Source organism: Salmo salar, chromosome 18, assembly GCF_965601325.2.
Source record: "Salmo salar chromosome 18, fSalSal1, whole genome shotgun sequence".
In the NCBI taxonomy this organism is placed as follows: domain Eukaryota; kingdom Metazoa; phylum Chordata; class Actinopteri; order Salmoniformes; family Salmonidae; genus Salmo; species Salmo salar.
In genome coordinates, this window is record NC_138308.1 from 86,470,021 (window position 1) to 86,611,894 (window position 141,874).

Below are 141,874 nucleotides of genomic sequence, written 5' to 3' on the forward strand. Positions count from 1 at the left end.
TGATCCTAAATCAGCATTCCTACTCCGAGACACTAAAACATTTAAAAATATATATTTTCCCTTTCCTCTCCAGAAACACACCATATATACACACAAAAGTATGTGGACACCACTTTACAATTATTGAGTTTGGCTATTTCAGCCACACCCATTGCTGACAGCCATGCAATCTCCATAGACAGACATTGGCAGTAGAATGGCCTTACTGAAGAGCTCAGTGACTTTCAACGTGGCACCGTCATAGGATGCCACCTTTCCAACAAGTCAGTTCGTCAAATTTCTGCCCTGCTAGAGCTGCCCCAGTCAACTGTAAGTGCTATTATCATGAAGTGAAAACGTATAGGAGCAACAACGGCTCAGCCGTGAAGTGGTAAGCCACACAAGCTCACAGAAGGGGACCGCAGAGTGCTGAAGCATGTAACGTGTAAAAATCACCTGTCCTCGGTTGCAACACTCACTACCAAGTCCCAAACAGCCGCTGGAAGCAACATCAGCACAATTACTGCAATTACTGCTTGTCATGAGCTTCATGAAATGGGTTTCCAAGGCCGAGCAGCCGCACACAAGCCTAAGATTACCATGCGCAATGCCAAGCGCCGGCTGGAGTGTTGTAAAGCTCGCCACCATTGGACTCTGGAGCAGTGGAAACGTGTTCTCTGGAGTGATGACTCACGCTTCACCATCTGGCAGTCCGACGGACTAATCTGGGTTTGGCAGATGCCAGGAGAACGCTACCTGCCCCAATGCATAGTGCCAACTGTAAAGTTTGGTGGAGGAGGAATAATGGTCTGGGGCTGTTTTTCATGAGTCAGGCTAGGCCCCTTAGTTCCAGTGAAGGGAAATCTTAACACTACAACATACAATGACATTCTAGAAGATTCTGTGCTTCTAACTTTGTGGCAACAGTTTGGGGAAGGCCCTTTCCTGTTTCAGAATGACAATGCACCTGTGCACAAAGCGAAGTACATACAGAAATGGTTTGTCAAGATCGGTGTGTAAGAACTTGACTGGCCTGCACAGAGCCCTGACCTCAACCCCAACGAACACCTTTGGGAGGAATTTGAACGACAACTGTGAGACATGCCTAATCGCCGAACATCAGCACCCGACCTCACTAATGCTCTTGTGGCTGAATGGAAGCAAGTCCCCGCAGCAATGTTCGAACATTAGCAGCAAAGGGGGGGACCACCTCCATATTAATGCACATGATATTGGAATGAGATGTTCAAGCAGGTGTCCACATGCTTTTGGTCATGTAGTGTCAAAGTAAAAGCTGGTTTAGTGTTGTTTTGTGCGTTACTTAAATGACTATGTATTTTCTTTCAAATATATTTTTCCTACAGTTTTATTTCACCAACATGATGGTTTTTCAAAAACAAACTGTAATCCTGAATGTTCGTAATATGCATACGTGAAACCTTCCCATTCAATGGCAATCATGTTCAGTGTGGAACAACCGTTCTGATAGAAATACAACATGTAAACAGACATGCTTCTCTGTCATGTACTAGAGAAAGGAATCATGTCAGTTCTATACATGGCCTGTCTATCAGCAACGTTCAACATTTTTCACACTCTTGAACGCAGCCCAGAGGTTTGTATGTCACGGTGGGATCTGAAACCAGGTCTGCTTGGGAAACCAATGGTCTTAACGATTAGACTGAAGGGAATTTCCCACTAGGGCTGAGGGTGAGACTGATTTTAAGTCGCAGGCAACATTGATAACATGGACAACATTGATACCGTGATCTCTGTTTCAACAGAAGTCGGACAAGAGGACGCACACGTGAAATAAACATGCCTTCTTCTCATTGGCTGATGGATAGGGACAGGAGTTTCTCCTGATCACGTGACCTAGCCAAGAAGAATATGGTCATCGTGGCCGAGTATTTCTTTGTGTCACGTGATCAGGAAAAAGAAACTCCTGATCTTAGCCACAGATTCGGAGCATTTGACACAAGGCCAATTTTAGATGGTGTGCCCTTTATCCAACTCTAACGTCCAAGCTATGAAAAGCAAGACATCCCAATAGTACCCTGCAGCGTTATATTACATTTCACCAACATTTTAAAATGATTAAAAACATTTCATATAAAATACTCTCATTATTTAAACTTCATAATTTAACATCACAGGAGTATTGGTCTTCCACTTGATTCTTCTTAGAGGACAAAGTCTGCTATGAATAAAAACCAAATCTATTCTCCTTCCATCTCCTCCCTCCACCATGTCCATTGTCCAGTCCACACTCCTCTTCTCTCCTTCCTAGTCCTCCCTCTATCATGTCTATATCATGATAATCTTCTCTCACTCCTCTCTTCTGTCCATTCCTTACGTGACGGAGGTGGAGTTCTGCCCTCGGATCGCACACCAGGCCATGAATACATCCCTATAGAGATAGTCAATAGATCAACACCAATTTTTAAAATCACAATTGGGAGCAGAAATTTTATCGACATTTTCCATTCTTTGGGAAGAACATGATCTATCTTGACTCCCAAGCGTTTCACGTGGTAATGTCAGTGTGTGTGTACGTATACATCCGTCCGTACCTGCAGTGTGTGGCCACACACTCGTTGCTGCAGTACTCCCTGTCCCAGTCCTTGTTCTCGACAGCTGGTTTGGTGCAGCCGGCTCTGACACACAGGTTAGGGCTGGAGGTCTGGGTCACAACTGGCCCTGAAGACACATTCAACTCTACCTGCATCTAAGATGGTGGGAGGGGGAGAGAAGAAGAGATGGGGGGGGGGGTTTGAGTGGCAAATATCAGATTTATAGAATTAGCAGGCATATTACCAAGCATATATTATGACATCATATCTAGGAAGCATCTTACCCCTTCCTCTCCTTCAGCCCCGTCCTCAGCCTCCGTTGAACAGGCCATTACTATGGCAGAGGACTGTACCACCTCCCCCGAGTTCGGATTGAACCCACCCGACGCAGCTAACCCCCCCGCAGCAGTCACAATAATTGGAGAGTCCAAATCTGAGGAATGGACCATCTTGATCTGCAGGGGGGGTGGTGCTGTGGCACCGCCGGCACCCCCGCCTCTTGGTTTGGCCTGCAGTGGCGGAGGAGCCTGGGCATGTACCATCTGCTGGAGACGGGGGGGAGGAGGGGTGTTCTGCATCTGTTGGAGTGGCGGTGGCTGACGGGACGACGATACCGTACTACTGGACACCACCCCTGAGGGAGACTTCTGTTGCTTGATGATGATTTTGGTGACGGTGGGGGGGCTTGGGGCCGGCACGGGCGGTTTGTGCGCCCCTGTACGGGAACGGGTGGTGACCTGAGGGAGATCTCCACCTGTTAGGATGATGTTGGAGGTGCAGATGTTGGTAATGGTGTTCTCCTCGGGGGCCAGGTGGGGGGCGGAGGAACGAGTGGAGCGGGGATGGGGGGCGACGGGGGTGGGGAGAGGCGCGGGGGAAGGAGGAGAGGGAGGAGAGGGAGGCGACAGAGCAGTGTCCAGAAGCTCTATGGTCGGCTGGATAGAGAGGAGGAGGAGAAAGGAGTTTGAAGTTAGAGGGGTAGAGGTAAAAGTGGACATTTAGTTTACACATTACATTTTATTCATTTAACAGATGCTTTTATCCAGAGCGAATTAAAGGAGCAATTAGGGTTAAGTGCCTGCTCAACGGTACCTCAACAGTTTTTCACCTAGATGGCTCGGGATGTGAACCAGCGTTTACTTGCCCAACGCTCTAAACTGCTAGGCTACCTGCACCCCGTTGACAAAGGCTGGCCATCGTAATAAACCTAAGCAGACACACAGTACAACTGAATAGTATTCTCTAGGAACACTAGTCTTGTCTCACCTCAGGAAGTCTATTATCTCTGTAGGCTGCCAGAGCCTTGAGATACTCCGTCTTCGCTGCCTCAGTCTTCCTCTTGTACACCTGAGAAGAATACATACAGGGATATCATGAGAGAATGTGTGAACCCGATGATATTAAACTCAACAAAAATATAAATGCAACAATTTTGAAGATTTTAACTGAGTTACAGTTCATATAAGTCAATTGAAATACTATAAATACTAATAGTATTTGTCACATGCCCCGAATACAACAGGTGTAGACCTTACAGTGAAATACTTACAAGCCCTTAACAACAATGCAGTTAAGAAAAATAAGTGTTCAGTAAAAATAGATGAGTCAATGTTCTTAAATAATCATAATTAAAGCACAGCAGTAAAATAACAATACTGAGGCTATATACAGGGGTTACCGGTACAGAGTCAATGTGCAGGAGAACAGGTTAGTCGAGCTAATATGTACATATAGGTAGAGTTAAAGTGACTATGCATAGATAATAAACAGAGAGTAGCAGCAGGAAAAAAAAGGGGGTGGGTGGACAATGCAAATAGTCTGGATAGCCATTTGATTAGATGTTCAGGAGTCTTATGGCTTGGGGGTAGAAGCTGTTAAGAAGCCTCTTGGACCTAGACTTGGGGGTAGAAGCTGTTAAGAAGCCTCTTGGACCTAGACTTGGGGGTAGAAGCTGTTAAGAAGCCTCTTGGACCTAGACTTGGGGGTAGAAGCTGTTAAGAAGCCTCTTGGACCTAGACTTGGGGGTAGAAGCTGTTAAGAAGCCTCTTGGACCTAGACTTGGGGGTAGAAGCTGTTAAGAAGCCTCTTGGACCTAGACTTGGGGGTAGAAGCTGTTAAGAAGCCTCTTGGACCTAGACTTGGCGCTCAGGTACCGATTGCCGTGTGGTAGTAGAGAGAACAATCGATGACTAGGGTGGCTGGAGTCTGAAAATGTTTAGGGCCTTCCTCTGACACCGCCTGGTATAGAGGTCCTGGATGGCAGGAAGCTTGGCCCCAGCGATGTACTGGGCCGTACGCACTACCCTCTGTAGTGCCTTGCGGTCAGAGGCCGAACAGTTGACATACCAGGCAGTGATGCAACCAGTCAGGATGCTCTCGATGGTGCAGCTGTAGAACCTTTTGAGGATCTGAGGACCCATGCCAAATCTTTTCAGTCTCCTGAGGGGGAATAGGCTTTGTCGTGAGGACGACGAGCACGCAGATTAGCTTCCCTGAGTGGGTCTGACAGTTTGTGCAGGTGAAGAAGCCAGATGTGGAGGTCCTGTGCTGGCATGGTTACAAGTTGTGTGCGGTTGTGAGGCCGGTTGGACGTACTGCCAAATTCTCTAAAATCACTTTGGAGTCAGCTTATGGTAGAGAAAATAACATTCAATTCTCTTGCAACAGCTCTGGTGGACATTCCTGCAGTCAGCTTGCCAATTGCACACTCCCTCAAAACTTCAGACATCATTGGCATTGTGTTGTGTGACAAAACTGCACGTTAGACCGGCCTTTTATTGTCCACAGCACAAGGTGCACCTGTGTAATGATCATGCTGTTTAATCAGCTTCTTGATATGCCACACCTGTCAGGTGTATGGATTATCTAGGCATAGAAATGCTCACTAACGGGCATAAAACTAATTTGTGCACAAAACTTTAGAGAAATAAGCTTTTTGTCCGTATGGAACATTTCTGGGATCTTTAATTTCAGCTCATGAAACCAACACTTTACATGTTGCGTTTATATTTTTGTTCAGTATACATTATTCATATCTACATATGCGCTTGTATAGTGAATGTGAACATGTGCGTTTGCGCGTGTAAATGTCTGCATGCGTGTGTTCGTTTGCACGTGAATGTATGGGTGTACCTGTTTCTGCTCCTCCCCCAGACTTTCCCACATGGAGGCCACTATCTTGGACACCTCTCCGAAGGTGGCGTTAGGGTTCTGTCCCTTAATGGCTGCCTGTGTGTCCCTGAAGAACAGAGCGTAGGCCGACACTGGCTTCTGGGGCTCGTTGGGGTCTTTCCTCCTCTTCCCTTTCTTCCCTCCTCCTCCTCCTCCTCCTCCTCCGACCGCTCCCCCTCTCCGGACGAGGGTAGGAGGGGTGCTGATGGACGGAGCGGAGGAAGGTATGGGGGAATCGGAGAGAGAGGGATCGAGGGAGATGACGCCGAGAGAGACAGGGGACTCCACCAACACGCTCTGCTGAATTAGAATAGGCAAGAGAGAGGGGGAGAGGGAGACGAGAAATACAGAGAGAAAACAGAAAAACTGTTTCCCATACATTGATCAAAGTACTTGAATATAGAGTGGATTCAGAAAAGTATTCAGAGCCCTCCCCTTTTCCACATTTTGTTACGTTAAAGCCTTATTCTAAAATGGATTGAATAAATAAAAATGTCCTCATCAATATACACACAGTACCCCATAATGACAAAGCGAAAATAGGTTGTTTTTTTTAGAAATGGTTGAACATTTATTAGAAATAAAAACAGAAATACCTTATTTACATAAGTATTCAGATCCTTTTTCTATGAGACTTGGAATTGAGCTCAGGTGCATCCTGTTTCCATTGATCATCCTTGAGAGGTTTCTACAACTTGATTGGAGTCCACCTGTCATAAATTCAATTGATTGGACATGATTTAGAAAAGACACACACCTGTCTATATAAAAAGGTCCCACAGTTGACAGTGCATGTCAGAGCCAAAACCAAGCCACGAGGTCGAAGGAATTGTCTGTAGAGCTCCAAGACAGGATTGTGACGAGGCACAGAACTTGGCAAGGGTACCAACAACATTTCTGCAGCACTGAAAGTACCCAAGAACACAGTGGCCTCCATCATTCTTAAATGGAAAAAGTATGGAACCACCAAGACTTCTTAGAGCTGGCCGCCCAGCCAAACTGAGCAATCGAGGGAAAAGGGCCTTGGTCAGGGAGGTGACCAAGAACCTGATGGTCACTCTGACAGAGCTCTAGAGTTCCTCTGAGGAGATGGGAGAACCTTCCAGAAGGACAACCATCTCTGCAGCACTCAACCAATCAGGCCTTTACATAGAGTGGCCAGACAGAAACCACTCCTCAATAAAAGGCACATGACAGCCCGCTTGGAGCTTGCCAAAAGGCACCTAAAGGACTCTGACCATGAGAAACAAGATTGTCTGGTCTGATGAAACCAAGATTGAACTATTGGGCCCGAATGCCAAGCATCACGTCTGGAGGAAACCCGGCACTATCCCTACAGCGAAGCATGGTGGTTGCAGCATCATGCTGTCGAGATGTTTTTCAGTAGCAGGGACTGGGAGACAATTCAGGATCAAGGGAAAGATGAACGGAGAAAAGTACAGAAAGTTCCTTGATGAAAACCTGCTTAGGACCTCATACTGGGGCAAAGGTTCACCTTCCAACAGGACAACGACCCTAAGCACACAGCCAAGACAACGCAGGAGTGGCTTCGGGACAAGTCTCTGAATGTCCTCGAGTGGCCCAGCCAGAGCCCGGACATGAACTTGATCAAACATCTCTGGAGAGACCTGAAAATAGCTGTGCAGCGACGATCCACATCCAACCTGACAGATCTTGAGAGGATCTGCAGAGAAGAATGGGAGAAACTCCCCAAATACAGGTGTGCCAAGCTTGTAGAGTCATACCCAAGAAGACTTAAGGCTGTAATCTCTGCCAAAGGTGCTTCAACAAAGTACTGAGTAAAGGGTCTGAATACTTACGCAAATGTAATATCTTTTTTATTTTGAATACTTTTGCTAAATTTCTAAAAACCTGTTTTTGCTTTGTCATTATGGGATAGTGTATGTTGATTTGATACATTTTAGAATAAGGCTGTAACGTAACAATGTGGAAAAAGTCAAGGGGTCTGAATACTTTCTAAATGCACTGTAAACACAACATTGAGAATTACATTACAACAGAGAGACGAACAAACAAGACCGACAGACAGACTAATCCACTAATAGACAGACATGACAGAAAGATGGACCAATAGGACTGACCCGTCTGAAGTCGTCCATGTCGTCATCCTGTAGCGAACCAACGGGTGAAGCAGCGGCCGATAGTGGTTGGTCAGGCGACTGCGAGCACGCCAGGATGGCCCCGCCCCCTAGGCTGAGCCCCAGCTGTGCGCTGAACTCTGATTGGTCCATGGTGGTCAGCTGATTGTGGCCCAACAGGCCGTGGCCCATGTCACTCAGCGGGACGTCTATGGTCATTGGGGAGGAGCTGCTGAACTGGGAGCCAATGGGGTGTCCCAGATCCTGGAAAAGAGGTGGGGTTCATAGTCAGACAAGGGCAGAGTATTACGAGCTAAATAAAATATTGTAGTCCTCACATAGAATTAAACAGAACAATAGAATAGTGATTGGCATTCCGGCAACGTGACTTCAGGACGGCCATATTGGTCAGATAATCTTAATTCATTGAAATGTATCTCAATGGTTCTCACCATCCCCAGAGCAGACCCCAGCATGGCCCCTCCTCCACCAGGTTGACTGATGACCCCCATACTAAGATGGTGTTCCAGCCCCTGTGACCCCGAATGTGGGTTGACAAAGGTCAAGGCAAAGGACGGGTCGTCTCCCCCCACCACCGCATTCCCGGGGGTGGACAGGCCACCGCGCTCCCCGTCCGAGAGCTCTCCGAAGTGGGCCACTACATCAGACACAGTGAGGGCCTGGTCCGGATCCAGGGAGATGGGGGGGATCTCAAACTCCTCATCGCCCAGGCTGGGGGTGTGGAATGTCTGTTGGGGGAGGGATAGAATGGAGAGGAATGAGAAGGGGGAGAAGAGAGGGTAGGGGATGGGGGAGAGGGTAGGGGATGGGGGAGATGGTAAGGAGGAAAGGAGTGGAGCGGAGACAGAGGAAAGAGGGCGGGGAGAAGTATGTCATTGTAAGTATGAGACGATGTCAAGTATGAGACATCCTCACCTGCTATACTGTATGTTAGTGGTGTGTGAATAACTGCAGATTGTTTGAGGATTTGTAGACAGAGAGACAGGATAGGGGAGAGGAAAAAGAGAGGGAAGGAATGTTTAGAAAAGAGAGTGAAGTGGAAGGTTTGAGTAGCTACCTCAGAGGAGGAGAGGAACGGATGGCTCGCCCCGCTGATGGTCAGGTAGTTGTCACTGCCTCCAGGGAACTGAAACACAAAGCGCACACACATGGGTCAAACCATCATCACCACATAACAATGAGCAGCATCATCATCATCATCCCGTTTATAAAGTTAATGACATCATGCATAGCATCAAAAACACCTCATCAAACCGTATAACAACCACACACAGCTAGGCATACTTTTCACATAGTAAACATCCTAATGACCACAGCTCACCTCACCACATCAGCCAATACATTACACATGTGCTGTACCTACCACATATTCAACCAAGCCTTAATATGTGGTTATAAGACTGAGTGTTTGTGGGGGTCATAGATGCCTCCATAGAGCGCGCGCGCGCGCGCACACACACACACACACACACACACACACACACACACACACACACAGCTCTTGTTGTCGGTCACCTTATTGTCAAATCCATTGAAAGACCCCGGGTCCAGGAATTCTGGATCTCCGTGTTGCCCAGTCCCATCCATTAGATCAGAGTAAAAATTCAGGTCCATTTTCTAAGGGCGCCTCGTATGACATTCAATCAATGCAATTGGATGACGTGCGGAACAAATCTATAAACGAAAACTACTGTACCACTCACTGACTGTTTTAGTATCACGAAATGTACAAACAATGAAGAATAAATCAAAAATGGCTACAGCTCAGACTTCAGATTTCTGACATGAAATATGCAGGATTCATAGCGACTACAAGGTATAAAACGAAGCGGACGTTTGCTATGCATATGGCGAAATAATTCCCTCAGTGCACGCCAGAGCTCGATCACTCATACCAAAAATAACCCGTCTCGTTACTAGCTAGCGTGGCTATCCTACTATGCTGACGCAAGGCGGTGGTACCGAATCCTGTGATAGCTGTATTTATACACCTACTACACCAGAACAAACTCAAGCTATCTTAACCTCACAAGCTAGCATAAGGCTAATATTATAGGCTATATGGAATCCCGTAAATGACCGTAGTTTGACTTGTCTTGATGCATTTGAGAATTTAGATCGTCCGGTTCTTTCTCACAGCTGCTCTGCGCTCGAGCAAGGCTGATCAATGGAACCAGAATTGTGGATTTGAATCGCCATAATCTTGGGGGCGGGTTTCAGTGTGGGAATGGAGGGTGTCTGGGATATCGGAATTTTGCTTACAAAGCAGTTTATTTATTTCAAAGCGGTTTGTCATCATGTAACAATCGATGTACTTTTTTAAATGCACATATGGCTCAATTATGCCAAACAAACCAATATATTATTGAGTTAAATAAACTGATATCCAACATGGACTTTCACTCCCTCCCACTTTTCTCAAATGGTTTATCCCAATGGCCTAGTGAAGACCACACCAAATTAAAGGCTTTAACCGTTAATTCTCTGGACAAAACCTAAAAGAACTGTTACAACAACCACTACTAACTGCCTTTCACATCTTTGGAAAATCCCACTGTCAAGAATAACATAGAAAAACAGCCATTGCCACGCAATAATTTTAGAGACAACAACTCGAATAGACAGGCAGAGTGGCAGAGGAAATTATTTTCCTGTTGTCACCTTCTTCCTGTTTACTAGCAAGCTTTCTCACAAGGATCATATAAGGTAGGTAGTTAGTTAATCTCAATCTTCAGGGACTTTTAGAAAGCAGAGGTTAAAGCTCTCTACTCAAAGCTGACAAACTAGGAAAGAGTTGGCTAATAGCTAGTTAGCTTGCTAGGTCTGAATGATGGCAGGCTTTCTGAGCGTGTTCATTGTTGTGTGTTTGAAAACCAAATATTGTTGACACTTGTGCGATCCAACCTGTACAGGGTTGGATATGCCGACCACACAAGTGATTCCCCACTGAAAACTTTCTACTCTCGTTCTTACCTCCATTCTCACCCCGAAATGTGCTCTGTCCCACTTTTCTGAACTTCGCCCGTGATGATTTTTTAGTTTTTCGTCAAAAATCACAACATGGCACCGGCTTCCGGGATGAGATGAGGAAGTGACATCATTTCCACAGAGCGACGTGAGCACGTTGACGTTGCGCGAGCTCAAATTTCAAATATGCAAATGAGTCAAGTTAAGTGTGTATTTTTTGTTAACTACATTTGATCAATTATAATATTGAGAATTATATTTGTTATTTGAACATGTTCTACTATATCCATGTCAGAATAGACACAGAACATGACAAGTGGTGATATCTTTATTTCAAAATTGGTTTTATTCCCATTTTCTCAAGCAACATTTTTTTATTGTTTTATATTCATGTAATTAAAAAAAACAAAACGTGGGATTTCTCTTAGTTTTTATGTACAAGCAAAAACAAATGGTGGAGAAAAAACAATTGAACACAAAGAATCCATCCCTGTACAATAAAGTCAATACATTGAGAAGATCGAAGACAAGCCTTGTGGAATAAAACACCACCAGCTTGTGTCCCAAATGGCACCCTAATGCCCTACATAGTGCACTACAAAGGAAGTAGAGTGCCATTTGGGAAATAAACAGGTAGTTAGCACAGCAGAAGCTGACGGAACAGCACAGGCATGTACTAATAGGTAGGTAGCGAGGGGGAGGATAATAAGATAATGAAAAAATATTAAATCACCTTTTTCCTTATTTGGTGTAAGCATACAGCTCACCCACATACATCATACACATACATAATCATTCTCACACACACACACAAACGCGCACACAAACTTCCAACCCCTCCCTTTCACTGACAGTGCAACATAAAAACAATGTTAAAACAGCATGCAGGGTAATGGTCTCTTTACAACGGTGGTCCAGTGTGCAACAATAACACCCCCCCCCCCCACCTCATATGGCTACCTACAACACTGTTACTCATTCACAATACTTCAATCCATTCCTTACATCCTTAAAACCTTCCACACCTCTCTCACTCAAGTGTTTCCCCTACCAGGCAGGGCAGGCCTGAAATAATTTGGCTTCAATTGGTTTCAATTGACTACTGTTGTGTTTAAAGTGAACCACCCCCTTGATATTGACTTGGTAGGCCTTGATTTGGCGCCCCACCTTGAGAAAACACATCTAGGGGATAAACACTGCATCATCATCATTTACACCTAAACTAGGAGCCTTTGCTGTATGCAGTCCAAGTCCTGAACTACAAATGTCTTACTCACACCTCTCTCTATTCAAGGACAGCCTGGTCCCAGATCTGTCTATGCTTTAACTAACTCCTATGGCTGTATAGTTAGAGGAGTTGGCTATAGCAAATGCATCATTCTCACAAAACTGTCCCAAAAAAATGGTGTAATTTTTCACAAAATATCCTTTTGAATCACTGAGTTTAGGATATGTACTTATCTATTTCATAATTATGTTTTTTGATCAGATATTATGCATTTTACTAACAGTTTCACAAAGTTCTCATTACCGTAACAGTTTTAAACGTTTAAAAAAAATCATAAACAAATCCATATTTAGATATATTTTTTAAATGTCTTCCCTAATGAAAAGGCCCGAGTTAAACATAACACTGAAAATAGAATTATACAATTATTATAAAATACAAAATTGTACTTTTTCCCCCCTATTTGAGATATTTAGCCATTTCAGTAATGAGAAGGCCAAGTGCGGTAAAGGGGTCGTTTGAGAATAAGAACCTTATTCTGAAGGCATACAAGCTAATAAATTAACAATTTGTGCTCATATAAGGACTACTCCTCTAGATGATGCATCATGGGTGAATAAAACCTTATTAAAAATGTTTTACAGGAACTTGAATAAGTAATGAGACGTCCACAAACACTGTTTGTACTTAATAAATATTATACTTTAATGTAAACTCCAACTAGTATACAATGTCTATGATTTATGGACAAACTACAGTAACATATTTGTTGTTTTATTCAAATAGGTTACATTTTTGTAAAGATTATTTTTTAATAGACCAGAGAATTTAATCCAGACTCATTTCGGTAATGACACTTTCCCCAAAACTAGACATCTTATTCCTCAGAATGACAGTTGATTTTTGAAGATGCATCATGGTTTTGTAATTCAATTTGGTACAGACATTTTAAAACTGGTTTAATGATAATGACCCAAATACAGATCAGAGACCAGGAGGCTATTATAACTTATCATCACAAAACCTGGGTACTATTTAAAATGTTTCTTCTTGAGCGTCTGTCTGCTTTAGTTTGCCTGGTTGGAGACACCAATACCAAACGTTGGGTTTGCATGTTTTGGCACTATTCTGTTGGTTCCATCAAGCATAGCTCAAGTATTGAAAATGATTTCAAATAGTATATGAACCCAAGTCCATTCTCTGTCTAGCTCTAGCCTACACAATGTACATACATACATACATACATACATTACATACAACGTACACATTTTCTCACACTCGTACCACACAATCCACTCATCTGCGTTCCAATAATCCATACTATGTAGAATGCATGGCTTCACTCTAGCATGCTAGACAAGTGGATTTTGGAAGAGAGCGCCTGTCGTCGTTTACTATAACTAACCCCTGAGTCACTCAGTGGAACACTCACTGTTTCACGGTGTTCTAGATTCTATGTAGATGTTCTAGGACGTGCTAGATTCTATCTAGATGTTCTACAATGTTCGAGATTCTATATCGATTTTCTAGATTCTATATAGATCTTCTAAAATGATCTCGATTTTATAATGATGTTCTAGATCGATGTTCTAGATTCTATATGGTCTGTCTGTCTACTAGATTATGACTATCATCCATTGGTCCACACACGCTCATACTACACATTGTAAGTCTAAAATCACACCGTATTCCCTATTTAGTGCAAAAGTAGTGCACTATGGGGAACATGGTGCCATTTGGGACATAAACACTGGTCCCTGATCCAACTGCTGTATATTATTGTGCATTATGTGGAAGGCCAGGAGTTTTTCCTGACCATGTGACCTGATCAGGGGGAAAACTCAGGGCCCTAGTTATCAGCTATAATCAGGACCAGGAGTTGTCCTGGTCTAGTCACGTGGGCTGGTCCTTTTTGTATTATATGTTGAGATGAATATCTCTCATACACTTAGACACACACAGACACACATTATGAGAACTCTCGCTCAATGTTCACTTGAGGAATCGTGTTGGCTTTTTGTAGCTTGTCTTTAGTGGAATGGGGAAGCCTAGGAATAATGACTGACAGCGGAGAGATGGGAGGAGTTTATCCAAGCTGAAGCCAATGACAGTCCATCTTTGCGCTGTCTGACAGAGGGGCCACACCTCCAGGGCTCCTTAGCCCCACCTCCCTTAGCATTCTCTTCCACGTGATTGGCTGCTCTGACATAGCTGGTTTGTGTGAGCAAATCAGGAGTAGATGGTGATGACTTCACTTCCTCCACCCCTGACCAATAGGACGCGTTCCAATCCCTCAGTTAGAACTTCCAGAAATTCCATATCTGACCATCGGTTAAGGACTGGTCCACTGTTTGGAAACGTTTTCTCAATAACAATAAAAAAAGAATACTGTAACTACTACTGCGTCTATTATAGCTATGACAGAACACACAGCTATTGGTTCATTTCCAATTCACTCAATTAAGGAGGTGAAAAATAAATCGATTGAAATGGAATTGAGTCCAACCCTGGTACACAGGAAGAGAAGCACAGTAAACAGGAAGTGAAGGATACAGTTTTCGTCTCCGGCTGGGTTCCGTGGCGGTCCCGGCATGTTGAGCAGGACCAGCCGAGCATCATGGGATTTGTTGACGATAACCTCGTTGAGCTTGACAGCCGTGTGCATCCGCCGCACGTTGGAGTGGTCCCTGGGAGACAGACATCATTAATAACAACAATCATCAACATTCATCCGTTTGTGTGTGTCTCCGTTCAAGTGTGTGTGTGTCCACGCGTGCGTGTGTCTCCATGCGTGCATGCGTGTTGTGTGTCCGTGCGTGTGTGTCCATGCGTGTGTGTGAGACTTACGGCCTGATACTGAGCATATCTCTGAAGCCCTCTGGCGTACTACAGCCGGAGTGTGTAGCTCTGTACTGCAGGGCTTTCTCCTTAGTCCAGGTCATGTGGACTCGTCTGTTCTCCGAGGCTGACATCCCTCCATCCCTTTCCCTTCCTCCGGCTGCTCCTCCTCCCTTTTCGGCATTTCCTGTGGGCCCTCCACCCCCGTCGGTGTCTTCATCGTCGTCAGAACCAATGCTGGTTAGCCGAAGCATGGAGTTACGATCCTTTACCAACTGGGCCTGGGGGAGAGAATGTGTAACACACGTTTAGAAATCCTCTCTCCCCCTCCCTCCCTCAGAGAGATACACCTACAAAAGACACTCAGTCACTGAGTACAGGGTAGGGCTGGGCGATATAGCCAATCGATTCGAATTTTTGTTTTAACGTGATGTTCCAAATGCCTTAATCAAGGTTATTTTGTAATGTTTGAGCATTCTGTCTTTTTGGTCTCGTCTCCTTTGGTGCTGTGTGCCTTCCCACTAGCACATAGACACCAAGCCCCTCCTCCTCCTGTGCCCCTTCCCACTAGCACACAGACACCAAGCCCCTCCTCCTCCTGTGCCCCTTCCCACTAGCACACAGACACCAAGCCCCTCCTCCTCCTGTGCCCCTTCCCACTAGCACACAGACACCAAGCCCCTCCTCCTCCTGTGCCCCTTCCCACTAGCACACAGACACCAAGCCCCTCCTCCTCCTGTGCACCTTCCCACTAGCACACAGACACCAAGCCCCTCCTCCTCCTGTGCCCCTTCCCACTAGCACACAGACACCAAGCCCCTCCTCCTCCTGTGCACCTTCCCACTAGCACACAGACACCAAGCCCCTCCTCCTCCTGTGCACCTTCCCACTAGCACACAGACACCAAGCCCCTCCTCCTGCCACTCACAACAAAAAAATGATAAAGATCACTTCTTCCTCTCTGACAACAAGGAGTTTAAACTCACTATTTGCGTTTGAGGTTTGGTCCAACAGAATGGGTCACATGGACACCTAAACACTTAGACATTATTTTACTGTAATAGACTTGAAATGTCCAACAATACCCTTTTTATGTCTCAACTCCCAAAATGTAGAACAGAGCAGACCCTACTAAGACGAGTATCAATGAACATGATTGTGGAAAATGAATGGTCAGGTTGTCGCGTGCAGCATTGCAGTAACACATACCGCTAGCAGGATGTTAACCACAGACTGTTATGTGCTAGTTGTCTAGTCTGGGTTTTAGAAATGTGCAATGACAATAAAAAAAACACATTTATATAAGGAATTGGCAACTTGTCCTCATTCTGAAAAATAAGCATCTTATCCAGGTAGGCTACTTGACTGAAATATCTAAACAAAGTGAACAGGCTATGTTGTTCAAACAGTGAGAGACGGACTGAAGGGCGTATTCATAACAGTTAGACCGTTCTACCTTGTTAGCAAGCAAATAGATCCAAGTTGACTAGACTTTAAATATATAGATCAGCTGGTTACTCAATAGCACGTGGTTTTGTGCATGAGAGATGAGACCGGTGTTCATTTTCTAGAATGCTTGATACCATTAGTGGACGTGCATTGTGCATGGTTACATTTGTAAGAAAATTGGCATTTTCATATACAGATTTAAAGCCAGATCAGTAATTATTGCAAAAAAGCAGGTTAAACTATTTTGATCAAATAATTAAATTATGAATGAGTCTTATGGTTGTGGAAGGCTTATATTTAGCCTAGGTATAATTTTACAAACCCCAAATTCATTAGATTATTCCTGACTGTCTGAAATTCTGTGTATTGACCTTTAATTGTGAAACAAAGGCTATTTAGAGAAACCGTAAAAAATATTGAGGTATATATTTTATGAAATCAGCCATAAGTTTGAACAAATTTTAGATATGATTTTTTGGCCATATCACCCAGCCCTATTATATGGTCATATTCATTAGGGCACACCATAACAAAACATTTTGGAACGGAAAACAAAAACAGGTGTTTCTTATTAGACAAGTTCAGGTCATCCCCTCCCTGTTTCAGTCCGTTTTCTCCCGTTCGGTACCTAATGAATACGACCCTGATACACACTCTCCAACACAGGACAGCTTACGTCTAGCGACATTAGCAATATGTAGGCTGCAGGATAGGGTAGGGCATTATTTGTGGACTACGTAGTCTACGAGACAGTTGGGAGTCAATTACTACTGAGCAGACAGCAAACTTACTTCATCTACACTCCAGCGAACTCGCTAAGGAAAACAACAATAGACAGATGAGGTGAAGATGAACGCTCGCACACACTCTTTCCGCACACACACACACACGCGCGTATGGAAACAGAACTATGAAACAAACACACTTGTTGAGGCCTCCGCACCTCTTTCTCTCGGTCAGACTTGGACAGCCTCATCTGTCTGAGCATCTGAGATCTCTGCTCCATCATCAGAGTCCTCTCATAGGTGTAGGCTGAGATGTCACTGTTATGCTAGGAGGAGATAGGAGAGGGGGGAGGGAGGTGGAGAGAGGGGAGGGAGGAGATAGGAGAGGGGGAGATGGAGATAGCAGAGGGGGGTGAGAGGGGAGAATAGGGGGGGTAGTGAGGAGAGAGGAGAGAACGACAGTTTCTCATGGGTCAAATGAACAAAGCCTAACAGATAGCTATTAGCTAGTGATCAATATTGGAATCAAAAAAGATTTCTTGATCATCCGTACGCTACGGCATTATTACATGAACGTTTGAGTAAAGTGCGTGGGCCTCAAGTTATTATTGGGTCTATACAGAAACCTACCATCTCCACCACTTCAACATCAGCCTCTATGCGGAGGTGGTAGAGGAACGTAGCCAGGTCCTTCTTCATCTGAATAGAGTTATCCTCCATCTGAGCCACTGTGAAGATACGCATCGCACACTTACGCCACACCTGGGGACGGAAACACGACAATAACGTCAGTTACATACACGTGTACACAACCTTTCTCTCTACGAGAAGGTGATGATATGACTAAATGATATGACTGAATATTTCTCTGACCTTGTGTTGCCTCAGCAGGAAGGGCAGTAGCATGAGCATGCCCCCGTCGTGGACGATCCACCACACGTCAATGTATCCCTCCGCGCACGGCTCGCTGTTGCCGGGGAACAGAGAGATGTTCTTGGGCACAAGTAGGGCCAGGTGGGCCGCTGTCGTCACACGCACGGTGTCTGGAGGAAACACGCACACAGAGAGAGGGGGCGCTGTTTATTCAAACCACCACGTCTCAAAGTTAGATGGCAGGTAGTCAACTTCAAAAGGCCAGTTGCATTGTTTGACAAACAGATGGCAGTAAATGGTACCATTCAATGATTCCCACTTGCTTTCCCCCGTCTCTCTCTTTCGCCTCATGACTTTTGCCTTGAAGCCTGATGAGAAAGCGCACATGCACACCTCTCCTCTCCTGTACTGTACTCACTGATAAAGGTCTTCCAGGACTGTGGATCCTCACTCTGCCTCCAGGCCAGGGGCCAGCCCATAACCACAGTGTTGTGCCTCATCCCTCCTAACCCACTGGACTGGATCATGTGACTGATGCCCTCCCTGGCCTTGTTAGCCACAATACACTGACAGAACCCTTTCACCTTCTCCTTGTCCATCTGGTGCTTCAGAGTCTACGGGGGGGGGTGAATAAAGAGCAAGAGGAAATAGGGAGAGAGAGAGCAGGGGGAGGGATAGTGAGAGGGAATGGAGAGAGAGTTGTTATAACACAATACACCTACAGATCCATCAGGTAAGTCTGAAGGAGAAAGACAAAGTTAGAAGCCTGAAAGAGGGGAGAAGAAGAGGGGCGGAAGTCAGAAGAGGATTTAAAAAAAAACATTTTTAGAGAAATGCACCAAGAGTGCTAGACAGAGAGAAAAGAGAGACCAACCTGTTCTGCAGCCAGTGCCTCTCCGTAGCTGTGGAGGTAGTTTCCAGTGATGACGGTCCCTACAATGGTCAGACCTTTACCTGCCTTCAGCTGAGATGCAAAGGTTAGCAGGCGGGGAGACTTGACATAGGCATCCTCATCTAACTTCAATAGAACTAAGAGCTGGGGTCTGGAGGGGAGAGAGAGAGAGATTGTAAAGGTGTGACATTGGGTGTATATACATGGGTGGTTGTGCATGAGTTGCTGTTAACGGTATACTGCTATACTTTACCTCCAGTTCTAGGTGTGTATAGACAGCTGTGTGTGTGTGTGTGTGTGTGTGTGTGTGTGTGTGTGTGTGTGTGTGTGTGTGTGTGTGTGTGTGTGTGTGTGTGTGGTTGTGTCTACTATACCTCCAGTTCTTGGTGTGTGGTGGTCCCTCTTCCAACCTCAAGAGGGCGTAGCGAGCAGCGCTGAGGGACAGACCCCGGATACCATCTCCCCACTCCTTCTCTGCCCTGGAACACACACAAGAAGACAACTCAGAGATTCATACACACACACACACACACAAGAAGACAACTCAGAGATTCATACACACACACACAAGAAGACAACTCAGAGATTCATACACACACACACAAGAAGACAACTCAGAGATTCATACACACACACACACAAGAAGACAACTCAGAGATTCATAAACACACAAGAAGACAACTCAGAGATTCATAAACACACACACAAGAAGACAACTCAGAGATTCATAAACACACACGAAGACAACTCAGAGATTCATAAACACACAAGAAGACAACTCAGAGATTCATAAACACACAAGAAGACAACTCAGAGATTCATACAGACACAAGAAGACAACTCAGAGATTCATAAACACACAAGAAGACAACTCAGAGATTCATAAACACACAAGAAGACAACTCAGAGATTCCTACCCCACACTTTGTCTAAATATATTAATCTTCCTTTTGAATTATGAATGTAACACCTCCACAAAATATATAATTGGATTTCTGTGACCTCCATTCACACAAGCCCACACACACACAACTGGTTTGTTCCAGTAGGTCCCCATGGAAACCTACCCGTGGTACTCGATGTATTTGTAGATCATGCCAGCAATCACTATAGCAACAATAGCATAGTACCATGACGATATGAACATCAGCGCCAAGCAGATGATCATACCCAAAAATGACAAGGTCCTAGAGAGAGAGAGAGATAAAATAATCAATCATCACGCAGGGCTCAACATTAATGCTTGCCCTCTTGTCCGGGACAAGTAAAAATAACATTATGAGAAGTTTTTATTGTCGGACAAGAAGAATGGACAAGTAAAAAAAACAATAATATCATACAATAATCACAATGATCAGAATGGGATCAATTGTAATGTTGTAATATTTTATAGGCTACCAAGGGTGGTCAACCACCCGGCAGGAGAGTCTTAAAGGGCCAGGGTTGGATTTTGAGACAGGCTTGAATATGCAGAGAAGCCAATGGACAGAGCGTAGCCTACATCTGTCTGATTGTCTATGGCAACACGCAACACATTTTAGTTTGTAAAGTGGTTCCTTGCATCAAACATTGATGTAAAAACGCTTGCTACAGACCATATAATTTGTGACTAAAAAAGTTCATGTCAAGCCCTGATCGGACTTGAGAGAGAAATAGAAAATAATCAATCACACTTGAAAAGTTCTTCTCCATTTATAAAAAGTTGATATGTAAATAGAGTACGTGTGTGTGGACGTGTGTGTGTGTGTGGACGTGTGTGTGTGTGTGTGGACGTGTTTAACTATACTTGTGGGGACCAGAAGTCTCCACAAGAAGAGTAAATAAACAAAAATTTGACGAGGTCCCCACGAAGTCAAATGCTATTTCTAGGGTGTTTAGGGTTAAGGTTAGAATTAGTGTTAGGTTTAGGAGCTAGGGCTAGGTTTAGGGTACAGGTTAAGGAAAATTGGATTTTGAATGGGACTGAATTATATGTCCACACAAGGTTAGCTGTGCAAGACTGTGTTTGTGTGTGTGTACCAGTGGTAGTAGGAGAAGCGTGGTCTCCAGTTGGGAGTTCTCAGCAGCGTCTGCAGAGCACAGGCCAGGTTCACAAACAGATAGCACATCAAGAAGAACCTACAGAGAGAGGGAGATGTGGGACTCAGGCTGCACTGGATCAGCATCCATACACTCAGACCAACAAACAATCTCACACACACACACACACTTTCTCTCTCCAAGAAACACACACTCACATGGAGAGGATGGGTGCAACCAGGTCCAGAGAAGCAATGAGGATTCCCAGCTCAGCTATCAGAGCTGTCAGAAGCAGAGCCCAGGTAGGCTCTCCATTAGCCTTGCCATGACCAAACACCTGGACGGAGAGAACAGAACATCAGAGCGAGAGAGATACAGAGAGGAGTGAGAGAGAAAGTGAGAGAATGATAGAGAGAAAGAAGAGCTATATATACACACTACAACACTTGTTTATCTATCTCACCCTGAGGAAAGGGATGATGTTGTCCTTGGCGATGGCCTGGAGGAGGCGGGGAGCGCCCGTCAGTGACTGGAGGCCAGCGCCGCACGTCGAAAAGAAGGAGCCAATCACAATGACCCAGGGGGAGGGCCAAGACAAGGTGCCCACTACCAGGTTTCCCTTTACAGAGTCTCCAAACCTTCAGAACAACAGACAGGTCAGTTAGTGTGACTTCACTGAGTCTCCAAACCTTCAGAACAACAGACAGGTCAGTTAGTGTGACTTCACTGAGTCTCCAAACCTTCAGAACAACAGACAGGTCAGTTAGTGTGACTTCACTGAGTCTCCAAACCTTCAGAACAACAGACAGGTCAGTTAGTGTGACTTCACTGAGTCAAAACCTTCAGAACAACAGACAGGTCAGTTAGTGTGACTTCACTGAGTCTCCAAACCTACAGACAGAAAGACAGGTCAGTTAGTGTGACTTCACTGAGTCTCCAAACCTACAGACAGAAAGACAGGTCAGTTAGTGTGACTTCACTGAGTCAAAACCTTCAGAACAACAGACAGGTCAGTTAGTGTGACTTCACTGAGTCAAAAACTTCAGAACAACAGACAGGTCAGTTAGTGTGACTTCACTGAGTCTCCAAACCTACAGACAGGTCAGTTGGTATGACTTCACAGTCTCCAAACCTTCAGAACAACAGACAGGTCAGTTAGTGTGACTTCACTGAGTCTCCAAACCTACAGAAAGACAGGTCAGTTAGTGTGACTTCACTGAGTCAAAACCTTCAGAACAACAGACAGGTCAGTTAGTGTGACTTCACTGAGTCTCAAAACCTTCAGAGAGACAGGTCAGTTGGTATGACTTCACAGTCTCCAAACCTACAGACAGAAAGACAGGTCAGTTAGTGTGACTTCACTGAGTCTCCAAACCTTCAGAACAACAGACAGGTCAGTTAGTGTGACTTCACTGAGTCTCCAAACCTACAGACAGAAAGACAGGTCAGTTAGTGTGACTTCACTGAGTCTCCAAACCTACAGACAGAAAGACAGGTCTCCAAACCTACAGACAGACAGGTCAGTTAGTGTGACCACAGAATGTGTCCTAAGAAGGCCAAGACACACATCAATTTCAGTTTACTTCCTAAATTGACTCAATTTACTCCACCCTGAAACACACACACACACACACAACAATATACTAACTTGTCTCTGAGCACCACTCCTTCGATGCAGGCTCCAAACAGCACCACACTGCTCAGGTCTGGCCAGGCCACTCAGGTAAATAACCCACTAGTCACATCACACCTGAACCATAACACAACTCTGTACCAATATCAACCCATTACCAGACACAAAGCACCATGCAGGTGTGTGTAACTAGAATGATTCTAATTCTATGACTAGGACAGAGTTTACATGTGACATTTTCAATTAAAAATACAAAAGCTTTGTTGTCCTTGGGTGTCTGAAATTGCCCCCTAAACCCTACACACCGCACTACTTTTGACAAGAGCCCTAGTCAAATGTAGTGCACTATGTAGGGATTAGGGTGTCAATTAGGACGCAGCCAGAGTTAATATGAAAGATATTCTCAATTCAAAATCCGAAAGCTTTATTGTCCACAGTGAAGGATACAGACGAGGGAGGTAGTGAGGATGGCCATAATGGTTCCTATGGGGATGGAGCGCTGAGCGTCTTTCAGGTCCCCAGACCGGTTAGAACCAGCCATTATACCTGGAGGGGGGAGAAGGGGAGGAATAGTGAGGAGGGAGAGAGAGAAAAAAAGAGCGAGCGAGAGAGACAACAGAGTTGGTGTATGAATCTATGACAAATAATTTTACAGCTGGATCAGCCTGTCCCAAGTCTCTCCCTACCCCTCGCCTCTGTTTCCGCAGAGCTGTAAGCACTATGGTGGGAGCTCCACCACTGCACTGCTTCTACCGATTCAGATCTACAAACATCAAGAGGTCCAAGGGGATCGGGAGGTACTGGGATCAGGAGAGACGGAAAGAGGAGGAAATATACCTGTGACTGAGGGGAAGAAGATTCCCACCAATAGCGTGAAGGAGGTGGTGATGTCAGCGAAGACATAGGGCAGCCGATTGGTGGGTGGGTGGACAGGTCTGGGCGAGGGGAGTGACCCTTTCTCCAGGACGTCCCCTTTACTGAGGTAAACACTCCATATGTTCTCTATGGAGAGAATACTAATTATTAGAGAGAAAGAGAGCGAGAAAGAGAGAGAGCGTGAGAGACAGAGAGAGAATGTACCTGTGATAACTCCACTGGACAGGCCTGGTATGCCAGGTATCTCAGAGATGTTGCTGAGGTTAAAGTAGTAGTCACAGGAAGCGTTGAGGTCTGGGCCTTCACAGAACTGCAGCCACAGGGCCGTGGTCGCCTCAGAGGAGGGCAGGGAGGGATCAAAGGTTGACGGCACCGTGCCATTTCCTAGAAGAATTGGTTGATTAGTTGATATTGGGGACGATAATGAACAAGCGAGCAAAGAGGTGGAGAATGAGGAATTCTAACAGTGGTCGAATGGCAGGCAGATCTAACACCTTCAAAGCCTTGAATGGCCTGTTAGGCGTGATTGATTAAGGCTTCAGCAAATGAGCCGCAAGTGGGCGTGTCCCATAGTGAGATGTCAAACAGAATGGACCGAGAGAGAACATGAGGGTTAACATAAAAAATGTTTCTCATTATAATTGACTATGGCATTTTTCCAAATTGAAAGGTAATATTGACGGTTTTACCAGCGAGTGTGAGGTTGGTATCCACAGGTCTGGGTGGTTCTTTGGGCAGGGTGGTCTTGGCACAGGGACTATCATGGAGGATGTGTCCTGACAGGGTACGGTTACCCAGCATACACACCCTGAGGAGGAGGGAGGAGACGATTAGAGCACGGGATTGGTCAATCACAGAGATGACAGTGAACGGATTGGTCGATTAGGGCATCAGTCAAGTTTAAGTGTTTGGCAGTAAGAGTGGTGTGAAAGTCTTGAGAATGGGTCAATAAGGGTACGTGTATGTCTCAATGAGAGTGGTTACAACGTTCTCAGGTTTCTCACTGGTGTTACCGGCAGTGAAAGTGTAAATCAGGCATGCCAATGGAAACACATCAGTTTAGTTTCTTGTTTCTTTGCGACTAAAATGCGACCCATAATCAACTCCGATTACACCATGAATCTGTCAATCAAACCGCTCTACGATCACAACGGAGGAACTCACGGGAAAGTGGGCGGGCTGAAGGCGGAGACCAGCGCCCCGGTGTAGATGGACAGGATGGAGATGATGACACAGGCCAGGAAGACGGATGCCAGCTTGTTGACATATTTGACACCGACAAAGACCAGTAACGCCATGAGGAGGAGGAAGATTGATCCGTAGACCCTCATGTTGTTCAACATGGCTGCTCCCTCACCGTCCAGACTGCTGGAGACAAAGATGGCCGCCCACGGGGCAATGTACATCTGGGGGTGGGAGGAGAGCGAGAGAGGGTAAGATAACAGACACGCAAAATCAAACGATATATTGGATTGGTGAGGGTGAGTAGATGCTGGAGTTTGTCATGTGAACACTTATACAGACAACATGAACATGACAACCATGATAATGAACGTCAGAGTAATTTGATGGCGGTTATAAATGATGGTTCTAATGAGGATGACAGTGAGGAAGAGGAGCGGGCGACAAAGGCTCTCCCACCCACCAGCAGGATCTCGATGGCTCCCAGGATGTACATGGCCCCGGCGAATGTGGTGCCCAGGTAGAAGCACAGCCCCACCGCCCCCCCAAACTCTGGCCCCAGAGAACGACTGATCATGAAGTAGGAACCACCAGCTGGAGAGGAGAGAAAAGGGGGAGAGAGAGGGTGGGGGAGGAGAGATTTGGAAGAGAGAGAGAGAGGAGAGAGAGAGAGAGAGAGAGAGAGGAGGTGGGAGGAAGGAGAGGGTAGGAGGGAGAGAAGTAAAGAGAAGAATGAGTGTTATAGTATCATTATGGGCGTTATGGAAGAGAAAAAGAGAGAGAAGGAGAAAGAAAGAAAGTAGAATAGTACAGTATTATGATAATGAGAGACAACACACTAAGATTGTACCAATAAGCATAGGTCCCAAATGGCACCCTATTCCCTATGCAGTGCACTACTTTTGACCAAGCCCATAGATGAGGGAGGAGATCAATGAAGGAAATGTAACTTTGCAGATAGAAGCAGGGATTTTGTCTTGACATAGAGCCCCTTACTGATTCTAACTACAATGTTGTCAGATGGAATAGTTCAAATCAACTAAAATTGATTTGCTTCATATTCAAATATCACAAGAATATGTTAGAATTGTTCAACGACAACTTTGACATTTGGGATATTTCCGGCGTGAGTGTTGTTTCACTCAGAATTAGAATGATTTTATTATTCATTATTATGTGTGTATAATTACTCATTCTATGTCTATGGTTTTACTAGTGGTGAATGGTATTGCTGGGTGAGGACACTATGTCTCAGTGTGTACAGTCAGAGAGGGGAGAGGCAGATCAGACGTTAGAACGAGCAGACAAACCTGACCTGGGTTCAAATATCATTTGAAATCATTTCAAATAGTTTATCTTTATCCTGCCTGGCGCAGTGGAAGCGATAGAATGGTTGGAAAACTGCCAAACTCTGCCCACCCGGCAGTTCAGGCAGACTAAACCAAAAGCTACAAGTATTTTTAAATACCCAGGTCTGACACATACATACATCACTGAGACAGAGTTGCAAAATTCAGATCACTTTTCCAAAATTCCTGACAACCTGGGAATTATGGAGAAAGTAACCAGCATTTTTAAACCATAACAAACATTAAACATACACATGGATGACAACAACACAGAGGGATGGAGGGAGAGAGGAATGGATGGAGGGAGAGGGATAGATGGATGGAGAGGGATAGATGGAGGGAGGGGTGGAGGTAGGGAGAGATGGAGTGAGGGAGGGAGATGGATGGAGGGAATACCTGGTACAACTCCATTGGTGGCGATGGCACTCATTGAGATAGCAGTCAGTAAAGTCTGCAGAATGAGAGAGGAGCAGTAGCTGTATCATGCATATATCTATACACATAAAGATACACTCACTAATCACTATCTACAGGGCACTGCTCTTAACAGGCCTGTTTCAATTATCTCCTGTTCTCTTATCTTAAACACTTTCTGGCTAAGTGTCTGCTAAATGACCAAAATGTAAAAATGTGTGTGTGTGTGTGTGTGTGTCTGCATCTGTCCGTGTGTGTTGCCTCTACTGTGTGTGTGTGTGTGTGCGTGTGTTATCCTCACACAGCAGCAGCATATGAAGACGATGCAGAGAGCCTGCAGCACACCGGCAGTTCCCACCACCCAGGTGAGACGCAGGAACAAGATCACCCCGAAGATGTTCTGCAGGCATGGCAGGTACACTCCCATGAACGTACCCATCTGGGGAGACTGGGATAGACACACAGGAGAATAGTGATCATTAGTGCACAACGTAACAAAAATATGTTCTGCAGACAGGGCAGGTACAACCCCATGAACGTACCCATCTGAGGAGACTGGGAGACACAAATGGCATTAGATATGAGGGTCCTGTTCATTAGTAAACACCGTAGCAAAGCATTTTCCAAATAATAAAAACTCCTGATCATATCCATGACATGCTAGGTGTGATTATATTAGGTCAGACATTTTACATCCCTGGGTCTATTCTCTTCTACAGTACCTATACGGTGGTGTAAGTCAGTGCAGTAACAAGGGAGTCAAAAGTACAACCTAAAAGCATAGCGCTTAGATATTACTGCCAGGGGTCCAAGTACTATGCCAGGGCATGCCGGGAGTTAAGGAGTCAGAGTGGTGTGTACCTTGTGGGCCTTTCTCTTCTCTCCTATGCTCTCTGCCTCCTCGTGCTCCCTGGCCCCCTGGGTCAGGTTGGTGTAGTTGGCCAGACGGTTGAGGAGAGAAGATACCTTCGGCCTAGTGTCCATCTCCTCCTGCAGGAGGGGGAAGGGGGGGGGCAAGGAGAGAAAATAGGAAGAGATGAACACATGATGAGACAGTCATAAAACAGAGTGCATCAAACACTATTTATTGATTGATTGATGCTCTAACCTCAAAGAGAGCCAAGTTTCGGTCGTAGAAGTCATCATCGTCCACCCCATGACTGTTGTTGATGTAGACATTGGACATTTTGGAATTGCCATCTCCTACTGAGAGAGAGGGTAGATAGAAAAGGAGAGAGTGAGAAAGAGAGGAAGAAGGAGAGAGAGAAAGAGAGAGAGAGGAAGAAGGAAAGTTATACCTCCGTCAGCAGGGCCCTGAATCAGCACTCTCAGTTCCCTCTCCTCTACCACCAGGGAGGACACACAAAAACACACACACACACACACACAGGGATGATCGTTGTGACACCCTTTTCTCACGCATTGCTACACATACACACAAACATCTAAACTCAGCAAAAAAAGAAACGTCCCTTTTTCAGGACCCAGTCTTTCAAAGATAATTCGTAAAAATCCAAATAACTTCACAGATCGTCATTGTAAAAGGTTTAAACACTGTTTCCCATGCTTGTTCAATGAACCATAAACAATTAATGAACATGCACCTGTGGAACGGTCGTTAAGACACTAACAGCTTACAGACGGTAGGCAACTAAGGTCACAGCTATGAAAACTTAGGACACTAAAGAGGCTTTTCTACTGGCTCTGAAAAACACCAAAAGAAAGATACCCAGGGTCCCTGTTCATCTACGTGAATGTGCCTTAGGCATGCTGCAAGGAGGCATGAGGACTGCAGATGTGGCCAGAGCAATAAATTGCAATGTCCGTACTGTGAGATGCCTAAGACAGCACTTACAGGGAGACAGGGCGGACAGTTGATCGTCCTCGCAGTGGCAGACCACGTGTAACAACACCTGCACAGGATTGGTACATCCGAACATCACACCTGCGGGACAGGTACAGGATGGCAACAACAACTGCCCGAGTTACACCAGGAACGCACAATCCCTCCATCAGTGCTCAGACTGTCCGCAATAGATTGAGAGAGGCTGGACTGAGGGCTTGTAGGCCTGTTGTAAGGCAGGTCCTCATCAGACATCAACAGGCACAAACCCACCGTCGCTGGACCAGACAGGACTGGCAAAAAGTGCTCTTCACTGACGAGTCATGGTTTTGTCTCACCAGGGGTGATGGTCGGAATCGCATTTATTGTTGAAGGAATGAGTGTTACACCGAGGCCTGTACTCTGGAGCGGGATCGATTCGGAGGTGGAAGGTTCGTCATGGTCTGGGGCGGTGTGTCACAGCATCGTCGGACTGAGCTTGTTGTCATTGCAGGCAATCTCAACGCTGTGCGTTACAGGGAAGACATCCTCCTCCCTCATGTGGTACCCTTCCTGCAGGCTCATCCTGACATGACCCTCCAGCATAACAATGCCACACTACTCGTTCTGTGCGTGATTTCGTGTAAGACAGGAATGTCAGTGTGCTGCCATGGCCAGCGAAGAGCCCGGATCTCAATCCCATTGAGCACGTCTGGGACCTGTTGGAACGGAGGGTGAGGGCTAGGGCCATTCCCCCCAGAAGTGTCCGGGAACTTGCAGGTGCCTTAGTGGAAGAGTGGGGTAACATCTCAAAGCAAGAACTGGCAAATCTGGTGCAGTCCTTGAGGAGGAGATGCACTGCAGTACTTACTTTTGATTTTGACCCCCCCTTTGTTCAGGGACACATTATTCCATTTCTGTTAGTCACATGTCTGTGGAACTTGTTCAGTTTATGTCTCAGTTGTTGAATCTTATTTATGTTCATACAAATATTTACACATGTTAAGTTTGCTGAGTTTACAAATACCAATACATTTTAGTCAGTTAGCACACGCCCTTTTCCAGAGTGTATAAGACATTAAGAAAACTTTCCTAATATTGAGTTGTACCCCCATTTGCCCTCAAAACAGCCTCAATTTGTCGGGGCATGGGCTCCACAAGGTGTCGAAAACATTCCACAGGAATGCTGTCCCATGTTTCCCACAGTTGTTTCAAGTTGGCTGGATGTCCTTTTGGTGGTGGACCATTCTTGATAAACACGGGAAACTATTGAGTATGAAAAACCCAGCAGTGTTGCAGTTCTTGACACAAACCGGTGCGCCTGGCACCTACTACCATACCCTGTTCAAAGGAATTTAAATCTTTTGGCTTGCCCATTCACCTTGAATGGCACACATACAGAACCAATGTGTCAAAAGTCTTAAGGATTAGAAATCCTTCTTTAACCTGTATCCTCCCCCTTTATCTACAATGAATGAAGTGGATTTAACAAGTGACATCAATAAGGTATCCTGGCTTTCACCTGGATTCACCTGGTCAGTCTGTCATGTAAAGAGCAGGTCTTCCTAATGTTTTGTACAGCCTACGCAGCAAACAAAACCGTCACAGGTAACACAACCGCCACAGCAAACACATCATCCCCAGAATACACAAAGGTAGCCTTATGTGTGTACCCCTGGGAAGGGGTCTCTCCCCCCCCCCCCTCTCCCTCCAGATAGTGCTCACCTGAGGTGTAGGGGTCTCTCCCCCCCCCCCCTCTCCCTCCAGATAGTGCTCACCTGAGGTGTAGGGGTCTCTCCCCCCCCCCCCTCTCCCTCCAGATAGTGCTCACCTGAGGTGTAGGGGTCTCTCCCCCCCCCCCCCTCTCCCTCCAGATAGTGCTCACCTGAGGTGTAGGGGTCTCTCCCCCCCCCCCCCTCTCCCTCCAGATAGTGCTCACCTGAGGTGTAGGGGTCTCCCCCCCCCCCCCTCCAGATAGTGCTCACCTGAGGTGTGTGCGTGCGTGTGCGCGTGCGTATCCCTGCATGTGTCTGATGGAGCAGAATGTGATATGAGGAGTTAATGTGTAATGTGAATGAATCCAGTCTGTCAAATTCTATTACTGCTTTGTGGGCAAGACCGACTAAAAATAACCATCTCTGCACGGCTTGACCTTCCTTGAAATAACACAGCTGCCTCACTCTCTCCACTGCTTTTGTCTGTTAGGACTACTCAGCCAGTACACTGCATCGTCTCAGCAGTGTTTGTGTCTGCTTCGGTAGATCAGCCTGTGCAAGTCAATTCCTAATCGATTTGTTGCGTTTCGTTTCTCCTTTCTTGATATAAATAACCAAAGCGTCACCCTCGGTCTATAAAGTGTTCATGAAATGCTTGCTCGCCTGCACACTACCATGGCTCGGAGATACAGGCACTCTCTCTCCCACACAACAGGCATTCTCTCTCCCAAACAACAGGCATATACACACACACACATACATACATACATACATACATACATACACACACAAGTATGTGGACACCCCCTTCAAATTAGTGGATTTGGCTACTTTAGCCATTACTGACAGGTGTATAACAAATAAATGAAAATACAAATTTAAAAACAATTGAGCACACAACTCCATATTAATGTCCATGACCTTGGAAATGAGACATTTGACGAGCAGGTGTCCAAATACTTTTGGTCATGTAGTGTAAATAGACAGACAGGGCATGAATGAGCATTTGGAATTGATGGCTTCAAGCATGAATCCACAAGGTTTTACACTGTAATCTCTGGACTTTAGAGATGCATTAAGGAAATACCACTGGCTTATGCAGACATCATATCTGATATGTACAAAGGCTCTTTTCTCCAAGTTACATGTGGGAAGCAGCTAAAACGAACCAATCCCACTCAGGGTTAGCATAGAACCAACTGCTGTCAACTTCATCCTAGCCATCAACCAGTGGCTGAAATGGCTATGCCAGCGTACCACAGCCCATGGGTGGTCACTGAACCCAGTACAGGGGAATGGTGATGATGTTCAGATCTCCTCCAGAGAGGAGCATGTTATCAAAAACATGCTCTCTCGCACAGATGACTTTTAGAAATGGTCTGGGCTGGAAGTGAAAGACAGTAAATGTGCAGGCTTGATATGATTGACATTTCCCCTCTGACTGTGGTCAATGAGTTAGCGGCTGTGAAAAAGGTGGCCCTTGCAAAGATTCAACATCGGTTTGCCAATGTACAGTTGAAGTCAGAGGTTTACATACACCTTAGCCAACTACATTTAAACCCAGTTTCACAATTCCTGGCATTTAATTCTAGTAAAATCTCCCTGTCTAAGGGTCAGTTAGGGTCACCACTTTATTTTAAGAATGTGAAATATCAGAATAATAGTAGAGAGAATGATTTTTCAGCTTTTATTTCTTTCATCACATTCTCAGTGGGTCAGAAGTTTACAAATACTTAATTAGTATTTGGTAGCATTGCCTTTAAAATGTTTAACTTGGGTCAAACGTTTTGGGTAGCCTTCCACAAGCTTCCCACAATAATTTGGGTGAATTTTGGCCAATTCCTTCTGACAGAGCTGGTGTAACTGAGTCAGGTTTGTAGGCCTCCTTGCTCGCACATGCTTTTCAGTTCTAGGATTGAGGTCAGGGCTTTGTGATGGCCACTCCAATACCTTGACTTTGTTGTCCTTAAGCCATTTTGCCACAACTTTGGAAGTATGCTTGGGGTCATTGTCCATTTGGAAGACCCATTTGCGACCAAGCTTTAACTTCCTGACTGATGTCTTGAGATGTTGCTTCAATATATCCACATATTTTCCTACCTCATGATGCCATCTATTTTGTGAAGTGCACCAGTCCCTCCTGCAGCAAAACACCCCCACCACATGATGCTGCCACCCCCGTGCTTCACGGTTGGGATGGTGTTCTTTGGCTTGCAAGCCTCCCCCTTTTTCCTCCAAACATAACGATGGTCATTATGGCCAAACAGTTCTATTTTTGTTTCATCAGACCAGAGGACATTTCTTCGAAAAGTACAATCTTTGTCTCCATGTGCAGTCGCAAACCGTAGTCTGGCTTTTTTATGGCAGTTTTGGAGCAGTGGCTTCTTCCTTGCTAAGCGGCCTTTCAGGTTATGTCGATATAGGACTTGTTTTACTGTGGACATAGATACTTTTGTACCCGTTTCCTCCAGCATCTTAACAAGGTCCTTTGCGGTTGTTCTGTTCTCGCACCAAAGTACGTTCATCTCTAGGAGACAGAACGCGTCTCCTTTCTGAGTGGTATGACGGCTGCGTGGTCCCATGGTGTTTATACTTGCGTACTATTGTTTATACAGATGAACGTGGTACCTTCAGGCGTTTGGAAATTGCTCCCAAGGATGAACCAAACCTGTGGAGGTCTTGGCTGATTTCTTTTGATTTCCCCATGATGTCAAGCAAAGAGGCACTGAGTTTGAAGGTAGGCCTTGAAATACAGGCACAGCTACACCTCCAATTGACTCAAATTATGTCAATTAGCCTATCAGAAGCTTCTAAAGCCATGACATAATTTTCCAAGCTGTTTAAAAGGCACAGTCAACTTCTGACCCACTGGAATTGTGATACAGTGAATTATAAGTGAAATAATCTGTCTGTAAACAATTGTTGTCCTAAATCGGTAGATGTCCTAACCGACTTGCCAAAACTAAAGTTGGTTAACAAGAAATTTGTGGAGTGATTGAAAAACAAGTTAATGACTCCAACCTAACTGAATGTAAACTTGACATCAATTGTACCTCTCCCACAGAACATTCTGAGGGAAATTAATAACAAAACTTGTCAAGTGTTGAGAAAATGGCTATGCTTAAACACACACACCACATGTGACATTATCTTCCTGAAATAAATGGTCTGGGTGTTCCGAATGTCCAGTGGATTTACACTGCTACCAGACTGACTAACCTGTCGAACATGCTCAACAGTGACAACGCGACAGTCAGCCAAAGTCTCCCTCCTCCTGGACTAGGAAGGTCCCACTGGCCAATGACACTAACGGACAACTTCCTGGGCTTCATTAGGAAGGCCAATGGAAAACTGGACACTCGTGCTGCAGGCTTTGGAGTCTGGTCAGTCCTCAAGGAGCTGTACAACCGGATTGGAGCTCAGATGGACACAAACTGACACACAGACCACAGGAAGTTGGTGGCACCTTAATTGGGGAGGACGGGCTCAATTAACCTGTCTGGGCTAGGGGGCAGTATTTTCACGGCCGGGTGAAAAACGTACCCAATTTAAACAGGTTACTACTCTGGCCCAGAAACTAGAATATGCATATTATTAGTAGATTTGGATAGAAAACACTCTGAAGTTTCTAAAACTGTTTGAATGGTGTCTGTGAGTATAACAGAACTCATATGGCAGGCAAAAAACTGAGAAAAAGTCAACCAGGAAGTGGAGGATCTGAGAATTGTAGTTCTTTCTAGTCCCTTTCGAAACTACAGTATCCGTGGGTTTACGTTGCACTTCCTAAGGCTTCCATTGGCTGTCTAAAGCCTTCAGAAAGTGGTTTGAGCATTGTCCTGTCACTGGGCAGATAATAGGAGCTCCGTTTCTGAGTGGACTGCCTGGCAACAAAGGGATTGGATATGCGCGGTCATGCGAGCGCGCCATTCCTTCTTTTTCTTCTTGAATGAATATGCTATTGTCCGGTTGGAATATTATCGCAATTTTACATAAAAAATACCATAAAGATTGATTTTAAACAGCGTTTGACATGCTTCTAAGTACGGTAATGGAACATTTTGACTTTGTCTCTGGTTATGCCTTTGGATAAGTGATCTGTACGCACAAACAAAACGGAGGTATTTGTACATAAATATGGATTATTTCGAACAAAAACAACATTTCTTGTGGAAGTAGCAGTCCTGGGAGTGCATTCTGACGAAGATCAGCAAAGGTAAGAGAATATTTCTAATACTAATTCCGAGTTTAGGTTGCCCCGAACTTGGCGGGTGTCTGTATAGCTCGCCGTGATGGCTGAGCTATGTACTCAGAATATTGAAAAATGTGCTTTCTCCGTAAAGCTATTTTAAAATCTGACACAGCGGTTGCATCCAGGAGTAGTCTATCTATAATTCTTTAAATAATTGTTATACATTTTGTCAACATTTATTATGAGTATTTTTGTAAATTGATGTGCACATTCACCGGACGTTTTGGTGGGAATACATTTTCTGAACATCACGCGCCAATGTAAAATGCTGTTTTTGGATATAAATATGAACTTTATCGAACAAAACATACATGTATTGTGTAACATAATGTCCTAGGAGTGTCATCTGATGAAGATCGTCAAAGGTTAGTGCTTCATTTAGCTGTGTTTTGGGTTTTATTGACACATGTCCTTGCTTGGAAAATGGCTGTGTGATTATTTTTGTCTATGTACTCTCCTAACATAATCTAATGTATTGCTTTCGCCTTTTTGAAATCGGACAATGTGGTTACATCAAGGAGAAGTGTATCGTTAAAATGGTGTAAAATAGTTGTATGTTTGAGAAAGTTTAATTCTGACATTTTGTTGTTTTTGAATTTGCCGCCCTGATATTTCACTGGCTGTGTCCCGCTAGCGTCCCATGTAGCACATAGAAGTTAATGGTTTCAACGTGTTTGATGCCATTCCATTTGCACTGTTCCAGCCACTATTATGAGCCGTCCTCCCCTCAGCAGCCTCCACTGACGCAGACTGAGACAGTGACAACCTGTGATGCAGTTGTGTTGTCGTGGAGGCTTCTGTCACCCATGACAACACTCCTCTCTATCAGACAGATGCAGCTACGGCACCTCTGGACTGGCCTGAGGCTGCTGGGGAAACTTGCTGCTCTGGTCTGTGCTGACAACTCTGTCTTCCATTCCATGTACCAGCATACTGCCAGTGACGAGGACATTCTGACATTTACTGTTAAGGCGAGGCTGTAAGTTCTACCCAGAAAACACAACCTAACACTCTGGTACCCTGCAAACCATGATCCTTCTGTGTTTTACACCCAGAGTTAAATGTAATGGAGTCTGTTGCACATGTTGTTAAGGTTGCCCTTCATACAAAGGCATGTACATTGCAAGACGTGACCGCCTTGTCGACCTGGTAGCTACTGAGGTGAGAAAGGTGTTTCAAAGCATTTCAAATGTGTGCGTGCATGTCTGCTTCTTTAGTTCAGCCTGTGCCAGTTCATTTCCTGTTTGATTTGTTGTGTTTCTTTTCTCCTTTCTTGATATAAATAACCAAAGCATCACCAATGAGATAACCTAGCTGAGACTATTTCTGGAGCCAGTAATTGCTTATTAACAGTGAGACTACTATTGTAACGTAGAAGCTGATTCTGTCCAGAAGAATGATTGAGAGTACCCTGCCACTAGAGGGTGACATCACAAACAGTTGAGCAATTAGGCTAACAGTCCAAAACAGGGTCATGTTCATTAGGACATGCAATGGGACACTTTTTGCAATGGAAAACAAAAATAAGGGCTGCTTATTAGACAAGCCCAGACAGTCCATCGCTGTTTCAGTCTGTTTTTTTTAAATGTTCGGTGCCTAATGAACACAACCCATTAATAACCGAAAGTTGTCAACTTGTTGCGCGCACACACCCACACACACACACACACACACACACACACACACAAAGTGACATGTCACCTTGCTCTGTGTTGGTCCTGTCAGGCGTCTCGTTTTCACCAGTTGTGGTGAGCCCTCCCGACCCCTCGCTTAGCGGTTCACTGCGGTTCACACTCTCCCGCGAGCCAAAACGTACGTGGCCGCGGCCGCTGGACCGGGAACTGATGTCCGGCGAGGTGTCCGACAGTCCCGGGAGGTCCTCGGCCTTGGTGGGCGTCACCGTGAACCGTACCGACGCCATTATTGGGTCTTGGAGGAATGGGGGTCAAGGGTTAGAGGTCAAGGGTCACCAACTACGCTAGCTCGGCTAACCAATACTAGGCTAGCCCACACTAGGCTAAATTAGCTAGGCTAACCTATGCTAAGCTAACGTTCAAGTGACTGTGCAGGGACAGCTACTAGACTTGAATCTGCACTTCCCCATTGAATTGGACTGGTTTCAATGGCATATGTGGGATGAATGTCATGAGATATGTGTGCCTTTTTTCCATTTGATGAATGTGTAATGGTTTAACATAGAGCCTACACTTTAAAATTGTAAACAAATGAATTAGGTTGAAGAGTAAACTGTGTCTCTAAGAATATATATTTTTAACTTCCTCTTCAGCTTTCAATTCAGGTTTTATATTTTTTTTAAAAGAAGTTCCCTTTTCACTTCGATTAATATTATTGCTTATTCAGAAACTGGATTTGTACGGTGTGTTCATACATGCCCACATGACCTGACAATGAACTTAATAATACTGGCTATCAATATGTAGGCCTAGTGTCAAATCTGCCTCTGCTCTCGTATTCCCAAGTAAACATAGGTTTGTTTTTTTCTCTGTGTTATATGCACCTCAGTGATAGCTTAGATTTCCTCTATGGATGACAATGAGTGACTAATGATGGATTGATGGGGGGAATAGGGAAGGGTTGAGAACCAAGACAAAAGGAGAGAAAAAGGGAGAAGTCAAAGGAGGAGACATGCATGTCACTCAGTAACCTAACAAAGAGCAGAAGAGAATCATGTGCTTTCACAAACACCTCTCAGGGGAGCAAACTGCAAAGTTAACCAGGTGAGAACACTGACTGAAAAACAGTCTCCTTGCTCAGACTCAATTATGTGAGGTACAAGTACCTGCCAAAATAAAGGAAACAACAACATAAAGTGTCTTCATAGATATACACATGACCCTAAGCATGATGTGACGTTAATTCCTTAATTAACTCAGGAACCACACCTGTGTGGATGCACCTGCTTTGTATCCCTCATTTAACTCAAGTGTTTCCTTTATTCTGGCAGTTACTTGTAGTTCAGTTGAGTAGTTGCTTTGGTGCGGTTTATAATTTAATTATTATACAAGAGCAGTTCCAACCGGTTGGGCCAGCGGCAGCTTGAGCCACATGCGGAGGAACTCATGTCTTTGTGCAGTACTGTAGCTGTATTGTAGACAGCTACTAGCATGTAGAGATGGGATGGTTGCTTGTTATCAGTTTCGCAACATTTCGAGTTGTACTACTCGTCTTATACTAGGCATTTTTAGCTAGACGAGGGTGTGGCAAATTGTTGGGCAATCTTGTCAGTTCTTGAGGTACACATGAACTGAAGCTAGTTAACAGTGCATAAAATTATTTTAGTCTCATAGCTAGTTGCAACCTTGGTTGCCTACCAATGAATCTATACAAACGGTGGAGACAAGGACCAGCATCTGTATGCGACTGTTGAATTGAACTGCATCCGTTTAAATAATGAACGCTTAGCAACTAGTTGGAGCGTATGTAAAGCGAAATAAGATTGTGTTCACGGAGCAAGACTCATCAAATGTTCAGATGGAACATACTGATAACGTTACACCTACGTGCACTTGCTTGAAATACCGTATGACGAGCTAGCTAGTATCGGTTGTGCTAACATTAGCTGGCTGGCTAACTAGTAACTACCCTTAACCGTTAAGCCAATTATAATTTCTAGCTAGTTCGAACCAGCCAGGGAAAATTGTCATATCAATATATTCCAAACCCGCGGTTGAAATACATTTAGAAAAAAATTGTCTGTATTTAAACTACAACTAGCATGGGTAGCTAGCAGTAGCGTTTTTGTTGGCAAAACGATGCGGCATGTCAACAATGTATTAGCATGTCAATCAATGTATGCAGGCAGATGTTCCGAGGGAGTAAATATTTTCTTTCTGGAATTACACAACATAATATGCACGGTAATTTGTGTCAACTTTCAAGTCATGGTATCGAAATAAACTAGACGAACACCCTACTACGTTTGTTTTGCTTATCATGAAAGGATCCCCTCAACTCGTTCAGTACATTAGCTACTTGTCGGTATCAGTCGACTGTCCGTTGAATTTACAGTGGTACAGTAGCTAGCTGTTAGCCACGCTGCTAAAGTGTGACAGAACTCCACGTACCTTGCTCAACGGCTAGAAATTGACAGAATTCTGCTGCAACTTCACGGCAATATTTCAAACAATATACATAGCGCGTATATAGTACTCTCGTGTCCCTTGTATCCAGCTGTTTGGCTTGCTAGTGCTTCTCAAAATGAATTGAAACCATAGTAGCTCCATGCATGTACTCGCCTCATCCTTTATTGTCGGCACTTTGTCCAACAGTCAGAAACGCGTGCCAGCCCCCGCCTCTCAATACCTCTTTCGCTTGCCGTAATTTCGAACTCACGCATGCGGGGTAGGGTAGAAAAATAAATCCCTACAAAAGTGGTTTGTCCCAGATGTACCAAGAGTTGGGAAAGCAAGTGAAACAGTAGCTAGTAGAACTCAATGTACTTTCCACATTTCATTTATTCTCCATCTCCAAAACATCTTTAGAACATATTGACAATAGTACACCTCAATTTGACAGCTCTGAAACCACATTGCGGATTACAAGATAATCATAATGCAGAATTTGATGTCCAAAATTATAAGTGTTCTGTAAACAAGTCAGAAATAAAACAAACTAAATTTAATGACACATTCTAGCAAATCAAACAGCCTATATAGGTGCCAGCCTGAGACTTTCATAAGCAGATATCTCAGGCTAGCCCCAAGGCATACATCCTAAACAGATGTCAACAAACAATAGCCATCTGCACCCCTTTGGCCCATGTCTGTCAAACAATGGAGGAGCGAGCGTCTCAAATCAATTGATGGTAAATCAAAGCCTGATTCACACATACAGGACAAAGCTGAGCTGTACTGGTTACATATCACAGCATGCTGGAAAGGACAATGTGAATAAAAAAAATATCCAAGCCAACGCGGTGGGCCAGCCATGTTGCATTAATCAGCCATAAGTTATTGGGAAAGTGTTGTTCCATTCTCCAGTCACAGGATGGGTCTAAGCTGCTGGGTCAGGAGGAGGCCAAAGCGTTTCTTCAGGGTCACCCGGTGCCTGGAGAACTTGTCATCAGGCGAGAAGCGGGCAGGATGGGCAGAGCTGGTGGGCTGGCCCAATAGATCCACCTTCTTTTGAGCCACGCCATGGGAGAACGTGAGGAAAGCGGGGTGAGAAGAAAAGAGAAAGCATGAACAAGTAGCCTTGTATAACTTGTCAAATAGCTAGGATGTTAGTGTTGGACAGGCCCATTTTCTACATACAAGTTGTAGGGTCAGAAGAATACGTTTGGAAACGTGGAACAATCCTTTGAGAAGCTTATGAATCGCATAATTAGTTGACCTGCCATCTAAGTAGGACATAAACACTAAAGTTAGCTAACTAGCTAGTTAAATCAGGACCTAGCTACAATAACACCATATAAAGTCCTACAAATGCATTAAAATACTGAAAATATGTAGCTAATGTCTATAGAGCAGACACGATTCTATTCCACATTGAATACTGCTAAACGTTAAGAGTACAGTAGTTAAATAAAATAAATAAAAAGTAGCTTGCTAAACAAACCTTCAGTGTGTAAACTCTCTCCCCATTCTCGGTCAAATAGAACTGCAGGAACATCGTGGTAAATAACGTGTGCTTTTTAAGTTATAAACAAATTTACTGCACCGACCAAAGTGGACTTGTTCACTTTTATTTGACAGAAAATGTATCTCGCGTTCCTGCGATCCACGTGCAAGTTTTTCTCCTTGGGTAGAAACTAAAAAGCGGATATCCGTAAGCAAAAGGATACCTCTTCCGCAAAGCAAATCGGGAAAATGAGTTTTATATGCAGCCCTCATACTTGAAAGAGTTTTCGTATTATAATATTTTATAAACATAGTCTGTACAACATTATTATCATGTTCTGTTTATATAATAGTTTTTTTTGTCCCCAGAACGTTTGATCATCGCAACTATCTGAGTTAGAATCAGAATTCGAAATGTTTATTTTCGAAAAAGAATGAACGAAAAATGCCAAATTATAATTTGCGTGTGCGCACAGATTGAAAAACATCGTCCAAAACAAATGCCATAACAGGTGAGTTTATATATTATTTGACAACATGACGGAAAAGCCACGGTATCATTAGGCTTCTCAAGTTTTTCTGACGTTTAATCAAATTACCCAGTGGGATATCAATGTATTTTCCCTATTATGCTGGCTTTAAATACATCAGATTCACCAGTCTCCATCATAAGAGGCAGCCTGTCTGTGATAGTTTATGACACTTACAAAGTTAGCTTTATTACATAGGTAAACTATGCTAATAGTTGTTTTCGATGTAGCTAGATCATTGATGTCCGGAGGGGGGTGAGGCAACGACGACTCAGTCGGGGTCTCAATTTAATGTTGCTAGTTATAGTAATAGAATACACAAGGTGCAATTTCGAAATTTGGTTGCCCATTAGCAGTCACTCAATTAGCCCATGTCAGCATTTTTAGATTGGTAAATTATTCAAGCGGCCAGCTATCTACGCTTGTAACCTAGTAAGCATGGTCGAATTACCGACCAGGGTGGGGCCCATTGATCTTCAGTTATCATATTAAAAACTGCAATCATTTGCCTCCACCCTATGGCAAAATGTGTAGAATTGCAGGAAATTAGCTGTAAAACTGCAAATGGCAAAATGAGTAGAATTGCATGAAATGAATTTATAAAATAGCAATACTTCTCTCCGCCCCATGGCATCAACTAGTAATTGTTTTGCTCATGGGGGTATGGATGTGGGTTCACAGACCCACCAGCCGCTGCGGCCAATCATGAAGAGTTCAGTTTTTTTGTGGCCCCAACCCCATCAAAGTTACCATCCCTGAGCTAGACTAGTTGTAATAGTCCTATTTCAGGGAGAGATTGAGATGCTCACTGACTCTCAATAAACAGAATCTCCCAAAACTACAGTAAGTTTAGCATGATATCAAATACTGTATGTTTTGGCAGGTGCAATAATTCAAATTCCAGACCAATCCACTTTTGGAAACAACCCCACAATCCACTTCTTTACCCCAGGAGGAAGAAGAAGGAACATCATCTCCCATGGACCTTGGCGATACAGAGACAGCATCCATACCAACTCCTCTTTCTCATACAGACCCGGATGAATCAAAGTCTGTAACAGCACAGGGAGCAAACCCAGACTGTGGGGTGGACTCGGAAAGGCCCATGTCTGAGTCAGAGCCACCACCTCAGATACTATGGGAATCACACCCTGCACAGACGGTGTCTATTTCTCCACTTCCTAACATAGACCCTGAGGAATCAGAGTCAGTTCTGAAGCTGGAGACAGCCCCATGCCCAGAGGTGGACCCTGAAAACACAAACTCTGACTCAGTTCCATGTCAGACACAAGAGGAATTCGACTCAGCACAGAAACCATCAAAGCAGCAAGATCCAGTCCCAGGTTTGATCCTGCTGACTGATCTCTCCTTTCCAACTGTGTCAGAGACAGCACTCTGTCTAGGACCACAACTAGACCCATGTGACATGAGGGGCTCTGAGGATCCCATATCTGCTTTAGAACCACCTCAGATAGATGAGGAACCAGACCCTGAGCTGGCGTCTATGCCCAGGCCTACTCCTCATCTTCACATAGATTCCAGAGAGCTAGAGGCTATGCTGAAGCTGGGGCCAGACCCAGACCCAAGCCCTGACACAGACTCAGAAAACCCAAGATCTACAACAGAGACACCGCCTGAGCTACAAGGGGAGCCCGACCCAGCCGAGCAGCCGGCCACAGCATTGACCTCTATGACTGAATCGGAGGTTGACCTGGCCTCTCCAGCTGTATCATGTTCAGTGTCATGTGTTGGCCAACCAGACTTGTGCAATGGGATGCGATCTGAAAATCCCATGCCTGCCTCAGAGCCACTTCAGATAGAGATAGAAAAATTTTCTGATCTGGTCCAGATACAGGCTAATGATCCTCTCCCTCACCTAGACTCCCAGGAATTTGAGCCGGTGCCACCTCATAAATCCGACCCAGCACAGACAGGCCTACAACCAGAACAGCCAGCCCCAGTCTCACTGACTGTCAAGACTGAGCCCAGTCTCTCTTCTCTGGTAATATTGTATCCAGCGGCATACATTCGACAAGAACCAGGTGTAGAGACTCTTAAGTCTGACTCACAGGGGAGGGACAGAATCCTTGAAGGCTCCCACCTGCGATGTCTCCAACCACAGTCTCAGTCTCTCCCATACTTTCCACCCATACAATCGCCAACATATTCACCCGTACAACCTCAGCAGTCTCCATCCATATCGAATGGCCCTTGTCCGGTGATCTGTCACTCAATACTTATCCCAAGCTGCCCTCCTCTGGATCTCCCACCAGACTTTCCTTCATATCACCCCCAGATGAACCATAACTGCCCTCAACCAGGCCCTAATCGCCCCTCACTGACCCCCCAACCGAGGACTAATTTCCTCTCACTGGCCCCCCAGCTACGCCCTAACCACCTCCAACCACCACCGGACCTTCAGCTCGGCCCAGGCTTACCCGGTCCTCTCCCTGGTTCTATCCCCAGCCAGACCCCACCTCCCCAGGCCTGGTGTCGCAGCGAGGGCTTCTCCTCCCGGGGGATGTTTGAGAACTATAGGTGGTGGCAGAACCTCCGGGACATGGCCAGCAAAATCTACCCCGACAGCGGACCTGACGCAGAGGCCCTGGCCTGCTTTTTCATGTGAGTTTTGGGGTTGAGTCTGAAATGGCACCCTTTTCCCTATGTAGTGCACTATTATTCATAGAGCCCTGGACAAAAGGCTGGGGCGGCAGCGTAGCCTAGTGGTTAGAGCATTGGACTAGTAACCGAAAGGTTGCAAGATCAAATCCCAGAGCTGACAAGGTACAAATCTGTCGTTCTGCCCCTGAACAAGGCAGTTAACCCACTGTTCCTAGGCCGTCATTGAAAATAAGAATTTGTTCTTAACTTATTGCCCAGTTACATAAAGGTAAAAAATATAAAAAACGGAGTGCATTCTATAGGGTACCTTCCATCCCCCTTTCCCCTAACTATTCTTGTTTAGCTAGTTTTTATGTAGACTCTTGCTCGGTGACTTGGTGCTGTGTATTGTTTTGGTAATACAGTCTTTATTACCACGTAATAACTGAATATAAATAGAAACCTTGTATCTTATTGACCTTTTATTTACATTTTTGCACTGTCACTATGCAGACTCACAGGGCCCTACACACTCACACACACAGTGTCACTCCAACACACACACACAAACACTCACACCATCATCTGCTCACTCACACATAATATGAATTTATACTGACTCTACACACACGCACACCCACTCACATACAAGCTGCTGCTACTCTGTTAATCTTATATCCTGAGGCCTAGTACCCTTACCCCTATACATATCTACCTCCATCACTCCAGTATTCCTGCACATTGTAAATATGGTATTGGAACTGACCCTGTATATACTAACTTCTTGTGTTCTTCATATTTTAATATATTCTGTTTTTCTTCTACCTTGTTATTAATAGTATTACACTGTTATTGATTACTGCATTGTAGGGTTTTGAGTTTGCAGGAAAGACATTTCACTGTACTTGTGACATTAAAACTTGAAAACTAAAAGTCTCTGAGTAGAGGACCTGTGAGTGAGAGTTGTAGAGGGTTTTGTTACGGTTTTGGCTACATATTTATTGACTGTGCTACCCCTAACCCTGTGTGTGTGTGTGTGTGTGTGTCTCTTCAGTCCAGTGATTCGTTCCCTCTGTCTCCAGTACCCCTCACTCCTCTTCACCCAGGGCATCAGTGTAGCGGTGGGAGAATGGAGGAAGCTCTCCAACTACGACCGTATGGAGTACTACCACTTGGCCAAGAAGTGAGTCCACAGTGTGTGTGTGTGTGTGTGTGGTGCGTGTGTGTGTGTGTGCATGTCAGTCAGTGTAAGGGCTGTCTTCGTCGTCAGATGAAACAGAGAAGTCATCGTCGGAAAAGGTGGACCAATACGCAGCGGAGTGAGTGTTCATATTCAATTAATAGAAACACTTTAAACAAACCACGAAAATGAACGACAGCCTACAGTTCTGCTAGGTACAAAACTAAACAGAAACAATTACCCACAAAACCCAAAGGAAAAACATGCTCCTTATGTGTGACTCCCAATCAGCAACAACGAGCTTCAGCTGTGCCTGATTGGGAGCCACACACGGCCCAAAACAAAGAAATACAAAAACATAGAAAAAGGAACATAGAACGCCCACCCAATGTAACACCCTGGCCTAACCAAAATAAAGAACAAAAACCCCTCTCTATGGCCAGGGCGTTACAGTCAGTCAGTGTGTCTGTGTGTGTCCTCACAAAACACAAGATGTCATTCAACTTTGGCACAGTTGTTAAGACACACAACTTTTGAAAGAAATGTTAACACTGACATGCCATCCAATTATTACCCTCACAGTTTTTACAGTTTTGTAACTCCCATAGCTCTGCACCTAAAGAGCAATCTGGGATTGGTTCATCCATTTTTATACTTATATTGCCATTAATTCCATCCCCCAGATGGCTCCTTTAAATGTGCTTTTCGTGTTAACATCAACAGAACGTTCTCCCCATAAAAGATGGAATGTTTGATTAGATTATCAAATAAGTGGGTAACTGCATCATTGTGGAATTACATTGGAGGCTACTAACAAAGATACCCTACTGAAGATATAAAGATACGAATCATGTGGAAAGAGTTTATTTATCAATTTAGATTAAATTTACATTAGTAGTTTCAAGTCTTAATCTAATCTATGGATTTCACATGACCGGGCAGGGGCGCTGCCATGGGTGACCCTGGGAGGGAAAAGGCCCACCCACTGGGGAGCCAGGCCTAGCCAATCAAAATGAGTTTTTCCCCACAAAAGGGCATTATTATAGACAGAAATATTCCTCCGTTTCATCAGCTGTCCGGGTGGCTGGTGTCAGACGTGTAATGATCATGCTGTCTAATCAGCTTCTTGATATGCCACACCTGTCAGGTGGATGGATTATCTTGGGAAAGGAGAAATGCTCACTAACAGGGATATACAATTGTGTGCATAGAATCTGATATAAATAAGCTTTTTGTGGTTATAGAACATTTCTGGGATCTTTTAATTCAGCTCATGAAACATGGGGCCAACACTTAGCATTTTTTACATTTTATTTAACCTTTATTTAACTAGGCAAGTCAGTTAAGAACAAATTCTTATTTACAATGACGGCCTACACCGGCCAAACCCGGACGCTGGGCCAATTGTCCTATGGGACTCCCAATCACGGCCTGATGTGATACAGCCTACATGCTGCATTTATATTTTTGTTCAGTGTATATATACAGGGTCTGTTCCAGTACCATATTTACAATGTGCAGGGATACTGGAGTGATAGGAGATATGTATTGGGTTAAGGTGACTAGGCATCAGGAAATATGATAAATAGTAACAGCAGCGTATATGATGATTGTATGTATGTATGTGTGTGTGTGTGTGTGTGTGTGTGTGTAGAGTCCTGTGAGAGTGCAAAGAAAAATGTAAATACAAGAGTCAACTCAGATAGTCCATGTAGTCATTTTGTTAGATATTTAGCAGTCTTATGGCTTGGGGATAGAAGCTGTTCAGGAGCCTGTTGGTGTCAGACTTGATGTACTGCTTGCCGTGTAGAAGCAGAGAGAACAGTCTATGACTTGAGTGGCTGGAGTCTTTCTTGGCCTCCCTTTCACACCGCCTGATATAGAGGTCCTGGATGGCAGGGAGCTCAGCCCCAGTGATGTACTGGGCTGTTCGCACCAGCCTCTGTAGCGCCATGCAATCGAGGGCGGTGATGTTGCCATACCAAGCAGTGATGCAGCCAGTCAAGATACTATCAGTGGTGCAGCTGTAAAACTTTGAGGATTTGCGGGCCCATGCCGAACCTTTTCAACTTCCTGAGGGGGAAGAGGCGCTGTCATGCCTTCTTCACGACTGTGCACGTGTGTGTGTGGAACATTTTAAGTCCTTAGTGATTTGGACACAGAGGAACTTGAAGCTCTCGACCCGCTCCACTGCAGCCCAGTCGATGTGGATGGGGGCTTGTTCTACCCCCCCTGTTTCCTGTCGTCCGCGATCAGCTCTTCCCTCGATCAGCTCCTCTCTCTCTAGTATCTCTGAATGTAATTAGATTACAGACACTTGTCACATAGCTTGTCAAAACATGCTCTTAGTGGCCCTAAATGCCATGGCTGCATCCTAAATGGCACCCTATATCCTATATAGTGATAGTATACACTTCTTTTGACCAGAGCCCAATTGGCCCAGTCAAAATTAGAGCACTATGCATGCGAAACGTGAGAATGGGACGACCTGGTAATTGATGCTCAGTTTCTGGTTGTTTCTCATAATATTTTACCAATATAGTAGTGCACATACATTTTGATCATGTTAAAGTATGTTGGGGAATAGGGTGTCATTTGAGGTGTCGTGTGTGTGTGTGTGTGTGTGTGTGGCGCGCGTGCATGTGTGTGTGTACTTGATCAACTCTAGATTCGTGGAGCTTGAGGTGGAGGAGGTGACAGCTAAGGAAAGGTCAAAGGTCATACAAAGGTCACTGTCAGGGACAGGTCAGAGTGGAGTCCAGGCTGAGTTGAAAGGTCAGGATTCCTGCATGCTAACTACCACTGAGAGGTCACAATAGGTCACCAGCAATTTCACAACATTTTCCGGATTGACTAACCTTCATGTCTTAAAGTAATGATGGACTGTCATTTCTCTTTGCTTATTTGAGCTGTTCTTGCCATAATATGGACTTGGTTTTTTACCAAATAGGGCTATCTTCTGATGGGCTGAAACACATTAAGAAGGAAAGAAATTCCACAAATTAACTTTTAAGAAGGCACACCTGTTAATTGAAATGCATTCCAGGTGACTACCTCATGAAGCTCGTTGAGAGAATGCCAAGAGTGTGCAAAAATGTCATCAAGGCAAAGGGTGGCTATTTGAAGAATGTCAAATATAAAATATATTTAGATTTGTTTAACCCTTTTTTGGTTACTTCATGATTCCATATGTGTTATTTCATAGTTTTGATGTCTTTACTATTATTCTACAATGTAGAACATTAAAAAAATTAAGAAAAACCCTTGAATTAGTAGGTGTTCTAAAACGTTTGACCGGTAGTGTATAGTTAATTATCTATATAGTTAGTGATTAACCAAAAAGTGAATTAATCATTTGTATCAATGAATGAAGCCACATGGTGTGGAAACTTTATGATGATCTCTCTTTCTCTCCCTCTTTCTCTCTCTCTCCCCGCTTTGCAGGTTACACGGGGAAGAGCAGTGCCACCACGTCAGCCAAAGAGACAGAAACCAAATGCAACACCAGAGTTAACCAAGCCAAAGACAAAACTCAGAGGGCCACTAAGAGTCGCAGTGGTCCTAGAGTGCCCCGTGGTCGCCGACTAGGGAAAGTGGACATCAAGGTATTGACAAAGTAGCTGGAAGCTAAGCTTGTAGGTTATAGAGACTGTCCCAAAATGACCCAGTCACTCTTGTCAGATGCTTTAGTTGCAGTTAACTCAACTTTATTGAGTTGGCATGGCCGTGTAGAAAGTTAAGCAAAGGCAAACAATTTGTCTACTTCCCTTAAGGTCCTGGAGGAACGTGCCCTCGGGGAGTACACGGCAGCCATGGAGGCCCTCCTTATTGACCCCATCGGGGTCAGGGATAGGTTAGAGGTCAGAGATCAAGAGGAAGAGGGGGATGAGAAAAAGAATGATGAGGAAGAGGAGGGAGGAGGAGACGGGGAAGGCTCATTCACAGAGTACCTAAATGAGCTGTGCAGTCAGAAGGAGTTTGTCACTAAGGTAATGAACAGACAAAGGAATTGATGTGATGTATATTTTTCTTACAATCATAAGCATTTCCTGGTGGATTCTGTCTTTTCAGTCTTATAAATCATATCATTTGATGATGGATTTTTAAGGTAACGAACAACAGTTGAGAAAAAAGAAGAAAACTGCTCTTGCTGGTATCCCTGCTCTTTATTAAGCTTTACGTATCGTCCTCAAGGCCTTTGTCAGAGCTTTTGTGAGTGTTTGTAATTTGCAACCTTATGTAGTCATTGCTCCACCCACATCCGTTCAATGCACCGAATGGGGTTGGAGTAAAGGGAAAATAAGCAAATGTTACCAAATATAACAATGTGCATTTCATAAGTATTCTAGTAAAGTGTATACATAAAACATATTAAAAAAGTCTAATCTAAAGGTGTCTCTTTTGCATCTACATGTACAGACAAACCATTTGATACGAAAGTAGAACTGTTTAAATTCTTTCGCAAAATTAAACTTAAATGTGTTTTCCCAAAACACTATTTCTGGCATAGAAACCCAACAAATAACTGTTACCCATTTTAAGCCCAAAAGCAAATTCTGTCCTATGGTTAACAACTCCTCGATTAATACCTATTGTCGGTTAGTCGAACAAGAAGCCATGTCAGTGTATACGAGAAAAACAAACCATATTCAGAAGAACCTCACCAGGACCTCACCAGGACAGAAGCAGCCCTAGCACACTATTTGAGAGACAGAGATACTAACAAATACCCACCAACAAACTTTATTCTAGAGCTGGCAGAATATGTTTTGAAGTATAACTATTTCAGGTTTGATGATGAATACTACCTCCAAACGAATGGAACATCGATGGGCTTCACATTCGCTCCGAGCTACGCTAACCTTTATGTGGGTCTTTTTGAAGAACGTTTTGTTAACAATGCAAATGAAAATCCATTATGGGAATAAAGTCCTGAAGTGGTACCGATATATTGACGACATGTTTTGCATATGGGAAGGAACGGGAGAAGAGCTGTCAGACTTTATGGCACTACTCAATGACATTGACCCCAATCTCAAATCCACTATTGAATGTGACACTAAACGTGGTCATTACCTCAATGTGTGGATTGAGAAATCAAATGGAACCCTGTTTACCACTCAGTACAGAAACGAAACGTACATAAATAGTATATTACAGAGAGACAGATTCCACCCTGAGCCATTAAAAAGAGGACTTCTAAGAAGCCAGTTTTTCAGACTTTGCCTTATATTCCACTCCACCGAGGACTGTCTAGAAAAAGCAGTGGAGATGCGCATTAGGTTTCTAAGAAGAAGCTACACTCCACAATGTGTGGATGAACCTCTTCATTTGGCATTAGGGAAAACACGAGATGAACTGCTACAAAAAAAAAAACACCAGAGCGAAAGAACACAGTAATGTTCACCACCACATATACTTTGAACTCGCGCAAAGTGGGAGGTGCTGTTAATAAACACTGGCATGTTTTATCATCGGACCCAGGTTTTCCAGCTGAATTTAAGAACCCAGCACTTATTGTATATAGGAGAGGTAGCAATTTACGCGACAAATTGTTCCATGCCAACAGCCAGCCACAAAAGAAAACGCGCCAGGCTCCTTTACGCCCTCTTCTGAACGGTAGCTATAAAAGGTGGCGCACAGTGCAGCAATATGATGAGGTGTGAATATTTCTGCCACCTACATACAGGAAAACGGTTCCAAATAAATGACATTATTATGTGCTCCACCACCCATGTTTTCAAGATGATTAAATGTCCACGTGGGCTGTGTTAAGTAGGTAAAACCTCTCGTTCTCTCAAACAGAATTAGTGAACATAAAAGTTCAATCAGGAGAAACGACAGGGATTATCCAGTCGCAGTACATTTTAATGACCCGAAAACATGACATTTCTAGCTTCAGATTTTGTGGCATAGAGTCTAGTTAAGATATCACACAGGGGAGGTGATATAAATAATACTCTGAGTAAAAGAGAATGTTTTAGGATTTCCACCCTCCAGACATTAATTCCTAAAGGTCTTAATGATGAAATGCCTGTATGTCATGTTATAAATGTGAACATGAATTAATGCCTCCACTTCAGATGACTCTGACGTTTTTCTAGCACTGTACCCGATGATTAATGAAAACTTAGTGATGGTTCATGTCCTCATTGTGGTTTTACAGACGTGTTTAATACGTTTTATGTACACATTTTATTAGAATACTTATGAAACGCACATTGTTGGTAACAGTTGCTCATTTTCCCTCGACTCCAACCCTATTCGATGCAGTGAACGGACGTGGGTGGAGCTATGTCTACATAAGGGTGAAAATTATAAACACTCACAAAAGCTCTGACGAAGGCCTTGAGGCCGATACCGGGGTTGGATTAAATGCGGAACACACATTTCAGTTCAATGCATTCAGTTGAACAACAGACTAAGTATCCCCCTTTCCAATACGTAAAGCTGAGTAAATAACTGATACTATCAAGAGCAGTGTGTGGGTTTCTTCTTTTTTCTCATATTATTCAACTGTTACCATGCACCTGCATCAAAGATCGCTCAAATGTGCAAGTGCCTTTTGAGTTTTGAACGAACAACAGTTAAAATAATTGATGTCACTTTTTTTCTTTTCTTACACAGATCAGTAGCGGATTTTGTCTACTAATAATCTTTTAAATAGTATAATGCGCTGGTTTTATTTTATTTGACAATTTAAAAAACATGTTACACCTGGCAGCAGCTACATTTAACAAAAACTGTTGAGGGTATAAACCAGAGGAGGCTGGTCGGATGAGCTATAGGAGGACTGTCTCATTGTAATGGCTGGAATTGAATTAATGGAACTGAGTCAAGCATGTGATTTCCATGTGTGGTACCGTCCTCCTATAGCTCCTCCCACTAGCCTCTGATGTAAACACAATAAAGTCAATAGACTTGTTTTCCATTGTGGTCCTCCATCCATTGTGCATGATGTCACTGTTTCTTTTTCACACATGATAAGCTAGTATTCAAACAACAGTTTAATTCTGGCTTTCCTGTAGGTTGCAGCAGTTGATATTTGGGGTTTTGATACCACCACCCCTCTGTGTTTCCCTCACAGGTCGGAGCAGTGCTGGATCTGCAGTACCTGTCCTCTCTCCTCACCTCAGACCCCGATACCATCGACCTCCTATCACAGGAGGAGGCACAGGTGTTACAACTATCTCTCAATAAAAGTCAAACAAAGAAATGCTTTGATGTAGCCTATTTCATTGGTGTGTCTCCTGTCCCTTTATCCTCACAGGTGGATCAGGAGATGCCAGACGTACCTGCCAGTGTTACTTGCAGTGACCCAGAGGCCTACACTACCCACACTGCATCTGAAGGCTGTACTGCACAACAACAGGCCCCATCACTCACAGAACACAGAGAAGCTCTGAGCCCACCTATGACATCATATGAATTACAGTTCGAGAGGCACTGCATGTCTATGTCCACCAGTATTCATCATAAGAGCCGTTCAACTCCAAACTACGATAACCACAATGCACCTGACCATGGGCCTCCATTGTTCATACAGACTCAGGACGGCTGTACTGTTAGTTACCTCATCCCTCCTACTTCTACCCCGTCACCGTCTGAAACTTTCCGACTGGCAACCTCACAGGACGGCTTGTTTCAGCTTCAAGGACCCTGCCCTCCTCCTCAACCTGCGATCAACTACTCCCACAATGCACCATTCCCACACCTCCGAGCCTTCCCTCTCCCACCTCTACCTGTTAGTCACAAAAATTACAACTACCACAACGCACCACCACCGCAAGGGTTTTTCGTCCTACCGGAAAACTATTCCCCACACCCTATCCCTATGGCAGGCCAGGATGCATTTCAGATGTGTCCTCCACAACATTCCAGGCACTTTGTGTTCAGTGAGGACAGCCCTGAGGGTGGACCCTTTGTGTTTATTCCAATGGGAGATTACGTCCCCCACAATGCACCACTTCCGATGATGATGATGATGAACTCCCCCTCCCCATTTCCTTTCTCGGAACATCAAATCCTGAGTTATACTCCTAGTAATCAGACTTCCCAACAGACACAGTACCATTATCCAAACAATACTATTGCTGTGACTGATGTCTACTATCCCCCAGGAGCTTTGCCTGTAGAAAATGAAAACAATCAGAATCTTTATATACCGACTGGGCCTAATACAGCCTATGAAGCTATATTGTCACATGGTAGCTCGTCAATAGAACTATCCGCCGCCATCTTGCCTGTTGTGGGCAGCAGTGGTCAATATAGAACAGGACATTCAGCCTCAAACTTTGTGGTTCAGGAATCAAAAGACCCACTCTCCATCACTTCAGTCCTTGACCTGCAGGGCGGTCCTCTGCAAGGGGATCTTCTAGCCTCCGAGCCCGCCACATCCTCAACCACATCTGGGGTACTCAACAACCTGCACCGGATTAAGTCCGATCAACAGAACTACAACCAGTCAGGTCAACAAAACTACAACCCCCGGAACGAGGCAAACTTGTCAAACTTGTCAGTCCCCTTAAATATGCGTAAAGATGGGTTAACCTTCACGATCCTGCCTCTGGAAAGAGAGGAAGATGGAGTGATGGAGGGAATGAGTGAAGAAGAAGAGGACTCGGGCGACTCCACCGCGGGGCAAGTGGGAGACGTGCCGAAACAGGAGGATCTGGAGGAAAAGAAAGAAGAGGAGGGAGGGAGAGAAGAAGAAGAGCAGGGAGGGAGAGAAGAAGAAGAAGAGGGAGGGAGAGAAGAAGAAGAGCAGGGAGGGAGAGAAGAAGAAGAAGAAGAAGAGGGAGGGAGAGAAGAAGAAGGAGTAGTACTATCCCCCATCCAGACATATCCTTTCCCCTCCCCTCCTCCTGTCTCTAGTCTAGGCCCGCCTACTCCGATTGCATCCCCCAGCCCTTTCCCTCTAACGGCCTATCATGGGGGCAGGAGGATGTTGACAGAAAACCCGCCGTTCCGCCCCCCTAACCTGAGACTCCTAGCCATGGCTGCCCTCATCCACTCTGTCTCTTCAACGCCCCCGGAGGGCCAAGGAGACGACAACAAGGACGAGGGTCAACTGAACTGGAAGCCCCAGGACCCTCGCCCCTTTCAGCTGTCTCACCCTGCCCGGGACAGGGACAGGGTCACCCCCCCTTCAGGCCATGGGGATGGGGATACCCCCTGCACCGAACCCATCCAGTCCTTCATCATGGCTGTCTCCTGCTCCACCCCTAGAGGCGACCCCTTCCTGGATGGTCACCTGACAGGCTGGGTTAGGGACACCCTGAACCCGGCAGGTGAGGGAGATCCAGAGCCTCTACCTCTATGGGCCCCTGCCTCTCTCTCAGACCCCACTGAGGAGCCTCAAAGTGGGGAAGGGAGTCTGGAACACAGGCCTCAGCTGGTGGAAGGTCCTAGACTGGATGGGACTGGGAGAGGAATGGAGGTGGAGGCAGCTGACAAGGGAGGTGAGGAGGAATGGATAGTGATAGACACTTCATCATTCGACGGGCCCAACACTGAAACATCTGATAGTTTCAATGCTAAAACGTTAGACTGTGTGAATAGTTCAGCTAGAGATGGCAACAATGCTGAAGCTTCAGACATGCGTATCAGTCCTCAAGCTTCAGACATATGTATCAGTTCTCAAGCTTCAGACATTCGTATCAGTCCTCAAGCTTCAGACATGCGTATCAGTTCTCAAGCTTCAGACATATGTATCAGTTCTCAAGCTTCAGACATGCGTATCAGTGCTCAAGCTTCAGACATGCGTATCAGTCCTCAAGCTTCAGACATGCGTATCAGTCCTCAAGCTTCAGACATGCGTATCAGTCCTCAAGCTTCAGACATGCGTATCAGTCCTCAAGCTTCAGACATGTGTATCAGTTCTCAAGCTTCAGACATGCGTATCAGTTCTCAAGCTTCAGACATGCGTATCAGTCCTCAAGCTTCAGACATGCGTATCAGTTCTCAAGCTTCAGACATGCATATCAGTCCTCAAGCTTCAGACATGCGTATCAGTCCTCAAGCTTCAGACATACGTATCAGTCCTCAAGCTTCAGACATGCGTATCAGTGCTCAAGCTTCAGACATGCGTATCAGTCCTCAAGCTTCAGACATGCGTATCAGTTCTCAAGCTTCAGACATGCGTATCAGTGCTCAAGCTTCAGACATGCGTATCAGTTCTCAAGCTTCAGACATGTGTATCAGTTCTCAAGCTTCAGACATGCGTATCAGTCCTCAAGCTTCAGACATGCGTATCAGTCCTCAAGCTTCAGAGATGCGTATCAGTTCTCTAGCTTCAGACATATGTATCAGTCCTCAAGCTTCAGACATGCGTATCAGTTCTCAAGCTTCAGACATGCGTGTCAGTTCTCAATTTTCAGACATGCGTCTCAGTCCTCAAGCTTCAGGACTGGACCGTGCTAATGTTAAAGCATTAAATAGAATTGATCTTAAGGTGACAAATGTGTCTGAAACAAATCCTCCAGACAATGTCAACACTCAGGCAACTGACAGTGCAATTGTTCAAGCAACAGACACAACCATCACTGAAGCACCTTGCGCTACTAACACTGGAAGTTCAGCCACTGTTAACGAAAAGCTAACAGACGTGATCACTGCCACCGAAGCCTCTGGTATCACTGAGTCATGTGGTTCAGCTGGCGGCAACAAACCGTCGCCAGACTCTCCTGCTATTGACTGTGTGAAAGAGTTCGCTGACCTCAGTACAGTTCCTATTATCACTCAGGTGGACTCAGACACAGAGAGCTCACCGCCATCCATAAGCAGCACAGATCTTGGATCAACCCTACTGTCAGACTGTGTGAGTGAGACAGTGGAAGAAGCCTATCCTAGAATGGAGGAAACATGGAACCAGCCTATAGAAGGGGTGAACTTGGATGAGTCTATGTCCGATAGTCAGGCTCCCATACCTGGGCTGCTCCACCTTCACTCTGCCTGGGATGAGTCCACTCCACTCCCCCTGTGTCTGGATGCTACTGGGGTCAACAACGACCAGCTCCAGTCATACATGCCCAGGGACAGCACAAGAGAGACGGCCAACATCTCTACCGCACACACCCTCCTCACCCTGGGGCAGGTTGAGGTGGAACACTCCCTCACCCCAGCGTCTCGTGGAAGTGCAGAGACCGAGACAGAGGGAGAGACAGTTTTGGGTGGCACCGAGGGACAGATGGAGAGTGATGTAAAGAGAGAAAACGGGGTAGAGACAGGAGAGGAGGCTGAGATGGAGAGAAAAGAGATAAAGCAGCAGAAGAGAGAGACTGAGTCGGAGGTAGAGACCACCCAAACTGGTCAATGGGCAGATGCAGATAGAGAGAATACAGAGATGCGAGAAAGAGAAGAAGAAGAGAGAATGAAGGAGAGGAACGAGATCATTGGAAGACTTGAAGAAACGCCAAAGGCGAATCCAAGCAGAAACAGCAAGAGGTCAACTAGACATCAGAAACAGAGAGAGAGTAGACGCAGGAAAGACACCATGAAAACAGAAGAGCGGAAGAAAGAAATAGAAAATGAAAAGGAGGTAGTAAAGAAAATGGAGAAAATGGAAACGAGGGAAGTAGCAGTTAAAGAAGAAGAGGGGGATGTGATAGCAACCGAAAACAAGATGGAAGAGAAAACAGAGAAAAAGAAACAGAGACAGTCAAGGAAAGGACGAGAGAGACAAGCTGTGAATAGAGAACAGGCCGAAGAGAAAGAACAGAGGAGTGACAAAGAGGTGCAGACGGCATTCAAGGCTGCTACTGCTACTAATATTAACACTGATAAAGTGAAGGTGACACTGAAAGAGCCTCAACAACATCAAGGCCAGAAAACGGAGGCAGACAGAGAGACGTTGGAACAACGGGACGAGGCAAAGGATAAGACACAAAAGCCAGGTACCTTGACAGGACCTATGATAGGAGCAAGGAGGAGTAGCAAAGCTGCAGAGAAGGGGAAAGAGGTGTCGTCAAAAACGGTGAAGAAAGAGACAGAGAAAGAGGATGAGGCAAAAAGGACAGAAAAGCCCCGTTTTATCCCAAGTCCTATGATAAACACAAGAAGGAAGAGCATAGCAACAGAGAAGGAGAAGCCGAAACCAGGAAACACAATGAATAAAGTGACATCTGTAGAGATGGATGAAGAAGAGGACGAGGGAAAAGAGCAAAGATCTGAAAGGCCCAGTCCTTTAACTCCTGTGACAAGAAAGAAAAGAAAAGAAAGGAAACCAAACACAAAGAAAGAGACAGGTGGCGAGACAGAGAAACAAAGGGATGAGGTAGAGGAGAGGACTGAAAACCCCTGTCGCATGACTAGTACTGCGACAAGCCGTATGATAACGACTAGAGGGAACTGGAGAGCTGAAGAGTGTAAGAAAGAACAGAATCCACGCACGGCTAAAAAAGAGGCCATGACTACTACCCCTAATATCTACACTGATAAAGAGAGGGAAGAGAGAGGGAGAGAAGAGAGGGAGGACGTACCAACCTCAGGGAAGGTGACGTTGAAAGAGCTCAGTCCTATGACAAGAACAAAATGGGGAAAGAACGACGTCGAGAGGAAAGACGAGAAGGAGCCGAGCACAGCAAATATGGAGATAGATGGAGAGATGGAGAAAAAAGAGAGCGAGAAGATTGAGAAGCCTAGTCTTAGAAGTCCTGTGACTAGAGCAAGAAGGAAGGATGTAGAGGGAAAGAAAGAGGATAAACCAAAACCAGCAGAGAAAGAGACAGGAAAACAAGGGAACGAGACAAAGGAGGAGAGGACTGAAAAGTCATTTCCTATTCCAAGTCCCATGACAAGAACGAGGCATGCTAAAGCCGTAATGGGCAGGAAGGAGCAGAAGGAAGAGTCCGCAAACACTGCAGAGAAGGAGACGGGGAAACAAGGGGATAAGGTAGAAGAGCAAGTGACAGAAAATCTGAAATGTAAAACTGTCGAGGGGGAAGGGACTATCGAGAATGATGCATTCGTAACCAACAGGGGTCTAAACCGTAAAGGAATGAAAAGGAAGGCGGGGGAGAGTGGGGATATGGGAGGGAAGAAGGAAATACAAGTAGTGGTTCAATCTAAAGAAGGGAGCCATTTAGGATTAAAAAAGCTTAAAACTAAAAACAGGAGAGGACTTACAGAGGAATCCACCTCCTCTTCCAAAGCAAAAATAGAGAAGGTAGAAACCGATGCTAAGATAACGGGAAACAGAGGGACAACAGAAAACAAAATAGAGGTAAAGATAATTCCAGCATCCAGAACCAAACACAGTGAAGGGAAAATTGAGAAAGAAACAGTTCTGTCCCCCGTAACTGAACGGAGGACAGGAAAAACAGAGGGAGGAAAAAGAAAGGGAGAGACCATTCATCCTCCCATCCCAGCCACGCTCAGTAAAGTGGAGGAGGATGAACCAACACAGGCAGAGGGTCACACATCTGACGAGAAGAGAGAGAAAGTGGAGCCCAAGAGAAAGCAAGAGATGGACAGAGCGAGAGAGAGATGGAGCCAGAGAGTAGGTAAAAGACAGCGACTGAGTGAGAAGAGAGGGCGGAAGGATGGGAGAAACAAACTTCAAAGGAAAAGGAAGAAGGCGTCTTTAAAATAAGGCTACAATGAAACAAAAGGAGTCCGATGTATATATGTAATATTCAGTTTAATAGATGAAATGTAAAATACAATATAAAATCCTGAGAATAGTAATTTACATATTCATTTGGTTTGTATATTTTGTTCTTTAAAACAATACAAATTCACATACCACATCCCATTTCAAGCAGTACAAAATAAGACAGACACTCTTAATTTTATTAAAATCGTATTACATTTATAAATAACAACTATCGTGATACTATTTTCCCAGCATCTTGACAGGCAGATCCAGAGAATTGTGTAACAATTACAATTGTTTACAATGTACATAGCTAGCTATGTAGCTATGTACATTGTAAACAAGTCTTAAAAGACCATATATAACCCATCTGAAAGACATTACGCACTAGTTTACTATGAGTCGTTCCCTTCGATTTGTTAGAGAACAGCGTGTTATATTGGCATTACTGTCGATACTGTTGAGCTGCCTTAGGTTTTTCTTCAATTTCACAAAATGGTGTAAGCCCCATTAGAAATAGAATTCCTAGAAGGGGCTCCCCATTCAAGTCGATGTATGGCAGCCATTTTGTAAGTAAGCCCACCCATATAGATTAATCTGTAATAACTGCCCAGTCCGTTCTAGGAATTCTATCAGTATGCTTCAGAGTTCCTTCACTCAGTCGTTCTTCTTACTGGGCAGAGGAGAGCCGTTATCAGCCGTTTTGTAAGGCAAGGTCGTTCTGTTGTCGCTAGGCGATCCTGCATTGTTGTTCCCCGCCTTCCCTTTGGTCAGAGGAGAGGATGGTGGTGTGGACTCCACCCCCCCAGGTGTGAAGTACTCGCTGATCAGTTTCTGATAGGTGGGGTGGGTGGTCAGCACTCTGAACAGGTCTTCTGTAGAGATACAACCACATAGCATTGCAGTTCCAAGGGACAGTGGGACGAACAACGGGACATGGCTTTCTCAATTAATCTTTCCTCGATTCCTTGCATCTGCTCTCCTTGCCTCCTTCTCATTGGAGAAAAAGGTCATTGGAACTTCTCGAATGCTGTTGAGAAGGAGGCGAGGAGATGGGTTGCGAGGGATCGCAGAAAGACTAATTGAGAAACAGCCATAACTAGGGTCAAATCACAGACTTGGTTTGTGCCCAACAAACAGGCGGAGAAGTTTCTAATACACCACTAATAATCAAGATAAGTTTCAAGTTATTCATGTATTTCAATGTCAACATTGTTAATGGATGGGTGCCTGGGCTTACGTTCGGTGGGCGCTCCTCTCAAGGACAGTTCAGTGTACAATTCCTTTGTGTGGTACTGAGGACTCCCCACTAGCGCCCCCATCAGGTCAGACACGTCCACTGCAGTCAGACTGCCACTACACTCTCTGTCATACAGCTGCAGACAGTTTACACTGGGTTCAAATATATACGTTTACGTAAATATATACCATTTTATATACTGTCTATGTAAAATATATTCATGTAGTTTATATAAAATATATTCATGTAGTTTATAGGTTAAAGCGTCCTCTTTATACCGTAGTAACCGGACGTACCGCCTGGGTGCCAGTCTATTTCTACTCCCTTGCCAACTCCTTATTGAATTGTCATTCCAAACATGTTGGAGTTGACAAGAGCACTAACCAATCTGGGATCCAGGCTACGTATAGTACATACAGTTATAGGTTCAAACGTATAACTTCATATCGTACATACCAAGTTTAACATGTATACTCTACACAAACACTGGGGTTCTAAATCTACTCTACACAAACACTGGGGTTCTAAATCTACTCTACACAAACACTGGGGTTCTCAATCTACTCTACACAAACACTGGGGTTCTAAATCTACTCTACACAAACACTGGGGTTCTAAATCTACTCTACACAAACACTGGGGTTCTAAATCTACTCTACACAAACACTGGGGTTCTAAATCTACTCTACACAAACACTGGGGTTCTCAATCCACTCTACACAAACACTGGGGTTCTCAATCCACTCTACACAAACACTGGGGTTCTAAATCCACTCTACACAAACACTGGGGTTCTCAATCCACTCTACACAAACACTGGGGTTCTCAATCCACTCTACACAAACACTGGGGTTCTCAATCCACTCTACACAAACACTGGGGTTCTAAATCCACTCTACACAAACACTGGGGTTCTCAATCCACTCTACACAAACACTGGGGTTCTCAATCCACTCTACACAAACACTGGGGTTCTAAATCTACTCTACACAAACACTGGGGTTCTAAATCTACTCTACACAAACACTGGGGTTCTCAATCCACTCTACACAAACACTGGGGTTCTCAATCCACTCGACACAAACACTGGGGTTCTAAATCCACTCTACACAAACACTGGGGTTCTAAATCCACTCTACACAAACACTGAGGTTCTCACTCCACTCTACACAAACACTGGGGTTCTAAATCCACTCTACACAAACACTGGGGTTCTAAATCCACTCTACACAAACACTGGGGTTCTAAATCCACTCTACACAAACACTGAGGTTCTCACTCCACTCTACACAAACACTGAGGTTCTCACTCCACTCTACACAAACACTGGGGTTCTAAATCCACTCTACACAAACACTGGGGTTCTACATCTACTCTACACACACTTGGAGCAGAACTTACAGTGAATGCAGTGTGAAGGAGGGACTTAAATCCCAGAAGCCCGGAGACTGATGTCACACTTAAATAGATCTGTCTGAGGTCCACCATGTCATCCTGGAACACACACACGTACTGTTAACACATACACACACACAGAGTATGTAAAGTACACAACACCAAGGAATACTTAAGGAAATCTACTACTTCAGTACTCGACACAGAAGCACACACACCACACTTGACGCCGGTTGGTGGTGGCCAGTTTAACCTTGGAGTAGTTTACCTTGGAGTAGTTTACCTTGGAGTAGAGTCCACAGATCTTAGCAGCAGTCTGTCTGTCTGTCAGTCCCAGGAGTGGGGCCAGCTCATCCACACCAGCCCTCCAACCCTGTTCTGACTGACACCTGTCAATCATCTTACTCAGTGCTGCCTCCACCTCGGACTCTCTGAGACTGAGGATGGAGAGTGAGAAAGATGAGAGGGGGGGAGAGAGAGAAATAAGAGGGGCAGAGAGAGAGCGAGCAAGAGAGATGAGAGGGGCGAGACAGCGAGAGAGATGAGGGTCGAGAGAGCGAGAGAGATGAGGGGCGAGAGAGAGATGAGAGGGGCGAGAGAGAGAGATAGATAGATGAGAGAGGGGCGAGAGAGATGAGAGAGGGGCGAGAGATTGATGAGAGAGGGGTGAGGGAGATGAGGGGCGAGAGAGAGAGAGAGATGAGGGGCGAGAGAGAGAGATGAGGGGCGAGAGAGATGAGGAGAGAGAGATGAGGAGAGAGATGAGGGGCGAGAGAGATGAGGAGAGAGAGATGAGGGGCGAGAGAGAGAGATGAGGGGCGAGAGAGAGAGAGATGAGGGGCGAGAGAGATGAGGAGAGAGAGATGAGGAGAGAGATGAGGAGAGAGAGATGAGGGGCGAGAGAGAGAGAGATGAGGGGCGAGAGAGATGAGGGGCGAGAGAGAGAGAGATGAGGGGCGAGAGAGAGAGAGAGAGATAGATGAGGGGCGAGAGAGAGATAGATGAGGGGCGAGAGAGAGAGAGAGAGAGATAGATGAGGGGCGAGAGAGAGAGAGAGAGATGAGGGGCGAGAGAGAGCGAGAGAGAGATAGATGAGGGGCGAGAGAGAGAGAGAGATGAGGGGCGAGAGGAGAGAGATGAGGGGCGAGAGAGAGAGAGAGATGAGGGGCGAGAGAGAGAGAGATGAGGGGCGAGAGAGAGAGATGAGGGGCGAGAGAGAGAGAGAGAGAGAGATGAGGGGCGAGAGAGAGAGAGAGAGAGATGAGGGGCGAGAGAGAGAGAGAGATGAGGGGCGAGAGAGAGAGAGAGAGAGATGAGGGGCGAGAGAGAGAGAGATGAGGGGCGAGAGAGAGAGAGATGAGGGGCGAGAGAGAGAGAGAGATGAGGGGCGAGAGAGAGAGAGATGAGGGGAGAGAGAGAGAGATGAGGGGCGAGAGAGAGAGAGAGAGATGAGGGGCGAGAGAGAGAGAGAGAGAGATGAGGGGCGAGAGAGAGAGAGAGAGAGATGAGGGGCGAGAGAGAGAGAGATGAGGGGCGAGAGAGAGAGAGATGAGGGGCGAGAGAGAGAGATGAGGGGCGAGAGAGAGAGATGAGGGGCGAGAGAGAGAGATGAGGGGTGAGAGAGATGAGGGGTGAGAGAGATAGATGAGGGGTGAGAGAGAGGTTAGCAGGATGTTTATAGACAATCATTTAAGTCTTGCACACAAGGAAAACATCAGCTTAGTCACCATCAAACACACAGCCATAGATCAAGAGTCTACCTACACATAAACTACATGGCCAAAAGTGGACACCTTCAAATGACTGCATTTGTGCCTTTCAGCCACACCCGTTGCTGACAGTAGTAGAATGGCCTTACTGAAGAACTCAGTGACTTTCAACGTGGTACCGTCATAGGATGCCACCTTTCCAACAAGTCAGTTTGTCACATTTCTGCCCTGCTAGAGCTGCCCCGGTCAACTGTAAGTGCTGTTATTGTGAAGTGGAAATGTCTAGGAGCAACAACGGCTCAGTCGCGAAGTGGTAGGCCACACATGCTCACAGAACGGGACCGCAGAGTGCTGAAGCGTGTAGCGTATAAAAATCACCTGTCCTCGGTTGCAACACTCACTACCAAGTTCCAAACTGCGTCTGGAAGCAACATCAGCACAATAACTGTTTGTCTGGCGTTTTATGAAATGGGTTTCCATGGCTGAGCAGCTGCACACAAGCCTAAGATTACCATGCGCAATGCCAAGCGCCGGCTGGAGTGTTGTAAAGCTCGCCACCATTGGACTCTGGAGCAGTGGAAACGTGTTCTCTGGAGTGATGACTCACGCTTCACCATCTGGCAGTCCGATGGACTAATCTGGGTTTGGCAGATGCCAGGAGAACGCTACCTGCCCCAATGCATAGTGCCAACTGTAAAGTTTGGTGGAGGAGGAATAAAGGTCTGGGGCTGTTTTTCATGGTTCGGGCTAGACACCTTAGTTCCAGTGAAGGGAAATCTTAACGCTACAACATACAATGCATTCTATACGATACTGCGCTTCCAACTTTGTGGCATCAGTTTGGGGAAGGCCCTTTCCTGTTTCAGCATGACAATGCCCCAATGCACAAAGCGGGGTCCATACAGAAATGGTTTGTCGAGATCGGTGTGGAACAACTTGACTGGCCTGCACAGAGCCCTGACCTCAACCCCATCGAATGCCAAATGCGAGCCAGGCCTAATCGCCCAACATCAGTGCCTGACCTCACTAATGCTCGTGACTGAATGGAAGAAAGTCCCTGCAGAAATGTTCCAACATCTAGTGGGAAGCCTTCCCAGAAGAGTGGAGGCTGTTATAGCAGCAAAGGGGGGACCAGCTCCATATTAATGCCCATGATATTGGAATGAGATGTTTGACAAGCAGATGTCCACATACTTTTGGTCATGTAGTGTACACACACACACACACACACACACACACACACACACACACACACACACACACACACACACACACACACACACACCTCTTACCCGTCTTTGTGCAGCAGAGAGAGAGTTTCTCTGGCAGGTGGTTCTAGGGGGAGGGAGAGCCCTCCCAGTTTTCTGGTAGGAACACGCCCCTCCATCACATGGTCTGTCGCCGGGATGCCCAGGGTCCTGATAGACACAAGAGGTTACAGATGTTAGAATCATCTACACACCTTCATAAAATACATGCATCCAAAGCAAACAGACAGCCAAGTATACATTATGCAAATACAGAGGCAAAATTGACCACATCATGCCAAACATTGGGAAATGTCCACAAACTACACACACACGCTGTGTAGACTCACTTGGCCATGAGTTTCTGGACATTGTCTGCATACAGATTAGGGTCATCCTTCTCCTCCTGGGAGGGGGTGTATACTGGCAGGTACTGTAGCCAATAAGAGAACATACATTTTTTACTGACAGGTATTACAGCCAATGAGAAAACAGGACGCTTTTCTTCTGTGAGTGACCATTCTGATTATGGACAATATGGCCTTACCTCAACAGTAACGTTAGTGTAGAGCTGAGAGCAGGTGTGCCACAATGCCTCAACCCTGGAGGGAAAAACACCCCCACCAAGCAGTGAAATATCATCTATTGACAACTTGTTTCCAATAATATGTATGTGAAATTGAGATTTGATAATGAAGTTGATAATGAGCTCTGACGCTCATCGGATGTGGCAGGGCTTGAAAACTATTACGGACTACAAAGGGAAACCCAGACGCGAGCTGCCCAGTGACTCGAGCCTACCAGACGAGCTAAATGCCTTTTATGCTCGCTTCGAGGCAAGCAACACTGAAGCATGAACGAGAGCACCAGCTGTTCTGGATGACTGTGTGATAACGTTCTCGGTAGCCGATGTGAGCAAGACCCTTAAACAGGTCAACATTCACACAGCCGCAGGGCCAGATGGATTACCAGGACGTGTACTCAAAGCATGCGCGGACCAACTGGCAAGTGTCTTCACTGACATTTTCAACATCTCCCTGACCGAGTCTGTAATACCCACATGTTTCAAGCAGACCACCATAGTCCCTGTGCCCAAGAATACGAAGTTAACCTGCCTAAATGATTACCGGCCCGTAGCACTCACTTCTGCAGCCATTAAGTTCTTTGAAAGGCTGCTCAAGGCTCACAACAGCATCCTCCCGGACACCCTAGACCCACTCCAATTCGCATACAGCCCCAACAGATCCACAGATGATGCAATCTCTATTGCACGCCACACTCGCTTTCTCACCTGGACAATAGGAACACCTATGTGAGAATGCTGTTCATTGACTACAGATCAGTGTTCAACACCATAGTACCCTCAAAGCTCATCACTAAGCTAAGGACCCTGGGACTAAACACCTCCCTCTGCAACTGGATCCTGAACTTCCTGACGGGCCGCCCCCAGGTGGTAAGGGTAGGCAACAACACATCTGCCACGCTGATCCTCAACACTGGGGCCCCTCAGGGGTGTGTACTTAGTCCCCTCCTGTACTCCATGTTCACCCATGACTGGGTGGCCAAACACGACTCCAACACCATCAGTAAGTTTTCTGACAACACAACAGTGGTAGGCCTGATCACCGACAACGATGAGACAGCCTATAGGGAGGAGGTCAGAGAACTGGCAGTGTGGCGCCAGGACAACAACTTCTTCCTCAATGTGAGCAAGACAAAGGAGCTGATCGTGGACTACAGGAAAAGGCGGGTCGAACAGGCCCCCATTAACATAGACGGGGCTGTAGTGGAGCGGGTCAAGAGTTTCAAGTTCCTTGGTGTCCACATCAGCAATGAACTATCATGGTCCAAACACACCAAGACGGTCATTAAGAGGGCACGACAAAACCTTTTCCCCCTCAGGAGACTGAAAAGATTTGGCATAGGTCTCCAGATCCTCAAAAGGTTATACAGCTGCACCAGAGAGCATCCTGACCGGTTGCATCACCGCCTGGTATGGCAACTGCTTGGCATCTGACCGTAAAGCGCTACAGAGGGTAGTGTGTATGGCCCAGTACATCACTGGGGCCAAGCTCCCTGCCATCCAGGACCAATATAATAGGCGGTGTCAGAGGAAAGCCCATAAAATTGTCAGAGACTCCAGTCACCCAAGTCATAGACTGTTTTCTCTGCAGCCGCACGGCAAGTGGTACCGGAGCGCCAAGTCTAGGTCTAAAGGTCTCCTTAAAAGCTTCTACCCCCAAGCCATAAGACTGCTGAACAATTAATAAAATGGCCACCACCCCTCCCCCCAATTGTTTTGTACACTGCTGCTACTCGCTGTTTATTATCTATGCATAGTCACTTCAAATTACCTCAACTAACCTGTACACTGACTCGGTACCGGTACCTCCTCTATATGGCCTCGTTGTTATTTTATTGTGTTACTTTTTTATTATGTTTTACTTTAGTTCTTGAACTGCACTGTTGGTTATTAAGGGCTTGTAAGTAAGCATTTTACGGTAAGGTCAACACTTGTTGTATTCGGCGCATGTGACACATAAAGATTGATTTGAATGATTATAAAGATTGATTTGAATGATTATTAAAGGTTTTTATTTAATATAGATGGTGTCTTACCAGGTAGTTCCCCTGTGGGTCCAGCGCACAGTATCCTAGAAAGTAAGCATTTTTTTAAAAAGGCATAGAAATAATAACTCTAGAAGGTAAACTGCCATGTGCAGATAGTACATCTGATTCTGTTCAGAACATTGCATGGGCCTACGTCTGACTGTACAGGCATGCTGTGGTGCCATGAGAGTTCCAACATCCACAAACATTAACTATGATTAGAAACCAAACCACATGCTATTTTTTTATACGACAAGGTAGGGTGCTCTCAGGCACAATTCCAATGCGCTCCGGGTTAAAATCCCACAAGCCCAACCTTAGCCATTAGTGGGGGAAATGCAAAACTGACCCAAAATAAGCATCTAGTGCCAACTTCAAGTTTCAATGTCACATGCAGAAGTACAGTGAAATGCCTTTCTTGCTAGCTCTAACCCCAACAATGCAATACTAGAAATAACAACGTAGAACAAAACACAATATATAAATACAAGTAGTAAGTAAGCATACAGGGTCAGTTCCAATAGCATATTTACAATGTGCAGGGATACTGGAGTGATGGAGGTAGATATGTATAGGGGTAAGGGTACTAGGCATCAGGATATGATAAACAAAGTAGCAGCAGCGCACATGATGATTGTATGTGAGCGGATGTGTGTAGAGTCAGTACAAATGTACGTGCAACTTCACCCTACACCTTCCGCTGCGTCGGTATGTAAACTACTAGTGACAGTGCTGCTTCCCCCTGACAACATGCACCCCTGGAGGCAGCGGTTCCATCCCTCTGTTCTGCCACTCAATTTCTCTGCTGTATCCCAATACTGACGCAGTCCAGTCTACTCACCAGTTTGTTGGGGTAGTGCAGCAGAACAGGTTGGACTGGGACTCCAGCTAGGAAGGCACCTAGGAGGGAGACAGAACAGCAAACCTGTCAGCCTACCACCCCCCTATGTAACACAACATACCATCCATTACTTTAGGTGTAGAAGAAGTGACATTCTTTATGATGTTCTCACCAACCCGGGGTTCAAATACTATTTCAAATGATCTCAACTACTTTATCTGGGCTTGATTGAGCTTGACTGGCACAATGGAACCAGTAGAATAGTCACAAAAGTGCAAACCCTGCCCATCTGGCAACCTAGGCAGGCTAAAGCATTTGAAAGATTTAAAATAGTATCTGAACCCAGGTCTAAATCTTACCAGGTTTGAACTTTATGAGACTGGTGCCGTTCGTAGTGGTGCCTTCTGGGAACATCAGCATCTGGCCATGAGAGAGAGGGAGACTGTTTGATGAATAGAGACAATGGGAATTTAGAAAGCAAGGGAGTTAGTAGAACCAATTCTATGTTGTCCCATCAGGAAGGTTCATTCGGAGGAGGGAAAGCAAAGCAGTGACTGATGAATAGAGGTGTGTTAAACCAGTTCTATGAAAGCTGTCCCTTCATCAGTAAAGTTCATTGTTGGCCACCAGTAACATTATTAGAACGTGACATACCGGTATTGCAAGTTAACAAAGTTGTGGTGCTATATGACGCAAAACTGATGCAGTGAGGTTACATGTGTAACTGGTGGGATGTGAACCAACGTTTCCTGTCTTAACCATTAGACCAAGAGGAAATCCTTGTAGTCTGCTAGCAACAATTGGGTTTGCATGTCTCTGGCAGGGCTACTACGTTACACCGGTTCCCCCATTGGCCTAATTTGACCTTTGACCCCTGCCCTCTGATCCCTGCTTACCTGTGGCCAGTAGCCGTTGGAGATGAGCCTCTCTTTGATCTGAACGACAGCCCGTTTTCTGGATTCTGGATCCTTCCTGTTTACCAACACTGACTGGTTAAACTCCAGGAGGGCTGAGAGAGAGAAAAGACAAACCATACACAAGGCTGTTATAATGTGACATAGCCATATTGACATGAGAATTATATTCATTAGGACACAAACGCCACTGAAGTGCTACTGAAGAGAGGAGAGGGAGAGACATAAACTCTATAGGGAGAGAGAACAGAGGGAAATGTGAGAGAGAGAGAGAGAGAGAGAGGGGGAGAGAGAGAGACTAGAGAGAACAGACAGGGAAATGTGAGAGAGGGGGAGAGAGAGACTAGAGAGAACAGACAGGGAATTGTGAGAGAGAGGGACAGAGAGACTAGAGAGAACAGACAGGGAATTGTGTGAGAGAGGGACAGAGAGACTAGAGAGAACAGACAGGGAATTGTGTGAGAGAGGGACAGAGAGACTAGAGAGAACAGACAGGGAAATGTGTGAGAGAGAGAGGGAGAGAGAGACTAGAGAACAGACAGGGAAATGTGAGAGGTGGCGAGGAAGAGGAAGGAGAGGAGGGGATGGAAAAGGTGAAAGATAAATAGGGAAGGTGGGGAAAGAGAGTGCAGGACAAAGAGACAAGAGAAAAAGAAAAAAGAAAAAGAGGGAAAAATACAACTTAAGCCCACATACAGAAGAGAGTCATGAGAGTTGTGTTCAAATATTCATTAGTTCCTTGTGCTGTTGGACTACTAAATGCAAAGTAGACTGTATCGGTATATGTACTTATCTAGTGCAGTTGGGACAGTGGTTGTTTGTGAGTGAATGTATTAATGATGGACTGACTGGTTTAAATGTGTATGATGTGAAAATGTATGTGATTCTTTTAATGAAGGTGATGCCAAAGAAAAATGTCCATCCTGTCTCTTTAAAAGGGCAACTTTGATCCAGAGCCTCTCCCAGTCTCCCACATAACACTTACCCCCTATAACGGGAATGCTTTGGTTCTCCGATCTAGACACCACCGCAGGCAGCTGGGTTTCCGTCAGCACCAACATATCCAGGAAGCTACTGTGAGGTGCCACTGCCAGCACAGGAGCCTCCTTACACCCCGCCCTACAACCTTTGACCCGGACCCAGAAGAACCCCAGGAAGAAAAACACTGCCCGGCTAAGGAACCAGATGATGGGGTGTAGTAACCATCTCCTCCACCCTGTTGTTACTGGCCGGGACCGTTCCGCCTCTGAGAGGCCAGCCAATCGAAGCCGGGCAATAGGCCACATGATCAGGAAGCAGAGGACAGCCAGAAAGACTCGTATGGGGACGAGGATGGAGCCCAACACCATGCCCTGTGGATGGGAGGGACAGGGATATGATCATATATGGAGGATATTATATTGCATAGGGTAGGTTGAAGTCGGAAGTTGACATACACCTTAACCAAATACATTTAAACTCAGTTTTTCACAATTCCTGACATTTAATCCCAGTAAATATTCCCTGTTTTAGGTCAATTAGGATCACCACTTTATTTTAAGAATGTGAAATGTCAGAATAATAGTAGAGAGAATGAATTATTTCAGATTTTATTTATTTTTCAGTTCCGCCCACACATTTTCTATGGGATTGAGGTCAGGGCTTTGTGATGGCCACTCCAATACTTTGACTTTGTTGTCCTTAACCTGTTGGGGGTAGGGGGCAGTATTGACACGGCCGGATAAAAAACGTACCCGATTTAATCTGGTTACTACTCCTGCCCAGTAACTAGAATATGCATATAATTATTGGCTTTGGATAGAAAACACCCTAAAGTTTCTAAAACTGTTTGAATGGTGTCTGTGAGTATAACATAACTCATATGGCAGGCAAAAACCTGAGAAGATTCCTTACAGGAAGTGCCCTCTCTGACAAGATCTTGTTCTTCTTGTCTCTGTTTATTGAAGACTGAGGATCTTTGCTGTAACGTGACACTTCCTACGGCTCCCATAGGCTCTCAGAGCCCGGGAAAAAGCTGAATGATATCGAGGCAGCCCCAGGCTGAAACACATTTGCGCTTTTGGCAAGTGGCCGATCAGAGGACAATGGGCTTAGGCGCGTGCACGAGTCGACCCCATGCTTTATTTTCTTTCGTCTTTTTACCTAAACGCAGATTCCCGGTCGGAATATTATCGCTTTTTTATGAGAAAAATGGCATAAAAATTGATTTTAAACAGCGGTTGACATGCTTCGAAGTACGGTAATGGAATATTTAGAAATTTGTCACGAAATGCGTCATGCTCGTCACTCTTCTTTACCCTTTCGGATAGTGTCTTGAACGCACGAACAAAACGCCGCTGTTTGGATATAACTATGGATTATTTGGGACTAAACCAACATTTGTTATTGAAGTAGAAGTCCTGGGAGTGCATTCTGACGAAGAACACCAAAGGTATTCTCAGTTGGTAGAGCATGGTGTTTGCAACGCCAGGGTTGTGGGTTCGTTTCCCACGGGGGGCCAGCAAAAAAAAAAAAAAAAAAAAAAAAAAAAAAAAAAATGTATGAAATTGTATGAAATGTATGCATTCACTACTGTAAGTCGCTCTGGATAAGAGCGTCTGCTAAATGACTAAAATGTAAAATGTAAAAAATGTAATAAAATTTTTCTTATAGTAAATCTGACTTTGGTGAGTGCTAAACTTGCTGGGTGTCTAAATAGCTAGCCCTGTGATGCCGGGCTATCTACTTAGAATATTGCAAAATGTGCTTTCACCGAAAAGCTATTTTAAAATCGGACATATCGAGTGCATAGAGGAGTTCTGTATCTATAATTCTTAAAATAATTGTTATGCTTTTTGTGAACGTTTATCGTGAGTAATTTAGTACATTTTTAGTAAATTCACCGGAAGTTTGCGGGGGGTATGCTAGTTCTGAACGTCACATGCTAATGTAAAAAGCTGGTTTTTGATATAAATATGAACTTGATTGAACAAAACATGCATGTATTGTATAACATAATGTCCTAGGTGTGTCATCTGATGAAGATCATCAAAGGTTAGTGCTGCATTTAGCTGTGGTTTGGGTTTATGTGACATTATATGCTAGCTTGAAAAATGGGTGTCTGATTATTTCTGGCTGGGTACTCTGCTGACATAATCTAATGTTTTGCTTTCATTGTAAAGCCTTTTTGAAATCGGACAGTGTGGTTAGATTAACGAGAGTCTTGTCTTTAAAATGGTGTAAAATAGTCATATGTTTGAGAAATTGAAGTAATAGCATTTCTAAGGTATTTGAATAACGCGCCACAGGATTCCACTGGCTGTTACGATTTCGTCCCGCCGACCCTAGAGAAGTTAAGCCATTTTCCCACAACTTTGGAAGTATGCTTGAGGTCATTGTCCAATTGGAAGACCCACTTGCGACTAAGCTTTAATTTCCTGACTGATGTCATGAGATGTTGCTTCAATATATCCACATATTTTTCCTTCCTCATGATGCCATCTATTTTGTAAAGTGAACCAGTCCCTCCTGCAGCAAAGCACCCCCACAACATGATGCTGCCACCCCGTGCTTCACGGTTGGGATGGTGTTCTTCGGCTTGCAAGCCTCCCCCTTTTTCCTCCAAACATAACAATGGTCATTATAGCCAAACAGTTCTATTTTTGTTTCATCAGACCAGAGGACATTTCTCCAAAAAGTACGATCTTTGTCTCCATGTGGAGTTGCAAACCGTAGTCTGGCTTATTTATGGTGGTTTTGGAGCAGTGGCTTCTTCCTTGCTGAGCGGCCTTTCAGGTTATGTCGATATAGGACTCGTTCTACTGTGGATATAGATACTTTTGTACATGTTTCCTCCAGCATCTTCACAAGGTCTTTTGCTGTTGTTCTGGGATTGATTTGCACTTTTCGCACCAAAGTACATTCATGTCTAGGAGTCAAAACGCATCTCCTTCCTGAGCAGTATGACGGCTGCGTGGTCCCATGGTGTTTATACTTGCGTACTATTGTTTGTACAGATGAATGTGGTACCTTCAGGCGTTTGGAAATTGCTCCAAAGTATTAACCAGACTTGTGAAGGTCTACAATTTTTTGGTTCTGAGGTCTTGGCTGATTTCTTTTGATTTTCCCATGATGTCAAGCAAAGAGGCACTGAGTTTGAAGGTAGGTTTTGAAATACATCCACAGCTACACCTCCAATTGACTCAAATTATGTCAACTAGCCTATCAGAATCTTCTTAAACCATGACATCATTTTCCGTAATTTCTCAAGCTGTTTTGAAGGCACAGTAAATTTAGTGTATGTAAACTTCTGACCCACTGGAATTGTGATACAGTGAATTATAAGTGAAATAATCTCTCTGTAAACAATTGTTGGAAAAATTACTTGTGTTATACACAAAGTAGATGTCCTAACCGACTTGCCAAAACTATAGTTTGTTAACAAGAAATTTGTGGAGTGGTTGAAAAACAAGTTTTAATGACTCCAACCTAAGTGTACGTAAACGTCTGACTTCAACTGTATCATACATGCATTGCACACAGAGACATACATCCCTTTCGTATTTATTTGGACAGTGAAGCTAAAATGTTTAATTTGGCACTATACTCCAGCATTTTGAATTTCAGATCAAATATTTCATGAGTCGACAGTACAGAATGTCACTTTTTATTTGTGGGTATTTTCATACATATCTGTTTTATTTGAAGGTGTCATAAGTATTTGGACAAATTCCCTTATAGTGTATTAAAGTAGACAAACGTTTCCTTTTCTGTCCCATATTCCTAGCACGCAATGACTACATCAAACTTGTTGACTCTACCAACTTGTTGGAGGCATTTTGTTTTGGTTGTGTTTTCAGATCATGTTGTGCCCAATAGAAACGGAATGGTGAATAATGTAGTGTCACTTTTATTATAAATAATAATATAATATATTTCTGAACACTTCATTTAATGACTACATTAAATATGGACGCTACCATGATTACGGATAATCATTAATCAATCGTGAATATTGATTAGTGTGAAAGTGGCATAAATAGAATGTAGCCTGCCGGGCAGCCGCTAGTGGGCGCTATGTTTGGATAGTGGAGATCCATAACGCCCACTGGCGGCTGCCCAGGCTAGGCATAATGGTGAGAGGTTAGTTATGTTTTGGAGGTATGATCGTTGTGCATCTCTTACCACATTTCCTCAAGTATAATAAGACAACTCACCCTTATTAACTGCGCCCTGGTCAGTTTCAACGTGTGCACAAATGGGTGTTGGGAAGAATAAGTTGCTTGGTGACTGTTCTGCCTCTCCATGGCGACCAGGCAAGCCTTGACAGATCAAACCAGATTTCAAAGTAACCCTTTCAGCTTTGTTGTGTGAGGTATTCACTGAATGGTAATACATATACCGTAGTGTCGAACGTTTAATTCCGCTGCAACTGTTTTACTTTGCATAAAACCTGAAAAAGCTGGTTGGATAAAAAATAAATAAAGACAAGTCCAAAATGAAAACTAGCCAAGTGAAGACGTGAACCCGTACAAAACAAACAAAAAATCCCAAACGTTGATTTATTGTACTACAACACAATGAACTTCATAAGAAAGGTGCGCTAGCGTCCTTGCACATAAAGTAAAAGAATAACAACCTAGGTAGTTAGTCCATCCTTTTAACATACCACACCTGTCACGCCCCTTCAGAAAGACTTGACAAGTGAAAGACGCTGTCAATGGGAGGATTCGATTATGCTGAGCCGCGAGACACCGGTCTATGGACCGTGACGGTGAACGGGGAAAAGCGGTAAGGGAGAAGAGCCTCTCAAATCGAACAGTAATATGTGTAGCTTGGTCATTTTGTTAACAAGGCAGCATGGTGCATCGTCCAGAAACACATATAATTTCCATAAAGTATATTTTGGAATTTTCAAACGACTTTTCATTGATAAGGCAGATATGGCAATCAATTTTGCATGTGCTACTCATTACCCCACATGCTTAATTACATCACTTTTGTTTTGAGCCGATGTCGCCGTGGGCCTTGAACGTGGCACCTGGCTCACGCCTATGAGGCAGCCCGGTTCCAAAACGAATGCAATCAAATTTCACCCGGTGAAAAACACGCCTAACCGGACGCCCGAGACAGATTAATCGAATCCCCTCACTGACATCCAAGCAACCACCGAAGTGGCATCAAGTTGAACCGGTTAAAAATTCTGTCACTGGTACTACATGTTTAGCCTATTGGCCTACACGCCCAGTCGAACGACAGTCATCTAATTAGGGTGTTAAAGTTAATTTATCGTGCCAAAAAAACTATTGATCATTTGTTTTACATTTAGCCCATTTAATAAGCTTGTCATGTTTTGAGAAAATAGTCATCCTTGGCTGCATTGCTAAATGACGCATTGTCTATTCTCATACACCTAATATTGGAGAAATGTGTTCGATTAGAATGTCGGCTATAGAATGGACCATGGACATCTGTCGCAATCTGTGGAACATCATGTTCCATCATCCAATCTCAGTCAACATTATTTAGGCCTACATAGCAACATGAGACAGGCTATAGAACATAGAAACAAACAACAAGTAGGTAAATTGTATGGAGGACCAAATCTGCCATAATTAGAAATAAATGCATGAATAAATAAAATGCACACAGACATAAATAGATTAAGACATGAATAAATAAATACATGCACATATAAATAGATAGATGCATGAATGCATACAAATAATTTAGATCAATAAATAAATTGATGAATACATGAATGCTACAAGATTCTGGAGCAACCCCCTGCTCCCCACACCACTGGCAGAACTCGCGCCACCTTGTGTCATAGATTCATGTGGTGGACGGAGCCCTGACACTCTGTAAGATGTTAACAACAGAGGGCTCAAAATCTAAACCAGACCATTTTCGCTGATAATAGGTCCAGCCTCCGAGGTAGTTCCCATGCTGTCCCTGCTAGGAGTGACAGTATTGTGCTGAACCAGTGGTGTCTCTGCCATCTCAGGGAAATCAGAAGGACCTGGTGGCCCGCTTCCCTGATTCTGACCAGAGTCACTGGAATCAGCGGGATCGGGGAAAGGTGTATAGCCAGGGCATCTAGACCAAGTGGTCCGGGGGGATATCAAGAACCAGAGGGGGCACTGTGTGTTTCTCTGAGGCAAACAGATTCAACTCTGCTTCCCCTCACTATTCAGGGATGCGGTAACCACTCCCCTTCCTGAGGGCCTCCCTGGACAGCATGTCCGCTGCAGAGTCCCTGGGAGGTGGACAGCTCGCAGTGAAGCAAGATTCTTTAGCCACTCCCCTTCCTGAGGGCCTCGCTGGACAGCATGTCCGCTACAGAGTCCCTAGGAGGTGTACAGCTTGCAGTGAAGCCAGATTCTTCTGTGACCACAGCAGAAGTGTAAGTGCCATCTGGTGGAGGCGGATGGAACCCAAACCCCCTTGGTGGTTTATGTACGCTACCACTGTGGTGCTGTCTGTCTGTACCAGCACCGGTTTGTCTCGCAGTTGTAGGAGAAGAATTGAGCCCAGCTAGTTGGATTTCTCTCAACTCCAGCATGATGATGGGGAGTTTGGACCAGCTGGGGCTCCATGTCCCGCTGGTCTCCCTCCTCCTCAATACCTGCTCACCAGCCTGTCAAGGAGGCGTCTGTTTGGACCAGTTCCCTCCGATGGACTCTGCCCAGGCGTATCTCGACTGAAAGGAATTTCAGTGATTGCTATCTTGCCACTGCTCAGGTACATTCCTTGGACACAGTCAGACGACAATACCTGTCTTCCTTGGGATGTAAACCCTGAGCATTGAACCAACTCTGCAGGGGTCTCTGCAAGTGTAGAAGGCCCAATGGGGTCAAAAAAGAGGCTGCGGAGAGGAGACCCATCGGTCTCTGACACTGAAAAACAGTCACCTTCTGGTTTTGGACAAAAACATTGAGGTGAACTACAATTTCTGGACTTTCTCTTCGGTGAGGTGGGCCCTCATTAGAGACGAGTCGATCTGCATGCCCACAAACATTACAGTTTGTGTGCGGCCCAGGAGGCTTTACATTTTTTTTTACATTTTAGTCATTTAGCAGACGCTCTTATCCAGAGCGACTTACAGTAGTGAATGCATACATTTCATACATTTTTTTATTTTTTATACTGGCCCCCCGTGGGAATCGAACCCACAACCCTGGTGTTGCACACACCATGCTCTAACAACTGAGCCACAGGGAAGATGTGAGATGTTCTCGTGAATGAGCACAGGTTAGCCAATCGTCTAGGTCATTTAGTAGTAAATCAAATCTAATCAAATTTCATTTGTCACATGCGCCGAATACAACAGTATTCAGCGCATTTCACCTTAGTGAAATGCTTACTTACAAGCCCTTAGCCAACAAGCAGTTTTAAAAAAAATAAGTGAAAGTATTTACAAACAAAAGAAATACAAAAAAATAAAACTGAAGTAAAAAAATAGAAAAATAACAAATAATTAAAGAGCAACAATAATATAACAGTAGCGAGGCTAAATACAGAGGGTACCGGTACAGAGTTAATGTGCGGGGGCACAGGTTAGTCGAGGTAATTGAGGTAATATGTACAGTACCAGTCAAAAGTTTGGACACACCTACTCATTCAAGGGTTTTTCTATATTTTTTACTATTTTCTACATTGTAGAATAAAGTGAAGACATCAAAACTATGAATTAACACATATGGAATCATGTAATAACCAACAAATTGTTAATCAAATCAAAATCTATTTTATTTTGGAGATTCTTCAAAGTAGCTACCCTTTGCCTTGATGACAGCTTTGCACACTCTGGAGCCGATGTAGTACGATACAATCGTAGTCCTGTATTGACACTTTGCCTGTTTGATGGTTCGTCGGAGGGCATATCGGGATTTCTTATAAGCTTCCGGGTTAGAGTCCCACTCCTTGAAAGCGGCAGCTCTACCCTTTAGGTCAGTGCGAATGTTGCCTGTAATCCATGGCTTCTGGTTGGGGTATGTATGTACGTACAGTCACTGTGGGGACGACGTCATCGATGCACTTGTTGATGAAGCCAGTGACTGATGTGGTGTACTCAGGAGGATAGAGTTATGGTCAGATTTGCCAAATGGAGGGCAAGAGCTTTGTTCGCGTCTCTGTGTGTGGAGAAAACGTGGTCTAGAGTTTTTTTCCCTCTAGTTGCACATTTAACATGCCGGTGGAAATTTGGTAAAACGGATTTAAGTTTCCATGCATTAAAGTCCCTGGCCACTAGGAGCGCCGCCTCTGGATGAGCGTTTTCCTGTTTGCTTATGGCGGTATACAGCTCATTGAGTGCGGTCTTAGTGCCAGCATCGGTCTGTGGTGGTATGTAGACAGATACGAAAAATACAGATAAAAACTCTAGGTAGGTAGTGTGGTCTACAGCTTATCATGAGATACTCTACCTCAGACGAGCAAAACCTTGAGACTTCCTTAGATATAGTGCACCAGCTGTTGTTTACAAATATACATAGACCGCCACCCCTTGTCTTACCAGATGCTGCTGTTCTATCCTGCCAATACAGTGTAAAACCTGCCAGCTGTATGTTGTTCATGTCATTGTTCAGCCACAACTCATTGAAACATAAGATACTACAGTTTTGAATGTCCCGTTGGTAGTTTAATCTTGCTCGTAGGTCATCGATTTTATTTTCCAATGATTGGATGTCTGCCAATAGAACTGATGGCAGTGGGGGTTTACTCATTTTACTCACTCGCCAACAAATTCTCATAAAGGCAGCCCGACCTCCGCCCCCTTTTTCTCTGTCTTCTCTTCACGCAAATGACAGGGATTTGGGCCTGTTCCCAGGAAAGCAGTATATCCTTCACATTGGACTCGTCGGACTCGTTAAAGGAAAACGCTTCTACCAGTTTGTGGTGAATAATCACTGTTCTGATGTAACTGTGCATGTAACTGATTAAATGTAACTCAGTATTTTCAATGTAAGTAGGTAACCAAAGTGTACAGTACAGTGTATTTCAATGAGCCAGCTTATTAAAAAGGCAAGATAAATATAACCGCATGTTAAAGAGGAGGTGGTTAGTGTTTGGTCCAGGCACGCTGACTGTTGTGAAGGTGTGGTGTGACCAGTATCTTCAGGGAGAATCCCACAAGCATCCATCCACTCTGGGAGAGTCCTAAGAAAGAAGGCAGGAGAGAGGGGGATGAGGAGGAGGGAAAGGAGTTTAAACCACCCACAGGTGGCTGGTGCCACCTTCATTGGGGAGAATGGGCTCATTGTAATGGCTGGAACGGAGTCTACTTAATCGTATAAAGCACATCAAACATAGTTTGACACCAATCCATTCACTCTATTCCAGTCATTATTATGAGCTGTCCTCCCCTCACCAGCCTCCTGTGGAACCACTGTACAATATATTAGGCCAACCATCAAATTTGACAACAAAGCTACACTGCAAAGTGTGTAGTATTTTATTAAATCACTTTTTTTGATAGGTGTTTCCCACTTGATAGGCCTCACTCGGTAGGCTTCGCCCTCTTGGTAGGCTTCGCCCTCTTGGTAGGCTTCGCCCTCTTGGTAGGCTTCGCCCTCTCGGTAGGCCTCGCCCTCTCGGTAGGCCTTTTGGTCTTTTTAGTCCTTTCACTTTCGGTAGGCGTTTCTCTCTGGGTAGGCGTTTCTCTCTGGGTAGGCGTTTCTCTCTGGGTAGGCGTTTCTCCTTCAGTAGGTTTCTTAGTCTCTGCAGGCCTTTCTCTCTGGGTAGGCTTTTCCCTTTCACTGGTAGGCCTTTTAAATTCTGTAAATAAACTCTGATTTCAGACTGGGGCAAAGGTTCACCATCCAACAGGACAATGACCCAAAGCACACAGCCAAGACAACACAGGAGTGGCTTCGGGACAAGTCTCTGAATGTCCTTGAGTGTCCCAGCCAGAGCCCGGACTTGAAACCAATCGAACTTCTCTGGAGAGACCTGAAAATAGCTGTGCAGTGACGCTCCCCATCCACCCTGACATAACTTGAGAGGATCTGCAGAGAAGAATGAGAGAAACTCCCCAAATACAGGTTTGCCAAGCTTGTAGCGTCATACCCAAAAATGCTGTAGTCGCTGCCAAAGGTGCTTCAACAAAGTACTGAATAAATGGTCTGAATACTTATGTAAATGTTATATTTCCATTGTTAGTTTTTTTAATAATAAATTAGCAAAAATGTCTAAACCTGTTTTCACTTTGTCATTATGGGGTTTGTTTGTAGATTGATGAGGGTGGAAAAATGATTGCATCAATTTTAGAATAAGGCTGTAACGTAACAAAATGGGGGAGGGGGAATGTCAAGGGGTCTGAATACTTTCCAAATGCACTGTATGGTACCACCTTGACATCTGATCTGCTTGCCTCAATACATGAATGCTAGAACATTGGTCACTAGGATTAGCCATTTGCATCTAGTCCCTTAATAATTGCATAACGGTGAAAGTTAGACACGTGTCCATTATAGTCATACTGAGAGGTGATGCAAGGCTCGCTAGCTTGACTAGATTCCTCCAGAGACGTACACAGCCTGTTGCATTTATTCACATAATATTGGAGTCAGATTGATGAACGCAGTTTATTATTATATTGAACATAATGGTTGGATAATTACCATTAACTATAAATGGTGGCTCCTCAGTTAACGATGGGGATTTCCATAGACCCTTACAGTGGCGGGGTGTCGCTTTGTTATTGTTTGAATAGCAGATTGCCCCGTTAAGTAATACTTTAAAGTAATTTTTCAGCATATCTGTACTTTATTTATATTTTTGACAACTTTTACTCCACTACATTCCTAAAGAACATATGCACTTTTTACTCCCATAAAGTTTCTGTACTGGTGGCGCCACCTTGAGTTAGGAGGTCAGTAGTGGTAGTAGCATTAGCCTCTTCCTCCAGTACTGGCATCTCACCAAAGCTAGAATCTTAAGAGGGGAGTTAGTAACAGCATTATATTTTTTACAAAACCACTGCACTCCTATCAGTATCAATCAGATTCAACAATATTAATGGCTAAGTCTCAAATGACACTATGTCCTATAAGTTTTTTATTTCAAGTTTATTTAACCAGGTAGGCCAGTTGAGAACAAGTTCTCATTTACAACTGCGACCTGGCCAAGATCAAGCAAAGCAGTTATATAGTACACTAATTTAGAACTTATATATAGTACACTATAATAGGTTGCATAGTGGTTAGAGTGTTGGGCCAGTAACCGAAAGGTTGCTGGATTGAATCCCCGAGCTGACAAGGTAAAAATCTGTCGCTCCCTAAGCAAGGCAGTTAACCCACTGTTCCCCGGGCGCCGAAGACGTGGAAGTCGATTATGGCAGCCGCCCACACCTCTCTGATTCAGAGGGGTTTGGTTAAATGCGGAAGACACATTGTTGTACAACTGACTAGGTACCCCCCTTTCTCTTATTTCAAGGAGTTGGCCACTATATAAACGCATAGAGATAAATGGAGAAAGAAGCCATTATGGCAAAGATAGGAGACGTTCTCTCTATGGTGTCATTTAATCTGTTCGTTATCGTTACAATCCTAATTGCTTTACCTGGTCCTGCCAGGGACTGGTGGCGCCATCTAGAGTTTGGTCAGAAGTGGGTTCACTAGTTACTTCTTCCAGTACAGGCATATCAAAAAGGTAGAAGAATCCTAGAACAGGTTTAGCAAGTAACAAAATTATATGTACAAACTTTCCCAAAATGATTCTGGTTTTCCAGGAATTCTGGTTGGAAGATTCCTGGAATCAAGAAGGAATAAGCAAGAAACCTGGTCCTGTGGATTCTGTCTATTGTGCTCATCTGATGGCTTCTACACACACACACCATGCTGATTGGAGACAGAGACATAAAGGGAGAAATAAAGAGAGAGTGTGGTGGGGACTCCTAAGATTCAGTATTTTTGGAACGGAGGAAATTATTTACCGTAGTCTACTTTGAGAACAAACTCTCACATCTTTCACAGCAAAGAGTGAGCTAGTGAGGAGAGAGAGATGGGAGGGCCACAGCTAGGCATGTCGGCAGTGCTTCATTTGTAATTCGGGAGGTGCGGAACAAAAAGTGAGCACGAGAGGGTGGTTCGGGAGTTCTGAGGTACCGGAACATATATCATCGCATTTGTGTAGTGACATAGAGCAGTAGAGTACAGGCATTTACAGAGGTTGCACACATTGGCCCTCCCCTTCCCACCATTCACTCACTCATTTAGTAACAGCCTGATAGTAAGCAGCAGCAGGTCATATACAGTACCAGTCAAAGATGGGGCAGAACTACACATTCAAGTTTTTATTTATTTTTACTATTTTCTACATAGCAGAATAATAGTAAAGACATCAAAAATATGAAATCATGTAGTAACCAAAGAAAAGTGTTAAACAAATCCAAAAATATTTTATAGTCGTCAAAGTAGCCACCCTTTGAAAAAACATGACATATTGATGACAGCAAATAGTGAGGAAAGTCTTTCCTGCAGTCTAAATCAGTTTTCATTTATCTGCCATCTATACTCCGTTGATTGGCTACCATCGCCAATCTCTGACCACATTTTGAAAAAGCGTATTCTCTTGGAAATAACCACATCGTGTGGAGGCGGGGGAACAAATACAAATAGGCGAGATTCATTTGTTTAACTGTACAAATGCTACTCAATGATTGGCTGGAATTTCAGTTAGTAATCTCATTATTTTTCTTCTAACCTGTTTTTTTTTGTAAAATTGTCAGCGTGAAAATTACAGGTAGAACAATCATTAGAATGCCATTGCTAATTTCCATAAATGTAAGACTTGCAATGTGTAACATGCATGAGCAGAAATAGTAATATGTAACCATTGTTGCAAATATCACCTGATGAAATGACATGCCTGGACAAAGTGGATGATTTGGAAGAAATGGCCTGATGATACAATGCAAAACCTACCTTTCCACATTCTTCACCAACGTGGAGAAAACAAGTTTGAAAACAGAGGCGTGTCCAAGGTTAAAAGGGAAAATCTCTATTTCTGAAGAATGTTTTTATTCACTATTCTAGAACAGTGACATTCTCACACATTTGCCAGTGAGTCATAATTTCTCACTGTAACAACTATTCTGTCCAAGTTTTTCTTTAGTTGTTTTCTATAAATACATGTGCAAAAAATACATTTGACACCTTAATTTGTTTTTTGACCCTTTTATTTTGAGAAAAAGTTGAAATTAAAAACATGTTATGGTGACATCTTAATTTAACCTAATGTGGATGTAGTAGGATGGTGGACGTGGATCGCCCCCTAATATTATCAGTTGTAACGTTTGATCACCTGTGAAAATTGCAATAAAACCCACGAAAGAACAGCAACAAAGTGTAGGGATCAATACAAACCTTGAGGGGTTTGACACAAACCTAAAAGCCAGAATATTGTAAAGACTTGGAAGAGATTTCATGTATTCATAATTAATAGTAGAGCATATTTCAGTGTGCACGCGCATCTGTCCTCTTCACAACACCATCCCTCCACCCATAATCTCCATTCTCTGCAGAGGACAGAAAAGGCGTGAGTAAGATTTCCAATGTATTCATTACACATGACAAATAAACCTGAAAAACATATAACACAAAACAAGTGCTAAAACAGGAAACTGAATTTAACAGCATAGCAAAAAATCTCACCATAGGCGGTTCTATGAAAGCGAGCCAATCAGAAGAGTGCGTTGGGAGGAGCCCCATTGATTGACACTTGTAGATAGCCAATGCAGAGCCAAGCAGGTTTCCTACAGAATAGACCAGCCCCTGAAGCCACTGCTGGTTAGAGTTCTCCAACAGCTTGAACGCTGAGAGAAAATGCAACAGTGAGCAGTGGTAACATGCTTATAAAATACGTCAAATGAAATTGTATGTCACATGCGCCAAATACAACAGTGAAATGCTTACTTACAAGCCCTTAACCAACAGTGCAGTTAAGAAAAAGTATTTACAAAAATAAACTGAAGTAAAAAAATAGAAAAATAACATAATTAAAGAGCAACAATAAAATAACAGTAGCGAGGCTATATACAGGGGGTACCGGTACAGTCAATGTGCGGGGGAACAGGTTAGTCGAGGTAATAATTCAATTATGATATGTAGGTTCAGGAGAGCTCCAGGAGAAAGGTTGACAACATTTGACATTTTAGTGATTTAGCGGACACTCTTGTCCAGAGTGACTTAGTTAGTGCATTCATCATAAGTAGCTAGGTGAGACAATCACAGTAAGTACATGTTTCCTTAATAAAGTTGAGGTGACCACTACTGTAGTCTCAGAGGGAAAGGTAGAGCTACGCTTTTGCCATTTTGTGTATTTGTACAGATGTACAGTTGAAGACTGATGTTTACATACACCTTAGCCAAATACATTTAAACTCAGATTCACAATTCCTGACATTTGATCTTTGTAAAAAAAAAAAAAATCCCCGTCTTAGGTCAGTTAGGATCACCACTTTATTTTAAAAATGTGAAATGTCAGAATAATAGTAGAGAATGATTTATTTCATCACATTCCCAGTGAGTGGGGAATGATACCACTCCTCTATGTATATTGTTACAGGGCAAAGCTCGTAGCAGAGGGAGGACGGCTAACTGTGCACAATATAGAGACTACTATGAAGTTAAATTGAACGTTACACACACACACACGCACACACACACACACACACACACACACCACACACACACACACACACACACACACACACACACACACACACACACACACACACACACACCTAGATCATGGTGAGAGTAGCAGAGATAGTGTAATCATTTCAGACACCACTGTCAACTTTCAGTGATTGGTTTGTCAAAGAAGGTACAGTGCTTGAAATAATAGCCACAGATCCCTGTATATAGGATGCCAAATCCCCAGAAGGGAAGTTAGCGGTAATAATAGCATCTCCTGCAGAGTGGGATTAAGAAACATGTGACTCAGAGTTTTGTTAGGTTGGATACTCTTCCAACGCCACTAATCTCTCCCCCATTTCTAACAGCCAGCAAACACTTGACACACCTCCCAGAAGATTGGGACCGAGTGACACAATTATTACACTGTAACGAGGGTGTTCACAAAGGGGTGGGGTGTAGATCGGCTTTGGGATGTGCGATGTGTACCTAACCTGAGCACAGGGAAGTATTATCCACAGGTACCAACTGTAGCAGAACACAGGAGGTCACTGAAGATGTTGGTGGTTAGGGAACAGGGTATGAGTTGGGAGACAGGTAGGGAGTATCTGAAAAGGTTCAGTCCTAGACTTATCAGTGAACCACGAAGATAACAGGAGAGCAGGAGACAGATTCACGGGCAATAGCTATTCTCACGGCAGTCGCTGTAGGGACAGTAACTGTAGGAGTTGTAGCAATGGCAAAGGATAATATAGCAACAGCATGGAACTGGACTACAGAGCAAATGAAGGGTATTGTGAAGTACGCGCCAGGGGCAGTGTTAGTAGTAGCAGGGGTTACTTTAGTAGCATTGTTGGGATATCATATTTTGAGGGCATTGATGTTGAAACGTATATACAGTGCTGAGTTACCTCAAGATGAAGTAAAGTTGATTAAGGCCACCGCATGTCTATATCGGATGGACATGGAGGAGGAAAGAGATGGGGAGTGAAGTGAAAATGACATGGCTTGGGAACACCTCTTGGAGCCTGTGGCCTGACAGGGGAAGACTGGGTGAAAGCATGAGGCTTTATATGGCCTTAATTTTAGTGGAATCCAGCAGAAAAGTATCCTGAAGGCATAGAGTCAGACGAAGAGAGAGTGGGAATCGTCATGTTATCAAACTTGGGTTTTTCTTTGCATATAAACTCAGCAAAATAAGAAACGTCCCTTTTTCAGGACCCTGTATTTCAAAGATAATTCGTAAAAATCCAAATAACTTCACAGATCTTCATTGTAAAGGGTTTAAACACTGTTTCCCATGCTTGTCCAATGAACCATAAACAATGAATGAACTATGGAATGGTCGTTAAGACACTAACAGCTTACAGACGGTAGGCAATTAAGGTCACAGTTATGAAAACTTAGGACACTAAAGAGGCCTTTATACTGACTCTGAAAAACTATAGGGAGACAGGACGGACAGCTGATCGTCCTCGCAGTGGCAGACCACGTGTAACAACACCTGCACAGGATCAGTACATCCGAACATCACACCTGCGGGACAGGTACAAGATGGCAACAACAACTACCCGAGTTACACCAGGAACGCACAATCCCTCCATCAGTGCTCAGACTGTCCGCAATAGGCTGAGAGGCTGGACTGAGGGCTTGTAGGCCTGTTGTAAGGCAGGTCCTCACCAGACATCACCGGCAACAATGTCGCCTGCAGGCACAAACCCACCGTCGCTGGACCAGACAGGACTGGCAAAAAGTGCTCTTCTCTGATGAGTTGCGGTTTTGTCTCACCAGGGGTGATGGTCGGATTCGCGTTTAACGTCGAAGGAATGAGCGTTACACCGAGGCCTGTACTCTGGAGCGGGATCGATTCGGAGGTGGAAGGTTCGTCATGCTATGTGGCGGTGTGTCACAGCATCGTCGGACTGAGCTTGTTGTTATTGCAGGCAATCTCAACGCTGTGCGTTACAGGGAAGACATCCTCCTCCCTCATGATGTGGTACCCTTCCTGCAGGCTCATCCTGATATTGACCCTCCAGCATGACAATGCCACCAACCATACTGCTCATTCTGTGCGTGATTTCCTGCAAGACAGGAATGTCAGTGTTCTGCCATGGCCAGCGAAGAGCCCAGATCTCAATCGGAGGGTGAGGGCTAGGGCCATGCCCCCCAGAAATGTCTGGGAACTTGCAGGTGCCTTGGTGGAAACATTTCACAGCAAGAACTGGCAAATCTGGTGCAGTCCATGAGGAGGAGATGCACTGCAGTACTTAATTCAGCTGCTGGCCACACCAGATACTGACTTTTACTTTTGATTTTGACCCCCCCCTTTGTTCAGGGACAAATTATTCAATTTCTGTTAGTCACATGTCTGTGGAACTTGTTTGGTTTATGTCTCAGTTGTCAAATCTTGTTATGTTCATACAAATATTTACACATGTTAAGTTTGCTGAAAATAAACGCAGTTGACAGTGAGAGGACGTTTCTTTTTTTCCCGAGTTCATATAATTATGCATACCATAGCACATTATTAATACTTGTTATGTTTTGTGTTTCTATTTGCTTTCAAGTCTTGTGCTGTCACTCTTAGGAACCAGAAGGAGGAAATGAAGAAAGTCAAAAGCTCCAGCTGGAATTATTATTCAAAAGGGGGGACTGATGGGTACTGACTTCTAAACTTGAAATATCCTTATTCATGTCACTGAGGGAGAGAGTAGAATGCAGAGTTCTAACAGAACATGTTATTGTTAGATATTAGGGACCCTATGGAGTGGAGAAGGGCTACAGTCTGGTTTCAGTTGTTGGGTTATTATTTGAAATACACCAGAAGTTAATGGTTATACATAGGAGGAATGTATATGGTGGGGTCAATTAAGGGTGAATATGAGCCATGGGCTTGGAGAGTTACTAAGTAAGGGAAAAGGCAATCACATGGTTGCGGTCACTGATAAGGGTGGAGAGATGTGGTTTAGTGAGGAATGGGGGCCGAGGTCAGGTCAGGACACATTAAGGGAGAAGGAACAGTTTATTACACACATCACTTAACTTCCTGCCTAGCAACAAAGATGTCATGTTTAGAGAGGAGGAGACATCACCTAAAGTGGGGAATAAATACTTGTGCTGGTGGGAACATGTCTTTGTCGTTCCAGCTGTCTGACCCATTGGGTGAATAAACTTGGTTTGAGCTTTTCCTAGTTCTCCGTTAGTTTTTCACTCTGCTTGTCAGAACCTAACAACGGCTATGGGCTGTATCCAGGCACTCTGCATTGCGTTGTGCTTAAGAACAGCCTTTAGTCGTGGTATATTGGCCATATACCACAAACCCACACAAGGTGCCTTATTGGTTAAATAAACACTCACTGGCAGACATGGACATGAGAGCCTGGATGGGCCTCCAGGCCATCATACAGACCATCATGATGGGGAAGATGGATATGGTGTTACCAGACATGTACATAATGAATAGATTCATAGGAATCTGCTTCAGGGGCCCCAGAGCTACGTCCCAGCAACGCTGTCATGGGTGTAGAGAGGTAGGGGGAAGAGCGAGAGAAAAGAAGTTAATAACAATCTACAGGTAACTGCCAAAAAAAAGGAAGCACCAACGTAAAGTGTCTTAAAAGGGCGTTGGGTTGCCAGAACAGCTTCAATGCACCTTGGCATAGATTCTACAAGTGTCTTGAACTCTATTGGAGGGATTTGACGCCATTCTTCAATGAGAAATTCCAAAGTCTTTTGTTGAATAAATAAATAAAATAAAAACAATTGCGGAAAAGGGGGATATTGTGCCGCTCAAGAATCTCCCGAAAGTGTTCAATTGGGTTGAGTTCTGGAGACTGAGATAAACACCCTTTAAACCCCCTATGCTCCTTTGAGACCTCTTTCAAAGTTACTGAGATTTCTTCTTCTAGCCATGGTAGCTAAAACAATGGGCAACTGGGCATTTTTATACACAACCTTAACCAGGATGAGATGTTGATTGCTTAATTAACTCAGGAACCACACCTGTGTGGAAGCACCTGCTTTCAATGTACTTTGTATCCCTCATTTACTGAAATGTTTCCTTTAGTTTGGCAGTTACTTGTATATTCAAGGCATTTTCTTTTTTTAAGTACAATGTGCAAAGGGAGATTTGTTAATGCATCCTGATCATATGTAGCCCAAAGTCCAGTCTGTTTGTGCTACCATGCAAACTTCCTGTCACTCACTGACAATGACAGCAACGGATTTGGCAAAAGCACAAACAGATCAGATCATTTAAATTCCTCCTCTACACTACCTACCTTCTCCACCAGGTTTTTGTCTGATTCCTGGATGCTGGTATCTGGGACTGGTTTGTCTGAATAGCCAATTGGATACATCACATCTCCCTGGTTACTCTGTCTGTCACCACGGCCCCTGGAAGAGACAGAGGTCAGTTCAGTTCACTTTATTCAGAGGGCTATAGATGGTGAGAGAGGCTGTAGTATAGGATATAAAGGTTATTCATAGTTCTAACAAGGTAGCTAGTTCTTCAAGCAGGTCATGCCCGTGTATCTGAATTCATGATCAAATGTGGGCTCTGGGAACAATAATCCACCATTTGTCAGGTAAAATCAACATGGCTGATAAGAGTTCCAATCCAAAAATCAACCACTAAACCCTACGCACCTGTGGGTTTCTCTTCTTACCTGGCATTGCCCAATGTCAGCTCCAAAGCCCATTTCATCCTCCTAGCTCCTCCTCTTGTAGACAACGCCCCTCCCCCCTGTCCCCCTGGAGTCGCCATGGCAACGTAGAACTCTGCTGAACAACCACACAAAGTAGCACCAAACCCTGCAAAGTGAAAACACAACATTATTACATGAAAGGAACTGAACTACATATTAACAATGACCAAAACGAACACAGATCTTTGTTTTTGCAGAACTTCATAGATCTTGCTTGTGTCAGAGACTATTACAAAACAACAAATATTTTCAGCTAGAGGAAAGGGAAAAGGCCTTGGTTTGACTTGACATACATCAAACAAGACTATTACAGGGGTGAAACGTATTGGTTTCGTTTTAAATGTGAAAGAAACGCTAGATCTGGCTACAATCAAAATCAAAGTGTATTTGTCACATGCCAGATTACAGCAGGTGTAAACCATACAGGGAATGTCTCATTACAAGCTCTTCAACAATGCAGAGTTCAATATCAGAGGCAAGACAGAAAATCCAGAATAGGATCTTTAAAAAAAAGTATCTGCTTACGATGTGTTTGAATGTTAACAATACGTTTATAGACGTCATTTACATTTAAAGGCGCTGTCAAGACATGTCCCTAATGTAAACTGGGACTTCTGCTAATAGATTATAAATGTGCTGATGCAGCTGGCTAGCTTGATAGCATGCAATCTTAGTTAGCTGCCGTTACTAGCTAGATTCAGACATCTACTATAGTAAACAGAGGTTAAATAAATAAAATGACAACATTCCTTACCTTACAGACACGTTCCAACTACTGTTTAATATGCTTTTATATTACTATTGTGCAGAATTAGCAGGCAAATAATGGATAATCATCAAATTAAATCACAAGCAGTGAACACAACTTGAATGGACGACATATGATGGTCGAGAAAAAAAAATAACATACGATGGTCGGTCTCAAAATGATGACGTTTCATTATTGATGTCGCTCTTCACTGCCTTCTTGTGGGCAAACATAGTAGTAGAAAAATAAAACTTCTTCAAATGGGGTTTTAAAGGCGGTTGGCATCCGATGTTAATGGCGCATTACCGCCACCAGCTAGACGGGGTGTTGAATGAGGAAATAAAAAACATTACGGAAAAGGGGGATAACGACATCATATAAAATTAGACACGTCAACTAACAAAATCCATCCCACGTCTTCATTCAAAGTCCACTCCAAAATACATCCCTAGCAGGCTCAGGGGCCTGTGATGATGGTACACCACCCACAGGGTTTCTTGCAAGGCCTCTGCTGTGAAATTATGAAAAACCAAAAACGTTCAGCTGCATTCACAATGATTCCAATTTTCTTTGACATCCTCTCCACTTGTGCTGTACAGTTTATGACCATTGCAATTAATAATACAAAGTCCACCTTTAACATGTTGCACTTCACTATCCCTCGTTTGAGAAGAAACCTTCACTGGTCGTGGTGGCTCTACTAAAATAAAACGTGATAATAATCATTATTATTTGGAGGGGTGCATATACTTGTCCTGTTACACACAAGTGTGTAATGGAAATGTTTTTCTTGTATATCCCAACTCTCCCTGAGACACCTGCAGGGAGTGGGATCACGGCCAGGGTAAACATTGTCCAGCATCCCTGGAGCAATTGAGGTTAAGTGCCTTGCTCAAGGGCATAGCAACAGATTTTTCACCTTGTTGGCTCCCGTATTCGAACCAGAGCCCTATCGGCTACTGGCCCAACACTCTAATCTCGGGACTACCTGGCGATGATAAGCATTTAGGGCTATTTTTCATACACCAGAATCATACTTTGACAATAACATGTTTCAAACAACATATTTCATTATAATTCTCTTTAATATATTCTCATGGTCATTTTCTCTATCTATGTATTACAACATAACCAATATGGAATTAAAAAGTGGTGTGTAAAATAAAAATATGCAAATTATATTTGATATATAATAATATTATATTATATCAAATTATGATATTATATACAATTATTCATAATTTTCTTCTCAGATTTCCATTGAACATACGCATAAAGTAAACAGAAGAGTGGTTAACAGGTTGTTCGTGTTGCAAAGGCACATTTGGGCAGTGGTTAAGGCACATTTGGGCAGTGGTTGTTGTAGGAGTCTCTTTCTGTGTTGCTTGTTGGAGGCACATTGGTGCAATACTGGAACTTGTGCGTGTGTTACTTGAACAGGCACAACAGTGGTTAATGTACAATACTGCATGTCACTCATCCTGAAGGCACATTGGTGTGTGTGTTACTTGTACAGGCTGAGCTCAGGGCTGTGGTAGAGACACATGTAGGAGTCACACAGCAGCCGGCGGGCGGACTCTCTCAAGGAGGCGGGGTCTAGCCTGCCCAGCTCCTCCGCCGATAGGCTGAGGTAGCGGCCCACCTCTGGACACGCCCTCACCTGGGGAATGTTGAAACCGTTCTCCCCGCCTGGCCGTAACCATGGAAACAGAACATGGCAACTATTATGGGATGTCGCAATCATATAAATTAAGAGTTTCATAGTTTCAAGGGCTATTTGAGATTTGCAGTACTGCAGATTTGCATTTGCCCTGTAATCAGAGAGTGATTCAGATCTGGAACACCAGGTGAGTAGACTCTCTGGCCAATCAATGACATTATTCAATCAATTGACTAACAGGAAGAAATGAAAAGTAGCTGCAGGCCTTAGGCCCCTTTTTAAAGTTGACATCTCTCACCTTCCCTGTCGGCCATACTGTCAAAGAACAGCCAGTCGTCGGGGCGGGGCCCGTGCTTGACGAAGCTCACGTAGTGGCTGGTCTCGATGCACGTCACAGCAAAGAGAGACAATCGCTGACGAGTTCCATGCAGTGGGCCGGTCCACGGACCACCAGCCACACCCACCTGACATGGACTGTGGGACTGGCGCTTCTTGTGGATGTGCACCTAATGGAAGGATGGAGGGAGAGAGGGAGAAGGAGGAAGGGAGAGAGAGGACAATGTTGGTCCTGCAGTGTGTAGATGTAAGGGACTTTTGAAGTAACTTTGAGAGCTGTACTATAGGTAATAATGGTGTGCTATGGTTACCTGAGTGTTGCAGGTGTGGCAGTACTGTTTCAGATGACCAGGTGTGATGTCCAAGTCGTCATAACACTCGAGACACTCCCATTCTGCTACGGCCTGGCAAATACTGCACTGTCTGAGAGCTAGAGAGAGGGGGGAGGAGTGAGACAGCGGGAGGGAGAAATAGAGAGGAAGAGATAGCAATAGGGGGAGGGAGAGAGAGATGAGTGAAGAGAAAGAGAGAGAAAGAAAGCATTAAATAGGCCATCAACAGGAAACCCGCCCGATAAAATGTCCTCATGTTTTAACATAGCAGGGTTCTTACCATAGACGTACACTGAGTACACCAAACACTAGAAACACCTTCCTAATATTGAGTTGTACTCCCGTTACCCTCAGAACAGACTCAATTTGTCGGGGCATAGACTCTGCAAGGTGCCGAAAGCGTTCCACAGGGATGCTGGTCCATGTTGACTCCAATGCTTTCCACAGTTGTGTCAAGTTGGCTGGATGTCCTTTGGGTGGTGGACCATTCTTGATACACACGATAAACTGTAGTGTGAAAAACTCAGTAGCGTTGCCGTTCTTGACACAAACCGGTGCGCCTGGCACCTACTACCATATCCCGTTCAAAGGCACTAAAATCTTTTGTCTTGCCCATTCACCCTCAGAGTGGCACACATACACAATCCATGCCTCAATTGTCTCAAGACTTCAAAATCCTTCTTTAACCTGTCTCCTCCCCTTCATCTACACTGATTGAAGTGGATTTAACAAGTGACATCAATAAGGGATCACAGCTTTCACCTGGATTCACCTGGTCAGTCTATGTCATGGAAAGAACAGGTGTTCTTAAAGTGTTTTGTACACTCAGTGTACATTTTCATATATGAGTTTATATTGTAATGGGAATTTTAATGTTTGTGCTTTTCTAATAACCAATTTCGGTCTTCATGCAAGTGACCGATTTAACGAATCCTCACTATCAGAGGGTAGTGCGTACGGCCCAGTACATCACCAGGGACAAGCTTCCTGCCATCCAGGACCTCTATACCAGGCGGTGTCAGAGGAAGGCTCTAAAAATGGTCAAAGACTCCAGCCACCCTAGTCATAGACTGTTCTCTCTGCTACCGCACAGCAAGCGGTCCAAGAGGATTCTAAACAGCTTCTACCCCCAAGCCATAAGACTCCTGAACAACTAATCAAATGACTACCCAGACTATTTGCATTGCCCCCCACCTCTTTTACGCCGCTGCTACTCTCTGTTATTATCTATGCATAGCCACTTTAATAACTCTACCTACATGTACATATTACCTCAATTACCTCGTCAAAAGTGCCCCCGCACAAAATAAGATGCCGCCGAAGAACATGGATGACGTTTTACATTCTCCCAACCAATTGTGCTATTTAAAAAAATAAAAATGTGCGTAACTTATTTTTTACTTATTGTGTACATAATGTTGCTGCTACCGTCTCTTATGACCGAAAATAACTTCTAACTTCTAGACATCAGAACAGCGATTACTCACCGCGGACTGGAAGAAACTTTTTCCTTTAACGAGTCCGACGAGAAGGATATCCTGCTTTCACTGGAACAGGCCCAGATCCACGCCTTTTGCGTGAAGAAAAGATGACGAAAAAGGGTCCGCCGATCAGGCACCCTTCTGAGAATCCGGAGGCGAGCGAGTAAACTCCCACTGCCTTCCATTCTTCTGGCTAACGTGCAATCATTGGAAAATAAAATTGATGACCTACGATTAAGATTATCCTACCAACGGGACATTAAAAACTATAACATCTTATGTTTCACCGAGATGTGGCTGAACGAAGATATGGACAATATAGAGCTAGCGGGATTTTCCATGCACCGGCAGAACAGAGACGCTACCTCTGGTAAGACGAGGGGTGGGGGTGTGTCTTTTTGTCAATAACAGCTGGTGTGCGATGTCTAATATTAAATAAGTCTCGAGGTATTGCTCGCCTGAGGTAGAGTACCTTTTGATAAGCTGTAGACCACACTATCTACCAAGAGAGTTCTCATCTGTATTATTTGTAGCCTTCTATTTACCACCACAAAACGAAGCTGGCACTAAGACCGCTCTCAACCAACTCTATAAGGCCATAAGCAAAGAAGAAAATGCTCACCCAGAAGCGGCACTCCTAGTGGCCAGGGACTTTAATGCAGACAAACTTAAATCAGTTTTACCAAATTTTTACCAGCACGTCACATGTGCAACCAGGGAAAAAAAATATAGACCACCTTTACTAGACCACCTTTGTTGCTGCTAGACCACCTTTACTTTACTAGACCACCTTTACTCCACACACAGAGATGCAAACAAAGCTCTCCCCCACCCTCCATTTGGCAAATCTGACCATAATTCTATCCTCCTGATTCCTGCTTACAAGCAAAAACTAAAAGCAGGAAGTACCAGTGATTTGCTCAATATGGAAGTGGTCAGATGATGCGGATGCTACACTACAGGACTGTTTTGCTAGCAGACTGGAATATTTTACAGGATTCATCCAATGGCATTGAGGAATACACCACCTCAGTCATCGGCTTCATCAATAAGTGCATCGATGACGTCGTCCCCACAGTGACTGTACGTACATATCCCAACCAGAAGCCATGGATTACAGGCAACATCCACATCGAGCTAAAGGCTAGAGCTGCCGCTTTCAAGGAGCGGGAGACTAATCCGGATGCTTATAAGAAATTCCGCTATGCCCTCAGACGAACCATCAAACAAGCAAAGCGTCTATACAGGATTAAGATTGAATCCTACTACACCGGCTCTGACACTCGTCGGATGTGGCAGGGCTTGGAAACTATTACGGACTACAAAGGGAAACTCAGACGCGAGCTGCCCAGTGATGCGAGCCTACCAGACGAGCTAAATGCCTTTTATGCTCGCTTCGAGGCAAGCAACACTGAAGCATGTACGAGAGCACCAGCTGTTCTGGATGATTACGTGATAACGCTCTCGGTAGCCGATGTGAACAAAACCTTTAAACAGGTCAACATCAACAAAGCCGCTGGGCCAGATGGATTACCAGGACGTATACTCTAAGCATGCGCGGACCAACTGTCAAGTGTCTTCATTTACATTTTCAACCTCTCAGGAGAAAACCTTTTCACCCCTCAGGAGACTGAAAAGATTTGGCAAGGGTCCCGAGATCCTCAAAAGGTTCTACAGCTGCACCATCAAGAGCATCCTGACCATTGCATCACCGCCTGGTATGGCAACTGCTTGGCATCTGACCGTAAGGCGCTACAGAGGGTAGTGCAAACAGCCCAGTATATCACTGGGGCCAAGCTCCCTGCCATCCAGGACCTATATAAAACAGGCAGTGTCAGAGGAAAGCCCATAAAATTGTCAGACTCCAGTCACCCAAGTCATAGACTGCCGCGCGGTAGCAGAGAAAACAAGCGGTACCGGGGCGCCAAGTCTAGGACCAAAAGGCTCCTCAACAGCTTCTACCTCCAAACCATAAGACTGCTGATCAATTCATAAAATCGCCACCGGACAATTTACATTGACCCCCCCTTTTGTAACCTGCTGCTTCGCCCCCACCTACATGTACAGATTACCTCAACTAGTCTGTAACCCTGCACACTGACTCGGTACCGGTGCCCCCTGTATATAGCCTCGTTATTGTTATTCTTATTGTGTTACTTTTTATCATTGCTTGTTATTTTAGTCTACTTGGTAAATATTTTCTTCTTCTTGAACTGCACTGTTGGTTAAGGGCTTGTAAGTTAGCATTTCACGGTAAGATCTACACTTGTTGTAGTCGGCGTATGTGACAAATTAAGTTTGATTTGATATTGACTCTGTACCGGTACCCCCTGTACATAGCCTCGCTTTTGTCATTTACTGCTGCTCTTTAAGAATAACAAATAATTATCTCTTGCTTTTTTTGTAGGTATTTTCTTAAAACTGCATTGTTTGTTAAGGGCTTGTAAGTAAGCATTTCACCGTAACACGGAATCCAAACCGGCTGCGAGCGTGCTCCATCGTGCGCAATCGTGCATACATTTATTTTGTCCCCCTACACCAAACGCGATCACGACACGCAGGTTAAAATATCAAAACAAACTCTGAACCAATGACATTAATTTGGGGACAGGTCGAAAAGCATTAAACATGTATGGCAATTTAGCTAGTTAGCTTGAACTTGCTAGCTAATTTGTCCTATTTAGCTAGCTTGCTGTTGCTAGCTAATTTGTCCTGGGATATAAACATTGAGTTGTTATTTTACCTGAAATGCACAAGCTCCTCTACTCAGCCAATTAATCCACACATAAAACGGCCAACCGAATCGTTTCTAGTCATCTCTCCTCCTTCCAGGCTTTTTCATATTTTAACTTATATGGTGATCGGCATCTACACTTTCATAGTATTACCATGACAACCGGCAAAACAGTTCGTCTTTCAATCACCCACGTGGGTATAACCAATGAGGAGATGGCACGTGGGTACTTGCTTCTATAAACCAATGAGATGGGAGAGGCAGAACTTGCAGCGCAATCTGCGTTATAAATAGAAAGGAGTTATATTTTAGCCCTTGGCATCGCAGATGCTCGTTGGCGCACGCAAGCAGTGTGGGTGCAATAATTGAATAACATGGATTTCTACATTTATTTTGCAACGCTCGCACACGTGACGTGTCCGGTCAGCATGTAAGGTCTACACCTGTTGTATTCGGCGCATGTGACAAATAACATTTGATTTATCAGAATCCGCAATTTGGCAGTACGCCCAGACCTTGTTTTGAGAACGAAAAAAAGTTATCTTAGTTTCAAGTTCTCAGCTTAGAGAGAAGCCTTGTGAGGTGTTGGTCTGTTACATGTTATAAACCAGTATTGGTCTGTCACATGAATGAAACAAAACAGTAATGATTAATTCATTATGCAAATGTCTGTGTATAGTCGTACAGAAGACAACTGCTGGGACTGCCCAGGCAGAGCTCCTGACTGACATGTGTACTATGGTGCATTGAGTTGGTTGGAACCTCTCTCGCGCTCTGACAATAAACAATGATTCATTAAGATTGACTTCCAGTGACCCTGTATAAGAATTTCCATGACAATATCTTTGTTTCTTACTGTCATCCAGCAGGTCTGTGATGTCGATGGTGAGTGAAGGCAAGATGACGTCAAACATCTTGAAGTCCTTCCCAAACCTAGGCATGAGGAGGGGGAGGCAGGAAGGGGCCTGGCGGAGGGGAGAGTCAATCCATCAACCCTTCAACGTTGAGTTTGTTTGTGTATCTACTATGTCGTCTTGTGTTGTTACCTCAGCAAACTTTAGTCCCGCGTGGAGGAAAGATTTCTCTAACAGAGTCTGAACACTGGCCACCCTCATGAGTACTGCAGGGGAGGAGAGAGGGATGGGACAGAGGGACGGAGACAGAGGGACAGGGGAAGAGGGAGAGAGGGGAACGGATGGAGGGAAGAGCTGGTAGAGGTGACACTCCTGAGGCTGCTGCTTCTGTGTCACTGACCTGAAAGGAATGAGGGGGAGCAGGAGAGAAAGTGTGTGTAACAGAGAATAAGAGAACGAGAGAGAGAGAGAGAGAGAGAGAGGGGGGGGAAGGGAAGGAGAGCGAGAGAGAGAGAGAGAGAGAGGGAGAGAAAGTATACCTGATCTTCAGAAGAGGTTCGACCCGGAGGAGCTGGAAAAGCTTGTTGAGGAACTCTTCTGGGTCTGACAGAAAGAAGACAGACGTGTTTAAAAACACCACCAATGTTCCCTCAAATATCAGCCTGCGCAGAGTGGCACGAGATTCAACTTCACTCAACTTTCTAGAGTTAAATAACACTATCAACGTTTCCCCTTCACTGTGGAAATTGTGATCAAATCAATGCAACATTAGCCACTTTCAACGCAACATACCGAAACAAAATGAACTATGCAGGACTTAGTATGCAAAACAAACAATGCAAGAGATTTTGTTGTAGGCAGAACACATCGATCAGAGTAGGATTCTATTGCATTGACAGGCACGACTCAGGCCCTTACTCTAAATAGACTGATGTGCCATAACCAGAGCTGCAGTAGGCCTAGCTAAATAAAAAAAATATGCAAATAGACCATTGCCATATATGGATCTGTGATGTTTACTTTGAACTGGACTGTTTTTAGAGCTTGAACAGTCGTGAGTAGATGCACCTGTTTTGAGATCAAAGTGAAAGCTGCATGTAACCACACGTGCACATTTTGTTCATATCCTTTGCTAGTTAGTGAGTTATTAGCCCAGTCATAGATCATTTGTAGTCAGCAATGGGGGAGTGATTGCTTCCTACAAGAGCACAAAATGTATGCATTTCTAGATCTGTGAAAAGCGAGTCAGGTAATGAGCATTTTATGTCTTGAAGGGGCATTATTGTATTTTGAGACAAGCTTGAATAACCTAAGTAGCCAATAGGCAGAGGGTAGCTTAATTTGTTTGATTCTCTGTAATAGTGGTATGGGAATAATAATGCATTTTATTTTGTAAAGTGGTTTCTTGTATCAAACAACACAATAACATTTTCAGTCACCTCCTTGTCTGAAGGACAAGTGGATAAACAGGTTAATTTCAAGCCCTGCATGTTTTTTTTCCCCAAAGGTCTCATGGAATGTAGGTCTACATTGAACACCCCACATTGGCTGCTAGTGTAGGCTGAACGACAGAACAGCAATTTTCATGTTAAAATTTTATTGGATGCATTTTCTCCATTGTTTTTGATGGTAGGCCACTCTGGTAAACCTACATTATGATCAAATAGCCACATTAGTCTACCTGACCATTGTTAAAACGAACTTAAAGCGGGTACAACCTCACTGTTAACAGTAAACGCGCACCGGAAGTTGCACAGAATTTTCACAACTTTCGAGTTTGCGCTCAGCAGACCTCAGTGACAAAACAAACTAGAGGGAACATTGATCCACACATAGATGAACACACATTCCCTTTCTCTCCCTCATGCCCCATCCTACTGACACGGACGGAGAGACAGACAGCCAAACACCCTCTCCCTCTCACACGGACACACACACACACACACACACACACACACACACACACACACACACACACACACACACACACACACACACACCTTTCTCCTGGTTGGTGAAGCCTGTGTCACTACTCTCAGCCTCCAGTAGTCTTCTCAGGGCCATGGTTTTACTGGCACATACATAGCCAAACCTGAAAGACACACACAGCCCAGTACATTCATAAAAGCTATTCAAATTCACTATATAAATACAAAGTGATACTGATCTACAACAGAACAATTTAAATCACAATATATGCCTATACATAAAATCCATTGTGAAGGAACACACACACACCTGCGTAGGGGGTTGACGATCTCACAGCGAAGCAGGTCCTGGGCTTGGCTGCAGTGGGGGCCGTCTGAGGGGTTCGAGGGCCACAGCAACACCCAGTCTACTGAACTGCAGCACGAAAACAGACTGAGGGGGAGAGAGAGGGGGAGAAAAGAGTTTAATTAACATGAATGCATCCAGCATTCCTTCTAGTTTAAAAAACTATCTTAGATTCGATATGATAACATTCCCCAATTGTACATTTTTGCACACTAAAAAAGCATTTAACTGCATTATCTAATCCTTAATTCGGTTCTATCGGAGTGTTCCGGTTCTAACTGAGGGTTCCGGTTCTAACCGATGGTATCCGGTTCTAACCGATGGTATCCGGTTCTAACTGAGGGTTCCGGTTCTCAACATCCTATTACATAACTGAATAACAATTATTGGCTTAATAATATTACAAACAGGACGGAGGGAGAATGCCAGTGTTAGTCACCTGAATAGTGAGGCGTCCAGGTAGCAGGAGTTGAGGTGGCCCTGGATGCCTCTCTTCCAGCCCTGGTACATATCTCTGGCCTCGTCCCCCTGGACTGGAGGGGTGTGCTCCTCGACACGCTCACTGCCCCACTCGGCAAACGCTGGTGGTTGGAGTGGTCATCATGTTACATGGTATGGGCACACACACACACACACACACACACACACACACACACACACACACACACACACACACACACACAGAGAGACAAACATGTGCCACACACACACACGAACCCTGGGATGGATGTAACTCACCCCTGCTGAGACAACTGCTTCTGGGATGGAGAGAGCAGGAGGCCAAGAAAACAGATTCAACGGGGCGGGAGAAGGAACAGAAGGAAGAGAGCCACCGCAGCTAGCAGAAAGAGGAGGAGGCAGCTAGGACTATTTCGGTGACCGTATTACCGCCGGTCACGAGTTATGACGGCAGTGAAATTTCACGTGACCGTTTAGTCATGGTAATTATGCTTCTCCAAGCTGTGATGCTGCTGATGGTCATTAGTAGCCTACCAAAGTTGCTAACTGGTACTCAGCACTCTATTGTCCATCTAATAAATCTGACATCAATGCAAATGTAATCAAAAATCTAATCAAACACTTCATGAGAGCCCATGAGCTCATGTTGCGCAACATTTCTATAGGCTATGAAATTGTGTGAGAAAACAGAGTGATGGCCTCTATTAAAAATAGGAGGATCACATCAGTTTTCTATAGGCTAGGCCAGGTATTCCCAAACTGGGGTACGCGCAATGCCGTCTGAAGTACGCCAAATAAAAATGTGATTCATTATATATATATATATAAAATATTCCCCCCCCACACACATTTTCAAACAGTACATTTATATTTTCCAATGGGGCTATACATTTGGGTGAGGTTTTTTCCCCCTCGCCTGAGTAGCCTCGTTTCACTGCGAAAAATAAAATTGGTGGTCAAGATGTGTTGGTATCTGTACTGATGGTGCAAAAGCCATGACAGGGAGACATAGTGGAGAGGTAACGCGTGTGCAAGCAGTAGCTCCCGACGCCACTTGGGTACACTGCAGCATCCACTGAGAGGCTCTTGCTGCCAAGGGAATGCCGACAGCTTGAAAGACGTTTTGGACACTACAGTGAAAATGGTTAACTTTGTTAAAGCAAGGCCCCTGAACTTGTGTATTTTCTGCATTAGGCAATGATGTGGGCAGCGACCATGTAAAGCTTTTACAACATACAGAAGTGCGCTGGTTATGAAGGGGCAAAGTATTGAAACATTTTTTTTTTTCATTGAGAAACGAGCTTAACGTTTTCTTTACTGACCATAATTTTCACTTGTCTGACGGCTTGCATGATGACAAGTTTCCTCACACGACTGGCCTATCTGGGTGATGTTTTTTCCTTGCCTGAATGATCTGAATCTAGGATTACAGGGAATCTCTGCAACTATATTCAACGTGCGGGACAAAATTGAGGCTATGATTAAAAAGTTGGAGCTCGTTTCTGTCTGCATTAACAAGGACAACACACAGGTCTTTACATCATTGTATGATTTTTTGTGTGCAAATGAACTCAAGCTTACGGACAATGTCAAATGTGATATAGCGAAGCACCTGAGTGAGCTGGGTGCGCAATACGCAGGTACTTCCCCGAAACGGACGACACAAACAACTGGATTCGTTATCCCTTTCATGCCCTGCCTCCAGTCCATTTACCGATATCTGAACAAGAGAGCCTCATCGAAATTGCAACAAGCGGTTCTGTGAAAATTGAATTTAATCAGAAGCCACTGCCAGATTTCTGGATTGGGCTGCGCTCAGAGTTTCTTGCAATGGCAAATTGCGCCGTTAAGACACTGATGCCCTTTGCAACCACGTACCTATACGAGAGTGAATTCTCGGCCCTCACTAGCATGAAAACTAAATACAGGGACAGATTGTTTGTGGGAAATGATATAAGACTGAGACTCTCTCCAATACAACATTTCAGTGAGTTATGTGCATCCTTTCAAGCACACCCTTCTCATTAACCTGTGGTGAGATATTTGTTCATCAAAAATTGTGAAAGGTTTTATATGCAAGATGGCTAAATAAAGAGCAAAATTATTGATTATATTACTATTTGTGGGTTAGGTCTTTCTCAACTTTCCTAATATTAAGTACATTTGTTCTCTTTACATCAGGAGTATATCCTACCTGGCTGGCATGAAAATAAACCACGGGGAAAAGCAACCTCCATTTGCTATTTAAGTGCATAGATGACATGTAAAGCACATTAAATCTGCTTTACAACGGGAGTAGAGCCTAACTGGCATACATATGCAGCATGTGAGTTTCAAGTTTGGGAAAGATCATTTTCACCATAAAAATACAACTTTAAAATAAAAGCATTACACACATAATCGCATTTGCGGTCACTTTTGAGAATAGTGTTTTCCAGCTAATGGAACATTTACACTTCTAGCCTACAGCTGTGTGCGCATTGCTGCGCATATAATGTGAAGAAATAGCCTGATAGTTGATCAACATTTTAAGCTAAACGTTCTGCTCTGTTGCGTCAGGCTCATTGCTTTAAACAGTTTTTTTGATGCTAGTGGTTGTTCATTTGGGATCTATCGCATCCCACAACTGTCCCAGACTTTGTTTGGAATATTTATTTCGCTCACAGAATAGGTCAACTTTTGTTATTGTTGTTAATGTTGTAAATTACTATTGTAACTGGAAATGGCAGATTTTTTATGGAATATCTTCAGTTGAAGTCGGATGTTTACATACACCTTAGACAAATACATTTAAACTCAGTTTTTCACAATTCCTGACATTTAATCCTATTAAAAATTCCCTGTCTTAGGTCAGTTAGGATTACCACTTTATTTTAAGAATGTGAAATGTCAGAATAATAGTAGAAAGATTGATTTATTTCAGCTTGGATTTCTTTCATCGCATTCCCAGTGGGTCAGAAGTTTACATATACTCAATTAGTATTTGGTAGCATTGCCTTTAAATGGTTAATCTTGGGTTAAACGTTTTGGGTAGCCTTCCACAAGCTTCCCACAATAAGTTGGGTGAATTTTGGCCCATTCCTCCTGACAGAGCTGGTGTAACTGTGTCAGGTTTGTAGGCCTCCTTGCTTGCACATGCTTTTTCAGTTCTACCTGCAGATTTTCCATGGGATTGAGGTCAGGGCTTTGTGATGGCTACTCCAATACCTTGACTTTGTTGTCCTTAAGCCATTTTGCCACAACTTTGTAAGTAGGCTTGGCGTCATTGTCCATTTGGAAGACCCATTTGCGACCAAGCTTTAACTTCCTGACTGATGTCTTGAGATGTTGCTTCAATATATCCACATAATTTTCCTTCCTCATGAAGCCATGTATTTTGTGAAGTGCACCAGTCCCTCCTGCTGCAAAGCACCCCCACAACATGATGCTGCCACCCCGTGCTTCACGGTTGGGATGGTGTTCTTCGGCTTGCAAGCATCTCCCTTTTTCCTCCAAACATAACGATGGTCATTATGGCAAAACTGTCCTATTTTTGTTTCATCAGTCCAGAGGACATTTCTCCAAAAAGTACAATCTTTGTCCCCATATGCAGTTGCAAACCGTAGTCTGGCTTTTTTATGGCGATTTTGGAGCAGTGGCTTCTTCCTTGCTGAGCAACCTTTCAGGTTATGTTGATATAGGACTCGTTTTACTGTGGATATAGATACTTTTGTGCCGGTTTCTTCCAGCATCTTCACAAGATCCTTTGCTGTTGTTCTGGGATTGATTTGCACTTTTCGCAGCAAAGTAAGTTCATCTCTAGGAGACAGAACGCGTCTCCTTCCTGAGTGGCTGCGTGGTCCCATGGTGTTTATACTTGCATACTATTGTTTGTGCAGATGAACGTGGTACCTTCAGGCATTTGGAAATTGCTCCCAAGGATGAACCAGACTTGTGGAAGTCTACAATGTTTTCTGAGGTCTTGGCTGATTTATTTTGATTTCCCCATGATGTCAAGCAAAGAGGCACTGAGTTTGAAGGTAGGCCTTGAAATACATCCACAGGTACACCTCCAATTGACTCAAATTATGTCAATTAGCCTATCAGATGCTTCTAAAGCCATGACATCATTTTCTGGAATTTTCAAGCTGTTTAAAGGCACAGTCAACTTAGTGTATGTAAACTTCTGACCCAATGGAATTGTGATACAGTGAATTATAAGTGAAATAATCTGTCTGTAAACAATTGTTGGAAAAATTACTTTTGTCATGCACAAAGTAGATGTCCTAACCGACTTGCCAAAACTATAGTTTGTTAACAAGAAATTTGTGGAGTGTTGAAAAACAAGTTTTAATGACTCCAACCTAAGTGTATGTAAACTTCCAACTTCAACTGTACATAGGTGTAGAGGCCCATTATCAGGAACCATCACTGCTGTGTTCCAATGGCACGTTGTGTTAGCTAATCCAAATTCATCTTTTTAAAAGGCTAATTGATCATTAGAAAACCCTTTTGCAATTATGTTTGCACAGCTGAAAACTGTTGTTATGATTAAAGAAGCAGACTAGTTGAGTATCTGGAGTATCAGTATTTGTGGGTTCGATTACAGGCTCAAAATGGCCAGAAACAAATAACTTTCTTCTGAAACTCGTCAGTCTATTCTTGTTCTGAGAAATGAAGGCTATTTCATGCGAGAAATTGCCAAGAAACTGAAAATCTCGTACAACGCTGTGTACTACTTCCTTCACAGAACAGTGCAAACTGGCTCTAACCAGAATAGAAAGAGGAGTGGGAGGGCCCAGTGCACAACTGAGCAAGAGGACAAGTACAGTAGAGTGCCTAGTTTGAGAAACAGACACCTCACAAGTCCTCACCTGGCAACTTCATTAAATAGTACCTGCAAAACACCAGTCTCAACGTCAACAGTGAAGAGGCGACTCCGGGATGCTGGCCTTCTAGGCAGAGTTGCAAAGAAACAGCCACATCTCAGACTGGACAATAAAAATAAAAGATTAAGATGGGCAAAAGAAGACAGACACTGGACAGACGAACTATGCCTCGAAGGCCAGCATCCCGGAGTCGCCTCTTCACTGTTGACGGTGAGACTGGTGTTTTGCGGGTACTATTTAATGAAGCTGCCAGTTGAGGACTTGTGAGGTGTCTGTTTCCTCAGGGTTGAGAGCTAGGGTATTCATAAGATAAGTAGAGTCTTTGTTTGAATAAATACAGGTGGTGTACTTCCTCTCAAGGGGCCACTGACCGAAATAGACCAGATGGTTTCCTCTCTTGGTAACTGTGTGGGTTCATGCTTGGGGTGTGTATGAAAATGTCTTAGGTGTGACTATACCTCTTCTGTCTCGTAGGACACTAGGTCCCGTTACGGTGAGTAACTTCAGGTCCACAGGTAAACGGCTCGTGACGTGCACCCGTGGGTGTAAAACTAAGGTATCTATTTAATAAAAACAGTTGCAGAGAGGAGAAATTATACTCTCCCTCTAGTTCCCCAGGTCTTATGCTTCCACTGGTCTTACGCTTCCCCTGGTCTTATAGCCCTAGGATAGCCTGATGAACTACGGGTTGCGCTACCCCGGAGTTGGATGCCCCGCTGAGTGGTTTCAAAAAAAAAAAAAGGTTTCTCCCACTCCAGCTGTCGGCCGCCAAGAACTACGCCAGGCTGGAATCAGCGGGTAGCTGGCATCCGGACTGGGCTGGAAGGGCGGCACCTGTAGGTCATAGACCTGAAGCAGTGGGAACCTAGGCTAGCTCATTCATCTCAAGGGAGTGGCGTGAGTTGGGCAAGACAACACACACACACACACACACACACACACACACACACACACACAACACACCTATGGAGTTGCAGCGCTCCACCTGATTGACCGGTGTCTCAGGGGCAGGGAATCTGGAATCCCGCCTACAGTTCCGGAGTTTGACGAACAGCCCCTTGTTGGCAGGGCAACGGAAGTGGCGTTCGCCAAGGTAACTGCCGTCTGTTCCAGCGGTCAGTTCCTGGTCCTGAGAGAGGAAAGTAAGCAGATAAATATGTTACAAACACACACTAGACATTTTGGAGTTTAAGGGGGCCTTAGTTGAAAATGTTTGAATACCGCTGCTTTACAATGTTGTCATACACTGATTGACTTGACACTGACACAATTAGAGTTGATGGAATTACAGGGAGTTGATGACACACAGTGACAGTGTTACCGTACCAGTTCGATTCCTGACACCAGTTGTGGAACTCCACTGATTCGTCCAATCCAACGAATCACTCCAAAAAGGGGCGGGTCATTCACCTCCACCATGGACCCCACCTCCAACTCAACTTCCAATCCCGCATCTCCGTTCTCCTCAGTGTCCAATCCGTCACCTCGACCCGGAGAGAGGGGACCGGGCGAACCGTTCAAGAGCTGTGGTTGATCAGTGGCGGTCGGGGAGGGCAGAGTTTGGGGTTTGATGGTGGGAGGGGTTGGGGGAAGGGGGTGAGGTTTCGTGAAAGGTTTGGGGCTGAGGAGGGGTGGAGGTTTTAAGGCCAGTTTGGCTGAGAGGAGTTGGGGGGGCATCAGAGCGATCTTTGGGGTGGAGGCAGGTGAGGATACAGGGGCAGGTGGTTGGGTGGGTTTGAGGACCGGTTTGGGGTTCCGGAGGGGAGGAGTGTGGCGGCGTGACCTTGTTGGTTCTGCGGGGGGAGGAAAATGAAAGACAATCAGGGGTAAAGGATGGGAGGACATCAGTCATCTAACAGTCATGATTTTCCACAACGTTTTGTTTTCCAATTGCACCCTCTCTCATAACAGTAACTCAACAGTAAATCAACAGTATCTCTGATCTGCCCTAACATTTCAACCAGGGAGTGACGTACCAGGGGACACCTTGGAGATGGGTAGCAGGCAACCATACACAGAAGAGGAGATGGAGCACAACTTTTCTCCTTTATATGAACCATCCCAGTTACCAACCGCATTGTCCTGCGTAGAAACAAACTGATTAGCGCAAATATACAGGAAACATTGACTGTTAGATGAAGAATATAGCCTAAACGTGTGTGAATGTTATCCACAAAACACTATATTTTGGTTGTCTTCAAACACAATAATTACTATAAAATCTAAAATGTGTATAATCACACTGATTGTATTTCTATATACAGTCGCACCCTCCAGCAGTGATACTGACCAGCAGGATTCCTACAAACACCCCAGTGGAGGTCCGTCCAGGCAGGGCCCCACAGAACCTCACCTCTCCCCCATGGACAGTATCCTCCAGGGGGAAGCACACTCTGTGGCCCACCTGGAGGGGAGGTGGGGAGCTGGGGTTTCGAGCCAGGACTGGGACTGGGGCCAGGCTGGGAGACGATTCAGCCGTTCTAGCAATGATGTTACCAATGGGGGGTTGAGGTTGAAGAGCGTTGTTGTGATGGTCGTCATTGGCACGGGACCAGCGTCGTAGCCTGATCTGATTGGCCGGTAGGAAGAGGGCGGAGGCTTCGGGACAGGTGAAGAGCTGGTGGCCTTTGTAAGAACCATTACTGTTGCCTCTACCCACTGCTGAGTCCTGAGAGAGAGAGAAACACACAGAGACAGAGACAGAGACAGAGAGAGAGAGAGAGAGAGGTAGATCCGAGTCATTTGACAATTTGGGTACTACTGTGTGACAGTGGCTAACTAAAATACAAGTAAAATGACCTTCAAGACAATCATCAAAGAGTGAAAGTTTGTTGTTATGATCTGTTGTCTATAGCTAAAAACACCACGTTAGCAACAATACCTTCAGCTGCACCCCAAACAACACAGCAGTACTTCCTCTGGTCAGCGGTCCTCGATACCTCAGCTCCGCCTCCGCCAGCTCTCCTGGTTGGCCCATCTGGACATAGAGGGGGGTGCCTAGGGGCAAGGCAGCCAATCGGTAAAGTTGCTTGGGGTTAATGAGCAAATTGAGGCGGGACTCCGGATCAGATACAGGCTCCAATAGGCCGGTCAGGTCGGTGGGGACTTCTATAAGGAGCTGTTTGTCAATCTTTACCATACAACCATAGTCTAACACCTGAGGGAGAGAGAAAGAAATGAAAGGAGTGTATAACTTGCCAATCTTCAGCTGCTTGACAGTCTTCAACATACTGGCATTGTCAAATACCTGATGGTGAGCGAGGGAGAGAAAGAGAGAGCGAGAGACGGTGGGTGGTGGGGAACAAGGAGAGAGAGGAAGGGCGAGAGAGAGGAAGGGCGAGAGAGAGGAAGGGCGAGAGAGAGGAAGGGCGAGAGAGAGGAAGGGCGAGAGACGGAGGGTGGTAGGGGACAAGGAGAGAGGGAGGGAGAGCGAGAGAGAGGAAGGGAGAGAGAGAGGAAGGGAGAGAGAGAGGAAGGGAGAGAGAGAGGAAGGGAGAGAGAGAGGAAGGGAGAGAGAGAGGGAGAGAGAGAGAGAGGGAGAGAGAGAGAGAGGGAGAGAGAGAGGGGAAGGGAGAGGGAGAGAGAAAGAGAGACGGAGGGTGGTGGGGGACAAGGAGAGAGAGGATGGAAGGGAGAGAGAGAGAGGAAGGGAGAGAGAGCAAGAGAGGAGAGAGCGAGAGAGAGAGAGGGACAGAGGGTTGTGGGGGACAAGGAGAAAGATTGCAGAGAGTGGGGAGGGAGGGAGGGAGGGAGGGAGGGAGGGAGAGCAGAGAAAGAAAGAGAAAAAGGAGAAGTGAGGGAATATTCAAACAAGGAAGAGAGAAGACAGGCGTGATAAAGTATTAATTCATTTTCTTACCTTTACCCACAGTTGGTCACCCCTGCTCCTTCCCCCCTCTTGCTCCTGACAGAGGTTCCCCCGTAGCAGTCGAATGGTACCTTCCAACTGGTCCTGAATCTTTTGGTTGGATACCACCAAGTACATTTTCGGGGGTTGCCTTCTCTTGTGCTCCTGGGCCCCAGACATTGTGGTGTGAGTATGTCTCCTCAGTTGAGTGAGCTCACCAATTCATCAGCCCCAATCTCTGTGAATAGAGCAGGTGAGTGTATATCGTGGCATTGATGGTACTGTCACTAAATGGCACAACATAGCCTCAAAAAGGTAGATTATAAACTAGTTATAAAACATAACCTGCACATTTTAACCTAATCTCGGACCAGAGCCGAATCTCGCGTGAATGTAGTTACAGGATATTGGGCGTCTAGCTAGATGTATGGTCATGGCTAGAAGGGTTCCAGTTTTTGTCAGATTAGACTTTCCCCAACAGGTTAGGAGAATTAACGTAGCTGTTAGGAGAATCCAGACAATTAAGGTTAGGAAAAGGGTTAGCTAAAATATATATATATACACGTTTGACGTAAATTTGACAAAAGCTGGAATCCTTCTAGCCATAACCCTACAACAGCCCACATCGCAATGTTGAACATTTCTGACCAGCTAGCTACGGTCACGCTACCAAAACGAGTCATTCTACCGCACAAACCATGACGAAAAGGAAACAGGTGCCATCTCGGTTCAAAACTCGACTGAAACTGATATATTTGCACATTATTTGACAGTTAATAATATCAACACTTACCAATTTCACCAACTTTTCGATCTACCAAAACTTTCATACAACATAACTCACGAAATGTCCCAAAACAGAATGAGGACCAATAACGAGCGAGAAGAGTTTTACATATAAATCGTTATGGCCATTCAGAGAGGTCTGTGGGTGTGGCTTAACAGAGGGGAAATTCCACAGCTCTCAGTTCGTCGGAAACTGACGTATCGAGAATAAAAAGGTAGGCCTGGTTCTTTGTGCTTCATGACACGTTATGAGTACGAACTAATAGGCTACACATTATTATCATCTTAGTAAAGTAATAATGCACTAACAATATTTAAAGAATTTGGTCGCTTAAAAGTAATTATAAAATTTCCCACATCTTAGTTCATTTTTATGTGCATTCATTTATACTCAAGCATGTTTTTATTATAAAGTAGTTCAGAATAGACAACACATATTAGTCTCTTTAATACAAACTAAATACAAAACAAATAATTACATTATCAAAAGTTATATTGCATTCTCAGGCCACTAAAGTGGCAGCAGATGGATTCAAAAAGGTGTAGCTATGTGTGAATGTTTCAATAGCTTTGGCAGAGAAGCCTACTGGCCAGAACCTCCTCATCCATTGCAATAACATAACACCATTCTTATTATATGCAGCACCACTTATTTCAAACATCCCTTTTAGGGAATCAATCTAGAGTTCCCATATACTCTGGCATTTCCTAACAAGGCCCTTTCAATGTCATTTCTTGCCTTGAACCCACTCTGTGCGTCTGTCATTAGTAATAGGAGGATGTTGCTAAAGGTCTTTGGTTAGGTGTCTGCCATACACAGATCACACATAGATACAGTGAGGAAAAAAGTATTTGATCCCCTGCTGATTTTGTAAGTTTGCCCACTGACAAAGAAATGATCAGTCTATAATTTTAATGGTAGATTTATTTGTACAGTGAGGGACAGAATAACAACAAAAAAATCCAGAAAAACGCATGTTAAAAATGTTATAAATGATTTGCATTTTAATGAGGGAAATAAGTATTTGACCCCTCTGCAAAACATGACTTAGTACTTGGTGGCAAAACCCTTGTTGGCAATCAGAGGTCAGACGTTTCTTGTAGTTGGCCAACAGGTTTGCACACATCTCAGGAGGGATTTTGTCCCACTCCTCTTTGCAGATCTTCTCCAAGTCATTAAGGTTTTGAGGCTGACGTTTGGCAACTCGAACCTTCAGCTCCCTCCACAGATTTTCAATGGGATTAAGGTCTGGAGACTGGCTAGGCCACTCCAGGACCTTAATGTGCTTCTTCTTGAGCCACTCCTTTGTTGCCTTGGCCGTGTGTTTTGGGTCATTGTCATGCTGAAATACCCATCCACGACCCATTTTCAATGCCCTGGCTGAGGGAAGGAGGTTCTCACCCAAGATTTGACGGTACATAGCCCCGTCCATCATCCCTTTGATGCGGTGAAGTTGTCCTGTCCCCTTAGCAGAAAAACACCCCCAAAGCATAATGTTTCCACCTCCATGTTTGACGGTGGGGATGGTGTTCTTGGGGTCATAGGCAGCATTCCTCCTCCTCCAAACACGGCGAGTTGAGTTGATGCCAAAGAGCTCCATTTTGGTCTCATCTGACCACAACACTTTCACCCAGTTGTCCTCTGAATCATTCAGATGTTCATTGGCAAACTTCAGACGGGCATGTATATGTGCTTTCTTGAACATGGGGACCTTGCGGGCGATGCAGGATTTCAGTCCTTCACGGCGAAGTGTGTTACCAATTGTTTTCTTGGTGACTATGGTCCCAGCTTCCTTGAGATCATTGACAAGATCCTCCCGTGTAGTTCTGGGCTGATTCATCACCGTTCTCATGATCATTGCAACTCCACGAGGTGAGACCTTGCATGGAGCCCCAGGCCGAGGGAGATTGACAGTTCTTTTGTGTTTCTTCCATTTGGGAATAATCGCACCAACTGTTGTCACCTTCTCACCAAGCTGTTTGGCGATGGTCTTGTAGCCCATTCCAGCCTTGTGTAGGTCTACAATCTTGTCCCTGACATCCTTGGAGAGCTCTTTGGTCTTGGACATAGTGGAGGGTTTGGAATCTGATTGATTGATTGCTTCTGTGGACAGGTGTCAATCACCACCTTCCGGAGACACCTGAAACCCCACCTCTTCAAGGAATACCTGGGATAGGATAAACTAATCCTTCTAACCCCCCCCTTAAAAGATTTAGATGCACTATTGTAAAGTGGTTGTTCCACTGGATATTATAGGTGAATGCACCAATTTGTAAGTCGCTCTGGATAAGAGCGTCTGCTAAATGACTAAAATGTAAATGTAAAATGTATACAGGTAACGAGCTGAGATTAGGAGCACTCCCTTTAAGAATGTGCTCCTAATCTCAGCTCATTACCTGTATAAAAGACACCTGGGAGCCAGAAATCTTTCTGATTTAGAGGGGGTCAAATACTTATTTCCTTCATTAAAATGCAAATCATTTTATAACATTTTTGACATGCGTTTTTCTGGATTTTTTTGTTGTTGTTATTCTGTTTCTCACTGTTCAAATAAACCTACCATAAAAATTATAGACTGATCATTTCTTTGTTAGTGGGCAAACGAGGGGATCAAATACTTTTTCCCCTCACTGTACATACAGTAGTACATGAGTAGAGAGTCATTAAAAACACAATGAATAAATGATCACAAATTTTCGCCAACCAAGTATATATATTTTGACAGTCTGGATTGTGGTTTAACGTCTTCAGAAAACAGAAAGGAACCTACTGGAACCAGAAATCAACCCGGGCATTTCTAACACAAAATTGTTTGGTCAGATGAGTGTTGATGACTGGTTGGAGAGGTCAGAACAGAGGAGCTGATTGGTCAGTCGGTGTTGAGTTCCCCTTTGCCGGTGATGACTCATCTCTTGGTCACACCACCTGCAGTGGGATCTCTCTCTCTCTCAAGTTAAGGCTCGATCTCTTTTAGTCTTTCCTTGATTCTGTGCATCCTCAACCGTACTGAAGGAGAAGGTCCCTTCCCTCTGACTTTCTTCTCCAATACATTTTGAGAATCAGGCAAGGAGAGACGACAAGGAATCGAGTAAAGATTAAATGAGTCAGTCCATATTTTTCTTGTCCCACTGGCCAGCCAGCCAGACAGACTCACCGATTCGTAGCTTGAATCTGTTGAAGGAGTGTTGGTTGATGGACTCCAGGTTGTTCTTCAGAGCAATGGCAAACTCTACCATGCTGCACACATGGCTGTAGGACACATCACAGCCCTACAGGGGGAGACAGAGAACAAGAGAACACTTCCATTTCATTGACAAGATTTGATTGGTGAAAACAATAACATGATAAGTGACCTTTCTTTCTCTTATCCAATCACATACACATCAATGACTACCTCAGAAAAAAGAGTATGTAAGGGCGTATTTTTTTAAGTATTTGAACTCGACCCAGTGAGGCAGAACAGAGCTATCTATATATGACCTTTCGCTCTTCCCCTATAGCAGGATTGGTCAGTCCAGCAGCTGCCACAGCTGCCATGTAGGTACTGCCATGTAGGTACTGCCATGTAGGTACTGCCATGTAGGTACTGCCATGTAGGTACTGCCAATAGTCTTAATCTTCTCCTCAGAACAGAACTTTGGCTTAGAGAGAAGCTGCTAGAGACAGAGGGGTTGAGAGAGAAGCTGCTAGAGACAGAGGGGTTGAGAGAGAAGCTGCTAGAGACAGAGGGGTTGAGAGAGAAGCTGCTAGAGACAGAGGGGTTGAGAGAGAAGCTGCTAGAGACAGAGGGGTTGAGAGAGAAGCTGCTAGAGACAGAGGGGTTGAGAGAGAAGCTGCTAGAGACAGAGGGGTTGAGAGAGAAGCTGCTAGAGACAGAGGGGTTGAGAGAGAAGCTGCTAGAGACAGAGGGGTTGAGAGAGAAGCTGCTAGAGCAGAGGGGTTGAGAGAGAAGCTGCTAGAGACAGAGGGGTTGAGAGAGAAGCTGCTAGAGACAGAGGGGTTGAGAGAGAAGCTGCTAGAGACAGAGGGGTTGAGAGAGAAGCTGCTAGAGACAGAGGGGTTGAGAGAGAAGCTGCTAGAGACAGAGGGGTTGAGAGAGAAGCTGCTAGAGACAGAGGGGTTGAGAGAGAAGCTGCTAGAGACAGAGGGGTTGAGAGAGAAGCTGCTAGAGACAGAGGGGTTGAGAGAGAAGCTGCTAGAGACAGAGGGGTTGAGAGAGAAGCTGCTAGAGACAGAGGGGTTGAGAGAGAAGCTGCTAGAGACAGAGGGGTTGAGAGAGAAGCTGCTAGAGACAGAGGGGTTGAGAGAGAAGCTGCTAGAGACAGAGGGGTTGAGAGAGAAGCTGCTAGAGACAGAGGGGTTGAGAGAGAAGCTGCTAGAGACAGAGGGGTTGAGAGAGAAGCTGCTAGAGACAGATGGGTTGAGAGAGAAGCTGCTAGAGACAGAGGGGTTGAGAGAGAAGCTGCTAGAGACAGAGGGGTTGAGAGAGAAGCTGCTAGAGACAGAGGGGTTGAGAGAGAAGCTGCTAGAGACAGAGGGGTTGAGAGAGAAGCTGCTAGAGACAGAGGGGTTGAGAGAGAAGCTGCTAGAGACAGAGGGGTTGAGAGAGAAGCTGCTAGAGACAGAGGGGTTGAGAGAAGCTGCTAGAGACAGAGGGGTTGAGAGAGAAGCTGCTAGAGACAGAGGGGTTGAGAGAGAAGCTGCTAGAGACAGAGGGGTTGAGAGAGAAGCTGCTAGAGACAGAGGGGTTGAGAGAGAAGCTGCTAGAGATAGGGGTTGAGAGAGAAGCTGCTAGAGACAGAGGGGTTGAGAGAAGCTGCTAGAAACAGAGGGGTTGAGAGAGAAGCTGCTAGAGATAGGGGTTGAGAGAGAAGCTGCTAGAGACAGAGGGGTTGAGAGAGAAGCTGCTAGAGACAGAGGGGTTGAGAGAGAAGCTGCTAGAGACAGAGGGGTTGAGAGAGAAGCTGCTAGAGACAGAGGGGTTGAGAGAGAAGCTGCTAGAGACAGAGGGGTTGAGAGAGAAGCTGCTAGAGACAGAGGGGTTGAGAGAAGCTGCTAGAGACAGAGGGGTTGAGAGAGAAGCTGCTAGAGACAGAGGGGTTGAGAGAGAAGCTGCTAGAGACAGAGGGGTTGAGAGAGAAGCTGCTAGAGACAGAGGGGTTGAGAGAGAAGCTGCTAGAGACAGAGGGGTTGAGAGAGAAGCTGCTAGAGACAGAGGAGTTGAGAGAGAAGCTGCTAGAGACAGAGGGGTTGAGAGAAGCTGCTAGAGACAGAGGGGTTGAGAGAGAGGGGGAGGCAGAGAAAGAGAAAGGGTACATTTGGTAACAAACTAATGGTCAGTTCATGGTCAGGTTACCAGTTGAGGAAAATCTCCAGGCCCTTTTTCCCTTCCGAGTTCCAGACCAAACTCTGAAGTGGGACTCTATTCCCTATAGTTCACTACTTTTGAACCCAGACCCTTTTTATTTAACTTTTATTTAATTAGGCAAGTCAGTTAAGAACAAATTCTTATTTAGAATGACGGCCTACCCCGGCCAAAGGACGACGCTAGGCCAAATGTGCGCTGCCCTATGAGACTCCCAATCACGGTGATACAGCCTGGAATCGAACCAGGGTCTGTAGTGATGCCTCTAGCACTGAGATGCAGTGCTTTAGACCGCTGCGCCACTTGGGAATCCTGAGTGGCCCTAGTCAAACGTAGTGCACTATATAGGGAATAGGGTGCCCTATTTGTACCTCATCAAAGTCTGAGATGATCTCGTTGAGGAAGTGTAGACACTGCAGTCCAACTCGGTTCACGCTGCGCTCGTTGTAGAAGTCCTTAAACTGGGGTACCGAGGTAAACACAACACACACAGAATATATCATATAACACTGACACAACCACATCATATCATATAACACTGACACAACCACATTATATATACACACGAAACACGTCATAATGTCATATCACAACACACACACTATATCATATAACACTGACACAACCATGTTATATATACACACGAAACACGTCATAATGTCATATCACAACACACACACTATATCATATAACACTGACACAACCATGTTATATATACACACGAAACACATCATAATGTCATATCACAACACACACACATTATATACACAAACACCTTATATACATGGTTTGGTTGGTCATTTGCATGAAGTGGCCCTGTCACCGTTACAGTGTTGCTGGTGGCACTCAGACTGACCCTCTGTAGTCTCCAGCCCTGCCTTCCACTACTATTTCAAATCTTTACAACATTTGTTTTAGCCTGACGGGAGTGCCATGTGAGCATTTGCACTTTTGGGACTTTTGTAATAATTAAACTGCAACAGGCAGCTCAATCAAGCTTAAGTATTTGAAATGATTTGAAATAGTACTTGAGTCCGGGAGTCACGTATACTCCCTCTCCGGCCTCTAGGTCATCAGGCTGCTGATTATCCCGCACACCTGTCACCATCGTCTCACGCACCAGTACCTCATGACACTCACCTGCACTCCATCACCTCTTTGATTATCTTCCCTATATCTGTCACTCCCCTTGGTTCTTTCCTCAGGTGTCATTGACTCTGTTTTCATGTCGGTGCGTTGTTTGTGTTTCGTGTTTTTTTGTTTTGTTAATTTATTAAAACACTCACTCCCTGAACTTGCTTCCCGACTCTCAGCGCACTCGTTACACCAGGTCGGACACACACACACACACACACACACACACACACACACACACACACCTGGTTGCGTATGGCCTTTGCCATGAATTTAGATGCTACATGAATCGGCAGGACATTCTGCAGTAGTAATTTGTTAACGTTCTCCATCTCATCTCTCTCTGTCCTAAAACACTGCTCCAGCAGGAACACACGACAGCCCAGTTCACCTAAAGAATACACACACAGTTAAAAAACACACACACACACACACAGTTTAAAAACACACACACACACGGTTTAAACAAACACAATTAAAACACACATGCATACACTACATCTACACACGCGCATGTGCGCACACACAGACACACACTTGTGGTGAAGTCAGGTGCAGGAGAGCAGAGAATTGTGAACAGGCGCACACTTTATTTCGGCAGGAGAAATATTAGACAGACAGACAGACAGACAGACAGACAGACAGACAGACAGACAGACAGACAGACAGACAGACAGACAGACAGACAGACAGACAGACAGACAGACAGACAGACAGACGAAATAGAAGATGAACAACCAAACTCCAGCCATGATCTTAGGGTCCTTTAGGACTCCAGGCCCGGGGAAATACAAACACACACTTTGAGCCACCATGTAATCATCCGTCTTTCCCTTGTTCTCTCTCCACCTCTGTCATGTCAGTCTTTTAAAAAACATATTCAAACTCACTTTCCTGAGAGGGAGGGGGAGGGAGGAGAGAGGGGGTTCCACAATCTGGCCTCACAGAGTGACAGACAAAAGACATGTCTGACTCACCCAGGTTTGAGTTTCAAGCCTTTTGTCTGTCACTCTGTAAGTCCAGATTGTGGAACCCAGACGATAGTATCATTTTACCTTTATTTATTCACACAGCTTAAACAAAGGGCCAAGGAGATAACACCGCCTCAGGCTTTGTTGACTAATGTAATGAGGTTATGTGATACTGAAGTGGCTTTGATGAAAGCTGTTGCTAAAGGTGTGTGTTACTATGTTACTACCTGTTATCCAGTCTTACTTGGTGTCGTTGTAGAGCAACGTGTGTGTGTGTCTCTCTCTCTCGATGGCTGCGTTCACACAGACAGCCCAATTCGGATTCTTTTTTTCACTAATTGGAAAAAACTAAAAACCACAAATTTTGACCAATCAGATCAGCTCTGAAAAAGATCTGATGGGGGAGAAAGAGAGTGATCACCGGTGACTGATATTAGACTAGATATTAAGCACCTTATGACAAACCTGGGTCGTCTGCTGGCCACAACTGTGTGTTAGGTTAGCCTACTGAGCTAAAGCCTAGGTATTTTCTCAGGGGGCTAACGAAAGTGTTCATGTCTCAGGTAAGGTAATAATTGATTGGTTGACTGCTTGATGGATTGAGGAGGTACTCACAGGGACAGTGTATAGGTGGAGGTTATTTAGTAGGAGATTGACGTACGGTTGTTTCCAGGTAAAAAAAACTGTAGAGTGAAAAACATAGTGAGTTAAAGTGTGTGTGTGTGTGTGTGTGTGTTTGTTTGTTTGTGAATTCCAGTATGTGTGTGCATGCATGTTAACATATGCGTGTGTGTGTGTGTGTGTGTGTGTGTGTGTGTGTGTGTGTGTGTGTGTGTGTGTGTGTGTGTGTGTGTGTGTGTGACTTACAATGTTCAGTATAGCCATGAGCAGGGTGATGAGGAGACAGAAGCAGACCAGTAGTAGTTGTAGCGCCGCCCTGGTGGCCAATCTGTGCGATAGCGACAACATCCACTGGACACCTTAGAGCTCAACCTCTGAAACGCACACGTGCACACACCCACACACACATATACACATCAAATACCTTGCTAGAACACTCACACTGGAATTGTTAAAGAGAAACATTTAGGGTTAGGGTTGTGGTTGAGGCTAAGGTTAGGGTTGAACCAGGATGTGGACTTGAAGCTAGGTTTAGGGTTGTGGATACAGTGTTACCTTGAGGTATCCAGTGCAGACCACAGAGAGGAGTAGCACCTCAACAGGAAAAGTAACTCCATATGACACAGCCATAGCAATGTTTCTGAGAGAGAGAGAGAGAAAGAGAGCAACAACATCTATTCTCCATCTCTCTCCATTAATCCTTTTAGACCCTATATACCTCCTTTCAACCTCCCTCCTTTTCCCCTCCCTCCTTTTCCCCTCCCTCCTTTTCCCCTCCCTCCTTTACCCCTCCCTCCTTTACCCCTCCCTCCTTTTCTCCTCCCTCCTTTACCCCTCCCTCCTTTACCCCTCCCTCCTTTACCCCTCCCTCCTTTTCTCCTCCCTCCTTTACCCCTCCCTCCTGTTCTCCTCCCTCCTTTACCCCTCCCTCCTTTACCCCTCCCTCCTTTTCTCCTCCCTCCTTTACCCCTCCCTCCTTTACCCCTCCCTCCTTTTCTCCTCCCTCCTTTACCCCTCCCTCCTTTACCCCTCCCTCCTTTTCTCCTCCCTCCTTTACCCCTCCCTCCTGTTCTCCTCCCTCCTTTACCCCTCCCTCCTTTACCCCTCCCTCCTTTTCTCCTCCCTCCTTTACCCCTCCCTCCTTTACTCCTCCCTCCCTCCTGTTCCCCTCCCTCCTTTACCCCTCCCTCCTTTACTCCTCCCTCCTGTTCTCCTCCCTCCTTTACCCCTCCCTCCTTTACCCCTCCCTCCTTTACCCCTCCCTCCTTTTCTCCTCCCTCCTTTACCCCTCCCTCCTTTACCCCTCCCTCCTTTTCTCCTCCCTCCTTTACCCCTCCCTCCTTTACCCCTCCCTCCTTTTCCCCTCCCTCCTTTACCCCTTCCCCTCCTTTTCCCCTCCCTCCTGTTCTCCTCCCTCCTTTACCCCTCCCTCCTGTTCTCCTCCCTCCTTTACCCCTCCCTCCTGTTCTCCTCCCTCCTTTACCCCTCCCTCCTGTTCTCCTCCCTCCTTTACCCCTCCCTCCTTTTCTCCTCCCTCCTTTACCCCTCCCTCCTTTTCTCCTCCCTTCTTTTCTCATCCCTCCTTTCCCCTCCCTCCTTTCCCCTCACTCTCTTTCTCTGGATGTTACAGTAAATGCAAAACAAGAACTCTTTCTTTCCTTTGATCTCTGCTAGATTTACATGTGACCATTCATTTGCAGCACAACAGTAGTGTGTGTGTGTGTGTGTGTGTGTGTGTGTGTGTGATGGTACTCACTTCTGGGAGACAAGCATTTGGAAGGTAAACAGAGACACGAAGATGAGAGCCATTCAGCCTACTGACTGGCTCTATAATTTTTTGTGGGGGTTGATACATTTTAAAGGGGAAATTACAAACTTTAGAAACTTTTTTAAAACTTGAATACACTACAAGTTTGCATTTCCTGCTGTGCAGGAAAATCCTCGGCAACAAACGAGTGATCAAATTAAGATCCTACATCTGTAACCCCCATTATTAAATCGGACAAAACACCAGATGCAACACACACCACCATTACACCAGACAAACCAACCATAATGCATCAGTCAGCCATAAAATACACTACACTGCTAGAAGAAATAGTTCTATATAGCACCTAAAAGGGTTCAATGGCTCGATTCATGGCCCTCAAAAAGCTGCAAAGCACCCTTCTTTTTAGGAGTGTACTTTATTTAATACAAGACCTATCGGAACATACAACACTGACATTAACACCACACTTCAAAAGACAAGCCTTAACACACAGACATGTCACAAAACATGCCCGTAACTATGACACAACAAACAAAACACAGCAGTAAAAAACTCCCACCTGTTTCTCCAGCTTTAGTTGGTTGAATAACAGGGTTAGGCAGTTCAGCTTCTTGGCTCTCCGCCTGTGAAAGACAGAATAAGAGACGAGAGGAGACAGTCTGAGGAGAGAAATAACATATAGGTATAATGTCATAAGCATGTACGAGCCTTTATAATGTCTTATAACAAGGCTTATAATATGTTATGTCAGTTGGCAGAGAAAAGAACAGAACACAACAGAAAAGTGTTAGAGCTAGGGGAAAACACTTACCCTGCAGCGTCTATGGTATCTAACGACCCGCTTATGCCATCGTCCAGGACCTGACTGGTACTAAGAAAGATTCATTCATTAATCTACAGTAATACAACAATGGGAAAAAATGATTGAAAATAAAATACAAATAAAAAACTGGTTTACCTGTTGGAATCGGTCTGAGTAGGAATTCTCTCATAGAAACACACACACGCGCAAAACCACATAGTCAACAAAACACAGAGTTCATTCTGAATACACATACAATTTTATTTATTTATTTCACCTTTATTTAACCTGTTAGGCTAGTTGAGAACAAGTTCTCATTTGCTACTGTGACCTGGCCAATATAAAGCATAGCAGTTCAACACATACAACAACACAGAGTTACACAGTGGATAAACAAACATACAGTCAATAATACAGTAGAAAAAAAGAAAACAAAAAGTCTATATACAGTGAGTGCAAATGAGGTAAGATAAGGGAGTTAAGGCAATAAATAGGCCATCGTGGCTAAGTAATTACAATATAGCAATTAAACACTTGAATGGTAGATGTGCAGAAGATGAATGTGCAAGTAGAGAAATTGGGGTGCAAAGGAGCAAGATAAATAAATAAATACAGTATGGGGATGAGGTAGATGGATGGGCTGTTTACAGATTGGCTATGTACAGGTGCAGTGATCTGTGAGCTGCTCTGACAGCTGGTGCTTAAAGCTAGTGAGTGATTTTTGCAGTTCATTCCAGTCATTGGCAGCAGAGAACTGGAAGGAAAGGCAGCCAAAGGATGAATTGACTTTGGGGGTGACCAGTGAGATATACCTGCTGGAGCGTGTGCTACGAGTGGGTGCTGCTATGGTGACCAGTGAGCTGAGATAAGGCGGGGCTTTACCTAGCAGAGACTTGTAGATGACCTGGAGCCAGTGGGTTTGGCGATGAGTATGAAGCGATGGCCAGCCAACGAGAGCGTACAGGTTGCAGTGGTGGATAGTATATGGGGCTTTGGTGACAAAACGGATGGCACTGTGATAGACTGCATCCAATTTGTTGAGTAGAGTGTTGGAGGCTATTTTATAAATGACATCGCCGAAGTCGAGGATCGGTAGGATGGTCAGTTTTACGAGGGTATGTATGGCAGCATGAGTGAAGGATGCTTTGTTGTGAAATAGGAAGCCGATTCTAGATTTAATTTTGGTTTGGAGATGCTTAATTTGAGTCTGGAAGGAGAGTTTACAGTCTAACCAGCCACCTAGGTATTTGTAGTTATCCACACATTCTAAGTCAGAGCCGTCCAGAGTAGTGATGCTGGACGGGCTGGCAGGTGCAGGCAGTGATCGGTTGAAGAGCATGCATTTAGTTTTACTTGCATTTAAGAGCAGTTGGAGGTCACGGAAGGAGAGTTGACAATTAACTCTGTCAGCAGTGAAAGATTGACAGAAGAGAAAGTAAGCTGTTCAATGATTTGTTTTCAAAGATAATATAGACGTTTGTGTCCTTTGTGAGGACGTCTAAGTAATCAAGTTAGTGAATGGAAAAAGAGTGGGTGGGAGAAAGGCTTAGGGTGTGAATACCATGTCATGCATGGCGGTGTGAGTGTGTGTGAATACCATGTCATGCATGGCGGTGTGAGTGTGTGTGAATACCATGTAATGCATGGCGGTGTGAGTGTTTGGGAATACCACTTCATGCATGGCGGTGTGAGTGTGTGGGAATACCACGTCATGCATGGCGGTGTGAGTGAATACCATGTCATGCATGGCGGTGTGAGTGTGTGTGAATACCATGTCATGTATGGCGGTGTGAGTGTGTGTGAATACCACGTCATGCATGGCAGTGTGAGTGTTTGTGAATACCACTTCATGCATGGCGGTGTGAGTGTCGGTGAATACCATGTCATGCATGGCGGTGTGAGTGTGTGTGAATATCATGTCATGCATGGCGGTGTGAGTGTTTATGAAGGGAGAAGGTAGAAGAGGCTAACAGTGTCATGTCCATTAGGGCACGAAACGTTCTAAAATGTTTCTCATTGGAAAACGAACGTGAGCGTTTCTCATTGGACCAGGACCAGGTATTCCCTCCCTCCCTGTTTTTGTCTGTTTTTTTCTCTCTTTTTGGTGCCTATATGACCCTGGTATGTTACCTATTTAGGAATATGAGGTGGGGAGGGGATAAGGGGTGTGAAAGTATGATATGTATGAGTGTGGGTTCAACAGGTAAATCACTCACTGTGGTTGGCTGTGATTGGTTGGCACCGGCGCCAGTCGGTTTGATTGGCGGCCAGGTGGGTGTGGCCTAAGGGTTGCTGAGGTCAGAGAAGGGGCTGATGGTCTGCCAGGACTGCAGGTACTGAGACATCCTCACTGAGGATTGCTGCTGACAACCACTGTCATGGTGTAGGTCTGCAACACACACACAGTGATGCATGCATACATTTACATTTACATTACATTTAAGTCATTTAGCAGACGCTCTTATCCAGAGCGACTTACAAATTGGTGCTTTCACCTTATGATATCCAGTGGAACAACCACTTTACAATAGTGCATCTAAATCTTTTAAGGGGGGGGGGGGGGGGGGGGGGGTTAGAAGTATCCTAGGTATTCCTTAAAGAGGTGGGGTTTCAGGTGTCTCCGGAAGGTGGTGATTGACTCCGCTGTCCTGGCGTCGTGAGGGAGCTTGTTCCACCATTGGGGTGCCAGAGCAGCGAACAGTTTTGACTGGGCTGAGCGGGAACTGTGCTTCCTCAGTGGTAGGGAGGCGAGCAGGCCAGAGGTGGATGAACGCAGTGCCCTTGTTTGGGTGTAGGGCCTGATCAGAGCCTGAAGGTACGGAGGTGCCGTTCCCCACACAGCTCCGTAGGCAAGCACCATGGTCTTGTAGCGGATGCGAGATTCAACTGGAAGCCAGTGGAGAGAGCGGAGGAGCGGGGTGACGTGAGAGAACTTGGGAAGGTTGAACACCAGACGGGCTGCGGCGTTCTGGATGAGTTGTAGGGGTTTAATGGCACAGGCAGGGAGCCCAGCCAACAGCGAGTTGCAGTAATTCAGACGGGAGATGACAAGTGCCTGGATTAGGACCTGCGCTGCTTCCTGTGTGAGGTAGGGTCGTACTCTGCGAATGTTGTAGAGCATGAACCTACAGGATCGGGTCACCGCCTTGATGTTAGTGGAGAATGACAGGGTGTTGTCCAGGGTCACGCCAAGGTTCTTAGCACTCTGGGAGGAGGACACAATGGAGTTGTCAACCGTGATGGCGAGATCATGGAACGGGCAGTCCTTCCCCGGGAGGAAGAGCAGCTCCGTCTTGCCGAGGTTCAGCTTGAGGTGGTGATCCGTCATCCACACTGATATGTCTGCCAGACATGCAGAGATGCGATTCGCCACCTGGTTATCAGAAGGGGGAAAGGAGAAGATTAATTGTGTGTCGTCTGCATAACAATGATAGGAGAGACCATGTGAGGATATGACAGAGCCAAGTGACTTGGTGTATAGCGAGAATAGGAGAGGGCCTAGAACAGAGCCCTGGGGGACACCAGTGGTGAGAGCATGTGGTGCGGAGACAGATTCTCGCCACGCCACCTGGTAGGAGCGACCTGTCAGGTAGGATGCAATCCAAGCGTGGGCCGCGCCGGAGATGCCCAACTCGGAGAGGGTGGAGAGGAGGATCTGATGGTTCACAGTATCAAATGCAGCAGATAGGTCTAGAAGGATGAGAGCAGAGGAGAGAGAGTTAGCTTTAGCAGTGCGGAGAGCCTCCGTGACACAGAGAAGAGCAGTCTCAGTTGAATGACCAGTCTTGAAACCTGACTGATTTGGATCAAGAATGTCATTCTGAGAGAGATAGCAGGAGAGCTGGCCAAGGACGGCACGTTCAAGAGTTTTGGAGAGAAAAGAAAGAAGGGATACTGGTCTGTAGTTGTTGACATCGGAGGGATCGAGTGTAGGTTTTTTCAGAAGGGGTGCAACTCTCGCTCTCTTGAAGACGGAAGGGACGTAGCCAGCGGTCAAGGATGAGTTGATGAGTGAGGTGAGGTAAGGGAGAAGGTCTCCGGAAATGGTCTGGAGAAGAGAGGAGGGGATAGGGTCAAGCGGGCAGGTTGTTGGGCGGCCGGCCGTCACAAGACGTGAGATTTCATCTGGAGAGAGAGGGGAGAAAGAGGTCAAAGCACAGGGTAGGGCAGTGTGAGCAGGACCAGCGGTGTCGTTTGACTTGGCAAACGAGGATCGGATGTCGTCGACCTTCTTTTCAAAATGGTTGACGAAGTCATCCGCAGAGATGGAGGAGGGGGGGGGGGGGGAGGGGGAGGAGGATTCAGGAGGGAGGAGAAGGTGGCAAAGAGCTTCCTAGGGTTAGAGGCAGATGCTTGGAATTTAGAGTGGTAGAAAGTGGCTTTAGCAGCAGAGACAGAAGAGGAAAATGTAGAGAGGAGGGAGTGAAAGGATGCCAGGTCCGCAGGGAGACGAGTTTTCCTCCATTTCCGCTCGGCTGCCCGGAGCCCTGTTCTGTGAGCTCGCAATGAGTCGTCGAGCCACGGAGCAGGAGGGCAGGACCGAGCTGGCCTGGAGGATAGGGGACATAGAGAGTCAAAGGATGCAGAAAGGGAGGAGAGCAGGGTTGAGGAGGCAGAATCAGGAGATAGGTTGGAGAAGGTTTGAGCAGAGGGAAGAGATGATAGGATGGAAGAGGAGAGAGTAGCGGGAGAGAGAGAGCGAAGGTTGGGACGGCGCAATACCATCCGAGTAGGGGCAGAGTGAGAAGTGTTGGATGAGAGCGAGAGGGAAAAGGATACAAGGTAGTGGTCGGAGACTTGGAGGGTAGATGCAATGAGATTAGTGGAAGAACAGCATCTAGTAAAGATGAGGTCAAGCGTATTGCCTGCCTTGTGAGATTGGCGGGGGAAGGTGAGAGGGTGAGGTCAAAAGAGGAGAGGAGTGGAAAGAAGGAGGCAGAGAGGAATGAGTCAAAGGTAGACGTGGGGAGGTTAAAGTCACCCAGAACTTTGAGAGGTGAGCCATCCTCAGGAATGGAACTTATCAAGGCATCAAGCTCATTGATGAACTCTCCAAGGGAACCTGGAGGGCGATAAATGATAAGGATGTTAAGCTTGAAAGGGCTGGTAACTGTGACAGCATGGAATTCAAAGGAGGCGATAGACAGATGGGTCAGGGGAGAAAGAGAGAATGTCTACTTGGGAGAGATGAGGATCCCAGTGCCACCACCCCGCTGACCAGAAGCTCTCGGGGTGTGCGAGAACACGTGGGCAGATGAGGAGAGAGCAGTAGGAGTAGCAGTGTTTTCTGTGGTAATCCATGTTTCTGCCAAGAAGTCGAGGGACTGGAGGGTAGCATAGGCTGAGATGAACTCTGCCTTGTTGGCCGCAGACCGGCAGTTCCAGAGGCTGCCGGAGACCTGGAACTCCACGTGGGTTGTGCGCGCTGGGACCACCAGGTTAGAGTGGCAGCGGCCACGCGGTGTGAAGCGTTTGTATGGCCTGTGCAGAGGGGAGAGAACAGGGATAGACAGACACATAGTTGACAGGCTACAGAAGAGGCTACGCTAATGCAAAGGAGATTGGAATGACAAGTGGACTACACGTCTCGAATGTTCAGAAAGTTAAGCTTACGTTGCAAAAATCTTATTGACTAAAATGATTAAAATGATACAGTACTGCTGGCTGGTGAAGTAGGCTAGCTAGCAGTTGCTGCGTTGTTGACTTTGTTTGAAAGTGTAGCTGGCTAGGTAACCTCGATAGTTTCAGTGCTACACCTTATCATGATCCAAAGGCAACTATGTGTCTAGCTAACACTAGCTAACCTGGCTAGCTAACCTCGATAATTACTCTAAACTACACAATTATCTTTCATACAAAGACAGCAAAGACAACTATGTAGCTAGCTAACACTACAATAATCAAATCGTTCCGTTGTAATGTATTCATTTCTACAGTGCTGCTAGTCACCCTTTGCCTTGATGACAGCTGTGCACACTCTTGGCATTCTCTCAACCAGCTTCATGAGGTAGTCACCTGGAATTAACATGTGTGCTTTGTTAAAAGTTAATTTGTGGAATTTCTTTCCTTCTTAATGTGTTCAGCCAATCAGTTGTGATGTGACACAACAGAAGACAGCCCTATTTGGTAAATGACCAAGTCCATATTTGTCATAAAAATAGTTGTACTCATCCTTGAAAATGTCGTACTGGAGAGAAGAGGACCAAAACGCAGCAGGTATGTGCAGGCTCATCTTGACTTTTATTCACTATCAAAATGAATGCCAAAATAACAAACCATGAGAATGAACGAACAACCAACAAACAGTCTGGCAAAGCATAGGCTCAACACAGAACAATTCCCCACAACCCCAAAGACAAACACACACACCTATATAGGACTTCCAATCAAAGGCAACTATACACACCTGCCTTCAATTGGAAGTCCCAATCATCAACCCAACATTTAACAAACACAAACATGCTACGTCCTGACCAAAACTAAAACACTAGCTCCATCTGCTGGTCAGGACGTGACAGTACCCCCCCCCCCTCAAGGTGCAGACCCCGGAATGCACCTAAAAAAGAAAAACAAGAAAATCCCCAATACCCCAACAAAAACCCAACAAACAATAACCCCTAAACCATAAGGGAGGGAAGGGAGGGTGGCTGCCGTCAACGACGGCACTGTGCTACACCCTCCCTCCCCAACCCACCTATCCTGGAGGTGGCTCAGGTGCAGGCCGTTCCAGGCTGTCGGGGCAGTCTGGCAACTCGGGACAGTCGGGGCAGTCTGGCAACTCGGGACAGTCGGGGCAGTCTGGCAACTCGGGACAGTCGGGGCAGTCTGGCAACTCGGGACAGTCGGGGCAGTCTGGCAACTCGGGACAGTCGGGGCAGTCTGGCAACTCGGGACAGTCGGGGCAGTCTGGCAACTCGGGACAGTCTGGCAACTCGGGACAGTCTGGCAACTCGGGACAGTCTGGCAACTCGGGACAGTCTGGCAACTCGGGACAGTCTGGCAACTCGGGACAGTCTGGCAACTCGGGACAGTCTGGCAACTCGGGACAGTCTGGCAACTCGGGACAGTCGGGGCAGTCTGGCAACTCGGGGCAGTCTGGCAACTCGGGACAGTCGGGGCAGTCTGGCAACTCGGGACAGTCGGGGCAGTCTGGCAACTCGGGACAGTCGGGGCAGTCTGGCAACTCGGGACAGTCGGGGCAGTCTGGCAACTCGGGACAGTCGGGGCAGTCTGGCAGTTCGGGGCAGTCGGGGCAGTCTGGCAGTTCGGGGCAGTCTGGCCACGCCGGCAGTTCGGCGCAGTCTGGCCACGCCGGCAGTTCGGCGCAGTCTGGCCACGCCGGCAGTTCGGCGCAGTCTGGCCACGCCGGCAGTTCGGCGCAGTCTGGCCACGCCGGCAGTTCGGCGCAGTCTGGCCACTCCGGCAGTTCGGCGCAGTCTGGCCACTCCGGCAGTTCGGCGCAGTCTGGCCACTCCGGCAGTTCGGCGCAGTCTGGCCACTCCGGCAGTTCGGCGCAGTCTGGCCACTCCGGCAGTTCGGCGCAGTCTGGCCTCTCCGGCAGTTCAGCGCAGTCTGACCTCTCTGGCGACTGTTGACTGGCGGGCAGCTCTGACGACTGTTGACTGGCGGGCAGCTCTGACGACTGTTGACTGGCGGGCAGCTCTGACGACTGTTGACTGGCGGGCAGCTCTGACGACGACTGTTGACTGGCGGGCAGCTCTGACGACGACTGTTGACTGGCGGGCAGCTCTGACGACGACTGTTGACTGGCGGGCAGCTCTGACGACGACTGTTGACTGGCGGGCAGCTCTGACGACGACTGTTGACTGGCGGGCAGCTCTGACGACGACTGTTGACTGGCGGGCAGCTCTGACGACGACTGTTGACTGGCGGGCAGCTCTGATGACGACTGTTGACTGGCGGGCAGCTCTGGCGACTGTTGACTGGCGGGCAGCTCTTGCCCCGTCAAACAGCCCTTGTGCCCCCCCCCCTAAAAAATTCTTGGGGGTGCCTCTCGGTCTCCCTTACCTCGCCAGCCTTCTTCCGCTGCTTGGTCCTTTGTTGGTGGGGAATTCTGTCATAAAAATAGTTGTACTCATCCTTGAAAATGTCGTACTGGAGAGAAGAGGACCAAAACGCAGCAGGTATGTGCAGGCTCATCTTGACTTTTATTCACTATCAAAATGAATGCCAAAATAACAAACCATGAGAATGAACGAACAACCAACAAACAGTCTGTCAAAGCATAGGCTCAACACAGAACAATTCCCCACAACCCCAAAGACAAACACACACACCTATATAGGACTTCCAATCAAAGGCAACTATACACACCTGCCTTCAATTGGAAGTCCCAATCATCAACCCAACATTTAACAAACACAAACATGCCACGTCCTGACCAAAACTAAAACACTAGCTCCATCTGCTGGTCAGGACGTGACAATATTATGGCAAGAACAGCTCAAATGAGCAAAGAGAAACGACAGTCTATCATTACTTTATTAAGACATGAAGGTCAGTTAATCTAGAAAATTCTTGAATGTTTCTTCAAGTGCAGTCGCAAAAACCATGAAGCGCTATGATGAAACTGGCTCTCATGAGGACCACCACAGGAAAGGAAGACCCAGTGTTAACTCTGCTGCAGAGGATAAGTTCATTAGAGTTAACTGCACCTCAGATTGCAGCCCAAATAAATGATTCACAGAGTTCAAGTAACAGACGCATCTCAACATCAACTGTTCAGAGGAGACTGCGTGAATCAGGCCTTCATGGTGGAATTGCTGCAAAGAAACCACTACTAAAGGACACCAATAAGAAGAGACTTGCTCGGGCCAAGAAACACGAGCATTGGACAATAGCCCGGTGGAAATCTGTCCTTTGGTCTGAACCACCATGTCTTTGTGAGACGCAGAGTAGGTGAACAGATGATCTCCGCATGTGTATTTCCAACCGCAAAGCATGGAGGAGGAGGTGTGATGGTGTGGGGGTGCTTTGCTGGTGAAACGGTCAGTGATTTATTTAGAATTCATGGCAGACTTAACCAGCATGGCTACCACAGCATTCTGCAGCGATACGCCATCCCTATCTGGTTTGCGCTTAGTGGGACTATCATTTGTTTTTCAACAGGACAATGACCAAAATACACATCCAGGCTGTGTAAGCGCTATTTGACCAAGAAGGAGAGTGATGGAGCTGCATCAGATGACCTGACCTCCACAATCACCCGACCTCAACCCAATTGAGATGGTTTGGAATGAGTTGGACCGCAGAGTGAAGGAAAAACAGCCAACAAGTGCTCAGTATATGTGGGAACTCCTTCAAGGCTGTTGGAAAAACATTCCTCATGAAGCTGGTTGAGAGAATGCCAAGAGTGTGCAAAGCTGTCATCAAGGCAAAAGGTGGCTACTTTGAAGAATCTAAAATCTAAAATTTGTTTAACACTTTTTGGTTCCTACATGATTCCATGTGTTATTTCATAGTTTTGATCTTTTCACTATTATTCTGCAATGTAGAAAACAGTAAAAATAAAGAAAAACCCTGGAATGAGTAGGTGTGTCCAAACATTTGACTGGTACTGTACATAAACACATCAATACACACAACAACAGGTTCTAAAACATGCACATTGCACACACCTCTTCCTTCTTCTTAGAGGTGGTAACTTCCTTATGGGGGTCGACCACCAGGTAGGTTTTCCTCCCCTTTAGCAGAGAGTCCCAGCTCCCCCCGTCAGTGTCCTCCACTTGGTATGCCCCATCTAAGTGACCCAGTGTCTCCACTGTGATGTGGACACGCCTTGGGTGGGAAACATTGCAGGTAGAATTGTACTGAATAGAACTGACACAATGCCACATTCTGCATGGTAAACAATCATATCTGTTCTACCTAAGAAATTTCTGTCTGAAAGATCTGTAACATTGTGCCCACCTGAACACACACTTGCATAAAGCTATCTTAACACACACATACCACATGGGTTTTTAACCCAGGTATGACATGTCTTAAAAAGCTTATTACACATTTATAACAGTTCATAAAACAAACACACCAGCATCCTGGTTCCTTACCCTGGCATGCCCCCAGACTCCATATGATTGGCCAGGGTCACGTCATGTGACCAGACATTGTACTGCCACTTCTGTAGACCAATTACGCCACAGAGAACGTTGTCGGAGTGCACGCCCACTCTCATACTGATCTCCACACCTGTAGCCTCCCGTAGTTTACTACAGAGATATGACAAGGTTATAACAATCAGTCTTGATCACAAACCACATCATACAGACTATGTTAAATTATTTCTGCATTGGCAGCGAGACAAGGTGATTTATCAGAAACAGAGTCAATAAAATAATGAATAGAGAAAGTAGATTAGCGATTGAGAAATTATTGATTTACCTACATGATACAGATTTATACTGTGTATATATATATATATCTATATATATATATATATATATATATACATACATATATATTTTTTTTACTTTTATTTAACTAGGCAAGTCAGTTAAGAATCAATTCTTATTTTCAATGACGGCCTAGGAACAGTGGGTTAACTGCCTTGTTCAGGATCAGAACGACAGATTTTTACCTTGTCAGCTCGGGGATTCGATCTTGCAACCTTTTGGTTACTAGTCCAATGCTCTAACCAGTAGGCTACCTGCCGCCCAAATGATAACCTGTATGATAAAAGCAGTTCACAAAAGTGATTGTCAGAGGTGATACATGGAGGTGATACATGGGGTTCATACACGGTGGTGATACACGGAGGCGATACACGGAGGCGATACACGGAGGCGATACACGGAGGCGATACACAGAGGCGATACACGGCGTTGATACACGGGGTTCATACATGGAGTTGATACATGGTAGTGATACATGGAGGTGATACATGGAGAAGATACATGAAGGTGATACATGGAGGTCATAGATGGAGGTGACACATGGAGTTGAATGACAGGCAGATACAGATGAAGGAGAGAGCATGATATGTGAGAGGTGATGAAGAGCAGTGATTGGTTGGTTGGCAGACTGACATGTCAAGACCCATCTGAACACAGTTCCTAGCATGGGTGGGGATGTGGTCAGGCAGACCGGGCACAAAGTAGTAACAATCACCCAGGATCTTGATACGCAAACACTCCTTCTTCTGGAGAGAGATAGAGAGAGATAAGGAGGGTGTGAGGGCGGGAGGGAAAGAGAGTGAGTGTAACGATCGTCGTATGCAGTAGACCAAGGCGCAGCGGGTTGAATGCTCATTTTAAACTTTTATAGAACACTAAATAAACAAAACAAGAAAACGTACGAACGAACAGTATTGCAGGCTAACACAGCAGTGCAACAACAACTTCCCACAAGGGACAGGTAAAAACAGGGCTACCTAAGTATGACTCTCAATCAGCAACAATGATGTACAGCTGTTCCTGATTGAGAACCATACCAGGCCAACACAAAGAAATACACAACATAGATAGAGCATAGAAATACAAAACATAGAACATAACCAAAACCCCGGAATACTCTAAACAAACACCCCTCTACATAAACACATATATCAACACACCCCGAACCACATAAAACAAACACCCCTCTGCCACGTCCTGACCAAACTACAATAACAAATAACCCCTTTACTGGTCAGGACGTGACAGTGAGAGAGGGAGGTAAGGACGATGTGAGGAAGGGAGAGAAAGAGAGGGCGGGAAGTAGAGAGAGAAAGAGAGAGAGAGAGAGAGAGAGAGAGAGGGGGAAGAGGAAGGGAGAGGGGGGCGGGGAGAGGGAGGGGGTGAGAGAGATCCAGAGATTTAGGCAGGGAGGGAGGAAGGGAGAGAGAGGGGGACGGAGACAAGGGGAGAGGGTGGGAAGGTAGAGGGGAGAGAGAGAGATGGAGAAAGAGTCAGAGAGTCAGTGATGGAGAGTTTTTAGTATGTGATGGTGTTTGAGTGAACGTACGCCATCGGGATCTATTGAGCTGTTGTTGAAATTATATTTCATCTTGGCAATGTCATCAAACCTGCTGAAGAGTTTGTTGAGGACTCGCACCAGCTCCTCTGGAGAACAGGTACTGGCCAGCTTAGTAAACCCCACGATGTCAGAATACAGAATATTACACAGAGCCAAGTAGATACAGTAGGGGAATCAATGTGACTCTGCTAAGTCCTCTGATAGTATTTAGGTGTGCTGGCCAAAGTAACAGATCATTGGTGTTTCAGAAAAGGGAAGATGATAGCAACTCCCCCAAAAAAGCAGGTTGATGTTTATTGGGATGAATCTTGAGCGGTTTCCGCTAAATCGTCAAGCTGCGAAGTCAGAATTGGCTATATCGTAAATAGTTTATAAAAACAAAAATTCGATTTTTGGTCTTATTTTAAGGTTAGGATTAGGCATAAAGTTAGCAGTGTGGTTGAGGTTAGGGTTAATGCTAGGATTACTGTAGGTTTGAAATCAGATTGTATGACTTTGTGGCTAAGCCAGATGGTGACCACTGCAGAGCTGCCTCCAGGACAAGACTCATCCCAATAAATGCAAACCTGCCAAAAAAAGACTGCAACAACCTGTGTGCAATGTCATCATCACCTTTCCTTTTTTGAAATACCAAGGATCTAAAAAGTCCTTAACGATCACACAAAGCAATATTCATTGGTGCACATTCTTTCAAGTGCACATTTCCTGACCTGACGTCTTTGTGTTGGCGGATGTACAGACACATTTCCTGACCTGATGTCTTTGTGTTGGCGCATGTACAGACTGTGAAAGTTCTGTCCTTTGTCTTTATTCTCTGACAGTCATTTGATGATCTCTGTCTTCAGCTCCATGGCGATGTACCGTGGAAACACAGACAGGAGGAGATTGCTCCTGTTGTCAGGGGGAGGGGCATGAGGAGGGTTTGTGTGTAACTATCAAACTGAGGGAAATGATGAATAGGACTGTAGAATTGAATTGACTTGAGCTGAATTGAGTTGAGTTCGGTTGAATTTGAACTGAATCGAACTGAACTGTACTGAACTGAGTTGACTTGACTTTAAGTGAGTTGAATTGAACTGAACTGAATTTAAAACTGATGCGAACTCAACTCAACTCAACAACTTGACTTCTCTACCTGCTGGTGTTTCTGTATGACTCTTTGGGAGTCATACAGCGCTGAGCTGTATGACAGCGCTGAACGTCTCTCTCTTCTTACTGGACTTCCTGTGGGCATGCTCAGTCAGCCACAGGGGAACACGCCCACACAGATCACACATACACACAATACTGCATTGACCTCCAGCTGTCAGGGAGAGAGATGGGGGGAGGGGGAGAGAGAAACATTTTTTATAAATGTTTTATTTAACGTTTATTTAACCAGGCAAGTCCATTAATAAGAACATATTCTTATTTACAATGAGAGAGTGGGGAAGAGGGGGAAGAGAGGAAGGGATATGGGAAAGAGAGTGAGAAAGATATATGAGGAGGCAGATGGATATGGAGAGGATAGAGACAGAGAGAGAAAGAGAAAGAGAGAGAGAAAGAGAGAGAGAAAGTGAGACAGAGGGTTTGGAGAAAGAAAGTTAGCAAATCGTTCAGCAAAATAACAGAATCAACATACCGTGTGAGGAGAAATTAGATACACAGTGTGTTGTGGGCTGTGGTATCGTGCACATTGTCCTGGTAAGATTTTAATAGGGACGCTATGTTTCAGACGATGCAAATGTGTGTGTGTGTGTGCGTGTGCTTACATTAACTCTTTCTTTCATTCATTGCAGCTCATTTGCAAGAGTTTGCCTGTGACCTTTCTATTTGCAATACATTTAGTGTGGGTGTTTTTTTTCATACTACTGCAAATAGTCTGGGTAGCCATTTGACTAGATGTTCAGGAGTCTTATGGGTTTGGGGTAGAAGCTGTTTAGAAGCCTCTTGGACCTAGACTTGGCGCAATGTTACCGCTTGCCGTGTGGTAGCAGAGAGAACAGTCTATGACTTGGGTGGCTGGAGTCATTGACAATTTTTAGGGCCTTCCTCTGACACCGCCTGGTATAGAGGTCCTGGATGGCAGGAAGCTTGGCCCCAGTGATGTACTGGGCCATTCGCACCCTCTGTAGTGCCTTGCGGTCGGAGGCCGAGCAGTTTCCACACCAGGTGGTGATGCAACCAGTCAGGATGCTCTCGATAGTACAGCTGTAGAACCTTTTGAGGATCTGAGGAGGAATAGGTTTTGCCGTGCCCGCTTCACGACTATCTTGGTGTACTTGGACCATGTTAGTTTGTTGGTGATGTGGACATCAAGGAACTTGAAGCTCTCAACCTGCTCCACTGCAGCCCGTTGATGTGAATGGGGGCGTGCTCTTTCCTCTTTTTCCTGTAGTCCATAATCATCTCCTTTGTCTTGATCACGTTGAGGGAGAGGTTGTTGTCCTGGCACCACATGGCCAGGTCTCTGACCTCCTCCCAATAGGCTGTCTCGTCGTTGTTGTGTCATCAGCAAATGTAATGATGGTGTTGGAGTCGTGCCTGGCCGTGCAGTCATGAGTGAACAGGGAGTACAGGAGGGGGCTGAGCATGCACTCCTGATGGGCCCCTGTGTTAAGGATCAGCATTGCGGATGTGTTGTTACCTACCCTTACCACCTGGGGGCGGCCTGTCAGGAAGTCCAGGATCCAGGTGCAGCGGGAGGTGTTTAGTCCCAGGGTCCTTATCTTATTGATGAGCTTTGAGGGCTCTATGGTGTTGACGGATGAGCTGTAGTCAATGAATAGCATTCTCACATTACCCAACTAATTCTGATTCATCTGCCACAATGTGCCAAGCAAAAGGTGGCTCTACAAAGTATTGACTTTTGGGGGGGGGGGGGTAAAGTAATGCATGCTCAAGTTTGAATTTTTTTGTTCTTATTTCTTGTTGGTTTCACAATAAAAAATATTTGGATCTTCAAAGTGGTAGACATGTTGTGTAAATCAAATGATTCAAACTCCCAAAAAATCCATTTTAATTCCAGGTTGTAAGGCAACTAAATAGGAAAAATGGGGGGTGAATACTTTTGCAAGCCACTGCATCCACATTGCATTTTCACAGTGTCTGGTTTGAATTCAGTGCCATGGTTATCACCAGGAGGTGGGGCCTCCAGAGATTCTCTGAAAGACAATTGGGCCTTGAGAGGTTCCGGGGCTAGCTCCACCTTAGCCACGCCCACCTCTCTGTAGACACGAGGCTCACCGTGTACTGATTGGCTCTTGGAATCTCCGCTGACCTCATCTCTGATGTCATTACTGTGAGTCCTGATGCCAAATGTTTTCGCTGTGATGTCATTCCTTTGCTTGCTGATGTCACCATCCTCTTCTTCCTCTGCAATCAGACATTCTCTAGAGTCAGCATTGTCTTTTGTGCTGCTGGTCAAATCTGTCAGCTCCAGGCTTGTCTCTCTCCCATATCCCCTGTCTCCTCCGTCATCTCCTCCCTTGTCTCCCCCGTCTCCTCTGTCTCCACCACCAGCAAACCCACTACCAGTCCTGTTCATGTCTCCAGTTCTGTTTCCCCCGACCACCAAGTATCCCTAAGGGTTGTCCTGCATGGTGGTTAAATCCTGCATCTCTGTCCTTGTTGCCAGGGATACTGAAGGACAAAGGAGGGACAGAGTCAGGGTATATTCAGGTTCTCTGAATAACTTTAAGACATTTTACAATCATGATGTTGTCTTCCTTTGATGACTGACTGTAAATCCATGTGGAAAGGGAGGAACTTCTCTGCCAAAATGGATAGAGATTAAAACTCCAAACCCCCCACATAATCCTCAGTGCTAAATCATGCTAACCATAACTACTAATGCTAACCGGGCCCGAATGCTATAACCACGTCTAATATGCTAACCAGTGCTAACCAGACCATAATGCTATAACATTAACGACTTCTGCTATGCTAACCATTTATGCTTACCAGGTCATAGGCTAATGCTATAACCACTGACTATACCCACTGATGCTAAAGCTAAGCATTTGTTAGTTATGCTAACCAAGCCATAATGCTAACCACTACTGTCCTAAACACAAGCTAAACTAAATGTAATGCTAAACCCTTCTGCTTAACCAGTTTCCCCTTGGTACAGATCTAGGATCAGCTTCCCCATTCCCCAATCCTAACCTTAACCAATAGTTGGGGAAAAGCAAAACTGACCGAGGATCAGCGTCTAGGGGCAACTTCACCCCTCACCCACTGATGACTCCTCTGATGCAGACCTGGTTTCAAATGCATCTGTGCTTCATTGAGTTTGCCGGGCTTATTGGACCAATAGAATAGTCCCAGAACTATAAACCCCACCCATCTGGCACTCTGGGCAGGCTAGAGCACACACTGAAAGAGTTTAATTAGTATTTGAACCACAGGCTGCCGGTGGCACCTTAAATGGAGAGGACGGGTTCATAGTAACGGTTTGTTGGCTAGCGGAACGTTTAAGTAGTATTTGAACCACAGGCTCCCGCGCCCTGCTGTTCCATTGGATGTTGGCTAGCGGAACGCCTAGCCAACATCCAATGTAACAGCAGGGCGCGAAATAAAAAACATAAAAAATCGAATAATTTCAATTTCTCAAACATACAACTATTTTACACCATTTAAAGATACACTTCTCCTTAATGTAACCACATTGTCGGATTTCAAAAAGGCTTTACATCGAAAGCAAAACATTAGATTATGTTAGGAGAGTACATAGACAAAAATAACCACACAGCCATTTTCCAAGCAAGGAGATGTGTCACAAAACCCCAAAATACAGCTAAATGAAGCACTAACCTTTGATGATCTTCATCAGATGACACTCCTAGGACATCATGTTACACAATACATGTATGTTTTGTTCGATAAAGTTCATATTTATATCCAAAAACAGCATTTTACATTGGCGCGTGATGTTCAGAAAATGTATTCCCACCAAAAACTTCTCCCCACCAAAAAATACTCATCATAAACGTTGACGAAATACATAACAATTATTTTAAGAATTATAGATACAGCACTCCTTGATGCAACCGCTGTGTCAGATTTTAAAAAAGCTTTTCGGCGAAAGCACATTTTTCAATATTCTGAGTACATAGCTCGCCATCAAAGCAAGCTTTACAGACAACCGGCAAGTTCTGGGGTCACCTAAACTCAGAATTAGTATTATAAATATTCTCTTATCTTTGCTGATCTTCGTCAGAATGCACTCCCAGGACTGCTACTTCCACAAGAAATTTTGTTTTTGTTCGAAATAATCCATATTTATGTCCAAATATAGTACCTCCGTTTTGTTCATGCGTTCAGGTCACTATCCAAAGGCATAATGCGCGAGCGTAATTCGAGACACGAAAAGTAAAAATGTTCCATTTCCGTTCGTAGAAACATGTCAAACGTTGTTTACAATCAATCATTAGGGTATTTTTGACGTAAAAATGCGATAATATTCCAATCGGACAATAGTGTATTCATTTTAGGAGAAAAAGAAGGAACGGCGGGATCGCGCATCACCAAGCCCTTTGTCCTCAGGCAGTCCACTCATTGACTGAGCTACTATTCTCTGCCCAGTAACAGGATGAATGATGAAAAAACTTTCTGAAGGCTGTTGACAGCCAATGGAAGCCCTAGGAAGTGCAACGTGACCCCACAGACACTGTAGTTTCGATAGGGATTCAAAAGAAGAACTACAATTCTCAGATCTCCCACTTCCTGGTTGGATTTCTCTCAGGTTTTTGCCTGCCATATGTGTTCTGTTATACTCACAGACATCATTCAAACAGTTTTAGAAACTTCAGAGTGTTTTCTATCCAAATCTACTAATAATATGCATATTCTAGTTTTAGGGCCCGAGTAGTAACCAGTTTAATTTGGGTACGTTTTTCATCCGTCCGTAAAAATATTTCCCCCTACACCTTAACAGGTTTTAACGTCTATTTTCTGGATTTTAACCAGGTATCGGCCTAATGCATGCATTATTTGGTGTTTTAAGTTGTACACAGAGGATATTTTTGCAGAATTCTGCATGCAGAGTCTGAATTTGGTGTTTGTCCCATTTTGTGAATTCTTGGTTGGTGTGTGGACCCCATACCTCACAACCATAAAGGGCAACGTGTTCTATAACTGATTGAAATATTTTTAGCCAGATCCTAAATCTAATTTTATGTTCCTTTTGATGGCATAGAAGGCCCTTCTTGCCTTGTCTCTCAGATCGTTCACAGCTTTGTGGAAGTTACCTGTGGCGCTGATATTAAAACTACATTCAACTGCATTTCAAATAATATGTAACACAAATGACAAAAAAATGTATGACACGAAAAGCTTTTTCCACATTTCAAATAATATTTAGGCCTAAATAAATATTTACATCTGGGTATCTTCCCTTGTCTATGTTCCCGTAGTGACACCAGGCTACTGGGAAGATAGCATAAACAGATGACTTACTTTGATACAAAGATCACGGCTATCAGTTATGAAATATCAACAACTGTTAAAACTATTCAAAGTTTTTTAAAAAGTAGCTTACCTGTCTTTCAAGTTGTTTTATGTTAGTCTGGGTGACTGCGCCTCCCTCTCTTTCGCCCTTCTTCTTCCACTTTGCTGCTCTCTATGTCGCTCACACATCCATCCCTCATTTGCCTGTCCTCCTTTTAATTACCTTTATCTCTTTTCCTCCTCTATCTCCTCTATCCTATTGTTCTTTTCCTTTTATAATTCTTTCTTTCTTTCTTTCTTCCTTTCTTTCTGTTCAATTGAAACCCAACATATCTGAACTGAAACCATGAACCCTCAAGTTAAATCATAATCTAAACATCAATTTATTGCATAGCTGTATGTTTGATATCGCATTCATGATTTAAATCCCCACTCTGTAATTCAAACAGCAACAAAATGGCAGCCCCGCCACTTGGTTTCCTAAAAAGCTGAGGGATGACACTAGGGAAATATAACCACCCTCAAATTGAATTGGACATTATTTATAATTTATTCAATTAGTATTTATCATTATTTTAAATGGCTTAAAAATTGCTGTGAATATCTAGAGTTCGCCTTTAAAGCAAATAATTGCGAGTGTGTATGGTAGCCTCCCAAATGGCATCCTAATCCCTGTTTTAGTGCACTACTTTTGACCAGGGCCCATAGGGTTCTGTTTGAAGGTAGTGCACTACACAGGGAATAGGGTGTTATTGGGACACAGCCAGACTCACCTGGCTGGAACTGAAAGATGATCACACCGCTCGCTGAAGAATTCAAGGGCATATCTGACGACATATACATTTTCCCCATTTCAGTCATAAAGATAATATGTATGGGTTTATACAGTGAATATCAGGTCCATTATTGCTTTTTTTGCTTTTTTTGCTTTGTAATAGCTATAATGATAAACAATTTATGAACGATTTACAAACTATTCATAAATATTTAATTATTGGTAAACATTTATAAAGGAAATTGACAGTTATAAAGTGTGACTTCTATATCTTAATCTCACCATTCATCTGGTCCAGCAGACAATCCTTATCTGACCTCTTCTCGAACACAGAAATAATAGTAAGTATAACTAAAGTTTTAAAGTAAGTTTAACTCTTGAAATAATCCAGTGTTATAAATATTTCTACAGTTTGTCAACCTCGGTATTAAAAGCAGAAACCTTATCAGTGAAATCATCTTTAATGCTGTACAAATCACAGAACTATTCAAAACATAATCAATCACATAATAAAGCAACCAATCAATCATTCAACTGATCAACCAATCAACAAATTACATAATAAATCAACCATTTACACATTCTCCCTGTGGGGACTGTTACATTAAAACTACCTGAAAAAAATACTACAGAATAAACACAGAGATACAACTATTTCCCCTTTAACCCACAGAATGTAAATTCAAACTCACTCTTTCATGTTAAGGTAGTTGTTTACAGTTAGAAACTGAGAAATCACAAGAAGAAGAAATAGATTGAATCAATAACAAGAAAGCTGAAACATTTAGACATTTCTTGGAATTATAGTTTGAACAATAAGTGTGAAAACAATCCAGATGCAATTTGACATTATAATGTGTCAGTAATAATATTTAACTGTTGTTGGCTACTGAGTATAAAGAACAGGATACAAAGAAATACGTTTTTTTTTTAACATATAAAAGTTGGGAGAAACGAAGGGTACGTGAAAGACTATATTTCATTTCTTAATTGGTTAAAATGAGGTTAAGGTTAGGGTTAAGGGATTCGTTAAGTTTAGGGGGTGGGTTAAGGCTACGGTTAAGTTATTGGTTAAGGTTAGGGTTAAGGTCAGGGTTAGGGAGTTGGTTAACGTTAGGGTTAAGGTTAGGGGTTTGGTTAAAATGAGGTTAAGTTTAGGGTTAATGGATTCGTTAAGTTTAGGGGGTTGGTTAAGGTTAGGGTTAAGTTATTGGTTAAGGTTAGGGTTAAGGTCAGGGTTAGGGAGTTGGTTAAGGTTAGGGTTAGGGTTTGGGTTAAGGTTAGAGGGTTGGTTAGGGTTAAGGTCAGGGTTAGGGGGTTGGTTAACGTTAGGGATACGGTAAGGGTTTGTTTTCAGGGTTTTGGCTAGTCGGGCTGTAAATGGGATTTTGGTCAGAAAAGTCCCCATAGTCTACAGTAATAGTGTTTACAGTTCCAGCTTCATACTCAGTTGAGTTTCTCCTCCTTTCTTCTTCTCCTTTTCTTTATTGTGGAAGATCTTTCCATCGGGCTGCTTCTTCCATCTCAGTTTGACGTCATCAGAAATCCCCTTCTCAGTCAACTTCTTCCTTATCTGGAACACAAACAACATTTTGTTTACTGACTAGTCTACCAACTATGCAGCCAGTACTGGCTAACACTTTACTGTATTCCTCATTCATAAAGCCTTTATAAGAGCTACATAAGACATAGTATCAGTGATATGTATAGCATCAGTCATAGACAGTAATAAACATTATGAACAACAGCATAATATGTTTTACATTTACATTTAACATTTAAGTCATTTAGCAGACGCTCTTATCCAGAGCGACTTACAAATTGGTGCATTCACCTTATAATATCCAGTGGAACAACCACTTTACAATAGTGCATCTAAATCTTTTAAGGGGGGGTTAGAAGGATTACTTTATCCTATCCCAGGTATTCCTTGAAGAGGTGGGGTTTCAGGTGTACTGTACTTGTAATGGTTATAGATGACAGGTACTACATCTGTAGTCAATTGTATATATTATGGCCAGATACTGCAGTAACCCTTTACCACTTGTACTAAACTGGCTCTAATTTTTCAACGAGGAAGAGAAGGTGAAATTCACCTGCTGCAAGATGGCCTCCTGAATGGCAGGATCAGTCAGGTCCATGTCCTGGTCCTTTCGGGTCAGCTTCACTCTCACCACCTGCTGTGTCTTCACTGCCGGAGCTAACAGAGACAGACAGAGACAAAGAGACAGCAGTATATACCTTTACAAGACGCAGGCCTCCTCATTGTCCCTAGAATTTCAAAGCAAAGAGCAGAAGGCAGGCATTTCTCTTATAAAGCAACATTTTTATGGAATGGTCTGCCGATCCATGTGAGAGACGCAGACTCGGTCTAAACCTTTGAGTCTAGACTCGACTTCAGTGGGTTGAGTCACTGACATGATCGTCCTGTCTAGTTTTTCTCCCCCTCGGTCTTGTGCGGTGGGGAGATCTTTGTGGGCTATACTCGGCCTTGTCTCAGGGTAGTAAGTTGGTGGTCTGTTGATATCCCTCTGGTGGTGGGGGGGCTGTGCTTTGGTAAAGTGGGTGGGGTTATATCCTGCCTAGTTGGCCCTATCTCAGTCCCCAGTATCTATCCTGCAATAGTCTATGTGCTGGGGGGGGGGGGGGGGTCTAGGGTCAGTCTGTCCTTTCTGGTGAAATTTTCCTGTTTTATCTGGTGTCCTGGATGAATTTAAGTATGCTCCCACTGATTTCCTCTCCCTTTCTCTCTCTCTCTCTCTCTCTCCTTCTCTCCTATCTCTCTCCATCTCCCTCTCATCTCCCGGTGGATCTGAGCCCTAGGACCACACATGGACAGAGACACAGACACAGATCCTTCTCAGCAAGGTTTGTGAACTGAGGATAAATGTGATAAAAAAAGGAGCATAACTCACCACCGTAGCAAAAGAAGGGACTGTTTATGTAACACTGCATATCATCCCATCTTCCCAAGTTATTCAACCTTGTCAAGGCACAGTCCTGATTTCCTTCGAAATTGTTGGGCTTTTCCTTTATCCAGTATGTGAATGAGGAGTTACTTCCGTCCGACCACTTCCAGGAGTCTCTGAACAGGCCGATCCACACTTCATTAGCAGCAGCCTCTGTCATTACCTCATGGTTCTGAGTCTGGTTCCTCACATTGGCCAGGTCTGTGTAGTACTCTCTGCAGTAACTCTGTGCCTCACGCCACGTTTTAGTCTCTTTAATGAAATGGAAAGACTCCTTGGAATTTTTTACTGTAATGTAAGTATGACATTAAGTCAGATTGTGTGTTATACTGATTTAACTACTACAGTATCGTATTTCCCTGATCAACAGATATTTGTTGAATATTTTGATATACATGTATTTTACATTGATGTAGGTTTCGAAAGCATTCAACAGGGATTCTGGCCCATCTTGACTTCAACGCATCCCACAGTTGTGTCAAGTTGGCTGGATGTCCTTTGGGCAGTGGACCATTCTTGACACACACGGGAAACTGTTGAGCGTTAAAAACCCAGCAGCGTTACAGTTCTTGACACACTCACACTGGTACGCCTGGCACCTACTACCATACCCCGTTCAAAGGCACTTAAATCTTTCGTCTTCCCCGTTCACCCTCTCAATGGCACACATACACAATCCATGCCTCAACTGTCTCAAGGCTTAAACATCCTTTAACCTGTCTCCTCCCCTTCAGCTACAACGATTGAAGTGGATTTAATAATTGACACCAATAAGGGATCATAGCTTTCAGCTGGATTCACCTGGTCAGTCTGTCATGGAAAGAGACAGGGTTCTTAATAGGGTTAC

The 141,874-nt window shown here is 44.7% G+C and overlaps 9 protein-coding genes across 21 annotated transcripts in view; 1 reads left to right on the forward strand and 8 right to left on the reverse strand.

The window, feature by feature from the left end:
• Positions 1–1,329: 1,329 nt before the first annotated feature.
• On the reverse strand, positions 1,330–10,944 carry LOC106577941 (TOX high mobility group box family member 4-B). 3 transcript variants are annotated; one of them, XM_082965256.1, is made up of 9 exons: positions 10,817–10,944; positions 8,901–8,969; positions 8,275–8,571; positions 7,826–8,086; positions 5,685–6,023; positions 3,819–3,899; positions 2,837–3,487; positions 2,553–2,707; positions 1,330–2,389 (listed from the first exon to the last, which is right to left on the reverse strand). In XM_082965256.1, exons 1-9 carry the CDS (start codon positions 10,820–10,822, stop codon positions 2,332–2,334), a joined length of 1,917 nt encoding a protein of 638 aa, XP_082821382.1. In that variant the 5' UTR covers positions 10,823–10,944; the 3' UTR covers positions 1,330–2,331. The 3 variants fall into 3 exon arrangements, with proteins under 3 accessions (XP_082821382.1, XP_082821380.1, XP_082821381.1); XM_082965254.1 differs by lacking the exon at positions 10,817–10,944 and adding an exon at positions 9,359–10,760; XM_082965255.1 differs by lacking the exon at positions 10,817–10,944 and adding an exon at positions 9,359–10,756 and having other exon boundaries at positions 5,685–6,020.
• A 176-nt stretch (positions 10,945–11,120) lies between these two features.
• Positions 11,121–38,413, reverse strand: slc12a6 (solute carrier family 12 member 6). 5 transcript variants are annotated; one of them, XM_045701496.2, is made up of 27 exons: positions 38,160–38,413; positions 36,593–36,635; positions 35,776–36,003; positions 27,397–27,491; positions 27,150–27,278; positions 26,590–26,736; positions 26,271–26,325; positions 24,989–25,119; positions 24,508–24,749; positions 24,033–24,151; positions 23,548–23,727; positions 23,305–23,469; positions 22,915–23,013; positions 22,483–22,540; positions 21,298–21,472; positions 21,053–21,171; positions 20,835–20,933; positions 19,883–20,002; positions 19,190–19,294; positions 18,798–18,966; positions 18,342–18,537; positions 17,924–18,093; positions 17,681–17,812; positions 17,251–17,376; positions 14,886–15,157; positions 14,592–14,725; positions 11,121–14,359 (listed from the first exon to the last, which is right to left on the reverse strand). In XM_045701496.2, exons 3-27 carry the CDS (start codon positions 35,993–35,995, stop codon positions 14,268–14,270), a joined length of 3,549 nt encoding a protein of 1,182 aa, XP_045557452.1. In that variant the 5' UTR covers positions 35,996–36,003; positions 36,593–36,635; positions 38,160–38,413; the 3' UTR covers positions 11,121–14,267. The 5 variants fall into 5 exon arrangements, with proteins under 5 accessions (XP_045557452.1, XP_045557449.1, XP_045557450.1 ...); XM_045701493.2 differs by having other exon boundaries at positions 27,397–27,494; XM_045701494.2 differs by lacking the exon at positions 36,593–36,635.
• A 118-nt stretch (positions 38,414–38,531) lies between these two features.
• Positions 38,532–39,815, reverse strand: nop10 (NOP10 ribonucleoprotein homolog (yeast)). The gene is made up of 2 exons (XM_014156415.3): positions 39,652–39,815; positions 38,532–39,215 (listed from the first exon to the last, which is right to left on the reverse strand). Exons 1-2 carry the CDS (start codon positions 39,703–39,705, stop codon positions 39,075–39,077), a joined length of 195 nt encoding a protein of 64 aa, XP_014011890.3. The 5' UTR covers positions 39,706–39,815; the 3' UTR covers positions 38,532–39,074.
• A 76-nt stretch (positions 39,816–39,891) lies between these two features.
• On the forward strand, positions 39,892–57,661 carry LOC145861784 (uncharacterized). 2 transcript variants are annotated; one of them, XM_082965258.1, is made up of 8 exons: positions 39,892–40,165; positions 42,650–42,805; positions 43,839–43,967; positions 46,633–46,739; positions 47,409–47,569; positions 47,738–47,953; positions 51,052–51,141; positions 51,235–57,661. In XM_082965258.1, the coding sequence occupies exons 2-8, from the start codon at positions 42,705–42,707 to the stop codon at positions 57,553–57,555; spliced, it is 7,125 nt and encodes a 2,374-aa protein (XP_082821384.1). In that variant the 5' UTR covers positions 39,892–40,165; positions 42,650–42,704; the 3' UTR covers positions 57,556–57,661. The 2 variants fall into 2 exon arrangements, with proteins under 2 accessions (XP_082821384.1, XP_082821383.1); XM_082965257.1 differs by having other exon boundaries at positions 39,896–40,165; positions 41,067–42,805; positions 51,235–57,659.
• On the reverse strand, positions 57,585–73,185 carry lpcat4 (lysophosphatidylcholine acyltransferase 4). Of its 2 annotated transcripts, none has more exons than XM_014156414.3 (13): positions 72,710–73,185; positions 68,500–68,866; positions 67,497–67,609; positions 66,960–67,020; positions 66,601–66,659; positions 65,769–65,803; positions 63,697–63,751; positions 63,500–63,582; positions 63,195–63,320; positions 60,477–60,630; positions 60,200–60,292; positions 58,799–58,934; positions 57,585–58,433 (listed from the first exon to the last, which is right to left on the reverse strand). In XM_014156414.3, the coding sequence occupies exons 1-13, from the start codon at positions 72,797–72,799 to the stop codon at positions 58,216–58,218; spliced, it is 1,590 nt and encodes a 529-aa protein (XP_014011889.2). In that variant the 5' UTR covers positions 72,800–73,185; the 3' UTR covers positions 57,585–58,215. The 2 variants fall into 2 exon arrangements, with proteins under 2 accessions (XP_014011889.2, XP_014011888.2); XM_014156413.3 differs by having other exon boundaries at positions 60,462–60,630.
• An 8,479-nt stretch (positions 73,186–81,664) lies between these two features.
• emc4 (ER membrane protein complex subunit 4) lies at positions 81,665–88,745 on the reverse strand. Its single transcript, NM_001279033.2, is given in 6 exon segments — positions 81,665–82,011; positions 82,148–82,308; positions 86,489–86,642; positions 87,412–87,526; positions 87,799–87,943; positions 88,592–88,745. Coding segments are annotated over 5 exon segments (564 nt in total). The 5' UTR covers positions 87,897–87,943; positions 88,592–88,745; the 3' UTR covers positions 81,665–81,975.
• Positions 88,746–89,651: 906 nt separating this feature from the next.
• cyld3 (cylindromatosis (turban tumor syndrome) 3) lies at positions 89,652–108,360 on the reverse strand. 3 transcript variants are annotated; one of them, XM_082965260.1, is made up of 16 exons: positions 108,224–108,360; positions 107,443–107,668; positions 106,465–106,740; positions 105,874–106,251; positions 105,560–105,665; positions 104,910–105,376; positions 104,547–104,712; positions 98,696–98,837; positions 98,221–98,343; positions 97,983–98,074; positions 96,522–96,585; positions 96,175–96,382; positions 95,985–96,093; positions 90,893–91,011; positions 90,544–90,751; positions 89,652–90,274 (listed from the first exon to the last, which is right to left on the reverse strand). In XM_082965260.1, the coding sequence occupies exons 2-16, from the start codon at positions 107,608–107,610 to the stop codon at positions 90,090–90,092; spliced, it is 2,811 nt and encodes a 936-aa protein (XP_082821386.1). In that variant the 5' UTR covers positions 107,611–107,668; positions 108,224–108,360; the 3' UTR covers positions 89,652–90,089. The 3 variants fall into 3 exon arrangements, with proteins under 3 accessions (XP_082821386.1, XP_082821387.1, XP_082821388.1); XM_082965261.1 differs by having other exon boundaries at positions 106,465–106,580; positions 108,224–108,252; XM_082965262.1 differs by lacking the exons at positions 107,443–107,668; positions 108,224–108,360 and having other exon boundaries at positions 106,080–106,251; positions 106,465–106,738.
• Positions 108,361–110,804: 2,444 nt separating this feature from the next.
• Positions 110,805–117,049, reverse strand: LOC106577988 (adenylate cyclase type 2). Of its 2 annotated transcripts, XM_082965263.1 has the most exons (6): positions 116,864–117,049; positions 116,555–116,682; positions 114,962–116,370; positions 113,954–114,043; positions 111,372–111,486; positions 110,805–111,254 (listed from the first exon to the last, which is right to left on the reverse strand). In XM_082965263.1, the coding sequence occupies exons 3-6, from the start codon at positions 115,046–115,048 to the stop codon at positions 111,166–111,168; spliced, it is 381 nt and encodes a 126-aa protein (XP_082821389.1). In that variant the 5' UTR covers positions 115,049–116,370; positions 116,555–116,682; positions 116,864–117,049; the 3' UTR covers positions 110,805–111,165. The 2 variants fall into 2 exon arrangements, with proteins under 2 accessions (XP_082821389.1, XP_014011967.1); XM_014156492.3 differs by lacking the exons at positions 114,962–116,370; positions 116,555–116,682; positions 116,864–117,049 and having other exon boundaries at positions 113,954–114,955.
• A 21,457-nt stretch (positions 117,050–138,506) lies between these two features.
• LOC106577987 (C-type mannose receptor 2) overlaps positions 138,507–141,874 on the reverse strand; it is a 4,533-nt gene continuing 1,165 nt past the window's right edge. The window contains exons 4-6 of one of the 2 annotated variants that reach the window (XM_045701501.2): positions 140,974–141,279; positions 140,155–140,258; positions 138,507–139,631 (exon numbers count right to left, since the gene is read on the reverse strand). In XM_045701501.2, coding sequence (XP_045557457.1) covers positions 139,485–139,631; positions 140,155–140,258; positions 140,974–141,279 — 557 coding nt within the window. In that variant the 3' untranslated portion in view covers positions 138,507–139,484. Of the gene's footprint in view, positions 139,632–140,154; positions 140,259–140,973; positions 141,316–141,874 lie in introns of both variants that reach the window. The other variant, XM_014156490.3, reaches the window with a different exon arrangement.

Coding starts and splice junctions, on each gene's coding strand:
- slc12a6 (XM_045701492.2), bottom strand. CDS start 35,995: ATGGCGTCGGTACGGTTCACGGTGACGCCCACCAAGGCCGAGGACCTC. Junction 26,326..26,589: donor TCTTCATATGCTGCTGCTGT/GTGAGGATAACA, acceptor CTCATTCTGCAG/ACTTTACTGACTGCTATCTC. Junction 23,014..23,304: donor CTTCTTCCCCTCAGTCACAG/GTATATTTCCTC, acceptor TCCCCCCTCCAG/GTATAATGGCTGGTTCTAAC.
- LOC145861784 (XM_082965257.1), top strand. CDS start 41,163: ATGGACCTTGGCGATACAGAGACAGCATCCATACCAACTCCTCTTTCT. Junction 42,806..43,838: donor GCCCTGGCCTGCTTTTTCAT/GTGAGTTTTGGG, acceptor GTGTCTCTTCAG/TCCAGTGATTCGTTCCCTCT. Junction 43,968..46,632: donor TACTACCACTTGGCCAAGAA/GTGAGTCCACAG, acceptor GATCAACTCTAG/ATTCGTGGAGCTTGAGGTGG.
- cyld3 (XM_082965260.1), bottom strand. CDS start 107,610: ATGTCTGGGGCCCAGGAGCACAAGAGAAGGCAACCCCCGAAAATGTAC. Junction 105,377..105,559: donor CATCTCCAAGGTGTCCCCTG/GTACGTCACTCC, acceptor CTCCCCCCGCAG/AACCAACAAGGTCACGCCGC. Junction 90,275..90,543: donor CAGTATGGCCGACAGGGAAG/GTGAGAGATGTC, acceptor GGTTACGGCCAG/GCGGGGAGAACGGTTTCAAC.
- lpcat4 (XM_014156413.3), bottom strand. CDS start 72,799: ATGGAGAGGCAGAACAGTCACCAAGCAACTTATTCTTCCCAACACCCA. Junction 68,867..72,709: donor CCAGGGCGCAGTTAATAAGG/GTGAGTTGTCTT, acceptor TCCCATCCACAG/GGCATGGTGTTGGGCTCCAT. Junction 67,610..68,499: donor AAGCATTCCCGTTATAGGGG/GTAAGTGTTATG, acceptor TCTCTCTCTCAG/CCCTCCTGGAGTTTAACCAG.
- LOC106577988 (XM_014156492.3), bottom strand. CDS start 114,160: ATGACGTGTTTCGTGTGTATATATAATGTGGTTGTGTCAGTGTTATAT. Junction 111,487..113,953: donor TCATCTCAGACTTTGATGAG/GTACAAATAGGG, acceptor CTCCCCCTGTAG/GGCTGTGATGTGTCCTACAG. Junction 111,255..111,371: donor CAGATTCAAGCTACGAATCG/GTGAGTCTGTCT, acceptor GTATTGGAGAAG/AAAGTCAGAGGGAAGGGACC.
- nop10 (XM_014156415.3), bottom strand. CDS start 39,705: ATGTTCCTGCAGTTCTATTTGACCGAGAATGGGGAGAGAGTTTACACA. Junction 39,216..39,651: donor AGAGAGTTTACACACTGAAG/GTTTGTTTAGCA, acceptor GTGGCTCAAAAG/AAGGTGGATCTATTGGGCCA.
- LOC106577941 (XM_082965254.1), bottom strand. CDS start 9,457: ATGGACCTGAATTTTTACTCTGATCTAATGGATGGGACTGGGCAACAC. Junction 8,572..8,900: donor CGTTCCTCTCCTCCTCTGAG/GTAGCTACTCAA, acceptor CTCCCCCAACAG/ACATTCCACACCCCCAGCCT. Junction 2,390..2,552: donor TGTGTGGCCACACACTGCAG/GTACGGACGGAT, acceptor CTATCTCTATAG/GGATGTATTCATGGCCTGGT.